Here is a 113,744-nt window from a genome sequence, read left to right as displayed (position 1 = left end):
TACAATGTATTTAAACAAGATCTTCATATGAATAAGTGACAGTACAGGATAATTGAACAATAGCCACAACTTTAAATAGTGGCAAATTAAGAACACGAATACTGTAAAATATTGCTGCAGGCAAACCTTCCAATATATGGCACTTATGGAAAATAAAAAATCTAATTCACTTTAATTCAATATAAATGACATTGCAACAGTTGGTTTAAGGGCAAAAACAAAACCTAACCACATTCTACATAAAAAACAAATCTAAATGTTAAAGTATGGAGTTTTGTATTTCACTTTGTAGACTTACGACGATCTTCATCCAAAATGAATCCTCATATAGGCCAAATAGTTGAGGACCCATGTAGGGTCTCTAGAGAACCGAAGATACCAACCACAATAGTGTAAAAGCCCCTGATTGCTTGGACAAATTTATAGTAGAATGTCCACCACTGGTGACTGAACAGCTGTATCCCTTTATTATTCTGCTAGCTGGGGAAAGGAGGCAGTTCTGTGAGAAATGTCATTTAGGCTGATCATCTCCTTGAACCAGAACACACTTTACTTAACAGCAGAGATTAAAGAAAAATAAGAGGTGGTGAATGTTTCTATAAAGAATAGCAAATTCAAGTTTTAGGATTAAATGAAAGTATACTACAGGTAAGAAAATGGAGCCTAAAGTTACCCCTTTACATAAAGATGTGAGCTTATTGTATTTTGTCATAGTAATTTATTTTCTTTAGTCAGTGCACGGTTTTATAGAACCATGTTGAAATAAATAGATTAAACAACTCAAATACAGGAATTGTACTTGTCAAAAACTGCAGCAGCTGTAAAGCAAAACCATAAGGACCCCCTATAATCAGCAATTTCCCCCCCCCATAATTCCCAATCTTTACAGTCAGTGCTCATACACTACAGGTATTTAACAGTGATGTGCAGATTTTTTTTTTTTTTTTTTTAATCTTCAAATCTGAAAATGCTCATACATTAAACTAATTGCTATAGAGAAAACAGTTGTACAAAAAGACAGATCACCACCACACATTAGTAGATGAAAGACCAATCCATTGCAGGTTGTCCAAAGGGTTAGTCAATCTACATTAGATTACAATAGTTAATTGGTGAAGCCTATACATCAGCACTGGTTTGGGGTAATCATCAAAAATTGTCAAATGACTCCAATTCATGGGAGGTGCAGTAGCGCACGCAGGGGGGTTTCTGAGTACCCAGAAACACCCCCCCAGGAGTCTAAGGACCCTGGTCTGAAAGCTGAGGGTCCCCTCTTTCCAGTGGTACAAGAATTTTAAAAATCGGCCCTTGGGAACCGGAGATATCTGACTTCAAAGCAGTGGTCCCCATCCAAGCCTGTTAATTGCTCTTCCCAGTCAGATATTTCAGGTTCTGTCTGACTTAAAGTTTTTCTGAGGATATATTCCAAAAGCTGGGACTCTTCCCCTTTGATGGACATGAGAAGCTTGTCTCTACTGTGCCCAGAACCAGAGATATCAGCCTTCCAGCAGCTGGTTACTGCCCAGCTCCACACACCTGGTATGTAGTTTTATATACTCATTGGCAGATTGCTCTGCCTCCTGAACTCTGATCCCCTAGTCCCCAATACCATTTGGTAGGTGGGATTCTCTAGTTTTTAGTTCCATTAAAATATAAGAAATTTATTTCTGGGAACTGGAGATATCTGCAGTCAAGCAAGCTGTCCTCCCACCAGAAAAGTATGACTAATAAGCCCACTCCACTATACACCCCTCCTCTGCATATTAAACATCCTCTACCACCCTGGAAGTTATGTATCAGGGCCCCTTCATTAAGCCCAATGTGCCCTTCTTCCACCCTATCTCCCACCATCTGTGCAGTAAAGGGGTAATTAGTGGAAATTACTGATCCAGGCCCTACATGCTGAGCGGTTGATATAATACCCCTACCACCCGGGGCACATCAAAGCTTATCCCACCCCTACCGCTGGAGGATCGGTAGGTGCCCCAATACATTGCTATGCCCAGGGGGTCTACACGGCTGTTGATGTGTGTGTGTATATGTGTGTGTATATGTGTATGTGTGTAAATGTGTGTGTGTATGTATATATATATATATATATATATATATATATATATATATATATATATATATATATTTTATTATTATTTATATACATTTGGTCTATCTATAATACGTTAACTGACCCGACATATACTGGGTCACCTAAGTGTCAATCTCCGTGCTTTGCTCCGCCCCTCTGGAAACCCCCTTCTGAAAATCCTGCGTTTGCCACTGAGGTGTATGGGGCAGGATATTGTCAATGGTGGTGAAATCCTAAGGGGGTGATTTTCTCAATATTCTCCCTTCCCTCTTTCTCAGAGCCAAAAACTGAATCTGTCAGCAACTGGTGAACAAATGCCATCCACCACAAAGCTATATGGAGCTACATGGAAAACTTTCACAGTTCTATGTTGGCTATGCTTTAACTTCCGGAACAGTAGATGGTCCCCGATTGCTGGGACAACTGAATACTCCAGTAAGGTATGGGTGAGGTGGGCTATCTTCTCTTTCAGGGTATAAACCAAACCTATCTAACTGGAGTATTCAGTTGTCCCATTTCCTGAACCGTTTTCTTATCAAAAGCATGTACAGCAACTTTCGAATCACTATGTATGTATGTATGTATGTAATGTTTTTCCCCCTAGTCACGAGTTGCAAAACTGAACACCTTTTTCTATACAGTGCACCCAAGAAAGTATTCACATCACTTCACTATTTCCACATTTTGTTTTGTTCCAGCCTTATTTAAAAATGGAATTAATTTTCCCCCTCAAAATTCTATACACAATACCCCATAATAACATGACATTTTTTGTAAGATTTATGCAAATTTATTAAAAAGAAACTACTAAGAGATCACATGTACAAAAGTATTCACAGCCTTTGCCCAATATTTGTTGATGCACATTTTGGTAGCAATTACAGCCTCAGGTCTTTTTGAATATGATGCCACAAGCTTGAAACACCAATGTCACCCATTCCTCTTTGCAGAACCTCTCAAGCTCCAATCAGGTTGGATGGGAAGAGTCAGTGCATTGCCATTTTCAGATCTATCCAGAGTTGTTCAAACAGAAGTCTGAGCCATTGAAGGACATTGAGTTGTCCTGAAGCCACTCCTTTGATATCTTGCCTGTGTGCTTGGGGTAGTTGTCCTGCAAAAAGATGAACTGTTGCCACAGTCTGAGGTGCACTCCAGGGCCGGTTTCATTCCAGTATGTATCTGTACATTGCTGCATTCATCTTTCCTCTATGCTAACTAATCTCCCAGTTCCTGCTGTAAAAAGAAAATAAAAAAATAAGCATCCCCACAGCATGATGCTGCTGCTACAATGCTTCACTGTAGGAATAGTGATGAATTGTCCCCTGGTTTCCTCCAAACATGACTCTTGGCATTCCCGCTAAATACAGGTTGAGTATTCCATATCCGAATATCCGTTATCTGAATTATTCCGAAAACCATACAGAAAGTGGAAAAAGTGCTAAAAACTCACTGGGGACATTTGTAACAACAATACTGAGGACATGATATGTAACTGGCACTATATATGTACAAGAAAATGATTGCTTGGCATTCAAATTCAAAATATATTTGTGTGTATTATGTGATTGATGTGTTTATACAGCATAAATGCAAGATACTTCAAAATACATCATTGAACTATTAAAATTTTCCGAAATACGGAATAATCCATTATCCAAAATTCTCCTGGTCCCGAGCATTTTAGATAAGGGATACTCAGTCTTTCAGGTGCATTTTGGCAAACTCTAGGCATGTGCTTTTTTACTAAGGAGTGACTTCCGTTTTCCCACTATACCGTACAGGCCTGAAAGGTAGATTGCTGCAGAGATGGTTGCCTTTCTGGAAGGTTCTCCTCTCTCCACAGAGTAGTGCTGTAGCTCTGATACAGTGCCCATCACGTATTTGATCACCTCAAAGCCTAGGGCCCTTCTCCCCCGATCACTCAGTATAGATGGCCGGCCAGCTCTACGAAGTGTCCTGATGGTTCCGAACTTCTTCCATTTACGGATGATGGAGGCAACTGTTCTCATTGGGATCTTCAAAAGCAGCAAATATATTTATGTAGCCTTTCCCAGATTTGCACCATGAGATAATCCTGTCTAAGAGGTCTTCAGACCATTCCTTTTGACTTCATGCTTGGTTTATGTTCTTACATGCACTGTCAAGTGTGGGACCTTAAATAGACAAGGGTGTACCTTTCAAAAATCGACTGACTTTGCCACAGGTGCTCTCTAATTAAGCTTAAGTAACGTCTCAAGATGATAAGTGGAAACAGGTTATGCCTAAGCTCAATTTTGAGCTTCATGAAAAAAGGCTGACAACTTATGTACTTGTGATTTTGTTTTTTCTATTTTTAATAAATTTGCAAAAATCTCAAAACTTTACATTATCATTACATAGTTCACGTTTGTAGAATTTTGAGGGAAAACATTTATTTATTTAATTTTTGAATATGGCTGTAACAAAAGAAAATGTGGGAAAAGTGAAGCGCTGTGAATACTTCCTGGATGCACTGTAGGTCTGCAGTTGGATAGACTTAGGGGACTAATCAACCATATAAAAAAAAATGTCTATAAAGTACAGGTATAGAACCACTTAAATTCCATTATCCATGAACCAGCAAGGAGACTAAACACAAAAGGTCTGTGGCAGGTACCGGTGAGGTTTACGGTCTGCAACATACATAGTCCCACCACACATTTAACTGAATCTGCCCTTAAGTAACGAGTGATTACAGTAAGATAATGTAATGAGCACCTCAATGTTTTTATTGAATTGTGATAATATGTAAATCATAAATAAAAAAAATATAAAAAAATAAAAGATAATATAATGAGATATATCTGAGACATACATTGTTATTCAACTGAATTATTTTTATTTGAGGTAAAGTGCTGTAGATGACAGAAATGCTTCTTATGGAATAAATTTACTAAAAGTAAAGATCAATGCAATGTATAGTTTCCAGGGCTAAAAACACACCATTTGCTAACATTTTAAAATGTAATTTAAAAGAAAAAAAAAAGTTTTTTGGTAATTGTGTGTTTTAGGCATAGAAACCAAACTGCAATGAAAATCTCCTTGACTAAAAGCGGAATCTGGACTACCCAGGTTTGATATCAAACAGTTTGAGGCACACTGAGCATTACAATTATTCGTGCCACTTTTTAACATTTTGTGCTAAAGTGCAAATAAATCCCAAAATCAAAAATTGAAACCCTTTGCACATGCAAAGTTGGTATATAGTAATTGGGAGAGAAGCCCTGTGCTGAGGAAAGGTGTTGGAATTGGGCGCTGTGTCATTTTGAACATCCTACTGAGGGACTAAACAAATTTTAAAATGACAAAGTGCAATGATTTCTTGGTGTAGTAAAAAAAAATTCAGAAGGTGTCCTAATATTTATGAAATACAACATATTTAATAAGACACTAAATAAATGTAATAAATGACTTTATCCCTGTAGTGATGACATGTGGTTGTAGTTAAAAATGACAGCATTTGTTATGAACAGAGTATATCTTGAACACCTTAAACCACAGAAATTAACACATTTTAAACCTCGACATACATTTATAATCAGCGTTAAACTGTGCTTTTAAGAAAAACATATAAAATATATATATGCTGATCTGAAGGGCTTTGTACTCACAATGATTAACCCCTTCAATGGTGTGTTTTTTTATTTTATTTCGGGAGCACTCAACTGGGCAAGGTTTTCTTTTGTGAGCGCTCCCTAAAACACTCCATCAGCTACTGCCCGGCTCTACCCTGGCAACCTGGCTGTATGCAAGGTTGCGCCGCACACAGTCAAGGGAAGGAGGCGGGACTGGGCAGCGGCTGAAGCTGAACACAGCGGCACTTCCCGGCAGGAGAGAGCGCAGGCAGTGGCACTCCTGAGAATGTTCCGGGTTTGACAGTCTGCGCACTGGAGCACAGCACAGAAATATCTCGGGAGTACCAGTAAAAGGGTTAAAAGTCGAAAGCCACAATTAGGTTTACAGTACAAACAAATCTGCCCATCAGAAGTCTTCATCAGGAACAGTATCTTAAGGTTGTAGATGGTATCTGGTAAAGTTTATGTTCAAAAAAAAGAATTAAAATGTGCAATCATTTCTAAAAGTATTTCAAAGTATTTAAGCTGCAAATAAATTATGCAAAAGGTTACGCTTTACAGTAAAGAAAATGTTTCTAGGCTACAAGTACCTTTGTTATTGGGATGACTCAAAGACATATCCCTTAAAAAGCTACAAAATGTCAATTTACTAAAAAGTTATATTTTGCAATATCCTGCTGCCCTGTGTAACCGTTGTGAATAGTACCGCCGATGGGAAAGTAGTTGTGCCTAGTGGTGTCCAGCAGAACCATTTATCTGTTTGGTACTTGAAGGCATTTCTGTGAGATACAGGCAGTCAAGGAATGCTTTCGAGATGTCCATAACCATGGACCTGTCAGGAATGGTTTGTGCCATCCCATATATGGCACCCTATTAAAAGAAAAGGAGGAGGGCATTTATACATCACAAAAAGATTAATACAAGTACATACAGTCATTGGCAGTCTCTCATGGTTTCTTTTATTTTTAACACTATTTAATCTATATTTTTCAGTCCCTTAGCGCATAAGATAATACTTTGTTTTTAGCTATACTTCCTAGCCAACCAGGGCATGTTGTCTGACTTTTAAAATGACAAATAACTAAACCTATACATTCATTGCCCTCAGGTCAGTGCAACCTGTGTTAGAATTTTCCATAGCTCCATAAACCCACCCCCCTAAAAAAAAAAAAAGTTATCTTCCATTGAAGCGTTACTAGTAGTGATCTGTATACAGGTCGAGTATCCCGTATCCGAATATCCGTTATCCGAATTATTCCGAAATACGGACATTCCAGAAAGTGAAAAAAATTTTTTTTTTTGCTAAAAACTCACTGGGGACATATGTAACAGCATCACTGGGGACATGATATGTAACTGGCACTATATATGTGCAAGACAATGATTGCTTGGCATTCAAATTCAGTGCTGAGATAGTACAGACATTTTGTTTCACGTTTTGAAACCTTGTTTTTTGAACAATTAAAATATGTTTGTGTGTATTTTATGTGGTAATAAAATATATTTGTGTGTATATTATGTGTTTATACAGCATAAATGCAAGATACTTCAAAATACATCATTGAAATATTAAAATATTCCGAAATACGGAATAATCCGTTATCCAAAATTCTCCTGGTCCCGAGCATTTTGGATACGGGATACTCAACCTGTATAACATTTTCAGTTCATCATAAAAGTTAACAGGAATGCCGAGAACCTGTCAAATTAAGTCATGGGATTGTAAGCTTGCGAGCAGAGCCCTCCTACCTTTTGACTGTCTGTAAATACCCTGTATGTTGTATCACTGTCTCCTTTTGTAAAGCGCAATGGAATATGCTGAGCTATATAAGAAACTGCTAATAAATAATAATCATCATCATCATCATGTAAGGTGGCAAATTTAAAAGCCGTTTTTGTCAACATAACACATTGGCTTATTTATAGGGCTCACAGTTATTGTAGTATGTAGGGGACTGGTGCTCTACCCCTATTTGTAGTTTGCCCGCACACACTACAGTGATTTTTGCATGTAATCCACATGGGCAGCGAGCATGTAGGTAAGCAGCACTTATGTGGCATAATATGTAATAGGCATTACGGCTTATGGTATAATGTGTAATAGGTGTACATTTTCCTGCGCACCATCGGCACTGTTCCTATAATAGTCCAGCAGATTAGTAAAAGAGATAAAGCTTTGTCAAGATGTACTATTTGCACAAAATCTTTTTCCAGGACTGAAAGTGTTCAAGGGAAATCTTTAGACATTGCTTATCTTTTACACATCTTTCTAGTGTGGGGGTACTTTAAGATTACTCATCACTTAGCTAAGTATATTTAAATGTAAAGTCAATAGTATGCAACAAAAACATAATTACCACTCCGGTGGTTTTGGCTCCAGGATCTTTCATTATTTCTGACACAGAGGATTGAACATCTTTAACAAAAAGTTCTGCGATTCCAGGTTTTGTATGCAGCAGTGTAAGACATATATGAATACTGTCACAATAAAGAGACCAAGTGTCAGACATGTAGTTGAATTGTAACTATTTCAAAGAGTATGCAAACAGAATTAAGCAACCACTGATGAATGTGCACTTAGTTGCTGGCTTCTGGACCACAGCGAAAGACACAATTGACACACACACACACACACACACAGACCATTATGAAATGGTTTATGAATGCCAAGCATAACTTGATCAAAGTCAGATAAACAAATAATAGCCAAGTAATACAACAGAGGTGTCCTCGGACATCTAGCCTCAATACACCATGAACTGGTGTGGGTGAACCGGCAGTTTCCGTGCAGTTCTAACATTGGGATTCTATTTTATTTTTGCTGAAAATAAATCTTATTTCCATCGCTACGTGAATATGATGCACGGGCAAATTGATTACTATAATTTCCATGCCTCTATTCTTTGCTTGGCTTTATCTGTATACCAAATGATATGTTACAGAACGAAAAACACAATTGTAGAATTTTTTTTATGCAGCTACAGTCACATATAGGTATGCTGCATATTTTAATCAGCAGAGTCTGTTTGTGCATCTTATTTGCATAGTGCAGCGGATAACATGCATTTTCAAGTTAGTCAACCTGCTCAAGATTAGGTACGAATAGGAGCGCTGTTTTAGATGACTTTAGAAGATGTAGAGCACATATATTTAACTATAAATCAGAAGCTTCCATAACTGCTTCCTTCATGTACATACTCATTGGTGGCATCATTTGGAATTAGGATGCCACTCAAGCTGGTGACAAGGATAGAAAAGAACGTAAAATATGCATGGCTGTAGTTTCTGTTTTAAAAGTATACTGTATAGCCTTATTTATAAAATTTTCTTAAACTATTGCAAAAGGTTATATCTTTTTCAAATATGTACTACAGAACAGGTATGTCAATAGTCGGTACTGTATTATTTGAACATATACCAGCCACTTTACTGTTTTTTTATAAATGAAAATTCTTACCTAGGAGGAAACTGGAGTGTATTCAGATTCCAGCCTTTAGCTGTCAAGGAGTTTGACAAACGATAGACGTCAAAAACATCTGAACCAATGGCAATCACTGATACCTCGGGATTCCCGAAAACAAAGATTTCCTTAATCTTTTGCAGCCTGGAAACAAATGAACACCGTGAGAAGCAATAACACAGGATGAAAACAATAATATCACTGCAGATAAAGAACATTTGTCTTTCCACCTCTCATCCTACCCTACTGCTCCATGTTCCCTGTCTCTCCCATGTGTCACCCCTGTCTGTAAGTTCACACAAGCAGCACTCTGTTCCATGATGTGCTTTTGCTCATTTAAACAATCACCTTCCCCATCAGAAGCAAATCCTTTAATTTCACCGCCGGGCTGCTTATTTGGGATCTATAACAGCAATGTAGAACATTTTTAAACCATGTTTTGTTATGCAAGTCTCTGTATATATGTACTATATACAGCGCTGTGGAACCTTTTGGAGTACCATATGAATAAAGGAAGATGAATTTCAGTGTATCTAAATTACAGATTCCAAAACAAAAAAGTATTAAGGGCTTAATTCTGACCTGACATCAGGATCAAATTTGTTCTCAAAATGGGCAAAACCATGTGCACTGCAGGTGGGGCAGATGTACTATGAGCAGAGAGTTAGATGTAGGAGTTATTTTGTTTCTGTGCAGGGAAAATACTGTCTGCTTTATATTTACACTGCAATTTAGATTTCAGTTTGAATACCCCCCCCCCCCCCCCCCCCACCCAAATCTAATGCTGGCCACCAAATCTAATGCTGGCCATACATCAGAAAGATAGATCTTAAGATCGATTGCGCTCACAATTGTGTCCAATTTCCCTTCAATTCCCTGGCAGTCCTTGGTGGTATTTGGACACACAATCTGCATACTATCCGTCTTACAATCAATTGAGATTGTATGATTGGGTACAATATCTTACTGATGTATGGCCACCTTTACTCTCTCTGCAAGTGTTATATTTGCCTCACTTGCAGTGCACATCGTTTTGTCCTGTGCTGTAATAAGGTCTGAATTAGGCCTATAGTCCAAATAAAGCAAAACACAGGATGTATACCCCCCAAAAAACCTAATTGAAAATTCTTTAAAGTATTATTCTAAAACTGGACTATCCTAAATACATGCTTATGTAATACATAGGCAAAGTTAAAATGAGAAAAAAAAAAGAAAGATTATTAATCTCTAACTAATTGTAAAGTTAGTTTGCCCTTACTATAGCACAGTTAACCTGAAGTCAGATCAGTTGTACGAGTTAAAGTAGGGGTGGGCAACATGCGGCCCGCAAACCTATCCTGAGTTTTGTGCCCCATTATATAATTTTTTTTTTAAGGAGGTCACAAAGCTCCATCACAGGCAGCAATTTGGATGAACTTCTACTTGTAAAGAAACCCCCTTCACCCTCCCATTTTGGCAAATTCACTTCACTCTCAAAAAGTTAAAATCAAACCTATTGCTTCTGTTCATTGCACAGAAGCATGTAAAGGAGCATTAACAGGTAAAGGTCATGAGACTCCAAACAACTTGGGGTATTTACAGACATTATTCAGAAGAACATGTGGGCATTAGAGCTGTAACAACTTAACAGCCAATTACTTCCATTGTCAAATTTACACCAGACCTCTAATCTAATTGTTGTCTGGTTGTAATGGCTTACAGCCCCCTTGCGCCTTTGGCCAGTATTCAATGGCCGGGGGTCGTGGGCGGCAGCGAATCCTGTGTAGGATTCGCTGCCCTTTCGCCTTGGATTCTCCCTGCTGGGAGATTCGCCGGCAGCCGCCCGTCCCCTGTATTCAACGCCTCAGGGGCTCTCAGCCCCTGACGGCGAAAATTGACCCCCATGACGAATTGCTCTCCCCTGCTTCTGTGGCTACACTGCTACTGCAGGGGATGGAGCGGAGTCCCGGCCGGGGAGCGCACTAATGCTGCTGGGAGCCCCTGCACAGCCTGACGAGTCCAGCAGCAGCATTAGTAGCAGACCTCGGGCTCAAGCAGCCCAGGCGCTGACATCTGCTATCACCGTGCTGGGGCTGCCGGAGCCAGAGGTCTGCTACTGCTGGAGCCGTCCCTGTCAGCTAATGTCCCCCGCATATCTCTCCCCCCCAGTCCCCTCACCTCACCCCCAGCAAAGCAGCACACGTGTCCCACCTGTGGGGTGTCCGGACACTAGTGGGGGTGAAGAAGGGCTTGCAGGGTGCTGCTGGGGTCGGAGCCGCTGCACTCACTGGTCCCGATCGTGCCTATGTAATGATCGGGACCAGTGTGCAGTGAATATATGAATATTAATGGGCGGCTCCGGCTCCCGGCCCCCTGCTGGCGAATGTGTAAAAAAAATATATATATTGTTTAAAAAAAATATATATATATATATATATTAAAAATATAGTCATGTGCTGCAAGTATATGAATAAAAATAGCATGCCCTTTCATAGAAAAAAAATTCTGATTTTTTAACACCAAAAAAATAAATAAAAACGCTTTAATTTAAAAGATCACATTACAGTTCACCTAAAAAAGATGACGAATGCTAAACGGAGAATCATGGCGAAAATCAATGGAGAAAGCAGTTCTCCATTTGAGCATTGAATACACTGTCGGCGAATTCCACTAAAAACCCCATTGAAAATCACAGGCGAATTGTGGAGAATCATTTACGGCGAATCGGCAGACATTCGCTGTTCATTTGTGGCGAATTGCCTCCATTGAATATGGTGAATTGTTTTTTCTAACAGAAAATTCGCCGTTAACCCAGCGAATTGCCAGATTCACTGAAAAAAACGGCGAATCTGAGGCATTGAATACTGGCGTCTGAGTTAATTCATAAATGATGGTGTGTATATACTGTATAATGTGAATCCTTTATGGTGGTACTAAACAGGGAACAGTCTCCCTGAAACCAGAAAAATGATTAGTATACTACATTAGTACATCTAATAAATGCTAAAGAATCTTTGGGGAATAATAGGTTTATCTTTGCAGGAAACACAGTGCAATGTGAATGAGTTTCCTAATATGTACAATTTGTAGCATAATTTACCTAAAAACCAGAACAGGCAGTGATATGGATGGTATTATATAGGGGTTAATAACAGTGTGTACTTAACAGGATACAAAACAGTGCTGTGCTACACTGTGCTGAACCTGAGGGCTTAGTAAAGCTACACTATAATAGGATAACATTATTTACTGGTATTAAAAAAAAAAGTTAGATATATATCTAATCTCCTGGCTACTGTAACATTGTGTAGCAACGGTTTTGATAAAAAGTAAAAAATTTTAAGGATCATATATGATTCTTATTTGTATTTTAATCTATAGAAATCAGGCAAAATAGGCCTCCACTGAAATATTTTGATGAATAATTCTACCACATTAATTTATTTGATTGTGTATTTTGCGCACCTCCCAACATGACCCATTCCAGGCTACACACAATGCTCTGTTCCTGGATTTCGCTCTTATGATTTCTTAATTCACCTGTTCAAAACAGGTGATCGCAAGGTATTTAAAGACAGGTGATGACAATCATAGATTAAGAGGGAAGTCCAATAATAGAGCATCGTGTCACTAAAAACTATTTAAAGTGCCTTATATAGGAGCTAGGGTCACTCCAATGAAAAGAATATGTAATTTTTTGGGCACAGACTCCTTTTGTGCTTTAGTCACATTGCTTTGAGACCAAGATGCTGTTTCAGCCCCGCAAAAAATGCACAAAGTAAGGGGACACACACAAGGCTATTTTAGCCGTATTTCTAAGCGATTTGTCTAGATTCCTTAGAAATTAAGCACGGATCACTCACTGAGTATGCCCTCGAGCAATGGCGACTCGCGGACTAGATCTTGACTACAAGTAGTCAAGATGGAGTCAGATTGCCAGTATTCTCACCACAGATATGTGTCAGCGGTATGTACTAAACTACATCGCTCAGTACAGGGCTGAAGTCGCCCCATGTGTATGAGCCTTAAGAGTTGCATGGGGTTTAGTAACTCATGCCCGGCATCTCATGCTGCATGGTGTAATGCGGATAATATATGAAAATTCAACTGTAAACTTGCATGCGGGCAACATCCAGAACCTGTGAAACCGTGTTAAAAATGATTTATCATTCGAGGCGTTGTACAATAGATGTTCTAGATCCAACAAGATCTTATTTTATAGCAATAAGCAGGGTTAATGAATAAACATGATATGTCCTGCAAAACAAACAATTTAAGCGTAGATATGTTGTAGAATACTTACTCTTTTTGGATAAATCGTGCTGCAGTAATGATATTTTTAGTGGCTTCAACATATCCATTCTCTCCAATGTGCATCATGGTTGCCCAACAAGCAGCTATTATCCCACCCGGTCGAGAGCCAGCTATAGAAGGTGATGCGTAGAGGCCACCTGGCCAGTCACAGGAAACAAAGAACTGATATTTCCTATAGTCTTTGCTACTATACAGTATCACCGAGGATCCTTTGGGTGCATAACCATACTGGAAAAAGACAAACAAATATAAGTGGTCTCCTTTAAAAAAAAAAAAAAAGTTTAAAATAACCTGAAATATATTGCCTTTTTGGTGTCTTACCTTGTGGGTATCTGCAGATATGCTTGTTACTCCTTTTACCCTGAAGTCAAATGGTGGAAGAGGAAAGCCAGCTTTCTCCATAAACACAATGAGGAACCCACCCAAACAAGCATCCACGTGAAATGGGATCTGGTATTTCAGTGCAAGCTAATCAGAAACAAAAATGAATTAATAACCAGAACAATATCCAAATTACAATTATTATTTTAACTTAAGTGATTATGATATACATATAATTCTGAAAAGGTTTCCAGTAACAGACTGAAATGTAGAAAGAAGCAAGCCTTTTACAGGTGTGCAGTGTTTTTAGTGACCTACTGAAACATCCCTCCTTTACCAAAATAGTTTTACGCAAATCTCTTACCTTGGCTACATCTTCTATTGGGTCAATTATTCCATGAGGAAACTGGGGAGCCGAACAAACTAACATGACTGTGTTCTTGGAAATGGCCCTTCTCATTGCCTGGAAGACAGGAATATGATTTTGGTGGTTATTATGAAATGGTCATCCCATAAAACATGTACAGATATGGCCTCAATCATCTCTGCTGCAGTCATGCCTTGGCACACCAGGTTACATGAGAATTTTGTAGCATCTGGTATCCTTTTTGACGAAAATATGCTTTAGAAAAGACTCTGCTGATTTATTTCATATGGCACTTCTATATCTGTGTGTGACTGAGTCTCTGAGTCCATATACAGTACAAAGAGCTACAATGTAGAAGCCACAGGTTTTCCAATTTAAATTCTGTTCTGCTCCTTCTACAGACTCAGTCTCACACAATATTCAAGTGTTGTGTCATAAATATCAGCACAGTCTACTTGTGTGTCCTACTGATATTATATTGGGATTAAGACACGTTTTCAGAGGGTAAAAAATATTAGAGCTGCATGGGACCGGACGGCTCACTCAAACAGACATCTTGCGCTGCATGCGTATCGAGGCTGTATGTAGGAAGGACACATGTATATTTTAACAAAATGATTTTCTAACCTTCACATCCACTTTCATCGTCTTCTTGCATAAGGGGATGTGCACCATCTTCATTCCAAAATAATGAGCCGCTTTGTCAAATGCCGCATGGGCGCTTACAGGAGCAATGCTACAGAGAACATATACAAAAGTAAAACATTACAACACAAGTGCAATTTTAAACCAGGCTATTTTAATGACTTTAGACTAACAAAATATTAAGATGGGTATGCAATCCTCCGCCGCTATTTCAGACAGCGCAAATAGCGGCAGGGCCCTATTCAATGCTGTCTTTACCGACAGCATTGAAGAGTGATCATGGCAGAACGAGCCCGACTTTAGAAGCGGTCGGGCCCGTTCTGCCGAGAATGACCATAAACTGTCTCAATCGCGGCCACAGATCAACAATCCATGGCCGTTTATGCGGACAAGCTCCCTTTTCGACAATCGCAAGGTGGGACATTGAATCCTGCCTGCCGATTTGCTGTCAGGCAAAACACAAATGGGCCAGGATCATGGCTGTCGGAAGGGATCAACAGCCTTGATCAGGGATTGCATACCCCTCTTAGACTATTGATTAGGTAACACAGAGCCTCACATAGCTGTTGTATTTACACTATTACTTTCAGTAGGATGTCATTTTCATAAATTTGTTGCATTAATTATTCTGACCTTTTTCCTACAAATATAGTTATAATAAGATTGTAATAATTGGGCCCTACTACTTGCATGTAGATCTAATTTTACACGTGTAGAATTTTGGCAATTATGCAAACGTAAAAAACAGTAATGAGAGTAACAAATTAAAAAAATAACACAATTGCAACATACAGTAAATCATAATAAAAAACTTTAAATTAAATTATACATTTCTGGGTGCTTAATTCCATTCTCAAGTGCCAAATCTCTGTATGCTTTGCAGGCCATAAGGATGCTTTCTGTCCCTCCGGATGTCACCTACAAAATGAACACAAGTTGGATGTACTGTAGGAACCATTTCATATACAAGTTGGACAGCAATCTTGATGTGCCAGTTATACAGGGGCCATGAATCAATACTTTGTACAGTTGTTACTTAAATGCTCTGATGAATTACATATTCACTCATCCAGATCACTATAAACTTAGTTACATGTAGGATTTGTCCAAGCTTACCTATTCTGTGGCTTTAAAAATGCCAATGACATGGTTATAAGTAGCATATATTGCTACTGAAAACGCACCAAAAAAGTCAATAAAGTGGGGGACAAAAAAAAATGCTCATATTCCCACAGATTATGACAGTGGTCATGCTCATGAGCTAAAGAACAAACTGTACACTATCCTGATCAACTGCTTTGTATTGAGATTTGCCTTTTTGACTATATATATGACCATCTACTAAAATCATAAACATACACAATACTCTCCCATATGTATTATTTACTATTAGTTTCACTATTTTGTTTTAAGCATTATTGAAGTATTAGTTTTAAGATTTAGATTAGCAAAATACGAGTTTAGTAATCACTGGCGTGTAATACCAATGACATTGTAATGTTGTACTAACTAACCCTATGTCATTGGAGGTTTTCGAAACGGTGTTAAAAGCCTGCAAAACCAATGATAGCGGTATTATGAAACCTACTGCTGGATACATTGGGGAACTGATCTCTTCTATACTACGTACTTGGCAAAAGTCTGTAGACAAAAAATAAATAGAAGTATGCATAAAGTACAGCTGCATAATAGAAAACTTCCTGTTTGCCGTCACGTCAGTAACCACAGGGGAGAAAAACCTTAAAAATTCTGGTCTATGGCAGCATTAAACAAAAAGCTGCTATTATTGTAAAAAAATATAGAATGTAAAATGAACATAAGCAAAAAAAAAAAAGTAAAAAAAACAGCTGTTGGCTGTATGCTTTTAAGACAATTAACTGAAGACTGGAGCAGATCAACACACACACACACACACACACACACACACACAAATCCTTATTGTGTAACTTTTTTTTCAAGTGTTGCATAAACTCTACAGCTGCTAATGCTTAAATGGTAGATATATTAATAACAGTTTCTTAGCTGTATATACCTAGAAATTCATCAATAATGCACATTGTATGTTTTAACTATACATTTTATAGTCTAGATTGCTTAATATTTCAATGAGATCTGTTTCAACATGATCCCCTCCCTCGTTCCATTCTATGTATGGTTCAATATTTTTAGATATCATTACATCATTTTTTTTTAAATACCATAAGTTGAGCCTTCTTACAATCTCCCTCACCCTATGAATTGATAGGGCGGGTATGTATATGTTCTTAATCAAAAGTATATATGTTTTTGTTTTATTAACATTTTTCTGTATTATTTGTAAACGGCTGTATGTATATGTTTATTGTTTAGAGTCGATTCCCCTGATGAAGTCTTGTATGACGAAACGCGTCAGGTTATCATCTATTGTGAAAGAACAAACCAATGATTACTGTGTCTGACTTTTTATTATTAGATTTAATAAATTTTACAAAAGTGGTCCCACTGTACAATTGTTTAAAGGTGGAGGCTGGTTCTAAAGCATATATATATATATATATATATATATATATATATATATATATATATATATATTATATTACATATATATATATATATATATATATATACATACACATACATACACACACATACACACACACACTTATTAGGGGAATGGAGAATTTAAGCTATGAGGAGAGATTAAGCAAGCTAGGACTATTTACACTAGAGAAGAGACGTTTAAGGGGGGACATGCTCAACATGTACAAATATATCAGGTACCAATATAAGGAACTCTCAAGCACTCTTTTTACTGCAAGAAAGGAAACTAGGACACGAGGGCACGAATTTAGATTAGAGGAAAGAAAATTTCGTTCCCTCAAAAGAAAAAATTTCTTTACGGTCAGAGCAGTCAAACTTTGGAACTCTCTTCCTGGAGAGGTGGTGTTGGCAGATACAATAAATACGTTCAAAATAAGGTTGGACAAGCATTTATTGGATAAAAATATCCAGGGGTACTAATAAGAACCATATTCTGTCTTTTACAAGGGATAAGCTATTAAAACGTAGGTTGAACTAGATGGACGCAAGTCTTTATTCAGCCTTATCTACTATGTAACTATGTAACTATGTAACACATACATACACACACACATATACACACACACACACACACACACACACACACACACGTGTTTAGTGTCAGCGAGTGAAACTAAATCTCTTTCTTACATACAGAAACACAGTGGAAATCACAATGTAGCAGACTAGCTTTCGAAGCTTTTGCTTCGACCGGGCTTAGTTAGTCGAAAGTAATTGAAGTAAGGTTCTATATAATTACATATGGTGTGATGGAGTGCTATGCACAGGGATAGCCAAATATATCCCCAAAATAAATGTTAATTACCACCTCATGGACTTCTAAACCCCCCATCGTACTTAAACTGTTTTAAACGTCCACTCTATTCATAAGTAACATTCCCGTGGCTAATATCCTAAAGGAACATTTAGCCCATATGTTAATTAGAAGTCTTTAAAAACTAGAACGTAAAGTGCATGAATCACAGAGACGATTATGGAAACTATAAGATATTAAAACAGAAGTATAGTGCATAATACTGTAATACAGAACAGGAGACCCCAAATAGGTTGATTTTTCAATGCAGACTTTACAGAGACCTCTCTTCAGTTACTTACTGTCCCACAAGTATCAGGCCCTCCGTTAAAAAGCGTGCATGCCATCCTTACGACTTCTGCTTCCATTTTGCGCACACCAGGGAAAATATCTGGATGTAGAGGATTGCTCCATGCAAACTCTTCATACACCTGTAATACAACAATGAACAGCAGCAACCATAATGTATTAGACTTTACGACAAATGTTGAAAATTCTGCACACAAAATAGGTACACTTATTAGGACAAAAAAAACAAATTAAAGGCAGATTTAACATGGACAGCCAAACTACATAATTTTAAATGTAGTATTTCAATTGAGTGAACTAAAATCTAATTACAGGTTTATTAGACTACAGGTTGTTTCAAATAATGCAAGACAGTGCAGAATGATATGCTTTAGAAATACACAACTGGATTTTGGGGGTTATTTTGGTTATTTCACTCTTTCTGACAAAATCCTTGATAGATGGACAAAACCATGTGCACTGCAAGGGGGCTTGTGTAAACTGTGCAGGGAGAATTAGATTTGGGTGAGTTTTTTTGTTTCTGTGCAGGGAAAATACGGACTGCTTTATTTTTACACTGCAATATAGATCTCACTTTGAAGTAAAACCCCACCCAAATCGAAATTCTGCAGTGCACAAGGATTTTGTCACAAAGAGTGAACCAAAATAACCCCCTTTGCCAAGACAGACAACAGCACATTTACAAAGAACAGACAAGAAACAGGAAGTCAGTCAGCATTATCAAACCTGAAGCAAGAACTGTCAATTTGAACTGTTGAGATAAAGGGTCAATTTAATTAGGCACAAGTTGTGACTTATTTTGTGAAACTTGCAGGCAGTTGCATGAATGCGCACTCCCAAGAGTTCTTTATTTTTTTTTAAAAAATGCGTCTCTACAGAACTCGCAATGGGTAAGGTGGTTATGATGTTTATAAAATGACAATTTCATTAATGGAATCATATAGAAGGCTGTTATGGGCCCTACACACATGCCGATGTGTGTAGGGCGACATAGCTGTGCTATGTCGGGCCGTTCTGCTCAGCACACAGAGCTGACAGCCCACACACAGAGCGAGCTGTCAGCTCTGTGTGCTAAGCGAGCGGACAGCGCCAGTGTTCTCCGGTGGGAGAACACTGCCGATGCCGAGATTGATGGACACTGTCCATCAATCTCGGCCACCGATAAAGACGCGCGGGGACGCGCACGGATGCCGATACAGCCCCCACACATACACCGATGTGAGGGCATTTGCTAAGCGACTTTGCAAAACTAAGCAAAATCGCTTAGAAAATGCCTTAATATCGGCATGTGTGTAGGCCGTATAAGTGGGCTAAAAAAAAAATATATATATAAGGCACTTAAAAAAAACACAACAAATCATCCTTTTGACACATTTTAAAAAGTTAAACAATTATGAATTTTCTTAGATTAAAATGGGCATTCAACAAAAACACAAAAGAAATCCAAAGCAATTATTTTTGGCTGCAATAAAAATTTTAATTCAATTTGGGGTGCATAATCTGATGAAAAAGCAAACAGAAAACTTCAGAAATGTCTAATTAATGGGGGTCCAAGGGTTCTGAAGCATTTTTATTTTAAGGTTCTAGACATTTTCACCTTAAAATAAAAAAAGACTTTCCCTAGCTGCTCTCGCCCTCAGGTAGTACCAAACAAAAAAACTGTATTTTACTCTGACTTACTTTAAAAGGAGAGTTTGTAACTTGATTGCACATTTTCAGGAAAAATGGTAAACTCACACCTAGTTGGATCAATCCCGAATACAGAAACACTGCTATACAGCCAGATATAAATATATCCAGCAATACACACACACAATATATATATATCCCCAAAATGTGTAATAAATACCGAAGCTAGACTCCTTTTCATTGTGTGACAAGGAATCACATACAGATGGAGCCTTCCTCATTTAGCCCTTTAATAGGATTAAGTGAGTAATAGGATTACTCTGCTAATCCCCTACTGTACTGTTCTATGTATTGTAGGTACTTGTTTCCTAGCAGGGCGCCCACTAAGCAAATTGCTTAGTCGGTAATTCTGCGTAGGAAAATCGCATCGCATGGACCATTTTAGTGCCGTGCGATGCAATGCGATTTTGTAATGTCATTTACTCACTGCTCTGTATGCCCCAGGGGATCTCATCGCATCGCACCTCCCGATTTTACATTAGCTATACAATAATATGATTGTATGACATACAAAGAGGTTTTAGGCACCCCCCCACTATCCACGCCACCCCGATTTGGATAGTGGGGGTATGAAAAGGTCGGAGGAAGCGTTCCGCTGCGCTCACCACGCTTCAGGGTGGCATGGATAGTGGGGGGTGCGTAAAACATCATTGTATGTCATGCAATGATATTATTGTATAGCTAATGTAATGGCATCGCACACCCTACAAAATCGCATGCAATTTTGCGGGAGGTGCGATGCGATCCCCTGGGGCATACAGAGCAGTGAATAAATTACATTAAGAAATCGCATGGCATGGCATGGCACTAAAATGGCCCATGCGATGCAATGCAATTTCACTAAATTGACGTACATAGGAAATCTGGGCGCCCTGCTAGGAAACAAGTACCGTATTGTATTGCTGCTGAGAACAATAGGATAGCAGTGGCTAGCCATGGTGAGCCATGACCTAAGGAACAAAGTTGAGAGGGCCTCCAACTGTACACCTGTTAAAGATGAAGTCTGGTTCTCTATTCTCAGCAGGTAGACAACATTTCAGGATAACAGATTGGCATTTCTTAATTTACAGCAATGGCAGTTCTGCAAATAAGGGTACTTCCAGAGAAACCATAACTTTATCCCTGGACCCCGACAAGCTTTTTGCCCAGGCAATAACTGCCATTGGAAAACCCAACCTTCTGTCTTTAACACCTGTAACAGGAAGCACCAGGTGCTGCTAATCAGGAAGTGATTCCCAATACATCCTAGGAAAACCCGGGTTGGATCTCCTTGCCCTGCTGCTGTTATAGATCCTGGACTGGATTTTCCACATTTGAAAGTATGCTATCCCTACCATAATTGCTAATTGTTCTTTTACTGCTGCTCCTTCTATCCTTACTGACTGCATGCACTTTCCAGAATGGGACCTAAAATATTTCAATGATCAGATAACAGACTACAAAAGGAGGGAAAGATTATGAATACCATGCGGTGTTTGAAAGCTGGTCACTTTGAAATGCAGAACATAAACATTCTTCTGAACAGATTTACCTTCACAAACAGCTGGGTCAGACGATCATCTCCACTATAAACTGCTCCGGACACCTTTCCCTCTTCCCAGGAAACCTCACCTATAAGGAAATATTGTAAATCTAGTAAATTAGAAAATCAATCACTTTAATGCATACTTTGTTGTAAAGGACACAACAACAACAACAACAACAACTTTAAATAATTCAGATTTCTGAAAAAAACAAAAAACAATCAAAACACATATTGCAATTTTGTGGTGGAAGCAACACTAAAGAATTGGGGTGTCTAATATTAACAAATAGATGCTGGAAACCTGACTATCGGAATACATGTGCTTAATCAATGCTGGGACTTCATCACTATTGAGAGTTATCTGGATGCCAGAATACAGATCGATTGTTGAGGGAAATGAAAAATCTTATATGTTAAAACACATTAACAAATAATTATTGCTTCATCTTTAGGCTTCATATAATACCTTATTATATAAAATGCTTAAAATCAAAACGGTTTCAGTGTCAGGATTAGCCCATTCGCACAACTAGATACGCCATCATTGTGTATCATGAAAAGAAAAGAAACCAGATACAGAAGGTCATGAACAACCTCCAGCCAAAGTAGTATAGATAAAGTGCTTCTCACAGAGCTGGCAGCATTCATTCTACTGTTGCATCAATGTTCTATATATGCAATAGAGTCGGAGCGCTCTGATTAAGCTAATTAATGAGTGACACCTGAAAAAGAATTGTTTGGTTAAAAACAATGTTTACACTCCTTTTGGAGTAAGTGAAGAGTCCCCAGTTGTTACCTATCTTTCCCTACCTTCCGGTTAGCCTGCGGTGCAGCTCAGCGGCTGTCAGATGTTTGATTCCCGCGGCTCCGTGTCTCACCAGAGTTGTAGCTTCCGAGTTCAGTTCAGCCGGCGTCCCGGTACAGTCTCTGATTCAGCGGCTGCTTGTTGTAGGGATAGCTGATGGGGTGATTTCTCTTGTTCTCTGCTCCGGGAGCAGAGACTGTGCCGGGACCCCGGCTGAACTGAACTCGGAAGCTACAACTCCGGTGCGACACGGAGCCGCGGGAATCAAACATCTGACAGCCGCTGAGCTGCACCGCAGGCTAACCGGAAGGTAGAGAAAGATAGGTAACAACTGGGGACTCTTCACTTACTCCAAAAGGAGTGTAAACATTGTTTTTAGCCAAACAATTCTTTTTCAGGTGTCACTCATTAATTAGCTTAATCAGAGCGCTCCGACTCTATTGCATAAAATCCCCCTTTTTTATTAGAGAGTGTTCACTTTTACCTTGGAGGCATATCAGACGTACTCTATTATAGTGATATTGACAGTATATCAGTAGTACTTAATTATACTCTACTTTCATTATTCCCACATACTGTAAAACTATAAAACAGGATATACTGTACCCAGGGCAGAGTATTCTTTTAGCCTTTCCATGACTTGTTCCTGTTTGAGCCCAGTGTGTGGGAGAACCGTCACAAAGCTCATTGCACCTTTCACATTTAACACAACATGTGCCATTTCATCCAGCGCTTTATCCAATTCCTTCTGGATCTGTTTGGAAGAAAAACAAATATATTGTATTAATTTCACCACCTACTTTACTTTCAAGCATTCCCTGAAAACTCACCTCTTCAGGCAAGCCTATCATATTTAGTTCCACTTACTGTACGTATTATATAGCTTTTCTTCTGGACTTACAACTTGGTGGGACTGCTATGCTATTACTGATGCCTGTCCTTGTGTTCCCCTCCTATATACCTATAGATTGTAAGCAGTGGTGGTTTTTACCTATGGGCTGCAGCCCCCCCAGGTAAAATCCGCCACTGTAGTGAAGCCAGATGCAGTCTGTGAGACTGCTCTGGCTTCACTGTGACTGGCAGTGTCTTGCAATTGGAAGTCTGACCTGCCAGTCGCAAAGGCAGTCCCATTGGGAGGTGTTACCTCCCTCCGGGACGCCTTTTTGCGCGCTGCCGTGCAAAAACGGCAGATGCGCATGCGCAGTACCTATATAGGTACTGCGCACGCACTGGTCCCGGTGCCTGTAACTTACATTGTACAGGCACCGGGACCAATATTGCTTCTATGGGCTGTTACCCAAGCAGCCCATAGAAGTTGGCTGCATGTGCGGTACACGTGTGTACTGCGCTTGCGCCAGTCCCGGCGCCTGTCACTCATCGCAGCAAAGGCACCAGGACCGATCCAGAAGAAAAGGCAGCAGTGGCGGCGACAGGGGGGTGCCTGAATCGCGGCACCCCCTCTGCGGCCAGTGGCAGCCCCCCTCCCCCAATAAGTTATGAGCTGCCGCTGATTGTAAGCTTGCAGCACGGTCCTCCTACTTCCAAGTCTGTCTGTTGTTACCCAGTTTGTTTTAGCACTCTCTACAATTATAAAGCTCAATGGAATCTGCTGCGCTATATAAGAAACTGTAAATAAATAAATACTTTTGTATCCTTGTGTAATGATGCCACACAGCCTTACCTTGTAACAATAAAAAAAGGTGTACACACAACAAAACAATGGGGCCAAAAGACAATTTTTGACAACTCCATTAGAGTACCCGATTGTGTGTGTACACTGCACCTGTAGTTGACAGTCTATTACCAGTGGCAATGGGTCCTGATATGTGTAGTGCTACACAACATTCATGGAACCCGGATGTAAATTATTGGGCTGAGAATGTACGGTGTACGGAATTCAGACAGTCGGCTCATATGTCTGCTGATAGTTCATGTTAACACGTTACCTATAGTATGTTGGAATTTAAAACCGCATTGATGTGGCCCAATAATAGTGAAGTCTATGCTTGAAATTGGATGTTTTATCAATTGTCAAGTCCTTTGCCCTGTTTGGTAAATCGGTTAGGTGTGTATCCAGATTTAATCTATCCTTTGTGGACTTAGGTATAAAGTTGACAAATAGGCAATCAACAAGTAACTCAGCAGTTTAGATGATGCTCTTTTAATAAGGTTTAATAGTAATTTACAGATGTTCATCAGTAGCAGGTGTGCAACGATAAAAATGTAAAAGCAGCACATGGGCCACCCTGCCCTCCTTTCTTCCTTTATTATACCTCCTACCCTGCAGCTTTTTACCCCCATATACAAGCACAGAATAAAGGTAGAGTAGGTCCCTTGCTGAGTAACATCACTGACAGTGCTCATCACATTCATGCTAACACTATAGGGTTTTCCTCGTAAACAGTGTAATACAGGGCTCGACAATCCCCAGGTGCCAGGTCGTCATGGCGACCAGATTCTGCTGCCGACTAAATTTTTTGGGGGAGGAAGCAGAATCTGGTCTTGGCCGGGTGGGCTTGCGGTCAGGTCGTCAACACCTCCCCCCGGCTGTATAGTAGCCAGAGGCAAGAGTAGGTCCATCACGTCGCAGCTATAACAAAACTCCAGTCGGCATCGTAAGCCAATTGGAGTTTGCGGTTCAGGAGCCAATCAGGAGCAGCAATGTTAAGCTCAGCTCCTGATTGGCTGTCGGACCGAGCTCCGAACAACTTGCGATCTCGCCACAGCAGACCTGCTCTTATACGGGTAGGAGGAGCCGCTCTACCCGGCTGTTGCCATGGACGGTTACAGCAGGGTGGAGAAAGCTGCCAGTTAGCCCCTGAAAGAACATGTAACCTCTTGGCAACAAGCAGGTTAACCCCTTGGCAGACCATGGTAACTCCATAACAACAAGCATTTACACCTGGAAGAGAAATGTTAACCCCTGGCAGACCATGGTAACCCAATAGAGGCCGAGCATTTTAACCCCTGGCATCAAGCATGTAGGTAAGCAGAACTTATGTGGCATAATATGTAATTACGGAATGTGGTATTATACGTAATGAGCATTACGACGTTTGGTATAATGTGCAATGGGCATTATGTTGCCTTTGGTGCACACTGTCCCTATTATTTTATCTGGCTCCTACATTTTAAAGAAATTTGTCGAGCCCTTGTGTAAATGTAACATTTCATATGCAGATACTGCAGCAGTCACAAACTGAAAATAGACAGTAAAGTATTTTAATTTATAATAAAGTAGTTGGTCATAATCTTTTCTACCTGCATACAACTAAATTACACTTTGCTACACTTATCTAATCAGCACATTAGAACATTGACAAGAAGAAGAAACTACAAGTTTTAAAATTTAAGGGGGTTCAAAGTCTAATCCAGTTACTTCTAGATAGATGTTCTTCCCAGGTAATAAAAACTGCCAATAATAAAAATGTAGCAATGAAGATGCAATAGTTATTTTTGTAACGCAATCACAGCACAATCACATTTCTAGCCAATCATGTCAGTTATCAAATACACTAACTGGCACCCACACAGGAATTTAGAGTTAATGGTACAGAGGCATCTTAATTACACGCACTATGCAGGTCACCGGACTAGTTAATAAACCTCATGATTAATGTACACAATTATTACTTATTCATCACATCACACTTTACAAAACATATGCAATCATTGAAATCATTCCTTGCCCAATGGGGCATACATTCAAACATACACCAACATCCAGTATTAAGATTTAATTACATTTTGGTAATGACTTTCAATTAAGTTTTAGGGAGGTATTCAATGTTGGGCACTATTTCTGACAGAAGAAATAGAACCCGCCTCCTATTCAATGCTACCGTTTCTGACAGCATTTAAGGCAGATTTTGAGAAGTCGGTTCTGTTTTGTTGGAAACGGCCGTGGATTGTTGAATTCCCAGACATTTCTTGACAATCCAAGGCCGTTTTCACCGACAGGCCCACTGTGCTGATGTTATGGGGGAGCTGTGAGGTTTATGGGGGCTGTGCTGTCTATATGAAGGTCTGTGCACAATAACATTGTAGTGTTCTTAATCTATACTACACCATTGAAACATGTGGAATAATGTGAATTTTGGCTCTTACTGTGTGGCATAATGTGAATTTCGGCTTATTTGTGTGGCATACCGCACCCTACAGAGTCTAAATACCACAGAATAGCTTAGTTGCCCTCAGACTTCGTTTAATTTTTTTTTTTTTTTTATGTGGCCCACACGGTCTTAAAAGGTTAAAGACTCATGATCTATAACCTAACCAAAATGCTTTCCCCCTCATTCCTCCATTGGATTGGCAGGACAGGGAGTCACGGTTGTTGATATACTGTATGGCCCACAGAACTCTTCAAATTAGGATTTAAAAGTAATACACACATTTCTAGGCAAATTAGGTATTTCACATTATATGAGAATTATATATTGACTGACTCAGCCCCTTAAACTTAGCAATTAAATCGAATATCACTAAACAGATCATATGTAAAAGGACAGATTTTAGCATTGCATCACAGCATGCAGCCACATTTAGTACTATGACCTCAAGTAAACTTTGAGTCAGCAGACTGAGGGGAAAAGACATGTGAAAAGAAAACTGATACAATGTCTCGTGCTAATTTAGTCACTTTGTTTCATGTAAAGAGCAAGCTTTGGGAAGATGGATGGTGTGAAATAACAATGTCGCTTTTCACTTCCAATGCGGCATTGTTGCATTGTAGCCTTATAAATAGCTGTTTAACCCTTTGCAATACAGAACAGCTTGTACACAATCTTCTAAACGCAAGGAATGTTTGCACAACATATTAGACAGATCAGTTGTGTTGCTTACTTTAGAACCGATGAATGGCAATTTCTTTAGTATTCGGAAAAATTGTTTTTTACATCTTGATGTTAGACCTGAAAAAGAAACAAACAATAAAAAAAAGATTTAAGATAAAAAAATAAAAATGCAAAATACAAAAAAAATGTAAACACAAACAAAAAGGCAAATCAACTCAATAAAAAGCACAAACCCGAAATATGTAAAATAGCAAAAGTTTTATTTTGTTAACCAATTTAACAAAATAAATAAATATATTAAAGTAATTACCACACTTGGCTTGTCATGGTACTATTGTATAGTATGTTGCCATCAGCCATAATTTAAATCAGACAAAGAGATCAGATTACAAAGAGCCACAAAACTAAAGCGGGCATGACGGCACTTGGTTATAAATATGGAATGATGTCTACTTTGTTAGTCTTTTAAAAGAAGATGGTAGAAAAAGTATTAAAGCATTGGGACATTCACTGTCTCCAGGCGAGGAGAATATTTCACAACCCAGCAATTGAAACAAGTTAGGAGTAGCTGCAAGAGCTGTGCTCATTTGTTATTCATGTTCTCTACTCTCCATATGTATTTAGTCTCAGTAATATAAGCTGTACTAAATACAATCCACATATAGGTGTCTCTGTGAGTAGAGTACAAAGAAGTGAGGGGAAAAAAATGGTCAATTTGTTTTTTCCACAACACTTAAGCCCCATACACATTGGGTAACGCGGGAGCCAGTGCTGAGAGACGTGCTTAATCATGGATCACTCGGCACACATCGCTGCAGGCGATAGAGACACGATGTACCGCGCATCGCCATTGCTGGGGGTGCTGGGGGGGGGAGGGGGAATACACAGTGAGCGATCCATGCACCATTTCTGGGGCTAAAATCGCCCTGTGTATATGCCCCTTTACGTTTTTTTTTTTGTTACAGAGATGACACACATGGAGGACTAAAGGTAAATAGCGAGTACAAAATCACCTATCCGAATTACAGAAGCACCTCGCATGGCCTTTCAGGGAAACAAAATGATGTATGAAGTGATCAATACTGAGAAATAAAATAGCATTTTGTAATATGTCCCTGAAACTGGTTTAAGTGGGTCACTTATAGCACATGATTCCACCATAAGCAATCAGAACCTGAACCTACTGCTGGGAAGTAATTACATTATCGATTTCCATGCCATCCACAGTCAATATATTGAGAGCAGGATAACAATGGGAAAATGACAACACTGCTGTAATTTAGAGCATTGTAACAGTGTCGGCAATCCAGCTTTTCGATCATGTCCAATTCTGCATCCAAACACTGTTAAATTGTCCCCCTGATCACCTGTTGTCAACATATTAACTGTCGACAGCATGATGATCCATGGTCTGTAAGTTTCCCCTACTAAATAGGACATATCTGTCATGGGTGAAGTATGTGTGGGAATAGCTGTCAATTCACACTAGGATTTCAATTTGGCAGTTCTACACCAGATTTTGATTACACTACAATAGTATGTAGTACATTAGATTAGCATGCAATGTACTACAAAATAGCTGCAGCCACATACCTTTGTGTTGCGATATCGACTACGCAAGGGAAAATAAGCACGGTGCGATTTAAACAAGACGCAATGCCATTTGAACTAAAAAGATCAAATCACATGCGTTAATCGGTATGTTGGCATTGTAACGCACAATCCAACTGACAAGATGCTTGGCGCAAGCCGCATTCGACAGGACGCAGATATGCCAATATATATTTGCCCAGGGATCACACAGGTATATAAGTGCTGCATATTCATATAATACATGAAAAGCACTACTGTAAAATAAAAAAGAAATACTTACTTTCCTGTTGAAATATAAAGTCATATACCCATACAGATATCAGTGTGGAAGCAAATGTCAGCGCGATGAGATGGCATGGTTCAAGATCTTTGCAGGCCTCATTTACAAAGTTTCTGCCATCAAGAAAATACTTTAGCGCAATTTCCTTATAATCCAATAAAGTCGCCTGGAGAAGAACAAAAGGTTGTGTGTGAAACAAACAAATTCATGTCAAATGCAACATACTGTATAGCAGAGATGCATAGGTTTCTTAAGCCCCATACACAACAGAATATAAAGTAAAAGATATCTTCCAGAAAGACCATTCTGAAAGATAACTTTTACTTTATCTTCCAGGGTGTACGCTCAGGGGTGTACGCAATCCCCTGCACGCTTATTTTTAAAACATCTTTTTAAATTGAACCTCAGTCGAGACCCAGGCAGCGCGCACGCAGAACCTAGTGCCGGGCAGCAACTGCGGGGGACAGCATATGTGGGGGATCCAGCAAAGATAGTGCAGGGTAGCAGGCAATTCCTGTGGGGGACCCAGCATTTCCGGACGAGGGAGATCCTCGTTAGCAATGGCCACGTCCATCACTTCCCCCGCCATTGCTCACCCAGAAGCCGGCAAGGGTGTAGGATATTGGCATTGGCAGGGTTGCCTAGTGTGTATGGGTCTTTAAAAATTACTACTACATTTGGAATAAAAGTTACAATATACATTTTCAGCGATTACAATCACAAAACACATTGCATAGCTAATTTTATTTCCATTTTACTTTATTTCATATCCAGATATCTGTTCTGTTAAACTCATTTGAAGTATTTCACTACATGTATGTTATGTTCCTAAAATGTGTTACGTATCAGGCAGAGACACCAAGTAATTTATCTTGCCCAATCGTGTGTCTGGCAAAATCGTTGCAGAATTTGGGCCAAATAGGTGGATTGCCAACCTGGATTGCCAGCTTGAGGTGACCTCAAGCTGGCAGCTAATCAATTTTACCTTCTGTCTTCTCCTATCCGAAAGAGGGAACCGAAAGAGGTGCCGATTTATTCAGTGGTATTTTTAGGATTTACAGTTCATTACTCCCAAATACTAGATATAACAGGATGTAATCAAATGGTTGATAATAACAATGTTGACATTCATTTTCACAGTTATAATGATGCATTGTTAAAATATTGACAGGCTATAGGCCAACATTATCGGGATGACCATTTTATCTGTAATTATTGAGATCAATGATGATTTAGATATTGTTTTGTTTTAAAACAACATAAAAAAGGTATAATCTTTTAAACTGCTAATTTATTCTACTGTAAAATGAGTCATGATCTACACTGGTCATTAAATAAAGGCCATTGAATAATTAATACACACAGTGTAGAGTCTTTATTCATGGAAGACAAAACCTCTTACTGAAAATGGTCCCTCCCAGCAACAGCAAAAATACAAAGCTATAGCAGCAGCTACTAAAGCACTCAAATGGTTCCTCAGTCACTCAGAGGGAACAAAGATATTACTAATGTACGCAGCTTCCTAGTTTTGGATATAAGAATTAAGATTATATTGCTTGTGCAAAGTCCCAAACAATACCTCAATATATCTAATGCAAAGAGTATGCTGCATAGGCAGAACCAGAGGCATCACAATGGTTGGTGTGAACCATTGCAATGACTCATGGTGTCACCAGTACTTCTCCTCCTATGTTGCGATTTGCCACCATGGATGTGCAGACCACAGTGCGGGTGTGGGTGCAGCTCGGTGTGGGGTCACCCTACTGAAGGGTGACACCCAGTTGCGGGCCGCATCCCCCTAGTGACACCACTGGGCAGAACAAATACATTCTCATTCAACAGTCAATAGGTAAATGAGAGATTGCAGACAGGGCCTGACTCAGAGATGTCCACTACTATGGCCAGTATTCAATGAGAAATGTTCTCCGTGCATGGCGAGAGATTTTTTCTCTCGCCATGCACTCTCCGTGTTCCGGAGCCTCCTGCTCCCACTATTCAACGTGTTAAAGACTCGCCGCCACTCGCGGCGAGTCTTAACCCCTGCAGCGGACGAGCGTCCGCGGCAGGGAGCTGTCAGGGAGCCGGGGGACGTAGCAGCCAAGAGAGATTAAAGTCTCTCTTGGCTGCTGCAGGGGATATGGGGAGGGGAGCAGGGCTCCCCGGGACCCAGGCAGCACAGGCTGCCCCCCCTATAGCCAGCGGGGGACCCAGTATTCACTGTACCCGAACGTGCTTCGGGTGCAGTGAATATATGAATATCTAATGAGCGGCTCGAGCGCTCCGGCCCCCTGCTGGCTGCACTGTGTAAAAAAAAAAAAAAAAATTGTAAAAAAATATTTTTTTTTTAAATTAAATATATATTCATGTGCTATAGGCACATGAATAAAAATAACATGGCCCTTCACAGAAAAAAAAACCTGATTTTTTGACACCAAAATTAAAAAAAACACCCTTTTAGTTTAAAAGTTCACATTCCTGCTCTCCATCAAAAGATGGAGAATTTCTACACGGAGAGAGACGGCGAGAATCACTTAGAAAGACGGAGAATATTTCACATTGAATAGGGTGGCTCGCCTTTGGAGAAAAAAAACCTCTCTCCACCGTGTGAAAAGCACAAACTCTCCAGAAATCACAGCGAATTTTTCTCATTGAATACTGGCCTCTATGTACACTATGGTCTGTGTACATATGCAATGGGCTTTTTTCTGTGCAAGCACGGGTCTTAACCACCGTTTGATTATTCAGAATGTAAGTTCACACCAGCAAGGATCTCTTTCCTCATGTGCTTTTCTTAGAACATATTTTTTACCACCCTAATATTTGCTTTAGTGTCCTGTCCCCTGATGGAACGGTCTTTATTTACCATGTTTTGTTTTTCCTAAATTGCCTTGTGCTGTAATTCATTATTATTATTTTTGCTCATATATGTATTGTTAGGCGTGCAGAACGCTTGTGGTGCCTATAAATAAATAATAATAATAATAATAATAATAATAATAATAATATTATTATCAACCTTTCACCCCTCTGCTGCCTCCATAGTGTGAACGGGAAATGGGTTGCTCGACCAGTTTACACTGCACAGCAACATGGCAATGAACCGGTAAGAACTCTGCTTTTTTACCGGTTCTTATTGCCGTGTTGCTACCCGGTAACCTATTTCACATTGCACTAACTTGCTATCTCTCACTAGCGTGAGCCCTTGGGTTGGCTTGGTTGGCAAGATTATGCAAAGAAAAACCCTCCATTTGAATGCAAGTAGCTTTACAATAATTAGTAATGTTTGAATAATGAACCTTTCTCTTTGTAAGAAGCACTAAAAGCGTAGGTCCTCACCTATTTCCCCACAGTTGTGCAGATCGCATTCTTGACTAACAGGTAGCTTGAAGAACATGCTGCGGCTGTTTGGAGTTGGCGACAGAAAATGTTTCCCAACATGGATGCATGAAAGAGAGGCCAGCGTCTGTGTCTTCCAGCACAGATTTACTGGCCCCAGCTGCAGCAACGAGGCAACCGTTATGAGTAATGATGTGCACACACGGTGAGATTTGACATTAGATTTTGACTACAGATGGGGCAGGTTCCATCTTGGCAGGGGATGGCGATGGCGACGCCAGCCGCCATCCCCCGCCAGCGCCATCTGCATAGCGAGAAGGGGACGCGCGCGAATGAGAGGCGCGCGTGTCCCCTTCCGACGGCGCTTCCAGCCGCTCCCCCGGGTCACCGCCGGCTTGTCGGCGGGAACCCGGGGTCCCCGCCGCCTGCCCGCACCCCCCCTAACCCTGTCCGTCTCCCTGAGGCGGAGATGGACAGGGTTCCCGTCGCCCCGCCGACGGAGATTGAGACGCACGCGCGTCTCAGTCGGATGGTTAGGCAGGCCGCTGGCGGATCGCCAGCGCTGACGTTCTGGTGATTCGCCAGCAAGGAAGTGGCCTGCCCCTTCTGTATATAGTCAAAATCGCATGCAGATCGCACAGGTATTTTACCTTGTGATTCCAATGCGCGCTCCCCTGGCAGCACAAATCGAAAGCCAGTTAGACAGGGCAGCAATGACTATATAGTGCAGATTGTATGAATTGTATGTAAAAAGTACAGTTAGCAAATATTGTATAGCACTCGAATCTTAATTTGAATAGCAAGGGAATCTCACCGTGTGTACAAACCATAAGTTAATCAGGTGATCAATGCCGCATGCAATGGTCACAAGAGGCACAACTTTGTCACTCTGGGGTGATAACTTTGGCAGTGGGAAGTGGGTGCAGCTGAGGAAAGTATGATCAGGACCCTCATAAAAAACGCTCTGCATGATGGTGAGAGTAAGGGGTAAGTATTTCCACATAAAGTGGTAGTGGCCCTGTTGGAAAGGGTTCTTTACTATATACACACACTCAGTGGTGGAATTCGTATGTTGTAATACCACAATGGAGGCCTCTGCGCATGGGGTTGCAAAAGGTACCCCATAGTTATTTTTTTTCCAATTAAATATGCTTTAAAAAGGTTCTCAGATAACAAAAAAGCAGCTATGTAAGTAACAACAATTGAGATGTAAATGTATCCAGTTTATACAAGTATTAAGGTACATACACACGGTGCGATTTGAGATTCCGATTTTGACTAAAGGGTCATTCCATGGTTACAAACGTTACATTTTTGACTAAACCGATCATGTGATATATATATGTTTTTAAGCATGTGCTTTGAATATTTTGTGCAAAGTAAATGTTGTTTGTGTGGCTCTAAACATCGGTCCTCAAGTACCCCCAACAGTTCATGTTTTCCAGGTCAACCTGCAGGTGTACAGGTGTACTCATTATTCACTGACACATTTTAAAATAGATCCACAGGTGGAGCGAATTATTTCACCTGTGATTCTGTGTGGGGACCTGAAAAATGTCAACTGTTAGGGGTATTTGAGGTGTATTTGAGGATTAAGGTTGAGAGCCACTGTGGTACATGATCTGCTTTCATTTTTATGCAAAGCTTGTCATGAAAACCGGTAACAAATGTTACATGAAAAGGACATTTTTATGTAATTACCCTATATAGTCAAAATCGGAAGAAACAGTAACAGTGTGCATACAGCTTGTGATGCCAATGCGCGCTATCATGGGAACACCATTGCAAGAAAGAAAAAAAAAACCAGTCAAGCTAATTTTGACTACATTGTATACAGTCTAGTGTTCTAATATAGTCAAAATAGGCTATAGTAAAAATCAACTAATATAGTCAAAATCTCAAGTAAATATAGTCAATGTTATACGGTTCTGAGTTCCGAGGAGTTCAAGGGATATCACCTAGTCAAAATTGGTCATGGCTTCACACCCCAAATCCACTTCTAGGCTGTGATAGCTACCTACTGGGCAACATTCTGATCTCTACAAAGGCAGCCCTAGGACAATTGTGGAAATCACACTCCATACCCAGTATACAAACTATAATTAATAACACTCACAAACACTTTCTGTTTGAGACAGCGGGCTGCAGATACTCTTCCTCGCCCTCCTCAATTCATATAAAATGGTTTAAATGGAGTGAATATCGGGAGAGACAGGGACATTCTACCATTTATAGTGACCCCATTGACATGTCCGTTCTACTTTCACCTGAGCTTTGCGATTCCAACTAACTGAATATGATATCAGTCCTTGGTGTGTGATCTTTGTGTCCCCCTACCTTTACTCCTCAATCTGTGTCTGTGTTGTTCTGTTCTATTGTGTCCAATACCACTTTTATTGTTTATAGGATAAGTTTGACCTAAATACGCCCTACATGCAGACGTTGATTTTTGTATACTTGCACTTTGTTTTCTGATTCTGTGTGTATCAAGTTTACACACGTTCCTCACTGTATGTATATTAATACGTTCATTTTTTCATAACCAATAAAACATTTAATATTTAAAAAAAAAAATTGGTCATGGCTAAAATCTTTCCGTGTGTATGCACCACCATAAATTATCTGGACTCTCTTGACCTCTTGACTAAAGTGCACGACTAGATGTTCCCAAAACGAGGTCATATTTTAAATGCCCTGAAGTATTAATTTATATTGTAGCGATTTAATTGATTTGGCAAACTTTTTTATTTTTATTATATAGGTCTACAGGTGATCGAAAAATAAATGGTTCTAGCAGTTGTAAACATACTGGGAAATAAATCTGAACCTATGATCATCTTTGGCACAAAACCACAAGTAACCCAACTGCCAAATGTTGGCATATGATACCACGTTAGAACACTATGGCTGGAGTCAGATTCATCTTATCTACAACACCAGCACACTCAGAACAGCTTTAACAACGAGACAAAACAGATTAGGAAATACAGTCCCGACCAGAAAATATGGGCATGATGTGAGGAATATGCTTTATATGGAATACTGTAATAGGATTATTAAGAAAATTGGGTACTTGTTAATTTCACGGCGGCTGTTACGTAGTGCTGTATTGAGAATACCAATACAGCACTATGCTGCCTACGTAAGTACATCTGGAGCACTGAAACTACACAATTGTTAATATCCCCACTGTCCATGTCATACCCCCAGTATCCATGTTGGCGTGGAGTTGATTTTATAAAGTGTGGTGAGCGCAGCGAGCTACCGAGCCTCGCAAGGGGACACGGATACGCGTCCGCTCGCCTCGCTGTGCTAGCCACACTTTATAAAAACAACTCCACGCCAACGTGGATACTGGGGGTATGATGTGGATAGAGGGGGTATGACGTAGGCAGTGGGGGAAATGTGTGTGTGTGTGTTGTGCTTTATACTTACCCTTACCCGGCCCGGCCACCGCGTCCATCAAGACCACCGATGGCCAGCGTTCAGTCCCCCTCCTCCGGCAGTCACTGCCCGGCGCCTGCTTTCTGTACCCCTTCCTCCGGCACTGGCAGCGAACAATGTATGCAATTAGCGTTGTGCCCCGGGGGGGGGGGGGGGGGGGGAATCAGGGAAACCATGTGATGCCCCCCCAGCGGCAATACGCTGAATTAAGTACATTGCTGGCGCCGGGGGGGAGGGGGTGACTGCCGGAGGAAGGGGACTGAAAGCAGCTACCGGGGAGTGACCGTCGCCCGCGGGGATCGCCAACTGGAGGACGGCAAGTATAAAACAAAGCACCCACCACCCTGCTCCCAGTGTAGTTTCACGGCGTGAAACTAAACAAGTACCAAATTCCATTTCATTGACTGTGGTCTCCCAGCAACAGAATTGCACCACGTACTGTACATGTGGGACAAAACGCAGCTGCCAGGCTTTTAATCAACCAACCCGGTTCCAATAATGTAACACCCACTCACTACTTCCCCGAATGGCAAATCTTATTCAAGATTGGCTTCCGGACTTTAAAAGCCCCACATGACCACGGCAGCGATCAGTGCTTACTTTCTAAGCAACCTAGACAGATTGCTTAGAAAACAACACTAATTTGCTACGTGTGTATGCCCCTAATTTACTCAGTCACCAATCGAACGTAGGCCGATAAGTAAACATTACCTGCAGACTATTTCCAAGAATCAAGCACAACTTGGCTAAGTCACAAGCAAGAAGGCTGTATTTATGAGCACCCGCCAAGGCCTGATCTATTGACTTAAGGCCCATACACATTGAGCGACTTTGAGCTGAAAGAAGCTCAGTTTACTGAAGCAATGAATGGTGAGCGCTTTTGCATCATTGCTGGCCGGCCGCTCATCTTCTAATATTACCAGCATATGAGTTGCGGAGTGGAAGGGCTTTCCATAGCGTCCTGCTATGGAAAGTTGTCCACCACAAAGGAAAAATATATAAAAATTGCTAAAACTGGCAAAAAAAACGCTCAGTGTGTATGCAATGTTTTTAAGCCCAGCAATTTTCCCCATCATCTCTCACCATACACGCTGGGCAAAAACGTCCAATGTTTATGGACCTTTATGCTAATGTGAGGTCTCATGCAGCACAAGCGGAAAGGCACACTGCCCAATGAGGACACACCCAGTTGCCTCAAACATCATAATTAGTTTCAGCACCATAAGAGATGAGTCAGACATAGATAAGAAAATATTTTAAGATATGCCAATGACACTTCCACAAGACAAGGTGTTTCAAGTTTTCATTGTACGTGACTCATATGCCAAGTTTTACAGAATGATAGATAATAAGTTCTGCGCAATTTAGAATTGAACGTATTGCATAAACGTAATGCAAAAATGTGTCAATACTTATAAACTGTATGTGCATGAGCTGTATGTTATACCACTTTCAGACAGCAGCAGCCAAATAACCCGGCATTTGAAGTGCCGGGTTATTCGGCTGGGTGCTGTTAGACCCCTTCACACAGGAGAGCAAATTTCCGGGTCCAAAATTTAGATCCGGTAATTTGCTCAATTACACAGGGTTTTCACCTGTGTTAAAAAGTCAACCCAGATCCCAAACTCCGGGTCCCCAACCCTGGTCATTTGCAGGGTCGGAGACCCGGAGATTAAGATCCAGATTGACTCTTTCACACAGAAAAAGAACCCGTGTATTTCATGAAATTCCCGGGAGGAACTGCTTCATCCCGGGAATTTAACATTTCTGTGTGAAACGGGTATAAAAGGCTCCCAGTTTGTGCCCATGCACAGAGTATCATCCCCAATGTTTCAAAGACGAATGAGAACTTAAAAAAAAAAAAAACATAAGCAAATGAAGCGCTTTTGCCCAGAGGGTATGGACAGCGATGATAGTTTTCATCGCTGGGGGAAAGCCGTTCAGTGCATACATACTGAGCCGGTTTCCCCCTGTCCGGCACCAACAGCGGGGGCGGATGGCTTTGCATAGCTCAGAGCTATGCAAAGCCATCCTCAAAGCCGCTCAGCGACTTGCTCGGTCAAATCAACGCGAACAAGTCGACGGGACCGGATGGCATACCAGGACGAGTACTGAGAGCTTGTGCTGAACAGCTGACGGGGGTTTTTACAGACATTTTTAATATGTCCTTGTCCGCGTCGGCTGTTCCTGCTTGCTTTAAAAAGTACTGCTATCATCCCGGTGCCTAAAAATCCCAGGCCGATGAGTTTGAATGATTACCGTCCAGTGGCTCTTACACCGATAGTCATGAAGTGCTTTGAGCGGTTGGTGTTAGTACATCTGAAGGCTGGTCTCCCCCCGTCTTTAGATCCATTCCAGTTTGCATACCGTAGCAATAGAAGTATTGATGATGCAGTTTCTTTGTTAATGCATACTGTGCTTTCACATCTGGAGAACAATACCTACGCCCGACTGTTGTTTGTCGACTTCAGTTCGGCGTTTAATACAGTGTTACCAACTAGACTAGTTTCAAAACTGGTGGACCTAGGGATTAACGGTCCATTATGTAACTGGATAGGGGATTTCTTAAGCGATAGGCCTCAAGTAGTCAGGATAGGTACAGTGAGCTCTGAATCGATTAGTCTGAATACTGGAGTGCCGCAAGGCTGTGTATTGAGCCCGTTTCTTTATTCTATCTTTACATCTGACTGCAAGTCGGTTTACAATTCTAACACCATCATTAAATTTGCAGACGATACGACATTGATTGGGCTAATTGATAATAATAATGAAATAGCATATAGGAATGAGATTCAGCATCTGGTGGATTGGTGTGGAGTAAATAATCTCTTCCTTAATGCTAGCAAGACTAAAGAGATTGTGGTGGATTTTCTTAAGAAAAATCTACCCCAATCATGCCAATACAAATTAATGGAGCATGGGTGGAACGTGTTTCCAGTTTCAAATTCTTGGGGACTCAGATTTCTGAGGACCTAACCTGGTCAATTAATATTAAATGCTTGGTGAAAAAGGCTCATCAACGCCTTTTTTTCCTTAGGATGTTGAAAAAACATCAACTGTCACATCGTATACTGTTAAATTTCTACCGATGTGCAGTTGAGAGCATCTTGACAAGCTGCATTTCTGTTTGGTATGGAAATTGTACCACTGCAGAAAGGAAACTTATACAGAGGGTGATTAAATCGGCCCAACGTATAATGGGCACTACACTCCCGTCTGCTGAGGAGATTCAGAGTAAACGCTGCTTACGAAGAGCACACAATATTTTAAAAGACATAACTCATCCGGCAAACTGATTATTTGTGCTATTACCGTCAGGTAGGCGGTTTAGGTGCCTACGGAATAGGACGTCTAGGATGAAGAATAGCTTTTTTCCAAGGGCTATTGTTAAATTAAATAGGGAATGTAGCTTGGGTGGGGGGTTAATGGGTTTTTAGTATTCATTGTATAATTGTAAACTGTATGGACTTCTGTTTTTTTTATAATATGGATGTATACGGATAGATGCTAAATTGAATTTTGTGGTCCTAAATTAGGATAATGACAATAAAGTTGTATCTAATCTAATCAGATGAGCAGGCGCTCGCTGCTCATCGCTGGGCCATACACACTGGACGACTTGCTGTTTTGAGCGGCTTTCAACTCAAAGTCGCCCAGTGTGTATGGCTAATAGTTTTGCAGCTTAAAATACAAAACACTTTCCTGATTTTAGAACTATTTTTATTTAACTCAAAACAAAGACAAAAGGTTTGTGCATTTGAAAAATCCAGCTTTCATCTGGGGAAGGTGAAGGCTACAAACGTGTCTGTGTGTATATTTCTTTGGCAGTAACAATAAGAGAGGAAGTCCTATTGCGGATGGTTATGTAATAAACAACGTAGCATTAAAAAAAAAAAAGAGAGTGATCAGAGCAAAGATTCTGTTAAATAAAGAATACAAAACATAGGTCCGGCTATGCATGGCTGCCATCAGAAATTGTTGAGCACTGCATTGACAAAATAGGCAGGGTCCTCTACATCTACATTGCTTCAAGGGAAATGTGAACTTTGTTTAGGACTATCTGGGCCCGGGACTTGAGTTCCCACAGCACGCCCCCACCCCCGATCCCCTCCCAATGGCTGCCCTGCACCTATGTTAGCACGCTTTGCTTCCAACACAGAACTTACATGTTCTACTAAACAGTCTAAGGTTCCACAAATGTTTTTACACAACAAACTAATGGACATTGCCAATCATGATAGCAGCACACTAGTCCATAGAGTAGATGGATCAAAGTTTAAGGTTCAGATATAGAATAGATATCCCCATTTTATCAGCACTTATACCGCTGAAGGTGGTGCAGAAGCAACTTTGAAATGTGCTTTTATCTCGGCTGTACTGAACTCTACCTCATACTTGACTTTTAGAAACCTTGCACAAGTAAAATAACCTTTGAGTCCTGGATGTGGCCACTGAATGCTATCATTTACATTATTGTTTAATGTGTATGCACTATATCTTTTGTCAGGGAGAACAGCCAGTTCAACAGAAATATCGTTTGCAATGTCATCTAACTGTGGTGTTCATTTTAGGACCTTGCACTTTTTAAAAAAACTCATGCAGTTCCCTTTCCTTCCTGATGGTGTCGCTCTTTATGGTGTTGCTTCTAGCACACTCAGCGTTGATACCAACCAGACTTTGCTAGAAGCAAAACAGACTGTGACACCCCAGGCAGCAAAGAGAAATTGCATGGGCTTTGGAAGGTACAGGTACAAGTGGAGATGTTGACAGTGGCAACTAATCAAATTTGACTTAGACTTTATCTAGCACCTTTTAGAAGATAGAATCTGACTCACTCTCACTTTTTTAAAACCTGCACTTATATCCATATACTGTAAGTGGTTACATTGTTGCTCAGTTTACCTCAAATTTCTTCTTTAAAGAGATAGGAAGGATGCACAAACCAGCATCTTTCCTTAAAGCCCCGTACACACGGTGAGATATTTGCTAATGACCAATTTTGACTAAGCAATGTTGACTAGATGTGTGGTCCCACACATCGCTATCGCCTGCAAACTAAAGGCCCTGTACACAAGGTGAAATATTGGCTAATGGCCAATTTTTACCTAGCAATTTCGAGAGAGAGAGAGATTTTGACTAAAGGCCCATACACACTGGGCGACTTTGAGCTGAAAGTTGCTCAAAACAGCAGGTTTGAGCGGCTTTCAGTTCAAAGCCGCCCAGTGTGTATGCCCAGGCGATGAGCGCTGCTGCGCACTCCCGTAACATCGCTGGGAAAGCTGTTCATCTGCTCAGAATACCAGCAGATGAGCGGCTTTCAGGATGGCTTTGCATAGCGTTTCGCTATGCAACGCCACCCTCCCCCTCAGTCGGCGCCGGGCAGGGGGAAAGCCGCTCAGTGTGTATGCACTGAGCGGCTTTCCCCGCGCATCATCGCTGTCCATACGTGCTGGGCACAGTCGCCCAGTGTGTATGAACCTTTAGCGATTTTGTCTAAGTCTATGATCTACTCAAGAAAAGTCAATGAAGGCAGTCAAAATCTAGTGACTGCAAATTTCTCTGTGTGTACAGAATGAGCAGAGATCTCTCATTCTGAACCACTACACTGCCCTTTTTACTTGCATAAGCAAAATTGCTTAGCAAAAATCGCTCAGCACAAATCACTGTATGTGGCAATCCATGGGCAATCTGGACACAGGGAAATCCCTACCCCAAATCACTTACATCTCTATGTGCGTATGCCCCTTTAATATGCGATTTTGTCCAAGTAATGATAGTCTATGAGCTAGTCAAAATTGCCTTGCCTGCACAGTCAATCTATGCTACGCAATCTCTGCTAGACAATATGGACTAAGCAGGAGAAAAACTGGCGCATTTTAGCTAACCATCTAGGAGATTTTGACTATCTAGTCAAAATCTCACCGTGTGTACACCACTTAAGTCACCTCCGGTCTTGCGGTGACTGTGTACCGCTGTGCTTGCCGGGCTTCACTTGGTACACTATTATATTCTCATTCTGTGCCCACTTGGATTGTAAAGTATGAACCAAGTCTAAACAAAAAAAAAAACATGAAAAACCCATTTCGACCTTTTGAGTGCCAACCATTTCTATGTCAACCTTAAGCTTGTGTCAACATTCTGTCAATGTAGACAATAAGGTATGCCGACCAGTTTTAGGTGTTTAGTGACTGTTGACTTAGACATTGTCGACCCAGGGACCGGATACCCTTCTACCTATTCTATTCTATAAGGTTTTAAATAAATAAGAAGCAGATTCTGATTGGTTGCTTTGGGCAACATCCCATCTTCAATAGAACTCCCATCTTAGTAAATAAACTCCATAGTCTGATATATTTAATCAACTTTGTTAAAAAAAAAAAAAAGGAAGATGGGCCCGGGGTGAATGTGCCCACATATGGTGCGTTTTGGGCTTGCGATGCGCGCTTCTGCGCACATCATATTGCATGGTAAAAAAAGATTGTGGTGTGAAGGGAGTATGAGTGAGGTGAATGCCTGATTTTTATTTGTTTCATAGATATGGTTTTAGGTTTTTTGGGGGGGAAAATTCTTCATGGAAGTTGCAGATAGATATTTTTTACTGTTTTATATGTGTTAAGCCGTGTACACACGGGGGCGATAGGGGCTGAAATCGCTGGAAATATGGTCGCAGGCGACCATATTGCCAGTGATGGGAGTGTGCCCCGGCGATAAAACGCTGGGTGCGCGCTCCCGTTTTCAGCCCTGTTCTAATCGCTGGTCGCAGGAGCTTGCTCCTGCGACCAGCTGATTACCTCTGTGGCACCGCCGGCAGAGGTTCCTTCTCATCAGCGACCATCTCTGGTCGCTGATGAAAAGGAGACACTGAGCAATATATTGCTCAGCAATGTATTATGTGTACAGGGCTTTAGGAAGGACTGTGTAACTTCCCATGAGTCTTAAGTCCTATGGACCTTAGTATTTAATTAATTTTCTGCTTTCAAAATAATTTTACAGAATTATATAACAAGGTGTATGTGGAAAATCCTGAAAACATTTTTAAGTGCTTGTACTTCTTGGGTTAAGACAACTATATGGTAAGTTGTATATCAACACTACCTATTTTTAAACAAATGTTTAAGCTATAAACCTTTTCTCCATTAGGTATTGATTATGCACACTGCCATTTAAACCAGAATCACTATATAGCTTTGCCACAGACCTTTACTGGTATAACCAGTAAACTTTTGTCAGGGATAGATAGATATCCCAACACCACTGAAGAGCACAAGGGCCCTTATTCTGAATCGGACGGTACGGCCCGCGTGCGGCCGTACCGCCGATGTTTTTAGTCTGCACATGCGCAGAGGTCAATCTGCGCATGTGCAGCCCCATTCGCCGCAGACGTATTTCGTCCGCCGCAAAGGGGGCGTATAGGGGCGTGAGGGGCTTCATACCCTCATTTCCCTATGTATACGCCCCGCGTTTCATGGGCGTTCCCATGCAAACGCGGGGCGTATGCATGCTAATCAGGGTATGACGCCACTGATGGGGGCGGAAAGCTGACGTCGCCGGATGTCAGCTCTCAGCCCCCATACAAGCTATCACACGGACGATTGTCCGTGTGGTCTCAGCTTGCGGGAGCTGCTGTGGCGTGCGGCCCTGCCTTCGATGGTCGACGACCATCGAATGCAGGGGGCAGCTCCCACCATGGTGGAGGCGTACGCCCCACCATTTTTATGCGGATCGCCAGCCGTCCGTGTACGGACGGCCGTGGCGATCCGTCTCGTGGGCGGGGATTGGTTTGTGCGGCCGGAGCACCGTGTGCGGCTCCGGCCGCACCAACCAGAATAAGGGCCAAGATTACTACAAAGAATGTGCTAGCATGCCATGTCCCCACAGACAGCTGGAAGGCACCTGGTTTATGACTTCATTCATTTTACAGTTAATAGTGTAAACAGTTCCTGAGCAGAGAATGAATCAGGACATGGGGGTGATGGATATAGGGTGCATCCGTTTACGGAATAGGAGAAAAATATGCCGCAAAAAATACTGCGAGCTAGCGCTCGGAATTAAATGACGAAACTTAATTGGTAGCAAATTGCAATTGTTCCCAATTAAACGTTGGGCAAATGAAGCAACAATCTGATTGCCAAACCTGTTTTTCCCAAGAGAATAGAAGCCTGGTAGAAAAACGTGTTTGGTAACTGTATATACACAATAATGCCTTAACACAAAGGATGGATCCAGCACAGAAGAAGCGAGCTAAGCAGAACACAGTCATGGGAAGAATTGCCGAAACCATAAGCAATGATGAGAAACATACATCCTAAAGTCAAATCCATAATAGATAAAATAATATTGGTCTGAGCTGAGGAATGATCACAAGACATTACTCACCTGGGAAGGGTTACATTACTCACCAACAGTTTTACATAAGTCTATAGTTGTAACAATAATAACAATAATAGAACACAAACATAACTGCACACTGCTGCTGTGCCATTTCCCTATTATTGTTTTGAGCTCTACAAAACATCCGTAACAAAGAAAAGTTACAGGATTTACCCAATACTTTATAAAATCTAATTATTTGACACATTTAAGAACAATAAGTAGCAATGATCAGCTGCTGATGGGACTACAAGTCATATAATGCCATGGAAGACTTATTGTTTTTAATGTGTCAAATATGTAGTTTTTATTTTTTATTTATCACAAGTATCAGCTTCTGGGGGGGGGGGGGGGGGGGGGGGGGGACTACAAGTCACAGAATGTCCTGTAAAACTAGCAGCACAGTGCCAGTAGCTATTGTTAGACCCCTGAAGCACCCATGAGAGCACATTGCTGGAGATGGGCCGGATCACCCTCACCTGTATGTCCATGTTGAGAGCCAGTCACACAGCCGGCAGTGTACAGTGCGCCCCTGTGTGTACAGTATATCGGGGCAGCAGTGACAGGGCGCCCGTGTCCTCTTATCCCAGGCTACAGGCGGCCGACAGTCTCTCTTCCTCCTCCCCTAATGTAAAGCAGTGCTGCTCAGTCATTGTCGCCCGGCTCCTAGCGCCCCTCCTCCAGCTGCCCATGTCCCCGCCCCGCCTCCCCACCCGCAGAGGTAACCGGCCCGGCCGGAAATGTCCCCGCCGCAGCCACCGCTTTCCTTGGAGACGACGCCAGGGCGCATAGCAACGGCGCAGCGCTATAGGAAGTAACGGCTCCCCGGCAGCAGCGACACCTAGTGCCCAATGCAGGGAGACGCAAGAGAGGTGAGAGCAGAGATGTGCCAGCCTGAAGGAAAGATTTACTGAAGGTCCTAAAAAATTACAATTTGTGATGTATGTTAGCAGGATGTCCCTGTCGGTTGCACTTATCCTGTCAAGACTTTAGCATATTACAACCTGTTATGTCAGCATTTAAAATGTTGATGGATGTCGACTATCGTATAATATGACCCAGTGGCGTAACTATAAATTATGCGCACCCAAGCAAAAATCATTTTAGGCACCCCCTCATAATGCCCCTTACACATTACGCCACCCACTGTAATGCCACTTGCACTATACGTCACACGCCGTAATGCCACTTACACTATACGTCCCACACCGTAATGCCACTTATTTATTTATTTATGGTTTCTTAACTTAACCGCGCATGCGCAGACCCCCCGGCTTTCTGGGTCAGGGCTTCGCAGGGAAGGGCTCCTTTCGGAGCCCTGTCCCTGCGCACAGCAGGTGATACATTGGGGCGAAATGATCGCATTTTACAATGCGATCCTGGGCGGTAATATTCTGCCCAGATTACATTGTAAATGCGATCTTGATAAATGTGCCCCAAACTATCTGGTTTTTATCACCATCCAATCAGCTCCTACCTGTGAAGCTACAGGCTGGGTTTGAAAAATGACAGGTAAGAGCTGATTGGCCGGTAATAAAAACCGGACAGTTTATCACTTCACCGAGCTTAATAAATCTACCCCTGTCTTTCTGCATGTCACTTTCCACCACACGCCTCTCTGTGTCTCCCCTGGTTGCTTCCCACCACATGCCTATCTGTGTCCACCCTGGTTCCTTTAATAATCACACAGGACAGGTACAGGGCAGCATCCAGTTACCCCTGACATGGGACAATAACATACCCTCCAACAATTCCAACCAAAAAAAATCAGTACAGGCATGGGGGTGTAACCATAAATAGAGGCGTGGCCATTTTTAAAGGGGCGTGGTCGTGACACTTTTACTTTACATTACACATCACCTTTAAAAATAAATCCCGTGCTTGCTGTCCCTACCTGGAACAGTCCTGTCGGCTGTGTAGAGTCTGGCCAGGCGCCATTAGTCCCCGCTGCTTGTTCTCCATGCTACGGCAGATCAGGCCGCACACTGGTGACGTCAGGCCGCCCCAGTGGCGTAACTATTGTAAGGCAGCCCCAGCTGCCGCTTGGGGGAGCAAGCCACAGTGGGGTCTGTGTGGGTGCCGGCACCCGCTTGTCGCACTGACAGGCTGCTGCCTGTCGCTGTACACTGGCTCAGCACCGGAGGCTAGTCAGACACAGCGCAGGTGGGGCCATTGCAGGGATGACAAATCCCACCACTGATTCAATTGACTGTACACAGAGCCGGCTATTGGCTACTGTGTACAGGATGGGCGTGTGGATGGACATGCTAGGGCGGCCTGGGATGCGTCGGAGCCAAGGGAAGCAGCAGTGTCTGCTGGTTTCTCGTCTTCTATCCTGCTTCAGCTTCTCAGTTATGCGTGTGACGTCATCATGTCACTGGGGAAACACGCTGGAGAGGAGTCCGGTGGGGCGCCACCATTTTTTGGGTAGGGGGGAGCAAAATTTATAGTTACGCCACTGGGCCGCCCGCTCTGTGATCCCGGCAGCGTGCTGTGGCGGAGGGGAGGAGAGAGAACTACAAAATTCAGTCACTGGCTCCCCACAGCCGTGACGTCCCTCAAAAGGAGTCCCTCTCTGAGCAGGGGGAGGCAGGCCTGCCACGTCCCACCGCCGTGCACACTGGGAGATGTAGTCCTGGCCGGCTGCTCTCCCAAGTCCCTGGGGAGCAGTCGGCGATGTTATGAACTACATCTCCCAGAGTTTTGTCAGTCAGTCAGAAAATCAGTACAATGGGTACAGTTCGTTTTAGCCGGTACAGACTGTTAAAAAACATGGGTATGCAATAATCACACAGGACAAGTACAGGTCAGCAGTTGGATACCCCTGACAGGGGGCAATAATAACACAGGACAGGTGAATGCTAGCTCCTTGGCCAAGATTTACACTCTCTGCTCCCACACACGCATTTGACATAGGAATGTGGGACACACCACTGGGCAGACAGCACAGGAGGGTGGCCCGGATAGGTTGCACCTACGCTGTTCGATGCCCCGGGTGCCCACTGCTGATTGTCATTCCCCGCACGGAGAGGCTGGGCTGTGTGAGCCGAGTGACACGAATGGCATAAGAGTGGCCCCCCCTCTCTCCGAATGGTACAGTCCGAGCAGTGCTTGGGAGGTGGTGGTCCTCAGGAGGTGGTGGAAATCACCCCTCTACAGCCACCCAGCAGAGGGGGGGGGGGGGTCATGATGTTAACATTGTGCATCCATCATTCATCGGGCACAACGATATAGCTCAGAAGGGCAGCATGGACGGTGTAATGGTTAGCATTACTGCCTCACAGCACTGAGATCATGGGTTCAATCCCCACCATAGCTCTAACTGTGCAGAGTTTGTATATTCTCCCCATGCTTGTGTGGGTTTCCTTCCACAATCCAAAAATATACTGGTAGGCTAATTGGCTCTCAAAAAATTAACCCTACAACGTCTGTGTGTGTGCATGTACATGTGGTAGGGAATATAGATGGTAAGCTCCACTGGGGCAGGGACTGATGTGAATGTTCAAATATTCTCTGTAAAGCGCTGCAGAATATGTATGCGCCAGGGCTATTTTTCAGCAGGCTCCAGCAGGAACTGTGGCCCTTATTCTAGTTCACTCTTTCTGACAAAATATTTCTTAAGCCCCGTACACACGGGGGAGATATATTGCTCAGCCATATATAGCTGAGCAATATATTGCTCAGTTTCTCCTTTTCATCAGCGACCAGAGATAGTCGCTGATGAAAAAGAAACTGCCGGGGGGAGCCCGGCAGTGGTAATCAGCTGGTCGCAGGACCATGTTCCTGCGACCAGCGATCACTGCAGGGGTAAAAACGGGAGCACGCACCCGGCGATATATCGCCGGTGCACACTCCCATCGCGGGCAATATGGTCGCTTAGCGACCATATTTCCCTCGATATTACACAAAATCGCCCCCGTGATATGCATATGATGCATAGATGGACAAAACCATGTGCACTGCAGGTGAGGCAGGTGTTACTTGTGCAGAGATAATTAGATTTGGGTGGGGTTTTACACCTGCCTCACCTGCAGTGCACATGGTTTTGTCCATCTAAGAAATATTTTGTCAGAGTGAACTTGAATAAGGGCCACAGTTCCTGCTGGAGCCTGCTGAAAAATAGCCCTGGTATGCGCTATATAAGAAACTGTTAATAAATAATAATAATAAATAAAGAAGGACCAAATAAGCGATATCATTTATTATATCGCCCAGTGTGCATGCACCTTTACACACACATGCTCAATGAGCTCTCTGTGACAGACAGCTCCATGCTACACACAGCTCCATTCACATTGCCCATATGCTCTCTCCTCTCCAGTCCTGGCTGGCAAGTTGTTAAGGCAACTAAATTCAACTTTCTAAACAAAAAAAAACAACAAACAATTTATATAATATAAATATATCAGTACCTAGGTGAGCAATGCAATGCCTTGGTGTGTTGTGTTGTATTTTATGTGATATTTTTATGCATTCCATTAATTCAATTAAATCAGGTAATAGCAGCCTCTTCCCTTCCGACCATGCTGTCCCTTCCCTCAGTGACGGTCCGTGTGGGTAATCTTCATACTTAACTGAATGCAGATACACGATGACATAATCTTTTCCACCAGCAGAGGGACTAAATGAGGCGGGAGGTGCCATATCAATCATAACTTTAGCTCTGCCCACCCATCACTGACCAGGAAGCACAGTTGAGCCTCCTCATACTTGATCAGTGGCACTGGCGACACAGCATTTCAAAGTTAGATGGGCTGCCAGAGGTGGGGCAGCTCTCTTCTCTCTTGCCGCCAATGAGAGCTTGGTAGACAGCATGAGTCAAACTTGACTCTTCCTCTCATAATCTGTCCTCTCATCAGCGGCAACCCAGCAAGTCATTCATGTCTCACACTGTATGAGTGACTGTGTAACAACGGGCCTTATTCTAGTTCACTCTTAGAGGCAAATTCCTTCTTAGCTGGACAAAACCATGGGCCTTATTCTAGTTCACTCTTTCTGACAAAATCCTTCTTAGATGGACAAAACCATGTGCACTGCAGGTGGGGCAGATGTAACTTGTGCAGAGAGAATTAGATTTGGGTGGGGTTTTTCTTCAAAGTGAGATATATATTGCAGTGTAAAAATAAAGCAGTTAGTATATTCCCTGCACAAAAACAAAAGAACTCACCCAAAGCTAATTCTCTCTGCACATTTTACATCTGCCCCCCTGTAGTGCACATGGTTTTGTCCATCTAAGAAGAATTTTGTCAGAAAGAGTGAACTAGAATAAGGCCCCATGTGCACTGCCGGTGGGGCACATGTAACATGTGCAGACAGAATTAGATTTGGGTGGGGTTTTTCTTCAAAGTGAGATATATATATTGCAGTGTAAAAATAAAGCAGTCAGTATATTCCCTGCACAAAAACAAAAGAACTCACCCAAAGCTAAATCTCTCTGCACATGTTACATCTGCCCCCCCCCCCCCCCCCCCCCCCCTGCAGTGCACATGGTTTTGTCCAGCTAAGAAGGAATTTGCCTCTAACAGTGAACTAGAATACGGACCAAGATGTGGGTGGACTGTGGAGGCGGAGCAGTGTGGGAGCCTGGCTGCAGCTGCATTACTGAATGCAGTCTGTCTGAGCCAGCCTGCCCATGCATAGAAGGAACAAGTTTTCTGATTGTGGCCAGGCATGATGAGCAGATGGAGGTAGAACTCACTTCAAGTCAAGCGCCAATGCTGTACTATCCTGCAGGGTGTCTGCACCCAGGACGCCAGGTGCTGGGTCAGCTCTCCCCACAGACTCTGCGGCGCTGGCTCCCCCAAGCCATCGTGGGGTCTGCCACTGATATGACCATGAACTGGATGTCAACAGTGCTTGACTATATGTTTATTCTCGTGTTGACAAGTAACACGTGGACTCCACCATATGAAATGGTCAATACATGAAAAAGGTCAACATGAGATTTTTCTATTTTTTTTTTTTTTTAACTGACTTGTTCTGATCAAAGTGGGCATATAGTAATGCCCTGTACACACAAATCTATGTGATCTATCTTTCTATTCAATTTTACTTATATAAGCAAAATTTAATTGAATCAAAATGTGCCCTGCAGCATCAAAATATGGACTGTGCAGGCAAGTAAAGATCTGTACTATATAGCATAAATCCAATGCGTTTGCCTTGCATTGTGATTCAATTCTGATTCCATCCCAATTTGATCCGGATCGAATAGCAAGGCAATCGCACATGTGTACATCTGCCTGAAGCATGGCAGGTGTAGCGATTCATACTAGGGGACGCTGTACCATACCCTCGAACATCTGAAGGGCAGAAACCAGTACAAATTTGTAGAGGGGGGTCTTTCTCCCTTTCCTATACTTTCAATGGATATTTGGAGACCCAGAAAGCCCCTTTTGGCCGGTACATGACAAAAAAAGGGTACTATACCAGCCAAAAGGTACAGGTGGAGGGTACGCAGTACACTTATATGCTTTCCATGTTGGCAGATTTCGATAGACACAAAAAAAGCAAAAAACTCACGTTGACAATTTCCTGTTAACCATTTTCATGATGATCCGTTGCTTGTGTCAACCTTTTGTGACTGTCGACTTAATTACTGTTGACCTAATAATCCACATTTCAAATAACCCCCTCCCCCTTCCCCTGTCATGGTGCCACACTCCCCCGTCATGTTGTACTCATCTACCCTGGACACTATGGTAGCCTTCAGCTGTAGTATTTTCGTTTTCATTTTTACACCAAGAACACTCACCGCCATTTCTTTTTTCTTAGTTAATTCCTTTTTCTTTGCAATAGCTAAATAGAATTGTTTGGTTAGGACATTATCCAAAATGTAAAAATGTATCTAAGTATGTAGGATCTCAGTACATTGAATTGGTGGGGACCTCTGGTGTCAGACCTATAACAACTTCTCAGACCCAGACGAGGATTGCAGCATTGCTGGATATGATCGGGCTCTGTCCAATTAGAACTTTGGGGGCAATTCAGACCTGCACGCAGCGGTCAAAATTGGGCCCCTGGTTGGCCGCTGTGCATGTGTATTGTATGTAATGTGCATGGCCTGACTGCGAGCGCGATCTTTGTAATTTTGCCTTAATTAATATCCCTTTAAGTTATGTATATTTCTTTGTTATCAGTGTGAATATACCATAGTTAAAAAATTTTGCTATCAGGTGTTAAGTGAGATGTTCAGATACTTATTAGGATGTCATGTGTTTCATGATCAAATAGAAATAATGTGTGAGGATGTAATTAATCACAATAACCATACGTTTAGCTTTCCCCTTTGATCAAAATATATTCGGAGAGAAGCAGTCACATTCATCTATCAAACCCTTTGATGTCATTTTTGCATTGCTTTCATACAGCATCACATGCTGCGAGTAAAACATAAAAATGTGCAACCCCCCCCCCCCCCCCGGTTTTGAGCTAATGCCCACAGCAGCATGCGGATGGATATGTACGCTCACATCCATTCTCATGCGGCCGTATTAGCGAAAAATCCTTAGATGGAAACATGCTCGCAGATAAAAGACTTATCTGGGCCGGAGATGGCTGAACAGGGGCTATACGCTGATGTCCTGTGACATCAGCTGCCTGCCATGTGCAGGCTTCAGCCCACCTACGTTCACATGGGGATGCCCATTGTTTTTATGGGCACGCCCAGGAAAAGCTGAGTGTCCCCATGCTCTAGCCCTGTTCACACCGCTGTGTACAAACGCATCGGTGACTGTTATAATTGCCGAAGGCGTTCACATTGCTGCCCTGGAAATGTGTACATTCACCTATACTCATACGCAGAGCCGCACCATCGGTCGGACCGAATCAAGCTGAATCTGGCCCTGTCTGAAATATAGTCAAAATTAGCTTGCCTGTGCAATCTGTTTTTTCTTGCATTCCGATCCCATGGGGGCACACATCTACATCGCAAGCTGTATACAGTATGCGATTTGTGCTAACCTTTCCTCCGATTTTGACTATATTGTGAACAATCTAGTGTTCTAATATAGTCAAATCAGCCATAGTCAAAATCTCAGGTAAATATAGTCAATATTGTATGGTTCTGGGCTCCGGGAAGTTAAAGGGAAATCGCATAGTCAAAATTGGCTATGAGTACATTCTGGCGTTATTTATGATTCATACTGCACATGTGCAGGTCTCCGGGAACATGGCACCCATGCATTTATCAAGGCATGGGGGGGGGGGGTAAATTTTTCCTCCATTAAGGGAGAAAAGTGGTATCAGGGATTACAACAAATGGAGAGCCACAGGTTGGACAGGCCTGCACAAGAGGATATAATAAAAGATATCGCTCAGAAGTGATATCTTTTACTATACTGTATCTTCGAGTGTGTACTCTGAATATCATTAACAATGTGCTCTCCACCGCATTGTTAATGACACCCTCCATCGTCCTGCATACATTGATTGCCGCATGGCCCCGCTCCCCCAGTCGTCATCACCGTTGGTATCAGCAAGTGTCTATCTACTTGCCGATTCCGCCACCAATATTGGTGTCAGCAGGGATCAGATGGTGTGTATGGGGCTTAAGATAGCATGCCAATATGTGGGGCAAAGTAAGAAAGGTCAGTAACACTGACAGCTGCAGGTGCCCTTGCCCCATTTATAGCCATTCTAACCTGGCTGCTGTGGCTGGCAGATCCTGAGTCCATGAGAGTTCTCGTATGAGTAGTGAGATTTCCTGCATGTCCAGTGGGGTTATGGGTCAACGGGTCTACACTGTCTAGGTAGACAGTCAAAAGGTTGACACCAAAAGGTCAACATTGACAAAAAGTCAACATATTCAAGGTTGACACAAGTAAAAGTTCAACACGGAAAAGGTCTACAAATTAAAAGGTAGACATTTGTTTTTTATGTCAATGTCAACACTTGAACATGTGGACCCCTAATCAGTGTAGCGCTTCAGGCCACGTTACCATTCCCAAAGGGAGTCCACATGGATGGTAGAATATGAAAAAATGAAATAAAAATCATAAAAAAACTCTTTTTCTGGTGTTGACCTTTTGATTGTGGAAATAGGGGTTAACCCTGCGCTCACCTTCTGGTGTGGAGTTGTAGATGGTGTGTGCCCCTATATTGTGATTGAGTAGAATGATCTGTCAAGAAGTTTAGCATGAGTGGGCTGGAAGTTCAGGGCGGAAATATAAATGGCACCAGGGGCTGGCGTCCCATAAACCCCTGGTGGTGCACTATACCCTTACCTGCTTGTTCCAAAAGTTTCAAGAACAAGCAGGTAAGGGTATAGTGCACCACCAGGGGTTTATGGGACGCCAGCCCCTGGTGCCATTTATACTCCTTGCTGACCAACTGACTATATTTCCGCCCTGAACTTCCAGCCCACTCACCCTTAAGCCCCACTTTTCCACTCTGTGCATTGGTTAACCAAAGAGTACCCCTATACCCCATTGCACGTAGATTACCAGTCAACAGCAGACACAGCCGTTGCTAGTGAGAGCTGTGTGCACTGGAACATACATTTCCTGTACATAACACTGTTAATAATCCTGCACTGTTTATCCATTTAATAAATGTATTTTGCTAAACTTCTTGACAGATCATTCTACTCAATCACAATAAAGGGGCACACACCATCTACACCTCCACACCAGAAGGTGAGCGCAGGGTTAACCCCTATTTCCACTGTACGCTCCTGAGTGTAAGGACACACTCATAACCCAGCAGCCCCTTCGCACAATTGGGATCTTAGCGCGGGCATACTATCACCGACCTTTTGATTGTGTCAAGCTTTTGTCAATGTCAACCTTTTAGTGTCAACCTGGACATTGTCGACCTATCACCCAGGTACCCCCAGTGAGCCCAGCCTGGAGAGAGACACAGAGGGGGAAATTTAATAGGATGAGAGATTCAGAAAGTGAGAGATTCTATCGCCAGCTGCCGGCTGAATGACAGCGGCTCCACCTGTATGTCTTAAGCGGTGTACACACAGGGGCGATATATTGATGAGCAATATATTGCTCCAGTGGCTCCTTTTCATCAGCAACCAGAGCTGGTCGCTGATGAAAGGGAACCTCTGCCGGAGGGAATCAGCTGGTCGCAGGACCAGCGATCATAAGGGGGCGATTTATCGCCGGTGCACACTCCAATTGCTGGCAATATGGTCGCTCAGCGATGTGTATGCACCTTAAAGTGTGCTAAAACTGCAGTAACTAAAGTTGTCTCCTGCTCCAGGTATAGCAAATGTTTTCTGAATGCTGCCTGCAAATTCCATGCAGAAATTTCCCACTCAAAAAAAAAGTGAAAAACTAATTTCATCCCTTTGACTGTCGACCTAGCCATTGTTGACCTAATGCTTGTGTCGACGTTCCATTTTTGTCGACTTTGTGGGTTGACCTTCAGTGCTCAACCCAATGCATGTCAACCTTTGGTGTGTCACCCTTACGGCCCTATACCCTCCCATGATATCAGTAGGCATAAAGAAAATTCAGACCCATACACTAGCAAATTCTTGAAGGAGGAGGAAAACAAAATAACTACTGATACAAGGTAGCCCATATTTAGTGATAGTAATAGAAATAATTCAGTAATGATTAGGTTAATTAAGTGTTTCTCATAACTATATAACTGGACACACTACTAAAATAGTATCTTCTAACCAGCCAACTAGTTAATGCTTTCGATTTGATCACCTTTTGTGAGCAACCATTTTCTGGCGTTTGGAAGAAAACAGCCAATTATCATTTGTTCCCATACATTACCAGATTTTAATTTCAAACAGCTGCCACATCTTTTAGATGCACAGTATGGCTAGTTTATCAGTGCAGGTTTTAAGGATATCCATACATTAGCACAGGACAGGTAATTAGTACCTCAGTCATTTTGATTTAATCAGCTGTGCTCAAGCATTGATTTCCTTGCCTTGAAGACTGAGGTTGGGAAACACTGGGTTAATTGCTTCAAAAACTTTATTGTACTCAGATGGTGACGCTTATATCTTAGTATAAGTAGACTGCCTTGAAGAGGTTTTGCTCTTTAAGATTAGGTTTCAGATTCCCAGAGTAAGTTTGAATTAATATGTGGTGAATATTATTGGTGTGGTTTATTTTTCATTGTAATGGTAAGCCTCCTTGTACTGTTTGGGTTTGCTTTTAGTCCAGATTTAAGGGTCAATGTATTGCATTGGTTCATTACACTTGGACTTTACTTACCATCTTAATTTTGTTACTGAAGCTACACAAGTGGTTGTAAAACTACTGTATATTGTGTAGCACTTTTGGGTGGGTTGGAGTGTTAACCTGCAGCTAACTGTTAAATAACTTTTATCTTGTGCTACAAATCAGGGGTTAGTGTGACCCTACTGATTGTGCATAAAATGTGGAACCAATGGATTTCCCCATGTACTGTATGAAGTCCCTACTGCACTAGGGGCTGTAAGATAAAGTTCAGGGTGGGGACAATTATTAAGAGGTGAGGGCCGCTGTTCAGGCTCTGAAGAGCTGTGGATTCTGCCAGCTAGCATTGTGCCAGTCTACTGCTGCGCATGCACAGGGCTCCAGGAACATGATACCTGTACCTTGTTCCTGGGGCCATATTTAGTGGGTGTGTGCAAATCATAGGAAAATGGGCTATTTTCCCTGGTGATTTCTATCTGCAGCCCAGGTAGCTGACTAGGCAGGATAAGTATAACTATATGCATATCTGACCGTCTCCATGAGGGAGAAAATGTTCTGTTCCTGGACATCCCTGGTAATGTATGATTGCCATCACCTGTGGGGAGCTAGGTCAGGGATAAGAAAGGTGTTCACCTCAGGTGAAGGCAATCATACATTACCAGGGAAGGCCAGGAGCAGAGCATTTTCTCCCTCATGGAGAGGGTCAGGTAGGCAAGTATGGGGGAAGTAAATCTTTGGCTAATTGAATCCAACCCCTTGGTTAATGAGGTTTTTAGGTACACACTTTTTTATTATTTTAAACATTGAATCATTTTTCTTCATTTCTTTACAGTTTTTTTTTTTAATCTTCTGCTGTATGTAAGCTCCTTGCAAAGTATGTATGTATGTATGTATGTATGTATGTATTGCACCTTTAGACCACAGCTACACTGAATTTACAATCTGTGGGTCCATGTCAACCTCTAATGCTGGCCACACATCAGACCAACTTTTCTCCAACCATCCAACTAGTTGGTTGGATGGAACAGAAACCTGGTACTGGATAGGAGCAAATGCAATTTGTAATTAAGTAATTTGTTTCCCAAACCGGAAAACGGACAACAACTGTCACTCAGGCAATGTACTGTAGTTGGACCTATTTGATTTAAACAATTTCACTGAATGTTTTTGTCCATTCTTCTGAGTTTGTGAGCAAATTGCTTACTGGCATTTGCCCCCATACAGTACCAGATTTTCAGTCCAACCAACCATCTAGTTGGATGGTTGGAGGAAAGTTGGTCTGATGTGTGGCCAGCATAAGTAATATTCTACTTAACCCCGTGTCTCTATGTATATGTGTATTATACCATTGGGATGGTAAAGCCATAAAAATTTGCAAAGTGAAAGTAATTTTTCAATCAGGAATGTAACTAAACAGTACAGGTTTTAAGGATTCCCATTGCTGTGATCGCTTAACAGATTGTAAAATCTAATTTAAGTACTAAAGGCCCCATACATTATACCTACTCGGACCCAATTTCCCTGCCAGCTCCCTGGGACAGGTCCGATACGATTAGGTATTTTGATATGCCATTTTTTTTTTATGTGAATTTATCACAGGTAAAATTCCAGGAGGTGGAGGGGACGGCTAGAGCCGGGAGCCAGGCTGCAAAAGAGGCGATGGGTTCCAGCTGGGCAAAGGAGATGCAAATAGGCAGCAGGGGAGCCGGGAGCCGTTGGTTAAAAAAACCCCCATACATATAAATGGGAAGCCAATGATTGGCTAAAGCTGGCCATACATCTACAGATCAATTGTCAGATCTGGCTGGCTGGAACAAAATCCTGGTAATGGATGAGAGCAAATGACAGTTGACCATTTGCTTTGAATTGCTGGAAAACTGCCAAACTGGAACAAAAACCTGGTAATAGATGAGTGACAACCAGCCCAATCTGACAATCGATCTGTAGATGTATGGCCACCTTTAGCGACCTCAGCCAAACAGTGGCTTCACATTCATCTGTATAGGTTTTTTTTTTTAGTGCGCCGGCTTCCCTTGCCTGCCTCTCTTGTCCCCTTGACGGCTTGCGGCATCCCCCAGACGCTCTGTTTGGGTGACTAGAAATGGTTGCTTGATTTATTGTGATACCCATTCATCCTAGTAGTATGCTAATGCATTTTTCAGTCTTCCTTTAACATCCTGCCCATGTGTGTCTGGCTTAAGTCCATATGAGTCAACCACGTGTGCTCAGTCATTAATAACCTTAACAATCTGAACAGTTACTGTGTACACACTTGTACAATTTAGACTATTACGATATTACAACTTTATCTGCATACAATTTAGACTATCTGCATACAATTTAGACTATCTGCATACAATTTAGACTATCTGCATACAATTTAGACTATCTGCATACAATTTAGACTATCTGCATACAATTTAGACCATGGGTCTTCAATCTATGGCCCTCCAGATGTTGTTCCAACATGCATTGCCACATTTTTTTCCTTTAAGAGCATGCCAAAACTGTCAGGGAAAGCTGGGACATGTAGTTGCACAACATCTGGAGGGCCACAGGTTGAAGACCTGTGATTTAGACTATATAGTGCAGACTTGCACTATATAGTCTATGCAGCCAAGACTTTCTGGCTGCGATACGAGAGCGCATCGGGATCGCAAGGGTTAAAACCCATACAATCTGTTTGAGATCCAGATGAGATTTTGACTATATAGTCAAAATCTCATGCACATTGTACAAGTGTGTACACACCATTAGGGTTCTAGAGTTTGAGACACTGTCATATTGTCTTAATACAACAAATTATTTTTTATATAGGAAATATAATCCTTTTTTGTATTTTTTTTTTTTACCTATTTTGTTTTTTCTAATTTATAGAACAAATGTGAGCAGCGATTCATTTTTTAACTGATCTTTTGCACATCGCTAACAGATATTGAAACTCGGTGTCAACATGTAGTTTAGAATTAAGCTAGGGCACAATTATTCTAAAATGTAAATATGCTCAACATGCAGTGTAAATTTTTATGAACATTTAACTTTTTTGAGTTACTCCTAACTTGCAAAAACTGTTTACTAAGGAGCCTATGTATATAATGACACTGACGCAATTATTAACATTCCTGGTTTCTGCTAATGATCGTTTAAACCTATTACTTCTACATACTGAAAATAACTGACAAGGATAGATATGGCAATGACTGCTGTCCCTGTAACATAAATTCACGGCACATGGGAGGAGTCATTCACTTTGTTGAAAGACTACTCCTGGGAAACGCACTGAGCATGCAGTGTCCATCCTTGGAGCCAAAGGGGTCAAGCCCATTAACCCTGAATGGTGTGGATGATTTGCGAGTTGTGAATCCTCCTGACACTGGCCGCAATTTACGGCAGGCCGAATTCGCTGAAAAGAGCCTGCACCTCCATAGGGGTGCACACAATTTTCAGCAAATTTGGCCCTGTGATGGATGCAAGTTGGGCTTAATTCAGGTGTCGTTTTCAGTGTTAAAACGGCACCCGAATGACAACTTAATAATAATAGGATCGACCACAAAGACTGAGAAAGAGATTGTAAGTTCCCTGTCATGCAAAATATTTCATAGGTATAAAGTGGTTTACAACTAAAATATGGTTCCTCCCCAGCCTTTGGCCTCACTGCTAATTTCCACTTAGGTTTGGGTTATTGTTTATGATCTGGGGGTCATAAATAATAAAGATACTGGTAACAAAAAAACACTGCATGTTAAGTGTGTATTGAAGTACCGCTTATGGTGTTTTACCTCAGCAAATACTGACTCTCTGCTAATCTACCAGAGCTTACACCTAATTTGCCTTTTGTTTGTAACATAGGTCCACTTCTTGCATGCACTCTCAGAGTCCCTCATAGGAAAAACTCAACATCAACCATGTTCGCAGGGCTAATGCTTGTTATTGCAGGTAAGGTGTCTTTATGGTTTCCTCGGTCTTCCATTTTCTAGCATTGATCTCTTAAATACTAAGAGCGTAACCTAGCAATTAATAAATGTACCCCTTAAGGGGTGTACACACGGTGCAACTCGGCCAGGGGATTTTGACTAAATAGTCTAAATTGCCTAGAAGGTTAGCCAAAAATCACCCTGTATGTACACAGTGGCCCTGCAGAATTGCTATCGCCTGGCCAAATAGGCTGTGCAGGAAAGGCATTTTTCACTAAGCCGTCTGCCGGTGTATTTGGCCATGGCTGGGGGAAGGCAAGATGTAGTTATCTGTGGCTAGCTGCAACTTGAATAAGCACTCGACTTAGTGAAAATCGTCAAACTGGTGTGCACACGGGACTCGCTTATCTACTGCAGGCATTCCCAACCATGGTCCTCAAGGCACACCAACAGTGCAGGTTTTGTAGATATCCAGGCTTGAGCACAGGTGACTTAATTAGAATCTGAGGGATTCTGATTAAACCATCTGTGCTGAAGCCTGGATATCACTAAACCCTGCACTGTTGGTGTGCCTTGAGGACCGTGGTTGGGAATGCCTGATCTACTGCCTTGTAATGGTCACGCAGCACATCCTATAAAAAGAGAGCTGCGTACCCTCTACAGCTGGGGTAGCCAACCCTAGTCCTCGAGAGCTACCAACAGTGCATGTTTTGCAGGTCTCCTCACAGAATCAGTGAGCTAATTAGCTCCATCTGTGTATCTTTTAAAACGTGTCAGTCAGTAATGAGTGCAGCTGTGCAGCAGCTAGGTTGTCTGGAAAATGGGAACTGTTGGTAGCTCTTGAGGGCTAGGGTTGGCTACCACTGCTCTACAGCTACTCCCTCTTCCACCAATCGCAGAGAGCCCAAATACCCAAGCCCTCCAGCACGCCTGAACAGCTGAGCAGCAAAGCATGCCTGAGCTCCCCAACACTCTATTACTCAACAACCCGAACACCAACGTGCCCCATCTCCCAAACGCACCCACATGCTCAGTGTCCATTAGTCTGGCTCACCTAAATACCAGTGCCCCCGAACACCCCCACTTCCAAATACCCAACCATCAGAAAGCACCAGAGTCCCACAGCAGGGAAGGTCAGAATCGCTAAAGATCGCAAGAGTGTGCATTGGATTGCTATCATTCCCAAAAATCATTAGTGTGTGGGCACCTTTAAGATAAATTTGAAAATCACAAATCTTTCTACTGTGAGCACCTTAGGGTGTCTGTTAATCACTATACCATACCACCCAACTTCTCTAATTGGAGGAGGAAAATAGAGGTCATGGCTTTGCAACTAGGGGTATGGCCCATGATCGTTGTTCTTCATATAAGGCTGCAGCATCTATACCAGGCATGTCCAAAATTGGCCCTCCAGCTGTTGGGAAACTACAAGTTTCATCATGCCTTGCCACAGTTTTACTATTAGGGAATGCTAGGCATGGTATTGCAAGGCATGCTGGGATCTATAGTTTCACAACAGCTGGAGGGCCAAGATTGGACATGCCTGATCTACACACTGCTACTCTGCTAAGCTGAGAAGTGTTCCCATTTGTACCTCCCAACCACGGGACACTGCTGCTTGCGGGTCAGAGTCCCAAAAAAAGGGTCTGTCCCACTAAAATCAGGACAGTTCAGAGGTGATGTGATATCGTCCCAATGCGATAATTGATTACATTACATGGATGTATCATTTTTTGCATGTAGGGGAAATCTGTCCCTTTTTTTTTAGAAAAATAAAACCCTGAGTTAAAGCTATGCTTGCACCATCACCATCGCTGGTACCTCCCTCCCTGCTTTGATTAACCCCTCCCAACCCTGATCATAGTCACCACTCTAGTATCTATGATCAAACCTCCTTGAGGGCTGCTGGATCATTGAGGCTCCCTCTGGTACTGCCTCCGATCCCTGGGTCGGGGGAATATGTGTATTCACAATCACTGATTACCCTGTGTGTCCATTGGCCATGCTAGGCTGCCCTCCAGTGCTGGATTACCCACTAGGCACATGCCTGGGGGCAGCACGGCAGCTTCTTTCCCTGCATGATACAGGGAGAAGAGCAGCTGGAACAGGTCAATGCATGGGATCTAAAGGAAGTGTGGGGGGTGGGCTGATAATGTTGTGCCTAGGGATGGCCAGACTTCTAAATCTGCCTATGCTGTCCCCGCACTGCTTTCTCTGTCTAGGGGCCAAGGGGATACGGTCATTGGGTCACCAGCAAGTTGTTAGACATGGGTTAGGTCGACAGGGTCATTAGGTCTACAGTCAAAAGGTAGACATGGAGTTTTTCACTTTTTTGAGCTGACAGGTGGTATTTCATGCCGTACCATCTACTAGGGCATGGCGGGAGAATAAAATAGTGTGCCAAGCTTAGCAAGGCACTGAGACAGAAGCATGACTGTGTCCATGTCGACTTTTGGGTAAAAAACTGAGAAATCCCATGTCGACCTAACCCATGTTGACCTAAACTCCTGTCGGCCTTCTTGCATGTTGACCTAAATGCATGTTGACTTAATGACTGTCTAACAACTTGCTGGTGACCAACTGATTCACACCCGGGCCAAGACAGATGCACCTGTGCAAGGGGGTTTATCGTGAGCCTGGTAATTATGAAACGTATGTCCTGGATTAAAGGGATATTATGGCAATTTTATTTCAGGCATCGTTCTCAAATGGCATGTGTTTAGAGAGGTCTTGTCTGACAAACCAAGTAAATTGCACAGTTTACAAACTGTGGGGCAGATGTATTAAGCCTTAACAAGAGAGAAATGTCTATACCAGTGATGGCTAACCTTGACGTTCCAGCTGTTATTGAACTACACATCCCAGCATGCCCTCCATCCGTTTTAGCAAGGCCAAATAGTAAAACTGTAGCAGGGCATGCTGGGATGTCCAGTTCAACAACAGCTGGGGTGTCAAGGTTAGCCATCACTGGTCTATCCAATCTGCTCCTAACTCATGTTATAGGCTTTATTTGATAAAAGGCAGTAAGGAGCTGATTGGCTGGATATTTATCACTCTTAATACCTTTTGCGTGTATCCCTTTTTTAAGGCTTTATACATCTGCCCCTGTATATTAAACTGACAAAAGTTGCGTATCTGTCTTGTACTGGGCCACTGCTCCAAACTCCACAATAAACTGCCATGATTTCTGTCTAAGGACTTTATTAATTTCATTATTGCATTATTTTTATAGCGCACACTTTCTGCAGCACTTTACAGAGAATATTTGACCATCACATCAGTCCCTGCCCCAGTGGAGCTTACAATCTATATTCCCTACCACATGTACACGCACAGACATTCTAGCGTTAGGTTAATTGGTTCCCAACAAATTACTAGTATATTTTTGGATTGTGGGAGGAAATAGGAGTACCCGGAGGAAGCCCATGCATGCACGGGGAGATTATACAAGCTCTGTTCAGTTAGTGACATGGTGGGTATTGAAGCCATGACATCAATGCTGTGAGGCAGTATTGACTAATTGGATAATAAAACATTTTGATGTGAATGATGTATTGGCCACATTGCTCAGAGTATTAATGCAAGAGTATACTCCTGCTGGTCTTTCCCGGAGTATCTGGTTGGGTGTGAGGCATGCCTAATGGGACATCCAAGGGAACTGAGAATCCGTGGCCGAATTGTACCTAGGAGTAGAATCCTGCTCTCCATGGGGTACATTCAGTGCCGATCATGCGAGCTACAGTACGACAGTGAGCTGTGCTTATTGCTCGGCATCATATCCTGCCCTCCGTATTCAACTGACCCCCCTGCACTTGCCGTTTCCACCTCACTATTTCTAAAGAGCAAGGTGGAAATAGCAAGTGCGGCGGGATATGCAGTGGGCATTAGCCAGCCATGAACCTTGCCCTTTGGGGGACTTCTCGCCTTCCTCTGAACATAGAATAGGGCAAGAGTGTTAAACAGTGAGGATGGCTTGTTCTCGGTGATCCTGGCCAAAAATAAGCCAACATCGCCAGCTGCTTTGATTACACCCCCATGTATGAAGGGAGGCCCTGGGCCTTGGCGTCCTTAAGTGCTGTAGTGTCATTGTGTATCTTAACTGTAATCTACTTACCATGTATTTGTCATTAGAATTGTGTAGTTGTATAAACATACAAATACCCCATAGTCTTTCGCTTCAGGGGAGGTTTCTGTACTCCCTGAGCTCAACCTAAGGACACCTGCATTAGTTTGACAGTTGTAGCATCCTAGTCAAGCTCCCCAACTGACACACTCCATCAGCTTAACAAATTAAGTTAATGTTTCTACTGGGTTATTTTATAGATTTTAATTTGTATTTCTTCCCTGGATCAAGGGGTTCTCCCTTGTCACTAAGCCCAACCCCAAACCTAATTAGCTTGCATCTCTGTGTGCCCTGGCAGAGAGGGTCATTAAGCCTGGAGAAGTGATAGGAGCAGGCTGGTACCTTATCACGAACACTAACTGTCACTTTTCAAATCCAGCTTGTAACTTGAAGTTAGGAGCTGATTAGCTGGTACTTTATCACTGGACACTATGAGGCTTAATACATCTGCCTCATAGTTTGGTTTTATGATCACTGATGGCAATATCGTTGGCAGGGAGAGATTGGGGTTCTGAAACAGCCCTAGCATTGTAGAGGGGGGTATTGTTCTGGCTCATGGTCTCTTTGTGGCTAACTCGGGCCATTGGACCTTCTGGAATTAAATAGATGTTAGATGGTCCGTCCAGCCCTGAGTGCTGGTGACAATCAATGGGTAACACACCAATGGTCCTTTCCAGTCTGAGATTTTGTGCAGTGGGCATAAATCCTTTATCTGGCCCCTGCCATTTTATTGCCCTGGCAGGCCCTTTAACCCCCAGTCCCACATGATACATGTTTACTGTTGCTTCTAGGACCCAGGGACCTCTGTTTTTGTGCTGTACAGCTGTTTGTGTAACAGAACAAATGATTGGCTGATTGTCCTAAGAACTTGCCTTTGCTTTGCATTACCTGGAACACTAGCTATGTCTAGAATGTTTAATCCTCTTCTAGCAGACTTGGCACAATAACCACTGAAGTGGTGTTTCCTTCTTCTAATAAGGTATGTCAGCCAGTTTGGCTCAAAACTCAACTACTGGAACAAGGAACTGTAAGTAACCTAAATGTTAAAACCTACAATTTCATTTAAGTGTCGGTGAGGTGATACGGCTATTTCATCTTTCACTCTACACTTCTTGTACAAGGGAAATGTTTGTCTTAAACCATATTCTCTCTCTCTCTCTCGCCGCCAAACCTGCAAATTATAGGTTCAGGTTTTTTTTTATCTTTTAATTTACTTAACTGCTACATTCCAAACAACCTTTTACAGAAACCTCTAACAGAGCAAGTTGATAGACCTTCAATTTGTATGATAAATATATGCAATGAAATAATATTTTTTTTTTTTTTTTTTTTTACCACAGCCACCCTTTTTGTAAAGGCATCACGACCAGTGTTATTTGCCCAATGTCCAGATACGTACACCAACTTCTGTTACCATGGCACATGCAGATTCCTGGTGTCTGAATGGGAGGCTTCATGCATGTAAGTGTAGCATACTGTGACATGTTCAATTAGTTACTTTATATTTCCATTATGTGTTAAATCTGTATTCATGCCCAGGGCCACAGGCCCTGGTGCTGAGTGGGTAAATAGTTCCCACACTTGTTTTTACCAAACATGCTTGTACAATATTGTTGAGATGATTAAAGTATATTCTGATTTTGGATATCCTGTGCCCAAACATGTGATGTCTGTGGTGGTGTTTGCACTGACCTACGACCAGAAGTAGATTGTGATATCTATAATGGGCATCCTCTACCCAAATGTAGTTCTACATCTCTGGAGACTCCTTTTGGCACAGCAGAAGACATGGGTGAGTGGCTCAGCTGCTGATTTCCCAGTGATCTGTGCATGTACAGTACAGATGTCGCCTGGATAAAGCACCAGTACCATATTTCTAGAGAACTGCACATGTAGTCTCTGGCACAAATCCTGTCTACTGAAATTAGAAATTGTCCTCCCTCCCCTACCAAAAAAGTTGCCAGCTCGGAAGCAGGGGGCAGGACCAGTGAGTGGCTCCATAGGGAGTAAGGGTGGAGCTCACTGAAGGAGGCTGCGGGGCGTGGCCATTGCATCATTATAGCCATGCCGCCACTACAATATACCTGTATTACAGGCATTGCACAGCAGTGGGTGGGTTCACTATTACCAGATTTATCATAAATCCCGTTATCTTGTCCCCACAGTGCACAGCACTAGCATGGGACAAGACAATCTCACTCTCGCCAGGCATCTCATGCTGCGTGGTGAATGGAGACTAGATGTATAAGGACACATCAGTACTATCATATTTGTGTTTTCAAATTAATTTGAAAGAATGAAACAAAAGAATTTTAAAACCAAAATACAACTGCAGAAATTAGCAGAGATTAAATACACAATGCAATGAGGCGCAATCTAGTACAAAAAGTATATGCAGCACCTACTTTTTTCGAGCTGTGCGATGGGATGTGCATGAGAGCACGCATCTCATCGCACCCAGCAATTGTACCATGTGTGGACACCTTAACCCTAGAATGAGATGTTTGTTATGATTTGCTGTAATGTTTTTAAAATGTGTTCTAAAGCATTAAACCTGAAAATATTCATACACTGGCTGTCTCGCTCACTCTATTTTAAATTCTTTCCTAGATGTTCCAAAGGGTATATTGGCAGTCGATGCCAGTATGTGGACTTATTGCAGGTTATGGCCGGTGAACCTCGTTCCTTCCTAATGGTGCTGCTGACAGGGACCTTTTTTGCTGTAGCGACTCTTCTAGGCAGTGCATGTCTTGTTATATAGTGAGTATCACTACAAGTATCTCTTACAATGCCTTAAGCTGGGTATATACCTAAAGATTTCTGTCATTCTCATTAGAGTGGCTCCTGGCCATGCGCCCCATTCTCCTGGAAGCCCTGTCCCCGCTCTCTGCCCGTCTCCTTGAAGTGGAGATGGGCATGGCTGGGACTGGGAGCACCCTGTCCTAGCTCCCTATCGCCCAGCTGAGTGAGATGCTCGGGAGTCCCTGCTATAAATGTCGCCATGGTGGGCTGGCTGAGAGGGGCTCAATCTGTATGGTAGCAAAGGACCATCAATTATTTGCTCCTCAATGCTAGAAAACAAACCGTAGTAATTAAGACACATTGGTAAACCCATCTGATTTATCAAAATAATTGAAGACATTTTTTTTTTTTTCACGCATACATTGCCAGATTTTTGCTCCCACCAGACAGATTGTACAAATATCTTTGTGTACCCAGCTTTAATGGTGTTTTTGTGCTTTAGCTGTTACTGTTATTTAAAGTAAATCAATTCACCTGCTTGTGTTATGTGACTAGATGTATTGTGAATTTAGTACAATACAGACTGTAACTATTACATTTGGTACTTGACAAGATTTGGGGGAGAGATATGTCAATCGCACAGGTAAGTACAGTTAATTTTGTAAGGAGGACCCTCCTAGGTACTAATAATTCTTTAATGATTTGTACAATAGATGAGGGTGTGCTACCATAGGCATTAGGATTTACAAGAGTTTAAAGAAAGGAAGAAAGAATGCCTTTTGCTGGTGCACCTAAGAATTGACTCATAATATATAATATTTATTGGGTATACATTAAAATATTTTTGTGAAATAAAACCAAAACATACAACAATCACAACAAATAATAAAAAAGGGGAGGACGTTCCCCTGACTCAGTGTGACCCCCTGATCACCACAGCCCCTGTGTATGAGTGTTTTTTGTACAGTATGCAGCAGCAATGAGAGTAAGTGCTCTCAGTTGGAGAGGACTGGCGGTACAGTTTCTCTCACAATTAATCATATATCTCTCAGCGAGACAGCTATAGTACAATGTGTAGCAGCAATGAGAGTGAGTGCTCTCAGTTGGAGAAGACTAGCGGTACAGTCTCTCTCGCAATTAATCTTGAATCTCTCTGAGACAGATATAGCGGACCCAGGTGAGGCATACACCCGTCTCGGGCCGTCCTCTAATAGTGCTGCCGTCAGCTCCTGGAGCCGCTCTCACCTCTCGGGATCGAGCGCCGGTGAACAGCGTGTGAGGTGTGCAGGCTTGCACTTGCCTCGTTCACCCAGTCGGCTCAGGTTACGCTAAGTCTGGCGCCAGACTAGCGTATTGGTCACGGTGTGGACCGGTGACCGTGATCGCGCTGCAGTACAATTCAAAATTTAAACATTGTATGTGGGGAGGGGAAGAGGGTTTACTCTCATTGCTGCTGCATACTGTACAAAAAACACTCATACACAGGGGCTGTGGTGATCAGGGGGTCACACTGAGTCAGGGGAACGTCCTCCCCTTTTTTATTATTTGTTGTGATTGTTGTATGTTTTGGTTTTATTTCGCAAAAATATTTTAATGTATACCCAATATTATATATTATGAGTCAATTCTTAGGTGCACCAGCAAAAAGGCATTCTTTCTCCTTTCTTTAAACTCTTACATTTGGTACTTGTGTATTATCACGGCGCCCATCGCATCGCAGACCATAAGGTATGCAATGCGACGAGATTTCCCCCAATGTCATACAATGTTAAAATTGTATAGCATTGTATATGGCATACAATGCAATGTGATGCGATTTTTAAATTGTATAAGCACCCTAATGGGGGCTTACAATGTTAAATGCACCCCCACTATGAACGTGAACCTGAAGCGTGGCGAGCACAGCGGTACGCGTCCTACGACCTTTTCATACCCCCGCTATCCACGTCGGCGTGGAGTTGAGTTTATATAGAGTGGCGAGCCACCGAGCCCAAAGCGTGGCGAGCGCAGCAAGGGGACGCGGAATACATGTACCCTCACGGGGCTCGCTGCGCTCGCCACACTATATAAAATCAACTACACGCCGACGTGGATAGTGGGGGTATGAAAAGGACGGAGGATGTGTACCGCTGCCCCTCGCGGGCTCGCTGCGCTCGTCACTCTTCGGGGTGGCGTGGGGGTGCATTTAACATTGCAAGCACCCATTAGTGCTTATACAATTTAAAATCGTGTAGGGTGCTTATACAATTTAAAATCGCATCTGGTGTATGGCATGCGATGCGATTAAGTCGTGCGACTTAATTTCAGGGCGCCGTGATAATACATAAGTACCTTACATTTTCATTAGTCAATGACCTGTGTCCTAATTAAAGTCCTGAGAAGGAAGCTCTTACAGAACCTCAGTTTGTACGCCTGAACCTAGTAATGTCTGTGATGTGCAAACACCTTTCCTTTCATGCTGCTAGACAGCACAACCTCTTTTGGACACGTAGCACTCTATGCTGCTGCATCCGATTTTTTTTTTTTTTTTTTTGTATTGTCTGGTCTCCTATAAATACGGTTGCCCCTTTGCATTTATCTCCACACCCTAACTCTGAGCTACCGCTACAGTATTTTGTATTTACTGCTTTGATGCGAGTCACTATAGATAGCTGCCTCACAGTAATATCTACAAACTCCCATAGGATGTACCCCAAGGAGCAGTGGCGTAACAATAGAGGGTGCAGTTGCAATGGGGCCCGGCAGGTTGGGGGGGCCCAAGGCCAAGCTAGTAATCCCCTGCACCCTTAATTTTTTTTTTAAATAGTGCTGCTGTCCCATGCCCCCAGTGACAGTCTTTTCTAATGAAGGGGCATACAGCAGAAGGGAGATGCAGTGCTGGAGGAGGCAAGCTATTCCTGCCTCTCTCCTGGAGGCTGGAGTGCAACGTCACTAGTGAGCGTCCAGCCTCAGTGCAAAATACGAAAGCGCCTGACCTGTCCAGCTGACAGGAGATGCGGTGTGAGGACCCCATGCGGCAGTTCAGGGACCTGGTGGTGTGGATCCCAGCGATGCAGGGACATGCTGGTAGCCCAGCGCTGGTGAGCGGAAACCCAGTGCTGCGCTGACGGAGGTACAAAGCACCATTTGTCCTAGGGGTGCACCATCTGTCCAGCAGCACCTTGAGTGGGGTACAGTGGGAAGCACACTTTCAACTATACTGGGGGGGTGCCTATCCTGCTCTCTCCCCTACCCTCTCTTTTCTCTCCTGCTCTCTTTCTCCTGCCACCACTCTCTACCTGCGCTCTTTCCTGTCTCGCTGACACTTTTTCCCTGTTTCTCACTGACACTCACTCCTAATTGCCCCCTCTCTCGCCCTCTTTCCATAAAGCACCCCCCCCCCCCTATCTCTCTCCACAACACCCTTTGTCTCTTACGCTCTCTTCTGCATCCCCACCCCCATAATGGGCAATGGTGGGGGGGCCCTTCCAAGATTTTGCTATGGAGCCCGCATCCTTCTAGTTGAGTAGTGATTAGCATCACAGGGTTTTAGCTCCTGGGTTGAGTGCCAGAGGTATTCAATTGCGCCCATAAAACTGCAACTGGTTAGTAATGAGCATGATTTCATGTTAAATAGTACATTGGGGCTTATCACGTGTGTTAACAGCATTTCACCTGATACTTGTGTCATAAAATGAGGTCTCTGACAAAGTGATCTAGTTATGCCTCATTTTCACACAACAAAACCTGTTAAATGTGTACTTTATCCCCATCTCTCACTACAGTATATCACTCTATATGCAATCTGTGTGTCTGCTCTGTCCTTATTGCATGTCCTAGTTTAACCCCAAACTTTGTTTATACCAGTGATTTACAAACACCCCAAAAGATAAGTGATGCATGGTACCATTGGTCCTTTTGTTTATACTCTATTGTTCGACAAAAGTACTTCGATTACCCAAACCACAGGAGACCCAGCTATGTTTAGTGGCCTCTTTGTTCCAGAGCTGACCATAGTGGGGTTTACTCTGGTTGATCTGTAAGGCTGCGAATTCGCTGCCTTGCGAATCCACCAAACCCCGCCTTGCGAATGGAAGGCTGGTGCCACCCTTTTGCAAGGGTGCTTTGCACGCAGGGGTTTGTGAATGGATGTTTCACAGTAACATCCATTCGAAGGGCAGGGGGAACCTCCCACGTATAGAAGCAAAATAGAATAGAAAATGAAATGAGCATTGAATGGCTTTTTCTACATTCGATGCGGATTCGATCCCAATGCACCCTCCAGTGTAATGTAAATTGAATAGAAAAATAGTCTTGGCAGGCAAGCCTATATTTGATTCAATCACAAGCAAAATCGCACGGTGTGTACCCACTATTACAGCACATGGCATTGGGGGGGGGGGGGGGGGAGAGGCTGAGATTTGTATGCATGAATGTTTTTCCTTTCTGTTCATTTCATTTGTTTTTATTCTTTTTGAGTGGAAGAGAAATGTGGCCTTGTCACTTTAAAAATATTTCTTCAAACTGAGGCACATAAAATAAAAATATGGTTATGTGTTTAGTTATTGCAGGATAAAAAGAGAAAGGAGCAGGCTAAATCTTCTGAACAATATTGATGTCAGAGGTAAGTTGCATGAGAGTGATTTTTTTTTTTTTGTACTTTAGGGAGCCACAAATGGTTGACCCCCATCAGTGTTACTTTAAACCAAGAAACACTGAAATTTTATGTGGGTGGGTATATATGTGTGATATGATAAAGTTGGGAAGCACTGGCCAGACGTGAATTGCATTAAAATTGCTGTGATTTTTAATGGTAATTAGACCTAATTTGTAAGCAGAAATTTTATCCTTAACATTTCTGTCCTTTTGGGACCATCTTCAGGAGAGAAATTACATATACAGAATGCAAAAGTCACCACAGCACAGGCCTAGACCTACGGCTGCCTGATGGGCCAGGATGTAGTTATTTCTGATGTGTTATATCAGATACAGCTATGTCGAGTGTGGACCAGTTGGTCACCAGCAAGTTGAGTGACAGTCATTAGGTCAACAGTGAAAAAGTCAATTTTTTTTTTTTTTTTTACCTGTATGACGACAGTCAACAAACACTAAAATGTACCACCGGGTCCCCTCGCATGGCTCCCTGTGCTTGCAATGCTTCAGGCACGGTGCCCTGCTACGCTCTGCACACTATTCTATTCTCCCACCACGCCCTAGTGGATGTTAGGGCATGAAATACCGCCTGTTGGCTGAAACAGGAAAAAACCCATGTCGACCTAAAGTCTTGTCGACCTAATGCTTGTCTATCTACTTGGTGGTGACCCAATGACCATATCACACTTTCTGGGAAAGGGCAGTCTGGCATGATTGCATATGTTGGAGCCAGGCACGTGGCTTAAGCTGTGTACACACAGGGGCAATATCTTGCTCAGCAATCATATTGCTCAGTGTCCCGGTTTCATCAGCCTCCAGAGATGGTGGCTGATGAAAATGACACACTGCCAGGAGAAGAGGCAGGGGAAGTCGCTGGTCGGAGGAGCATGCTCCTCTGACCATCGACCATTAGGGGGCTGAAAGAGTGCACCTGGCGACTTTATTGCTGGTGCACACTCCAGTCGATGGCAATATCTTCGCTCGGCGACCATATTGCCAGCTATTTTTGCCTGTGTGTACGCACATTTTAGACTCCCATGCAATAACCTTTTGATTCATTTGCACTGAGTAACTACTCCCAGATCCTCCAAAATATAATATTTTATTTTGAATGAGCCTGAGCTCTGCATGCATGGGATGATCCATAGGTGGCTAAATTGTATGATGGCTGACCATAAGTAAATAACTTGTGCGTGACATTGGCTTGTTGGAAGATGGGGTTTGTACTGGATCAGTTATCTCTGGACCATATGTCTAAGTTGTTTTTATTTTTCTCCCTTTTCGCTTCTAGATGTTTAGAAATGAAGAACCAAAAGATTCTGGAGCACACAAAATAGAAAACCGAAGAGCACTTGAGCAATGAAGCGCTAATTTTTTATTTAAATGTATAACTTTTAAGGGTTTTTCTTTTAAAGTAAGCAGAATGCTAGGATATTCATCTGGGAAGAAGTGATGTTAATTATACTCTATAGATGGGGGGGGTAAAAAAAAAATCTGCTCTTCAAAAAAAACAAGACTATGAAGACCACAAAAAATTGCATTGTACTGCTGCATGTTTATAACAGGAATGGTAATTAAATGACGCTAAAATTGTCATTTGATTTGTTTAAATATTTAATTGATTTTAATTTATAAAATAAAATTTTTTACAAGTAATGTGCTGCTCATATTCTCTTCAAATATTGTGTGTCTGTATATATTATGTGTGTGTGTGTGTGTGTGTGTGTATATATAGTATGTTTATACCGTACATTCTCTCTCCCTTGCATAATAGAGAACAAGAAATGTGAACATAAAGCATAAAAAGAAATGAGGGGAAGAGCGAAAAGTGTAGATGTACAATAAAAACATATAGGGGATCTGCTGTAGAATAAAGCAGGGTCTACACCAGGGCTGGGCAACACCGGCCCTCCAGATGTTAATGAACTACACATCCCAGGATGCTTTGCATTCGTTTTGCTATGTGGCCATGCAGAAACTGATGCAAGGCATGCTGGGATGTGTAGTTCAGCAACATCTGGAGGGCCGGTGTTGCCCAGCCCTGGTCTACACTCACTCAAAGCGGGGTTAAGAGAGAGAGAAGCTTGCAGACTAAAGTGAAGCTTGATTACTTAAGTGACTTGTGAGTTGGAAACTGAAGCAGGTGAGTTAGAATACTGAAAAGGTGAGTTTGAACACAGTCTAAATTTTCATATTCTATTTTATTGTAATATATTCTTCCTCTTTCTATCCTACTGTAACCTGTTGCTCAATTTTGACATTTAATTCATTTTATCTATATTTTTTCCAACACTGTATTTCATTTTACTCATTCACTATTATTTTCTCTTATCTTTGCCACACATTTATCGCACCCTGTTTGCCTCTTCACGCCTGCTCACATTTGCCTCACTCCTGACCTTCTCTGTTCCCTTCATCCTCTCACTTGTTGTTGTTTCATACTTAATTGGATTACTCAACCTGATTTTACCCACGTGTCTCCTCTCTGACAGTAGTTCCTTGCCTGTTACCTTCTCTCTCACTCTGTTTTCTACCACATCCTCGCAAATCTACTACAGACGCTGTCTGTCCTCCCAAATCCCTCTGTCTGCTTTCACTAACCTACCCTCTCACCTTCGGTTCCTCATGGCTGTTAATCTCTCAACTTCACTTTCTCCAATTGCTCCTGCCCCCCCCCATCCCATACCTATCCTGACCACTCGCCCCCGCACCCCCACCCTCCCAATGACCCCCCCTCGCTTATGCAATCCCAAAAACCTTATCCACATAAATACACAACCCACCCCCCTCTTTCCTGTGCACTATGGAACGCCAGATCCATCTGCAACAAACTCCCTGCCATCCATGACCTATTCATCTCTAGAGCATTCCACCTCCTTGCTATCACCGAGACCTGGCTCTCCACCTCTGATTCTGTCTCTCCAGCTGCTCTCTCCCACGGTGGCCTCTCTTTCTCTCACACTCCCAGGCCTGATGGTCGCCAAGGTGGCGGTGTGGGTTTTCTCCTCTCAGCCTCATGCACCCACAGTGTCATTCACCCTGAACCCTCTCTCCTTTTCTCCTCCTTTGAGTCTCACTCTATCAGTCTATACTACCCCTACCACCTTCGTGTCGCTGCAATCTACCGCCCCCTGGCCCTATCTCCCAATTTCTTGACAACTTCGCCGCCTGGCTTCCACACTTCCTCTCCTCTGACCTGCCATCTGTCATTCTTGGTGACTTTAACATCCCCTTGGATAACCCCGCTGATCCTGGCACCTCCAAACTCCTCTCTCTCTGCTCCTCTCTTGGCCTATCTCAGTGGACTACCTCTCCCACCCACATCCAAGGACACTCCCTCGATCTTGTCTTCTCTCACTCTTGTTCCCTTACTGACTACACTATCTCGGCTTTTCCTCTTTCTGACCATCACCTCATCTCCTTCTCCCTCACTGCTTCCCCCTCTCCCACCCCCCCCCCAAGCGCATTGTCTCACGGCATAACGTCAACACACTTGATTTTGCTGTGTCCTCTTCTCGCCCCAATCACCCTCATTTCCTGCCCGAACCTCGCCGCCTCCCTCTATAATGACACCCTATCTTCGGCATTGGACTCTGCCTGCCCTCCCTCCTCTATCCCCCTTCGATGCTCCAACCGTGGCACTCGCCTATCACCCGATTCCTTAAAAAGTGCTCTCGCACTGCTGAGCGCTTCTGGAAGAAATCACGCTCCCTTGCGGATTATCTCCATTTCAAATTCATTCTTTCCTCCTTCAGCTCTGCCCTTGCTCTGGCCAAGGAATCCTACTTTAAGTCCCTCATCCTTTCCCAATCATCCAATCCCTGCAGGCTCTTCGCCACCTTCAACTCCTTGCTCTCCCCCCCTCCTCCAGCTCTTCCATCCTCCATCGTAGCCGCTGATTTTGCTACCTACTTTTCAACCAAAATCTCCTCTCTCAGGACTGCCATCACTGCTGCCATGACCTTCCCCTCCCCTCCTTCCAACCAACCCCTGTCTTCATTTTACCCCACCACTGCTGCTGAAGTCCACTCTATCCTTCAATCCGCTTCTCCCTCCACCTGCCCGCTCGATCCTATCCCCTCCAATATTATCCGTCGTCTCAGTCCATCAGTCTGCTCTCACCTGGCTCACCTCTTTAATCTTTCCCTATCCTCTGGGATCTTCCCTTCCTCCTTCAAGCACGCTCTTGTCTCCCCAATTCTCAAAAAAACAAATCTGGACCCCAACTCTCCATCCAACTACAGGCCCATCTCCCTCCTCCCTTTTGCCTCCAAGCTCCTAGAACGTCTGACCTATAATCGTCTCCTAAACCACATTACTGCTAACTCCATTCTAGACCCCCTCCAATCCAGGTTCCGCCCTTTACATTCCACTGAAACTGCCCTGACCAAAGTCACTAACGATCTACTATCGGCTAAATCCAAAGGCCTCTTCTCTATCCTCATCCAGTTTGATCTGTCGGCTGCCTTTGACACTGACCACCCTCTCGTGCTCAACACCCTCCGCTCCTTTGGCATCACTGGCACGGTCTTCTCCTGGTTCACCTTATACCTCTCCGATCGCTCCGTCTCCACTCTGAGCTCCTCCTCTCCTACTACCCCGCAGCCAGTCTGTGTTCCCCAAGGGTCAGTCCTTGGCCCTCTTCTCTCTCTACACCACCTCTCTGGGCACCCTCATCAGCTCCTATGGTTTTCATTACCACCTTTATGCTGATGATACCCTAATCTATCTCTCCTCCCCCGACTTATCACCATCACTCCTGTCCAAGGTCTCCGAATGCCTCACGGCCATCTCAGCCTGGATGACCCAATGCTTCCTGAAACTAAACATGGCTAAAACTGAACTTCTAATCTTCCATCCCCCGAACATCCCCTCTTCTCCCACTATCTCCATCAGCATTGGTGAAACGGAGATCAAGTCCACCGACCAAACGCGCTGCCTCTGTGTCATCATTGACTCCTCCCTCTTTCACCCCCCACATTCGTGCTCTCTGTCTTGCCGCTTTCACCTACGCAACATCTCACGCATCAGACCATTCCTCTCCACTGACGCGACCAAAATTCTCATTCACTCTCTTGTCATCTCCCGCCTTGACTACTGCAACATCCTTCTCTCTGGGCTACCTCTCACCCGCCTCGCACCTCTCCAATCCATTCTTAACGCTGCTGCTAGGCTCATCTTCCTCTCCCGCCGCTCTACCTCCGCCTCCCCCCTCTGTCTATCTCTTCACTGGCTCCCCATTCCTTTCCGAGTTCTTTTTAAACTCCTCCTCACCACCACCTACAAGGCTCTCTCCTCCTCCACAGCTCCCTACCTCTCTTCACTGATCTCTATCCACACTCCCTCCTGTCCTCTTCGCTCCATCGCTGACCGCCGACTGACCTCTCACCTAATCACCTCCTCCCACTCCCGTGTCCAAGACTTCTCTCGCGCTGCCCCCCTGCACTGGAACAACCTCCCGCCACCCATCAGGCTATCTGATTCCCTTTCCTCCTTCAAGCGCTCCCTCAAAACCCACTTTTTTCGACTAGCCTATCCCTCCTCCTAACCTCTTTTGATCCTCCGTTCCAACTATTGTATTTCGTTCGTCCACCCACCAAGTCCATATTTCCTTGCGGGACTCCCTGGTGAATACCGCTGGCAAGTTAGACTCCGTGCCCCTGCTTCTGGTCTCTGCCAACCCTCTGGTTCGCTGTGCCCGGGTACCCAGTGTATGTCATACATCAAGCCTCCTGCTTTCTGCTTTCCAGCGCCCTCCACTGGTCCACCACGGTCACAGCCGGGAACACAAGAAACCCCGGTGCTGACAATTATGCACAGAGGCCATATGAAAGTAGACTCTTGACTTTTGGAGGAGACTGACTAGTTTATGGGACAGCGGCAAGTATACGCATGTGGGTTTCCCTCCAATTGTCTGACGTTTACAGGAGTTTTTGGCTAGGGGACTTGGACGGAATTTTCTGTATTCATGCTGGCTTCCTTAACTGTGAAAAGAGCAGTCTGCCATGAGAAGTGGGAGGGAAGAGGTGGGTGGACCAGCCAGCATTAACCAGCATCTGGTTACGCTACCTAAAACAAGCACAAAGGGGAAGTTGTGTAAGCATCTAAATCCCATAGCCAATACGGCTAATGAGCTGCTGGTTGGAATGATAATCTGTCCTTCTCCAATTATATAGTGCAGCATGTGTTACAACAGGGGGAGGGAAAATCCAGCCCACGTAGGCACTTTGTGTGGCCTTCCCTCCCACCTGGCTGTCTGTACGGGGACATGTATGGGAGTCTCACGTGAGGTGGTGATGGGGTTGGGAGTGCAACAGGCGTCCGGCAGCAGTTAATCTGCTGTGGCCAAAGCATAGGACAGGGGAATTTTGGCAGCCAGAGCATGGGACTGGCCCCCGGAAGAATTTAATCCTTTTTAAATGGCCTGTGTCACAAAAAAGGTTCCCCACCCCTGTGTTACTGTCAGAAGCACTGGTGTAATAGGGTGCTGCTATAGAATTGCTATAGCTTAACCCTTTGTCTAAACTAAAATGGTCTTAAAGATTAATTTCTCCGGTTTTGGTGGTCGAATTGGCTCAGGTTCTTATGGAAGGGGAGACATTTAGCTACCACAGGATATGAATCCTAAGTTTCTGAGACCCCCAGAAGGCTAACGGCAAGTGTCAGAAACCACAGTGGGTCTGACTTAATGGGCCCAGCCCCATTATAGTCTATGGCAGGCCTGGCCAACCTGTGGCTCTCCAGATATTGTCAAACTACAAATCCCATCATACCTTGCCACAGTTTTGCAATAAGGGAGTGTTAAAACTGTGGCAAGGCATGCTGGGATTTGTAGTTTCACAACATCTGGAGAGCCACAGGTTGGCCTGTCCTGGTCTATGGGGAATATGTGTCCATTTTTCCCACACCGGTAAGGGAAGCAGCAAGCAATCATGAGTGGGGTCCCCTCCAACTTTCTGCCCAGCTTGCAACAGTTTCTGGCTTCCTCTGCAGCCAGGGTGCCGTTGCCAGACTGCAGGGAGGTGAAGGTGAGCAATTCTGCGCTCAGGTGGGTCATCACCTGCCAGTTGCTCAGCTTCCCATTGCACGGCATGTGTGCCCAAACCTGGGCAGCGGTAAGGGTAGGGGAACGGAGCTGCGTGTTGATCATTGCAATGTCAGCAGCCCCAGTATGTTTTAACTAGCATAATAAAGCGCACCTTCAGCATTCCCTTTAGACATGTAAAACCAATGTTGTTTCTTGCTCCATAGATGTGGGCTTCCACAAAGCCCTGGTTTACAATGGTAGACATTTTGTTTACCCGCTCAGTGCTCGAAGCATACAGTCACAGTATGGTGACTGTCTGCTCGCTCTATCCCCATAGCCCCTATGTGTTTTTTTTTAATAGTAATATGAGATACATATACAGTGCACAAATAATGTACATGCATAACCCTTGCAATAGCATTTTCTGAGAAAAATGTCTATTTAACATTTAGTAATGTTCAGTAAAGTAGTAATATAAGTTAACTGTATGAATGCTAGACTAAAAACATAGTGGGCCAGATGTATCAAGCTTCAAAAAGTGCCAATCAGCTACTAACTACCATGTTACAGGCAGGTTTTGAAAAATGACAGGTAGGAGCTGGTTGTTTTTCCCTCTCCACTGGATCTGGCCCAGACAGAAAAAAAAAAAAAAACATTCTCACTTCTGGGTCTCCGAGCATGGAGAGCTGCCCTTATCCAATGGCCTATGACACTTGGGCCCTTATTCTGATCGGTGCGGCCCGATCAGAATATGCGTCCGCAACCGTGCAGGCGAATCCCCGCCTTCCATACGGATCGCCACCTGCCGTCCGTACGCGGATATGTGGCGATCCGCATGAAATTGGACGGGGATACGCCTCCTCCGTCTTGGGAGCTGCCCCTGCATTCGATGGTCGCCGAACATCGAATGCAGGGCCGCACGCTCCACCAGGTCCCGCAACACAAGACCACACGGACACTTGTCCGTGTGAAATCATGTATGGGGGCGGGCAGCTGACATCCGGCGATGTCAGATGCCCGCCCCGTACCCACGCGTCACGGCCTCATTACCATGCATACGCCCCGCGTTTGCATGGGAACGCCCATGAAACGGGGGGCGTATGCATAGGGTAATGAGGCTAAGTAGCCCCTCACGCCCCTCACGCCCCTCTACGCCCCCTGTGCGGCGTATAAAGAATCCGTGCGGCGAAATCGCCTGCACATGCGCAGAGTGACCTCTGCACATGCCCAGACGATCAACATCGCCGGTCCGTCCGCATGCGGGAATTTCCGCACCGATCAGAATAAGGCCCTTGGTGATAGGACCCATGCTCATGAGTCAATGTTAAGAGTGCTATCAGTTCTGCTTACGCTTTATTGACTACGGCAGTGGTTCCCAAACTTTTTTGAATCACGGCACCCAAGCGCATCAAAATGTTTTCAAGGCACCCCTAGGCCAAATGTGTCTTATTGAGAAATTTAGAAAAAAAAAAGTTTAATTAATATACATTGGGTGTACAGTATATGTCACAGTTATGTGATGAGGGACAGGATTTGCTCCTGTTAGTCCACATATATTATGATTGGCACCAGCACTAGTTTTGCCTGTTACATTGACCATTAATAATATGAATTGATCCTGGTCCACCAACCCAAGGTACCCCTGCAAGTGTCCTGAGGCACCCCAGGGAGCCTAGGCACACAGTTTGGGAACCACTGGACTATGGGATTGCTGTAACATGTTTGTTACTATTTTTATTAAATGATGCCCCTTTCAGACCGAACATATTAACCGGTTTCAAAATGGTAATATGTGCGGTCTGAAAGGTACAGAGTGAATTTACCGTTTTAAAATAACTGGTATTTTAAAACGGTAAAAAAGCAGGGTCCTACCCGTTTCAGACCCATTTTTTTGCGGTCTTAAACGGTACCCAGGCAGCAGTGAGTACTATTGGTCCCCATCGCCCTGCATATTTAATGAGCCGGCCGCTCATTAAATATGTGCATATGTAATGAGCGGCCAGCTCATAAAATATGCATGGTGCTGGCTCAAAGTGGACCGGCTAATGCTACCCTGCCCCTGCCTCAGGTACCGGGGGATGAGGGGGTATGAGCCAGAGAGGAGGGGAGGGAGGAGGTGGAGGGGAGGTGCGGGCCATGTCACAGGGATTCCCAGGATCTGGGACTGTGACATATGCTGCTTTCACACCGCAAACCTGCTTTAGACCAGGTATTTACATGCGGTGTGAAAGGGGTTAAACTTGCTCTGACCCGTTTAAAAAAAAACTTTTTAAATACCTGGTCCAAGCAGGTTTTGCGGTGTGAAAGCAGCATTTGCCTAGGGGACTCGGACGCACACAAAAGGAAAATTTCCTAGTTACGCCACTGTTTTGACTGGTACTATATAAATATTGGGTACTTGTTTCCTAGCACGGCCACATATCTTGGCCATCGGGGGTAATTTGAGTGGCCTGCGACGCGACCGACGCGATGCCCCCGATTTTTCCATTGAAATGCATTGAAAACAGTGAAAAATCGGGTCGGTCGCGTCGTGTGCAGCTAAAAATGCTTAAATGGTCCAGACGCGATGCCCCCGATTTTCCCATAGGGAACAATGTTAAATGCCTCAATTTACCCGCGATGACCACGATTTCCCATAGGAAACAATGTTAAATGGATCAATTGACCCAAATCAGCATAGGAACAATAGTAAATGGGCCAAAAAGACCCCTGAACATTGAAATGTCCCCCCAAAAGTAGTTGACGCCACCCCGCCATCAACGTGAACCCGAAGCGTGGCGAGCGCAGCGTTACGCGTCCTCCGACCTTTTCATGCCCTACTATCCACTAGGGCGTGGAGTGAGAATAGAATAGTGTGGCGAGCGGACACGGATACCTTCACAGGTAAACGCGTCCCTTCGCTGGCTTCCCAGGTGTCCGCGTCGCCATGGACACCTGGGAAGCCCGCGAGGGGACGCGTATAACTGTGAAGGTATCCGCGTCCCCTCGCGGGGCTCGGTGGCTCGCTGCGCTCGCCACACTATTCTATTCTCACTCCACGCCCTAGTGGATAGTAGGGCATGAAAAGGTCGGAGGACGCATACCGCCGCCCCTCGCGGGCTCGCTGCGCTCGCCACGCTTCGGGTTCACGTTGATGGCGGGGTGGCGTCAATAACTTTTGGGGGGACATTTCAATGTTCAGGGGTGTTTTGGGGCCATTTACCATTGTTCCCTATGATAATTTGGCATAATTGAGCCATTTCACATTGTTTTCTATGGGAAATCGTGGTCATCGCGGGTAAATTGAGGCATTTAACATTGTTCTCTATGGGGAAATCGCGGGCATCGCGTCTGGCCATCGCACCCGATTTTTTTAGCGGCCGCGATGCCCCCGATTTTACCCCCGATGACCGCGATTCTGATCGGTGTGGCCGTGCTAGGAAACAAGTACCAAATATTGTATGAAGTTAGAAGGAAAATTGGTACGGTCCGGGGTTTTGATGTGTTGGAAGGGATTTGGTACTAGGCCATTCCCATACTACACACCAGGTTTTTTATGTTGCTCTCCTGAACTGGGAGTTCAGGTGCAGTTCTGAAAATGATTAAAAAAAGGGAAGCTGCCTGTGAGAGGAGATTGTGTGGATTGAAGCAAGCAAGCTAGTGAGCTGGTGCTGCTAGGGTCTGTATGTGACCTGCTAATACAGAGACAGGGTGAGTGCCTTGGTCTATACCTGCCTGTTCTGAAGCTAAAAGAGCAGAGACTTTATGTTTAAATTGAATGGAACTAAGTTGGCCAATTGCTGCTGTAGAAAAGCCTGTTTAGTTTGAACTTTCTGAGCTGTGGCCAAACCTCCTGTTCAACCTACTTGTATTGTGCCTACCTGTCTTGGAGCCCACTAAATATATATTGTACAGTATGAGTGTGTGTGTGTGTGTTTGTTCGGCACTCTGGATGAATAGTATAACTGCCGAGGTGCCTTCCCTAATTAGTATATACCAGTGGTAGCCAACCCTAGCCCTCGAGAGCTACCAACAGTGCTCATTTTCCAGACAACCTAGCTGCTGCACAGCTGCACTCATTAATCACTGACACATTTTAAAAGATACACAGATGGAGCTAATTAGCTCACTTGTGATTCTGTGAGGAGACCTGCAAAACATGCACTGTTGGTAGCTCTCGAGGACTAGGGTTGGCTACCCCAGGTATATACAGTATTTAGCTGATCTTATGTTGAGAAATAAAGACAGTAGGCAGCACTCTACGCACTCTACACCAGTGGTCAGTGAACTCGGTCCTCATTACCCCACACAGTGCATGTTTTGCAGGTAACCCAGCAGGTGCACAGGTGTACTAATTACTCAGACACATTTTATAAGGTCCGCAGGTGGAGTTAATTATTTCACTTGTGATTCGGTGAGGAGACCTGCCAAACATGCACTGCGTGGGGTAATGAGGACCGAGTTCCCTGACCTCTGTATTAAGTAGGTGTACAATAATCAGCTATATTTCAGTCGACGAGACATTTCAAAGCATTTGAACATATGCACCACAATTGTTTAGACCATTTGGTACTTGTGTATTCTCACGGGGCCCATCGCATCGTATACCACTAATTATGGTATGCGATGAACCAGATTTCAGCCTTCTCCCGGGCTGAGTATACAATTTTAAAATCGCATCGCATGCCATTACAATGGCATGCGATGCGACGCGATTTCCCATTGATTCCCATGTTAAATGGCACCCCCAGACCCAATTTTTTTAATTGTATACCCACCCTGATGGGTAATGAGTATGTTAAATTCCCCCAAATTGTTAATGCCCCCCCCCCCCCCACTATGAACGCCAATGTGTGATAATGCTCAGCTCCAAAGGATTCTCACTTTTGGAGCTGAGCAGTACACTACTGATTCTTTGTACCACAAATCTCACCTTACCCACTTATGCTTGAAGGTGGCCAGTTCTGCTGAACAACTTTGGGTAGTTTTTCTCTCTTTTTTTTACACTCATCATTAACAGCTGGTGGACACCATGTTTTAAATCGTCCAATGACATTCTACACCCCGAACTTTCTTTACTTAGAAGGTCCCTAACCTCAATCCCAGACCGTGTGACCACCATTGCCTACCATTGTACTGTGCCCCTGAGGAAGTCATGTTCACGACTAAACGCGTTGGACCTATTGGGCGCATTTCAACCACTGTCAAACTTTCGAAAGTGGATACATTGTTATTTTATGCACTGTAATTGTATTAATTTGACATTTTTGTTATATACTGCTATGCTCTGTGAGCAATGTGTCATTAAATTGATTTTATTGTGAAATCTTTCGCTTAATAACTTAAGGTTTTAGCGCACCCTGAAACTCCCCTTTTCTCTATTTCTATACTGGGTCCCATCTAACAGGGGACCCCCTCAGGGTTGCAGCTTAGAAACTCCTTTGAGCGCATTGTGTGGCCCCCCCCTTTTTTATATATTTATATATATATATAATATATATATTCTTTATTATTATTCTATGAATCAATCTAAAAAATACTATACAGTACATATAAAATAATTTTTATTGCCAAGAATCCCGACATTTGTACTCCCCAAACGCTTGTATACACCAAGTGAGCGGTGGAGCCTGCTGGTAAAATTTACAACTTGCAGCATAAGCATCTCGGACAACAAAACAGCAGCATGAAGAGAGCCAGATTACATGGAGGGGATGCGCCAGCAGGTGGAGGGAGTGGAGCCGGGCCATATGCCGCGGCTCCAGCAGCATTGTTTAGAGAGCCTGGACTCTCATCTGGGATGCAGTTTCGGGTGGAGAGGGGGATCCGGACAACTTGCAAAGTATCCTGTGCCGCGTGCATGAGAGCCGGGCCACCTGGCAGGAACCTGGCATACCGGCCCACTTCGACCATTGATTTGAAATAAAAACAATTAGTGGGCAAAGTTAGGGAAAATGGTAAATTTTCTTTTTGTATCCATTGTGATAAGATTGTTTTCTTTGCGACAACTGCTACACGAGCTAGCAATAGTTATGTTCCTTTGGAAATAGGAGAAGTTTGGGGTTCTATATAATTTCATAAAGCCCATGCCATTGTTATTGTAAAGTGTATATTAAAACTAGTGTTAATATAATCTTGAACTATTTTCCAAAATAATTGTATCACTGCACAAGACCATAGACCAGGCATGTCCAAACTGTGACCCTCCAGCTGTGGTGAAATTACAAGTCCATCATGCCTTGCCACAGTTTTGCTTTCAGGGAATGCAAACACTATGGCAAGGCATGCTGGGATGTATAGTTTGACAACAGCTGCAGGGCCACAGTTTGGACATGCCTGACATAGAGAGTGGATAGTGTCCGCATCAGGGGACCTGCATTTAAAACAAAATAAATTATCCGAGGCACCCATAAGAAACCGAAGTCGGGGAGTGTAATAAGCCCTATGAAGGAGTCGCCGCGCAACCGCTCATAATATCTCAGCGAGCGCCTGCCAAATGAAGAGGACAGCTGCAGAGCCCCCTAGTCTAATGCTCTACACAGCCGACCCTACCCCGTCCCCGAGTTCTACCCTACCAGGCAGAACTAAAGGCCCCCATTCATTTCTGAGGTTTTGTCTGATTTGACCCAATTCAGACAGATTGGGCCAATAAATCTGAATAATAAAACTCTGATGGTGACTGACATGACAAGAACTGGATGCTTGCTCGCGTGCGCATCAGGTCTGACCCAAGTGATTGATCCTCTTGCACATAGGATCTATCTCATCTGGTCAATAATGTACACATTGGGGGTCAATTTCCCCAGCATGCAATTTATTCTCCGCCCCCCTGGGAGTGATTTGCTGACCTGTCCCGCCCACACAGCAGGCAGGAGAAGGAGGCAGCCGCAGCCATTTTAGAACACAGCAAGCTGAGCAGTCGATAAGTATATTGTGGCTGTTTTATTTATTTTTTAAATGATGTAATAAGCAGTTCAGCACCATAAAATAAACTATTTAATTTAACCAAACAATAGAGGTGTGTATATATACACGCGCTAGAAACAATGTATGGATGAAAAAAATTTGAAAATTTATTAAACACATATATTTCACTGACCAGTGATACTAGTCAATATTAAAACATCAGATATAAATATATATATATGGTGGCTATTCATTGATTCTAGAGCATAGCCGGTAATCCATTAGTAAACGGCCTCCATGAGATAGTTGTATCCAAATATTCTTATAAAGTCTGTCGACAATGTGTCAACAGTTTTTAGGACACTGGTGTTAAAGCAGTTCTAATTGTCCGCTGACTGGCCAGACAACAAAAAAACCATGGTGGGTATGCAATTAAAAAACAATTTAATCAAAATAAGCATCCGAAGCTGCTTACTGTCCATCTGCTGTTAATTGTAGCGTTTAATTAACGGTGTACAGTACTTGCTCTTTTTTTGTGCAGGCAGATGGGGGATCTCCTTCTGGAGTTCCAGAGAGGAAGATAAAAGTAGCTTATAGTTGTATGACGCGTTTCGCCGGCTCCTATAGGTTCTCAGCGGCTTCATCATTTATTTTAACCATAGCTAAAGATTTTTAGCTAAAACCAAAAATGTACAGGCCGATGAGGGCAACTACATAGTATTTATGATTATTATTATAATTAATTCAAAAATTTGTTTACAGCACAGCCAAGGACAACCGTCCCGACTTTTTTTTTCACAGCTTTGGCCACCCCCTCCTAGCACTCTTGCCATCCCCTGAGACCTCCCATCTGTACACGTACAATTTGGCCAGATAAATCTCATGCAATTTATTGGAATAAATTGCATGTAAAAAAAATGGCACATCCAGTAACAAATCTCATGTAGCACTCTAGGGAAGCTGCTGGGGAAGTTCAGTCAATCAGGTCCAACTTGTCCCTCAAGTGTATGGGGGCCTTTAGTGCCAGGCCCCTAACTCTGTACTGCACTGCCTAATTAAAAGGAAAAAAAAGGATAAATATTCAAAAGAGTGCAGGCAGGGCCAATACTATAGAGGATGCAGGGGATTGCCGGGCCCCATAACAGTTACATCCCCTGCACCCTCTATAGCATACTTGCCTACGTTAAAAACTAATTTCAGGGTAGTAGTAGAATTTTGCATGGCGCCCCATTGAGGGGGCATGTCATGCTCCACCCAAAGGGCGTGTCTAGTTCCATATATGGAGAGATTGTATAAAGAGATTGTGAATGTTTCACCTAAAAGTGTCGGTGTGCACTGCTACATCTGAGAGTAATCTTTTAAAATGACTTATTTCCAAACATGTGTGAGCCCCAAAGCAGTTAGCAAGAGATACTATACTTGGTAAAGTGCTAGGAAATGGCGCGGATGGTTCAATGTAAATGTATCTATCTCTCATTCCTTTTTTCCCCCAAAAAATGTAACTGTTTAATGTGGGCTAGGTGAAAAGAGGGAGATTGCTAGACTAATGAGGGAGATTCCTGCTATTTCAGGGAGTCTCCTGCAGAATGCAGGAGGGTAGGCAACTATGCTCTATAGTTACGCCACTGCGTGAAAACATTTGAAGTCCTCTGCATAAACAATCATCTAGATAGAATACAACTAGTAGTAAACACCAGTAGTTCAAATAACATATCCCTCTGTAAATATAACTGAAAAGGCATAAAGCAAGTATAAAGTATTTTCCCAACAGTTAACAGGTATCCACAACCTGAATAGTAATGAAATAAAAGACCAGAGTATGGTATTGTAGAATCAGTCTCATGATGCATCCATTCTGGATTGAGTGTATGGTGGTCAAGGAGTCCACAAAGTTCTTTGCGGTATGCGGAAAAGTCAAAGAAGTATGATTTTCCGGAATGGGAAACCCTCAACTTTGGATACAGCAATCCAAACTGAATCTCCATTTCAAAAAGGCATTTGCATATTGGGGGAAATTCTCTTCTTCTTGCCGCAAGAAGTAGGAAAAGTCCTGAAAAGCAAGATCTGAGATCCGTTGTACTCCAGCGTAGTACATTTCCTATATGCTTCCAACATATTTCAGGAAATTGAAAATAACTGGTCTACTGTAGGTCTCTCAGCAGTGGACAGGTCACTGTGGTACTTGTAGTTCCACAGTGAAATAGACAGTCCTGCACACCGCTGACAATGGGGGCATGTAAACTGGGCACACCGCTAACGTACGGGGCTTCTAAACTAGACACCCCGGCACACGCTAAAATTTAGACGCTAAAGCGTCTAAATCCAGACTCCCTGGAAACCACTAAGAAGGAGGCATCTAAATTTAGACGCTAAAGCGTCTGAATTTAGTTGGGTATAGGCAGGGCCGCCGAGAGGCAGGGGGGGCGGGTACATTTTACCTGGGCCCGGGCCTGCCAGGGGGGCCCGGGTCCGGCGGACACACACTTTAAAAAAAATATTTATTGGGCTGCGGGTGCGTCGGGATGACAAGGACCCGCACGCCCATGTGTCCGGCCACCCGCCCGTCAGCTGCGGCTGCCCCTGCCTTCACCTGTCTGTCCTTCCCCTGCACACGGAGAGACAGACGCTAGAAGTCATAGTTCACCTCTAGCGTCTGACAGGAAGCATAGCTCTGCACTTCCTGGTTAACGCTGCAGAGCTGTGCTCCCTGTCAGAGACACTGGAAGTGAAAAATGACTTCTAGCATCTGTCTCTCTGTGCGCACTGCACAGGGGAAGGCAGGGTAAAGCGGCGGCAGCTTCAGCTGATGGGCGGGTGGCCGGACACACGGGCACATATTAACCCCTTAGCAACGAGCTAGAACCCCTGGCAATGGAAATCCCCCTTGGCAACGAGCATTAACCCCTGGCAAAAAATATTAACCCCTTGGCAACATTCAATAACCCCTGGCAACGCATATTAACCCCTTGGCAATGAGCAAGAACCCCTGGCAACGCACATTAACCCCCTCTTGGCAACAAGCAAGAACCCCTGGCAACGGACATTAACCCCCCTTGGCAACAGACATTAACCCCCTTGGCAACAGACATTAACCCCCTTGGCAACGGACATTAACCCCCTTGGCAACGGACATTAACCCCCTTGGCAACAAGCAGGTAATTTATAATTTATTAGAAGCCTTACTGTGGGGGGCAATGTGGTGTGGCATAGTCAGTGTGTATCGACTTTTGTGTGACATCCCATTTTTTTGGGATGGTCCTGCGGGAATTAGACACTGCATGCATCTAATTAGGCAGGCAGGGAGGCTGAGGGAATGGCCAGCAGTTCACACAGCACTGGCCATGCCCTCACAGCGACAAAACGGCGCCCAAAAAATTTGCCTCTGGCGCGCAAATATATTCCTTTCTCCACTGCCAAAGTTGGGGGGTATGCATTAGGTGTGAGGGGCATTGCAATGTGTGGCATAATGTGTCAGGGGCATTACAGTGTGCAGCATAGTATCATAGGCATTGTGGTAAGCTGCATCATGTTTCAGAGAAATGGCGGTGTGTGGCATAATGTATCGCTCACTCAGACACTGCCTGGCTGTTCCCGACCCGGCGTGCGGCCTGTGCTGCGTGTCTCGATCATAGGTCACGCTGCGCAGGCCGCAACGCTGACCACCAGCGCCGGAACCTGCTTGCCACCGGGCCTCCCACATTCTCCCACATCATACCCGACGCCGGAACCTGCTCGCCGCCAGGCCTCCCACATCATACCCTACGCCGGAACCTGCTCGCCGCTGGGCCTCCCACGTCGCACATGTCTACCCGACGCCTGCCTCTGCACTGCGGCCGCCTGCCCCTCTCCGCAGCTCAGAAAAAGTAAGTCAGTGTGGGGGCACAGGGGGCAATTTTCTTTTAGGGGTGCCAATGCCGGGATTGAGCATTTTTCAATCCCAGTGATATTGGTGTACCGGCCCCAAGGTTTCTGTTGCCATCCCTTACATAGAAATGACCTTCTAGACCTAATTTGTCTCTGTCCCTGCATCCCCACCATCTCTGTCCCCACCCTCTGGCCCTTTGTCCCCGCCATCTCTCTCCCTGCATCCCCACCATTCCTCTCACTGTCCCTGAATGTTGCCACAATCTGTGTGGCATAATGTGAATTTTGGCACAATCCACGTGGAATAATTTGAATTTTGTGTCATTCCATGTGGCATAATGTGAATTTTACGACATTCCATGTGAATTTTGGCTCATTCTGTGTAGCATAATGTGTAAGGGGCAAGTATAAGGAGTCTACTATTGTGTTGCATAAAGGGTACATGGTGTGGTACACACCCATATATCCTTTTAATGGCCACACCTCTTTTCTGTAGCTCGCCACTCCAGGGGGGCCCCTTGACACTGTTGTACCGGGGCCCAGGATTTCTCTTGGCAGCCCTGGGTATAGGGGTGCACTGTGCAAAACACTCTTAAACCTGTTCACAATGACACTAGTCGACCTTGTTAATTCCACTATCCATGCCACCCCGAAGCAAGGCGAGCACAGCGAGGGGATGCGGTACACGTCCGACTGACCTCTTCATACCCCCACTATCCACGTCAGCGTGAAGTTGATTTTATGAAGTGTGGCGAGCGGACGCAGATTACTTCACAGGTATACGCGTCCCCTCGCTGTGCTCGCCACGCTTCGGGCTCGGTGGCTCGCTGCGCTCGCCACACTTTATAAGATCAACTCCACGCCGACGTGGATAGTGGGGGTATGAAAAGGTCGGTCAGACGCGTACCAAGTCCGCTCGCCGCTTCGGGGTGGCGTGTATAGTGGAATTAACAAGGTTGACAGCTGTTACGTCAACTTGTGTCATTGTGAACAGGTTTAAGAGTGTTTTGTACAGTGCACCCCTAGATCCAACTAAATTCAGAAGCTTTAGCATCTAAATTTAGATGCCCCCTTCTTAGTGGTTCCCAGGGAGTCTGGATTTTGACGCTTTAGCGTCTAAATTTTAGCGTGTGCCGGGGTGTCTAGTTTAGAAGCCCCGTACGTTAGCGGTGTGCCAGGGTGTCCAGTTTACATGCCCCCATTGTCAGCGGTGTGCAGGACTGTCTATTTCACTGTGGAACTACAAGTACCACAGTGACCTGGCAGCGCGCGCTGCTGCTGCCCAGCGCTACGCTGATAACGTAGATTACATATGTAAAGCAGCCACGCGCTGCATTGAGAACAGCTAGAGCGGCACGCGCACAGTTAAACACAGAGTCTGGCAAGCTGCCAAGTTTCAAACAGACTGTGCGCGCGGTGGCGTCGTGAAACTACATAAGTACCGAAGCCATTGAGACACAAGATTCATCGAGATACAAGATTCATGAGATCATAAGGTTTTACCGATGCTGGTTGACCTACAAAGTGTACATTGCTCCTTCTGTTCTTGATCAGAAATTGTGACTCTGGCCGCTGTTAGCTCATCTTCAAGGTTCAAAAGCCTTTGTTCTGCTTCAGATACGTATTGGGCATGGTGGTTTATTGAGTAAAGGTGCCCATACACGCACCGATCCCGGCGGTGCGATATGTGCTTTGAGGTGCACGCTCCCGCGGCATCTCATCGCACAGTACAAAAAGTATGTGCTGCACATACTTTTTGTACTAGCTTTTTATCGCATCGTATTGCATGCACAAGGCATACAATGCGATGCGATGTGTGCTAGTTAAGCACAGAATGCACGCCGGGATCGGAGCGTGTATGGGCGGCTTAAGAGCTGAGTCAAGTGAATCATTTAAGGGAGAACATTTTTGATCTAGTAGGGAAGCCAATATATCGGTAATCTCCTGTCATGTAAAGGATTTGGTCAAATTAATAGCAGTCGCAGGTGATGAATGTCCAGGTAAACTATTGTTAGGAACAATGACAGGTGACAGAATTATCAGTAGATACATTATCTCGACCCTGGCCTTTGTCCGCTTGCGAGCCTCGGAGATTCTGTAGCCGTTTAGCCACAAATTTTTCCATTAATGATGGAAAAATCTGGGAGATCTAAGTGAATTCAATATAGGACAATTTAAACAACAATTTAAACGAAATATAGTATTGCAGAATAGATTTTCTCCACCAGAGGGAGCTCCAACACAATTTAGAATTGTTAACTTCTTCCTAGTTTTAAATAGAATTTGTAGTGTATAGCCAATGTGCTGCCAAATAAAACAAATAAAATTGTGTCCACATCCAAATATCAAACGTCAATTTGAAGGTACAGTACATTGGCTTCCAGAATAATATTTGAATAAAATTTTTTTAGCGGAAGGAAGAGTAGAGGGATATGCAAATACAGTAAGATAGAGGAGGTATAAGAAAATGTATTTTCTGCAGGGATTCAGTTCTCTAAGTGCGGGCTTCTCCACCCGCAAGTTGACCACACTGCCAGGACAGTCTGCGGGGGTGTGGTATAACACACCGACAGTCGGGATTCCGACAGTCAGTAGCCCAACATTGGAATCCCGACTGCACAGTAGCAGTGAAGGGACAATGAAGCCCCTTGCGGGCTCGCTGCGCTTGCCACGCTGCGGGCACGGTGGCGAGCTGCGCTTGCCACCTATTTCATTCTCCCTCTATGGGAGTCGTGGACCCCCACAAGGGAGCAGTCTGGAATCCGACATCGGAGTAATGACTGTCGGAATCCCGACTGTCCGGCACCAGTCTGCAGTGTTGCTGCAGGCGTGAATGGAACAGGAGGCTCCATTCTGTTGCCCTGGGAGAGGAGTGGGCCACACCTCCCAGTGGGTGTGGAGGGGAGCCAGGCCACACCTCCGCTGACCTGCTTTTTAATTTTAGACATTGTTACACTCTCCGGACCTTTTGGCCTGTTTATGTTTTATATTTAAATAAGACTCTTGTCTTCTGATCTCAGCAGTAATGATGGATATTGTATTAAATATTGCCTGTCTTCTGACAGCGCTGATCATATGTTGCCAGGAGCGGGCTGGGCCGGGGGGCAGAGTGCCATATGCCCCCCGGGCCGCTTACCCACCCACTGGCTGCGGGCCGTGCTGCGGCTGGATCAGCTTCTCCAGCCCTCCTGCACTGGCCGCGGCTTACAGAACACGGCCGCGGCTACAGGAAAATGGCCGCCGGCCCCCTGCACTGAGGACATGTTCTCAGTGCAGGAGGCCGGCGGCCATTTTCCTGTAGCCGCGGCCGTGTTCTGGAAGCCGCGGCCGGCGCAGGAGGGCTGGAGAAGCTGATCCAGCCGCAGCACGGCCCGCAGCTAGCGAGTGGGTAAGCGCTCTCCCCCCCCCCCCTCCCTCACCCCAGCATATGTGTTTCTGTCACTGTGGGGGCATATCTGGCACTGTGTGGGGGCATATCTGGCACTGTGTGGGGGCATATCTGGCACTGTGTGGGGGCATATCTGGCACTGTGTGGGGGCATATGTGTATCTGGCACTGTGGGGGGCATATCTGGCACTGTGGGGGCATATATGTATTTGGCACTGTGGGGACATATGTGTATCTGGCACAGTGGGGCATATGTGTATTTGGCACTGTGGGGTCATATGTGTATCTGGCACTGTGGGGGCATATGTGTATTTGGCACTGTGGGGGCATATGTGTATCTGGCACTGTGGGGCATATGTGTATTTGGCACTGTGGGGGCATATCTGGCACTGTGGGGGCATATGTGTATCTGGCACTGTGGGGGCATATGTGTATCTGGCACTGTGGGGACATATGTGTATCTGGCACTGTGGGGGCATATGTGTCTGGCACTGTGGGGGCATATGTGTATTTGGCACTGTGGGGGCATATGTGTCTCTGGCACTGTGGGGGCATATGTGTCTCTGGCACTGTGGGGGCATATCTGGCACTGTGGGGGCATATGTGTCTTTGGCACTGTGGGGGAATATGTGTCTCTGGCACTGAGGGGGCATATGTGTCTCTGGCACTGTGGGGGCATATGTGTCTCTGGCACTGTGGGGGCATATCTGGCACTGTGGGGGCATATGTGTCTTTGGCACTGTGGGGGCATATGTGTCTCTGGCACTGTGGGGGCATATGTGTCTCTGGCACTGTGGGGGCATATGTGTCTCTGGCACTCTGGGGGCATATCTGGCACTGTGGAGGAATATGCGTATTTGGCACTGTGGCAGAATATCTGGCACTGTGGCGGCATTTGTGTCTGGCACTGTGGGGGCATATGTGTATTTGGTACTGTGGCGGAATATCTTGCACTGTGGGGGCATATCTGGCACTGTGGACATCACATTGTGCGGTGTAATGGGCATCATGGTATGGGGCGTAATGGACATTACGGTGTGGGGAGCATTGGGTAATTGCCATCACAGTATGGGGTGTAATGGGCATCAAGGTGTGCAGCATAATGTGTAATTAGCATCACAGTGTGCGGTGTATTGAGTAATTAGCATCGCAGTGTTGGGCGTAATGTGTAACTGGCATCATGGTGTTCAGCATAATGTGTAATTGGCATTACGGCATGTGGCTTTATGTGTAATGGGTATTACAAGGTTCGCTAAAATGTGCAATCTGCAGGTACACAATACAATCATGGTACAGGCAACGCCCCTTATGATAGGCCACGCCCCTAATTTTTCGGCGCGCCTACGGCGCGCAAAAGCATTCCTTCCGACGGTGACTTGGCTGATTATGGGCCAGTGCTCTGGACTTGCCCCCTAGGCTAAAAGTTGCCAGCCAGCCCCTGAGCATGGCATTCATTGACTTACTACACTGGCACTCTTTGCTGTGGGCGGCGCACGCTGGGAGCTCTCCCCACGGCACCTCCTGCTTCAGCGTGTGACTCTCCCCACGGCACCTCCTGCTTCAACGTGTGACATGACAGCCGCGGCCGCGCTGCGGGTGGCATGATGACTAGTACTAGTGCTCTTACGGTAGCCAGTAACTGTAACTGAAGGGGATCTAGTCTCTACCGTGAGACCACTAGTACTAGTCAATATCATGGCAGGGTAACTGTAACTGAAGGGGATCGCAGCGCGGCCGCGTCTGTCACGTCACACGCTGAAGCAGGAGGTGCCGTGGGGAGAGCACATCCCTCCTCCTCCTCCCAGCGTGTGCCGCCCGCAGCAAAGAGTGAATGCCAGTGTAGTGAATGCCGGACTGCGGGCGGGCGCGGCTCTAAATACACTCCCTTTTCAATATTTAAACCGGCCCGCCGCACCAATTGATAAAGCGGCCTGGGGGGCACATGGCATCCTGCCCCCCGGCCCAGCCCGCCCCTGGCCATGCTGCAGGCTGGGCCTGGGTGCTGCCAGCCATGGCACATGGAGGGGGGGTGAGCCGGAAAAGGACTTTACTGCACCTGCTGCTTGCCGCCTGTGAGACCACGGTAGTGCTATATCATAAGCCAGTAACTATAATTGAAGGGGATCTAGTCTCTACCCTGGCAGCACCCAGGCCCCAGTGACTGGCCCAGGCTGTGGCCTGCCTCCCCAGGACTTCAGGATGCAGAGCAGCCAATGGCTGTTCTGCACCCCCCACTATGTGCCCTGTCCAGCAGTGCCCAGGTCTCCAGACTCCAGTCAAGTCATTATGTGCCCTCAATTGCACTCAGGCGGCCCCAGGAGCAGGCAGTTCAGCAAGCACGATGCCACCCTTGACACATAGAGCATGCAACCCCAGGTGTCCTAGCATGAAAACCCTGGCATCAAAGAAGAAGCCCGAAGCAACGAGCATGTAGGTAAGTGGCACTTATGTGGCATAAAATGTAATAGGCATCACAGCGTGTGGTATTATATGTAATGGGCATTACAGTGTGGCATAATGTGTAATGGGCATTACAGTGTTTGGTATAACGTGTAATGGGCATTACGGTGTTTGGTATAACGTGTAATGGGCATTACGTGGTTTCGTATAATGTGTAATGGGCATTATGGCATGTGGTGTAATGTAATGGGTGTGCAACGTGTAATAGGCATTATGGTGTAAATTTTTGGCTTGCACTCTCCCAATTTTTGGTTTGCCTAGCTCTTTTATCCTGGCTCCTACATTAACATAAAATTTGTTCAGCCCTGGCATAACGTGTAATGAGTGTCACAGTGTCTGGCTTAACATGTAATGGGTATCACAGTGTGTGGCGTAGCGTGTAATGGGCATGACGGTGTGTGCCGATTCATGTAATGGGCATCATGGTGTGTGTGTGGCATAATGTGTAATGGGCATTACGGTGTGCAATAAGCCTGTGAAAATTGCACAGGCCTGCGATTATCTGCAAATCCATTTGCAATAATTTACCATCAAATGATTTACCTAGTGTGTGGAGTCTGTGCTGCAATAGAAACAGGAACAGGGTCGGAGCTGACGTCACGGTCTGTGACTGTTACTTATGGGCCAGTGCTCTGGACTTGCCCCCCAGGCTAAAAGTTGCCAGCCAGCCCCTGTATGTTGCATACTGAATCGATGTCTGCGATCTCTGTCACTATATAGTATACCTGGGTACTCTGCCCACTACTGTATAAGTGATATCTTTATCTCTCTCAAGGTATGATGCATCCTCTATTGTTACCCCTATTGACAGCACTTCTGACTACCGACCTATGTTTTTACTTACATAGTAGATTTTTTTTTTACAGTAAATTATATAAATAACAAATTCACTGTTACATGTAATCGACCTACTTTACCAGTATATTTTTTCATTTGTTGGAGGAAACTGGATAACCCAGAGGAAACCCAACTTACACAAACTTTGCATAGCATGTGACCTCAGCTGTAGTCTCTCTTAATTAGACCTGCTATATCTGGGCAGTTCTTTAATTGTGAAGTGGGAAATATACAAAGTGGATTTACTTATAAAGAACAGTTATAAAACAGTAGAAAAACATTGAACAACATCAAACAAGGTAAATACAATACTTATTCCACATTTTCTCAAACAATCTCCACTTTACCTGGTCACCAACAGACAAAATATCACTATAATCTCCCTGACACTCACCACTCTGTACACATTGCATTTTCTATTATTCACTCCCCTCTTCTAAACACTCATGAGCTCTTTACTTCTCTACTTGTACTTTCACATCCACTTCCCATTACCAATACAAAAAACTGCAAACATCCACCTATATCTAGCTCTCCTTTCTAATCTTATTAGCTGGTGACATATCACCAAACCCAGGCCCCAACCACCTGACCCACCCAGATTTAATTGCTTCTAAGCCTAGAAATTCAGCTAACCTCATAAATATCACATGCCTCCCACCACACACCAAACAACTTAAATGTGCCCTATTGAATGCACGCTCTGTTTGTAATAAATTAACAACCATCCATGACCATAGGCGAATCTAGAATTATGGTAATGGGTGGTCCCAGATCCAGACACAATAGTAGGGGGACCTTCGCGCGGCGTAGCCGCGTGGCAAAAAGGGGGCGTGGCCTCATGTGAATGAGGCGTGGCATCATAAAAAGGGGTGTGGTATTACACTTTAGACCATACACAGTAATGGCCATTACACATTTTAGCAAACTCCATAATACCCATTACACATAAAGCCACACGCCGTAATTTCCTATAGGGAAAACGTTCCAGCTTTGCCTGGCCGTATCTCCGGTTCCCAGGGGGCTAGAGACACGGAGCTGGGCTCGTTGGAAAGCCCTATCCCTCAGCTAATGGGTGGTCCTATGCACCCCCGGACCATCCCCTAGAGTCGCCTATGTCCATGACCTCTTCATCTCTCACAACTTCAATCTGATGGCAATTACAGAAACCTGGCTCACACAATCAGACAGTCTCGCCTGCAGCACTGTCACATGGTGGTTTCCACTTCACTCACATCTCCAGGCCTGGCAACTGTAAAGGAGGTGGAGTTGGTATATTACAAGCCTTCACATACTCAGTTCTCCCACCAGTTCCTTCACTCACATTTACATAATTTGAAGTACACTCCATTAGGGTTTTTTCCCCTTTCTCTCTGCGTGTTGCTGCTATCTATCGCCCACCTGGGCTTCCCAAATATAAATTTCTGGAAGATTTCTCTGCCTGGCTCCCCCATTTCTTATCCTCTGACATCTCCACTATCAGCCTGGGTGACTTCAACATTGCTATTGACAGTCCACCATCTCTGCATGCCTCCAAACTCCTCTCTCTAACCTCCTCTCTTGGCCTCTCCCAGTGGTCCGACGCCGCTACTCATGAGGAAGGCCACTGCCTTGACCTCATTTTCACCAGGCTGTGCTCAGGCTCTGATTTTACTAACACTCCCTTCCCTCTCTCTGATCACAATCTCATTACCCTCTCACTCTCCTCCATTACCTCAAGCTCACTGACACAGAAATCATGCAAGCCTACTCTAACCTGCAGAAATACTAATGCTATTAATTTTCCACAACTTTCCACCTCCCTGCAACAACAGTTCTCACTAATTTCTACATTTACCTCTCCTGACTCTGCTGTTTCCCACCTCTACCAGACTCTTGAAACAGCCTTTGATGAAGTGGCTCCAGCTACCCATTATACCCCACGTAGGCTTAGATGCCAACCATGGCATTCCAACACAACAAGACAACTACTATATAAGACTAGCTACCACTCCTACTGCAATGCTTTGGACACGGCCAAACAAATATAGTTCCAATCTCTCATCTGTTCTCATGCCACCAACCCTAAGCGACTTTTTAACACATTTAAGTCTCTTCTTTACCCTCCCCCTCCTCACCCATCGGCTACCATCAGTGCACAAGAACTTGCCTCCTACTTTAAGGACAAGATTGATAACATCCGAGATGAAATGGTATGCTCCACAATCTCTAACCCTCTTTCTGCCACACCTGAACCCTCTGGCACTTTCTCTTCATTTGAGCCCACAAATGAAAAGGAAGTATCCGCACTATTCTTATCCTCCTACTCTACTACCTCTCCTCTTGATCCTATACCTGCACAAGTCATTAAAAATCTATCTCCTGTGCTTATTCCAACCTTAACTAAAATCTGCAATCTCTCTCTTGCTAATGGTACTTTTCCGTCTCTGCTCAAACATGCAGTGATTACTCCCATTCTGAAAAAACACAATTCTGACCCTAACTCTCTCTCTAACTATCGTCCTATCTCTCAGCTCCCATGCCTCTCCAAGCTACTCGAGAGACTTGTCTACTCTCGCCTAACAAACTTTCTTCACTCCAACACCCTATTAGACCCGCTTCAGTCAGGCTTTCGCTCTCAACACTCCACTGAGACAGCACTGACTAAAGTGGTGAATGATCTGGTAACAGCTAAGTCTAAAGGCCATTACTCACTGCTTATTCTTCTAGATCTTTCTGCTGCATTTGACACTGTGGATCACACTCTCCTTTTACAAACATTACACTCCCTAGGTCTTAATGATACAGCCCTTTCCTGGTTCACATCTTACCTATCTGATCGCTCTTTCACTGTTCGCTTCTCTGACTCTACTTCCTCTTCACTACCTCTGTCAGTCGGAGTTCCGCAAGGCTCAGTCTCAGGTCCTCTGCTTTTCTCAATCTATACCTCCTCGCTTGGCAAACTAATCAGCTCCTTCGGATTTCAGTATCACTTCTATGCGGATGATACTCAAATCTATCTATCAACCCCAGAGTTGTCACCAATGGTTTTGGCCCGAGTCTCTGAATGTCTCTGCCATCTCATTTTGGATGTCTTCTCGCGGTACTTGTTTCCTAGCACGGCCACAACGATCATGATCGTGGGCATCGTGAGGAAAAATCGGGGGCATCGCGGCCATCGCATGCACTAAAAAATCGGGTGCGATGGTACCGATGCGATGCCCGCGATTTCCCCATAGGAAACAATGTTAAATGCATCAATTTAGCCGCGATGCCCCCGATTTCCCATAGGAATCAATGTTAAATGGCTCAATTGACCCAAATCATCATAGGGAACACTGGTAAATGGGCCAGAAACCCAAAAAACACAGCTGAACAGTGAAATGTCCCCCCAAAAGTAGTTTACGCCACCCCACGATCAACGCAAACCCGAAGCATGGCGAGCGCAGCGGTACGCGTCCTCCGACCTTTTCATACCCCCACTATCCACGTCGGCGTGGAGTTGAGAATAGAATAGTGTGGCGAGCGCAGCGAGCCACCGAGCCCGAAGCGTGGCGAGCGCACGCGGATACCTGTGAAGCCCGCGAAGGGACGCGTTTACCTGTGAAGGTATCCGCGTCCCCGCGCGCTGCGCTCGCCACGCTTCGGGCTCGGTGGCTCACTGCGCTCGCCACACTATTCTATTCTCAACTCCACGCCGACGTGGATAGTGGGGGTATCGCCGCTCCTCGCGGGCACGCTGCGCTCGCCACGCTTCGGGTTCGCGTTGATCGTGGGGTGGCGTCAACTACTTTTGGGGGGACATTTCACTGTTCAGGGGTGTTTTTTGGGTTTTCTGGCCCATTTACCATTGTTCCCTATGATGATTTGGGTCAATTGAGCCATTTAACATTGATTCCTATGGGAAATCGGGGGCATCGCGAGTAAATTGAGGCATTTAACATTGTTCCCTATGGGGAAATCGGGGGCATCGCGTCTGGACCATTTAAACCTTTTTTAGCCGCATATGACGCGACCGACGCGATATTTACTTTTTTTTTCAATGCATTTCAATGGGAAAATCGGGGGCATCGCGACGGTCGCGTCGTACACCACTAAAAATGACACCCGATGCCCGCGATTGTGGCCGTGCTAGGAAACCCTTCTCGCCAACTCAAACTCAATATTTCCAAAACTGAATTACTTATATTCCTGCCAACTAAGAACAGTTACCATCCTGATATCTCCATCACTGTTGACAACTCGACAATCTACCCTACCCCACAAGCTCGTTGCTTAGGGGTCACCCTCGACTCTGACCTGTCCTTTGTTCCCCACATTCAATCTGTCTCCAAATCATGTTACATGCATCTAAAAAACATATCCAAAATATGACTCTATCTCACACAAGACACTATTAAATCTCTTATGCATGCACTCATTATATCCCGCATTGATTATTGCAATAGTCTCCTAACTGGTCTTCCCAAGAACAGACTCTCACCACTGCAATCCATTTTAAATGCTGCTGCTAGGCTGATCTTCCTTGCAAGACGCTCATCGTCTGCTGATCCGCTCTGCCAGTTCCTCCATTGGTTGCCTGTATATTACCGTATTCAATATAAAGCACTTCTACTTGCATATAAAGCTATTAACCATACTGCACCAGCATATATCTCTGCACTTATCACAAAATATCTCCCATCTCGACCACTCCGCTCTGCACAAGATTTGCGTCTCTCATCTGAGCGGATCACTAGCTCCCATTCACTATTACAGGACTTTCATTGGGCTGCTCCCATCCTATGGAATGCCCTTCCACGCACAATAAGACTCTCCGCTAGCCTCCAAACTTTCAAGCGATCCCTGAAAACTCACCTCTTCAGGCAAGCCTATCATATTTAAGTTCTACTCGCATAACCCTCTGAGGCACTTATGTATTATATAGCTTCCCTTCTGGACTTGTAATTTGTTGGGACTGCTATGCTATTTCAGATGCCTGTCCTTGTGTTTCCCTCCTATATACCTAATAGATTGTAAGCTTGCAGCAGGGCCCTCTAACCTCCAAGTCTGTCTGTTACCCAGTTTGTTTTATCACTGTCTACTATTGTAAAGTGCAATGGAATCTGCTGCGCTATATAAGAAACTGCAAATAAATAAATAATAGTTAGGGCCATCTTGGTAATCAAACCCATGACCTCAGTGCTGTGAGGCAGTAATGCTAGCTATTACACCATCCATGCTGCTCAATACCCACAATTATAAATGATTTCACAATTATCACAAGTGGTTTTGTGTGTCCGTATGATGTATGCAGGTGGATTACACAACAAATATATGCGGTGAGATGTAATAAGGTGAGATTTTTTTTTTTTAGGTGTAAAAAAAATCGTACCAAATCGCACATGTCACGTGTGTTTTTTGTCCAAAAATTGCAAATGTAATAGGGTGCGGTTTTCAAGACAAAGTCGGAATTCTCATGCGTAGTAATAAAAAATGTGCGTTTTTTTAGACGTGCGGTTTTTAGTAATGATAATGTGTGATTTTCTAGACATGGAAGTGTGCGGTATTTAGTAAAAAATTTAAAAAAACGGCATGGGGTCCCCCCTCCTAAGCATAACCAGCCCTGGGCTCACTGAGCCGGACCTGGTTCAAAAAATATGGGGGACAAAAAGCGTAATGGTCCCCCTGTATTTCTAAACCAGACCAGAACTCTTGGAATGGTCCTGGTTCCAAAGATATAGGGGACAAAAAAACTGTGACCAGCCACGGCCCATACCATGAGCACCGTGGCTGGTCAGCCCATCATCCCAGGGTGGCCCATTTAGACTTGTAGTTCACCTGTAAAAAGAATGTTAAAATAAACACACACCAAGAAAATGTTTAACTTTTATTATATTCCTTTTACATCAATATACGTTACCCTTCCTCGCTCCAGCCGTGATCCTCTGTCGCAGCTCACCCCGCACTGACAGTGGGGTAAGCTGGGTCCCCTTGGCACTGACAGCTGAGAATGCCTCTGTCATTGTGCTGGTGGAAGTAGTTCAGCCCTGATTGGCTGTATGTGTCTCTAGCTTTTCTAGCTTAGTTACATATTGAAATCACAATTTGTTGTTTATTCTAAAATTGTTGCCAATTTTAACTGTGTGCTTTTTGTATACAGTACATGCATGTTGATATGTAAATTATAAGCTACTGTTTTATGGCCTGTCTTTCTTGATGTCTGAAATATTAATGTAATACTGTCTTCGGTTATAGAATTTTTAGTAACCCTGCCTGAAGCAAATGCTTCGAAAGCTAGTCTGCTCCCTTGTGATTGCCTTTGTGTTTGTGCATATATGAGAGAGAAATAGATGTAGTTTCAGTAGCTGCCAACAGATGGCAGTGTTTTGGAGACAAAAGGACACGAGCTGCCCGCACCGTGGTTCGCCTGGTCGTGATCCTCCCTCATCAGTGGCGGACCAAGGGTTGCCCACAGCCTGCCGCACAGAGACAGCCCCCGGGCCCGGATGGAGCCACATTGTGGTGATTAAATGCATGCTGCCGTCTGCCTGAGGACATTTAAACAGGCAGTGCAGCAGGAGCGCTGGGAGCCCCCACAGAAAGCCCCCTCTGCGCGGCGTGACCTAATGATATCATGCTGCATGCACCAGATGAAGGGGTGCCGCCATCCTGCGTGAAGAGTGCTGGGGGATTAGTCGGTGTATGCAGTCCTTAGCCCAAAGCATTTGGTTTGTGTGTATGATGCTTTCTCTGCTTCCTTACCCCAACTTCTATTCCTGAGTGTGCTTGATGTCTGCACTTTGACTTTGGTTACTTTGGGGGAGATTCTCTAAATAAGAAATGTGGTAAAAACCCCGTTATCTGGGTTTTTACCGCATTTTGGGATGCTCTAAGCATCCCCCGCCGGGTTAACGCGGCGGGGGGCATCGCGAGAAAAATCTGGCGATGCCCCATAGAAGCCAATGGGCTTCTACCGCAACCCTCCGCCGTCCCGCACGGACCCCCGCCGCCCCGCATCGCCCCCTCACCTTTGTCCGGGCAGCACAGCGCAGTGCTGCCCGGACCTGTGACCTCCTCCCTGCACTGATCCTCTTCCGGGTGCAGGGAGGAGGAGAGCCCGGCACAGCAGCAGCAGCGCCAGGTGTGTGAGGGAGCCACCGGGACCTGCTGGGACCCGCCGACTCTCACCGCAAAGGACAGCTCTTAACGCAAGAGCTGTCCTTTGCTATAATTATCGCATATGTTACAACATATGCGATGGGCGGCAAAGCGGGGCGGAGATTCTTAGAGAATCTCCCCCTTTGTATCTTGATTCTTAACTACGTACAGGTCTATTCTATAACTATGGGTAGTTTATATGGAGATGGGGCTTCTCTTGATCATAAATTAATGTAATTTCCCAAAGAAACTGTGGCCATACAATGATCCAGCAAGGCTGATCACACATGCATAGATGGCTCCATTAACTGTGATATAACTGAGTACAGTTAGAGTATGTGCCATGTTTTACTTGTGGTAGTATTAGAATATATTATGTAGTAATATAAGAATGTTGTAGCTGGTGCAGCACTATCAGCAGGGTTTGATTAAGGGTTCCACAGGTTTCAGGCATTCCAGGTGTTCGAGAAAGGAAAGGGGGGCCTTTTTTGTCAGTCCCGGGACCCACAATTTCTGATGGCAGCCTGACGCACACACTCCTTTTAGAGGGTAAGTGACGCTGCTGATGGGGCTTGCCACGAGTTGGGGTCCTGGCCTCAACCCAAGCCCCCATATATCTTCCGTTCACATGTGTCAGGGGGTTGTTTGGACAAATAGAGGTCCTGGTAGCTGCGCTATGCACAGCCATCCTAGCTCTCACTGTACCCGGACTGGCCGACCAGGCCATCAGCATCTCTGGCCATTGTCAAAGTGTCTGGCCTATTTGTTGGATCTGTGGAAGACTCATTGCATGGCCCATGGGTCACGCAGGTGGCCCATGGTGTCACAGGTGATAGTATTCTTCATGCTAGGATAGAGCATGGATAACTAATGCAAGCAGGATGTGTTTACTAAAGATGTATCCTCGTACATCTTGGTTTTACTGCACAATATGGCACACCTTGGACAAAAGTCCCGCTTTGTGATTTTTCTAAAAATTTGCTTCTCTAATCTATTACCTTATACAAGTTATACTGCTTCAGAAATTTTTTAAACTCTATCTACTTGCTACAATTGGAAAAACGGCTAAGCCGTGTTTTACATGTTGTGACAATTTGAGAAAAAAAGCCAAGATGTATGTGGACACATCTGTATATCAGACACGGTGTCCTCACTGCCGATTCCATGTAAGTAGAAGCAATAGCTTCTCCAACTGCATCTGAATCAACTTACCTTTCAGCATCTGAACAATAAGCTAAGTGGGTCTGGCAGCCAAACAGAGATGGCATCAGTAACTATAGTCTATAGTTGAAATATTATTAAAGCAAACATTTGAGCCGTTTGAGTCCTGCAGCTGAATAGAGCGAGTAGATCAGCAGATTCTAACACAGTATTGAAACTTATCCCTGATCATATTTTATTTGCTTTACAAGTTATAGTCTTTAAGACACCTATTTATCAGACACCATTTTTTACCTTACATTCATTTACTTTAGGTGAACCACTTTATTTGTATTTGTCCTCTCTGTTTTTTTGATTCCCATGGTTACATTTGGCCACATGATTGGCTTCTGTAATTGCCACTGTTTTGTCAACCTTATTTTTGAGATACCAAACAGCTGTGTACACTTGTGGGCAAATATGTGCAGCAGCTGCTGTGATTTACGGCAGTGGGATCTATCTCCAAAGCGTCAACAGGGTGTGACTCAGCCAGGTGAAGGGTGTGCACGTTGACTTGTCATTTAAATGCAGCGGCAATGGAAATTCATACCTTCGCGCTCAACTGGGCACCTTATGCCTTTTGCGGCACCTTTTGGAATATAATATTTAATAATAATAATGGTATTTATGTCCTTTTTTTTTTTGTTTAATGTCACTTATAGAATAAAAGTATATAAAATATGATCTGCAAGAAAAATCTATTTGAATTTGTGTATAGAAATGAGTAATATATTACCATTAGAAAAATAACAATAAATTGAGCATCTCCCCAAAATGTAATTTTAAATTATTGTAAAGCTTTACTTTTCTAAGTAACATGAAAACTAACAAACGATAAGACTATTTTCATCACAAATGTTGTTATTATTCCATTTTCCTGTGTTGTACATTTCTACACAATCCTCCATTGTCATTATTGGGTTCACCTGGAGCCCAGTTTGAGTAGTCCGTTCTTTCACCAGTTGAGTGTCTAATACTGCTTTCACATCGCTAAATGCAGGGTCGCATCAGGACTTTGAAACGGTTCAGTCCTGGCGCGACCCTGCATTTTGGGATGTTTACATCCCCTTAGCAAATCGACATTATTGCTGGTTAGCTGGGTGCAGCAGGGAGTCGGCGCGTCAATGGGGGTGGGGAGGAGGCTTATAGCTGACGCTACTCAAAGCGCTGCCTCCTCCATAATGTGAACGGGAAACGGGTCGAGCCGTTTAAGCTGTTGACACCACACATCAACGAACTGGTAAGAACTCTGCTTTTTTACCGGTTCTTATTGCCGTGTTGCTACCCGTTTGCGGCACTTGGTAACCCCTTAAACATCACACTAATTACCGGGTCGAGCCGGCATGAAACCTGGTACCTGGTAATTAGTTGCAATGTGAAAGGGGTATATGTGAGTGGCTGCAGCATTTTCTCAAGACATGTTGTGCTTCATCTATAACTGTTTAACAAATTCCTTTGCATTTAAAGTCAAAGAACAGCATCTTTAGTACACTTTCAATAAATGAAAGAAGAATATGAGGCTCATTTATTAAGTGATAACTCATTGTGAATGATAAAATCATTGAGTATGATAAATGGTGTTCCAGACAATCAGATAACTGTCATGTGTTTAGCTACTAACTGTCACAGTATATGCAAAACCTTGATGATGGGTGACCACCAATAGGCGTAGCTGCATGCACTTTCAAATGGGATTCTGAGTCAGCCCATTTTCGTATTTTATTGGACCTGATTGGTGAACTGAGTTTTTAAAAGTAAAAAAAAAATGTATTCGCCAATTTCACTATCTGTAGGATAGGTCTGTAAGATTTAAACTTACTGTAGGTTCCAGTATTTGTTTGCTTTTTGGACACTTGGCTATAGGCATTTGTCTTTAATTTGAAAGTACCCCTTTACTAAATAAATTGGAGGCATACCAATGAAAATGACCAAGTGGCATGGGCATAGCTATAGTGGGTGCAGGGGTTTTATTGCTACAGAACTTGGAGGCGTAGCGGGCGCACCTCTGAAAGCCTGACTCAACTGCACCCAAATCGTGAAGTTGTCTACTAAGTTTCCAGAATTGTCTGATAAGCCATGTGTTATATTGTAAACAGGGGGCACTTCAATGTGACATAATGTAAATAGGGGGTATTATTATTATTTTATATGGCTCCACAAGGATTCTGCAGTGCCTTACAAAATATAAACAAATTAGGAAAACCATAATACAGTAACTTACAGTAGAAGACAATGTAGGACAGGTACATGGTATATAAACTTTCTTGTGGACATGACACAGAAAACAAGGTTTAGGTGCCATTAAAAGGAGCATGGAGTAGATGGCAGACTATGTAAAAGAGGGAAAAGCACATGAAGGGATAGTGCACTCCCCATGAGAGATTACATTCTGAAGAAGAGGGAGAGACAGACAGACAGACAAGGGTAGCATAGATGGGGTAGGACTAAATATGGAACAGAGGTTTAGTAGACATTTGGGTACTTGTGTACTGTAGTTTCACGGCGGCAGCTCTAGTGCTCTACGCTACGTTTTCAACGTATCCTAAGATACGTTGTCAACGTAGCCAGCGCCGTGAAACTACACATGGGAGCAGGGTGGTGGGTGCTTTGTTTTATACTTGCCGTCCTCCGGGTGGTGATCCTCGCGGGCGACGGTCACTCCCCGGTGGCAGCTTTCAGTCCCCCTCCCAGTGGATGCGGTGGCCAGGCCGGAGGAGGGTAAGTACAGCACACACACACATTTCCCCCACTATCCACATCATATCCCCCTATCCACGTCATACCCCCAGTATCCACGTTGGCGTGGAGTTGATTTTATAAAGTGTGGCGAGCAAAGTGAGGCGTACGGACACCACGCTTCCGGCTCGGTGGCTCTCTTTACTCGCCATACTTTATAAGATCAACTCCATGCTGACGTGGATACTGGGGGTATGACGTGGATACTGGGGATATTAACCATTTTGCAGTTTCAGGGATCCAGAAACACTTACTTAGTTTACGTAGGCAGCATAGTGCTGTATTGGTATTCTCAATACAGCACTACGTAACTGCAGCCTTGAAACTACACAAGTACCGACATTTGGATTTGATTAAGAAGGATGTCGTTAGAGCCTATTTGAAGGTTTGTAGAGCAGTGGAAAGTCTGAAATGCAGAATTAGAGAATTCCAGAGATCGGGAACAACACCTGCAAAATCTTGGAGGTCAGAGGGACAGGAGGTAATCAATAGACTGGAGAGGTAACATGCATTTGTGGAGTGTAGAGTGTAAAGGAAGATCAGGGCACAGGCATAAATGGGAGTGGAATGAGTGACCGTTTTCTAAGTGAATGTGAAAAGCTTGTATTCTGAAGGTGCAGGGGAGCCAGTGTAGAGATGGTAAAAGGAAGATGGCAGATGTAGTACATTTTGGAGCGGAAGATGAGCCAGCAGCATTGAGGATAGATTGTACTGGAGAGGCAGTTGTCAAGGAGGCCAGAAAGGAGGACATTACATGGATATAACATTAATTAGGGCACCACTGTGGCACCTAAAATGTATAACTCTCTAGAAAGGGAAAGGACCTTTTCAAACATTTCTCTCTGCTCACCTGTCAAATTAGCTATGAAATTAAATGATAAATTGGTTATTCACCTCAAAAATTCTATAGTACTTCAGATACAGTATGCTTTAATTAATTACAGCATGATGGTCGACAGTCATTACGTCAACACCATTAGGTCGACATGGGTCTAGGTCAACATGGGAAAAGGTGGACATGGTTTTAGGTCGAAAGGTCATTAGTTTGACAATGTCTTGCGTGGTTGCAAGACAGAAAACAGAGAGTTGTAGTAAACGGAGTACAGTCAAAGGAGGGAAAGGTTACAAGTGGAGTACCCCAGGGATCTGTACTTGGACCGGTGCTTTTTAATATCTTTATTGGTGATATTGCAAATGGAATTGAGGGTAAAATGTGCCTTTTTGCAGATGACACAAAGGTATGCAACAGGGTAGACACACCAGGAGGTGTAAAACAAATGATTGAGGATCTAGGCAGATTAGAGAAATGGTCAAGAGAATGGCAACTACAGTTTAATGCCAAAAAATGCAAAATCATGCACTTGGGTCTCAGAAATCCAAAGACTCAATATAGTATAAATGGCACTATAATGGAAACTACTGAGGAAGAGAGGGATCTAGGTGTCACCATTTCAGGGGACTTAAAAGCAGGTAGGCAATGTAACAAAGCAATGAAGAAGGCAAGTCAGATGCTTGGTTGCATAGGGAGAGGTATCAGCAGTAGAAAGAAAGAAGTAATAATGCCACTGTATAGGTCATTGGTACGACCTCACCTAGAGTATTGTGTTCAGTTCTGGAGGCCATATCTCCAGAAGGATATAAATACATTAGAGACTGTACAAAGAAGAGCAACTAAAATGGTGCATGGCCTACATCACAAAACGTACCAGGAAAGACTAAAAGATCTTAATATGTATACTTTAGAGCAGAGAAGGGAAAGGGGGGACATGATAAAAACTTTCAAATATATCAAGGGCTTTAACAAGGTACAGGTGGGAGACATTCTTCACAGGAAGAGGAGCAACAGAACACGAGGACATGTACTGAAACTAGAGGGAGGAAGATTCAGGGGAAATGCGAGGAAGAATTTTTTCACAGAAAGAGTAGTAGATAAGTGGAATAGCCTCCCAACAGAGGTGGTAGACGCAAATACAGTAGTACAATTTAAACATGCTTGGGATAAGCATATTGATATCCTTACAAAAAAATAAGGATCAAATATGGTTTGAGGTAACATGTTGGTACTTATGTAGTAACTGGGCTGCCGATTTTGAAATCGGGTCCATCGCATCGCATCGCACCCGACCAAATCGCATGCGATGCGATGCGATGCGATGGACCCGATTTTTCCATAGGATTCAATGTTAAAATGGACTGAGTCCATTTTAACATGGAATTCAATGGGAAAAAGGGGTCCTTTTCATACCCCTACTATGCAAGTGGGCATGGAGTTGGATATAAACCTGTGGCGAGCGTAGCGAGCCACCGAGCCCGAAGCGTGGCGAGCGTAGCGAGCCCCGCGAGGGGACACAGAATACCGTCCCCTCGCGGGGCTCGCTTCGCTCGCCACGCTTCGGGCTCGGTGGCTCGCTACGCTCGCCACAGGTTTATATCCAACTCCATGCCCACTTGGATAGTAGGGGTATGAAAAGGACCCCTTTTTCCCATTGAATTCCATGTTAAAATGGACTCAGTCCATTTTAACATTGAATCCTATGGAAAAATCGGGTCATCGCATCGCATCGCATCTGATTGTATGCCTTAACTTAAGGCATACAATCAAAAAATCGGCAGCCCAGATACTACATAAGTACCAACATGTTTAAAAAAAGGGGCAGACTAGATGGGCCAAGTGGTTCTTATCTGCCGTCAAATTCTATGTTTCTATGTCTAGGTCGACATGGGGTTTTTCACTGTTTTTTTACCTGAATGTCAACACAGTTGACATGGACACAATTTAAAGTGCAGAAGAAATGGGGAGCGGTGAACCGAATCAGAGCGCTATAGGTCTGCAGGTGGAAATGGAATGCTAGTGGTAACCCCGTACCACCAAGGACAAGTATTCAAGGAGTAATGTGTACTAGACACATATGTTGCATTCCACAGGGATCCTCCTGCGAGCTTAAACAATATAAATGGGATGAAAAGGGACGTTCCTATCTTACAAGGAGCGCTCCTCTTCTCCGATTTCAGGAAGATAAGTGTAAAATCACCACAGTGTATCCTTAGTCGTAAATGGGATAGTGGATAAAAGGTCCCTGATGTGACTCGACATTTGGTGAAATATATTATCGCTCGGAGAAGAGGAGACACCTATCCCTCACAAGGGACGTATGGTACCTCCCTCTCACCCCTGAAGTGTGGTAGAAGGTTATCCACTATCCCATTTACGACTAAGGATACACTGTGGTGATTTTACACTTATCTTCCTGAAATCGGAGAAGAGGAGCGCTCCTTGTAAGATAGGAACGTCCCTTTTCATCCCATTTATATTGTTTAAGCTCGCAGGAGGATCCCTGTGGAATGCAACATATGTGTCTAGTACACATTACTCCTTGAACAATTTAAAGTGCACCACATCCCCTCGCAATGCGTCGGGCACGGTGCCTCGCTATGCTCGGCATACTACTTTATTCTCCCACCACGCCCTAGTGGATGGCATGAAATACCACCTGTTGGCTCACAAAACAGTGAAAAACCATATGTCGACCTTTTCCAATGTCGACCCTTTCCCATGTCGACCTAATGACTCTCGACCATCATGCTGTAGACCAAATGACCGCATCCCTGTATTATGAAAAAAGGTTTTGACCCATTTTACATGTGGCTAAGCTATATGAAATTTGTACAGCGATTTTTTTTTTTTTTTTTTTTTTTTTTTTTTTTTTTTTTTTTACACTTATTAATATCAATAAACATTAAAGTCAAAATATATAAATAATTATGTAATGATATCTAGTACCAATTTTGTTCCAGAAAATCTACATCTTGTGCCTGTTTACGGCTATCCTGTGAATTCAGGTATATCATACTTGCCGACTTTTTAATTTGCCTGAAATCTGAAAGCTGAATCTCCTGGTCGGGGGCGGGGACAAGGCTGAAGACTCAAATCCCATCCCCCAATCCATGCAAACACCGCGATTCATGGGTCTGCGAGTAGGGGGCGTGGCTAAAATGCTGTGATTTGCATCATTATAGTCCCACCCCCCTCCCACAGACCTGTAAATTTTTCGGCATTTCTTCAGCGGCTTCGGGGGGGGGGGGGGGGGGGGCGTGTGAGTGGTGCTCTGGAGGGCGTGCGGGAGACTAGACCACCTTCCCGGGGAACCTCCTGGCCATTCAGGGAGGGTAGGCAAGTATGGAGGTATATTGGTAAAAAGATTGGGGCAAGATATCATTACAGTATCTTCTTCTTTGTTTTTGGGATGTTGTTAGCATCCCAGCGGACGGGATACCAGCAGTCAGAATACTGATGCCGACATCCTGACTAGCGGCCAGAAGACCGGCACCGGAAAATCGACATTGATGATGACGCAGATGCTGGAATCCCGATGGCTGGCATCCCAATCATAAGTATGCAGGGAGGGTTAGCATTAGGCCGGTGGGGGTTTAAATTCTAGTGTCTTAAGACAACAAAGTATAAAATGTGTTGCTTTACTGTTTACTGTAAAATGTGTTGCTACTTACTGTAGATATAACCATTGCAAACACAGTGTTGGTACAACCAGAGCCAGATTAAGGTCTAAATGGGCCTGGAGCTGAAAATGATCAAGGGCCTATTATGCGCAATAATAGGGGTTGTGGTCAGCACCTAATAATGTGGGGGGCGTGACCAGTGTTCTGGTTGGGTGGTCTGCTCATGGGTGTGTCTGTATATGTGTAAATACTTTCAACTAATTATATATGCCTGGAAAAGGCAGGGGGCTGGCATAAGAAAAATGCAGGGAGATATATACGCAGGTGCCCTCCAAAGGTGCACCCACAGGATGCCGATGTCCTAAAATACTTGCGGGGTGAGGCGGCATTCCAGTCATAAAAAAAAAATACTGAAAGCCGAAACTTGGGAGACAACATTTCAGCACCTTTTATGTGGTTCCTGTTGCTACCACACCATATACCCCTTATACAAATCATGTATCACAATAGCAACCCCCTTATACTGTACTTGCCTCTTACACATTATGCCACATGGAATGAGCCAAAATTCACACCGATTGACATATTGAGTCAAATTCACGTTATGCCACACAGATTAATGCAAAATTCACATTTTGCCACATGGATTGAGCCCATAGGCGTGCGCAGCACATTTTATTAAGGGGTGTGCCTGGCACCACCTATTGGGCATGTCTAACACTGCCCATTGGGTGTGTCTAACACTGCCAATCAGGCGTGTCTAAGACATCTATTGGCACTCACTACAATATAAAACATCTCTCTTACTCTGTGTAACAGTACATGCAAATAAAGTAAAAATCTTATACTGTATGCATGACGCAGGTATGTTGTGATATGACAATGTCTAGTGCAATTAACAATGCGAAACACACAATTAATTTCTGGGTGCTTCTTTTAATGGAATAGAGTTCTAAAAAGCAAAAGTCTTTGGTAAGAGGTGTTGCTAGCGGCAGGGAGGTGTACATAAGGGTGGGCACAGGCACCCACATTTGGGGGTGCCTGTGCACCCTTAAGACTCAATGTGTGCACACCTAAAATATACACTATACCAGGCATGTCCAATCAGTGGCCCTCCAGCTGTTGTTAAAACTACACATCCCAGGCCAGCATACCTTGACATAGTTGACATTCCCTAATAGCAAATAGCAATGCATGATGGGACTTGTAGTTTCACAACAGCTGGAGGACCATAGTTTGGACATGCCTACACTATACCAAACAGATTGAGCAATAATGCACAATATGCTTCATAAACAGGGGCATTGCGCGCCAAAGGTGCGCATTAAAAATTTATACCATAATCATTACATGTTAAGACACACACCATAATCCCCATTACGTATTATGCCAAACACCATAATGCCTATTAAAAATTATGCTACATAAGTGTTGCTTATTTCATTGCCAGGGCTTCCATGTTCATTGCCAGGGGATCCATGCTCATTGCCAGGGGTTCCATGCTCGTTGCCATGTGGGATTACATGATCATTGCCAAGGTGGAATACATGCTCACGGTAACTGGGGGACAGCCGCCGCCGGGCAGAAATGACAGCCATTGACAGCCGGGCAGCCCGGCTGTATTCAGAGCACTGCATGTCCCGGCTATTTGAAATAATACCCCTTTCATACCAGAAAATGCAAATATGGTCCCAGGATCATGCAGGGACATTCCCTGACTGCCCCTTTTTACACCAGCCTAGTCCCTGCATTTTCTGGTGTGAGAGGGAGAGAAAACCACCCCCGCCCCCCTTAAAACAACCAGCTATATCTTTGGATCCAACTGACCCATTTACATGTAGGCTTCGAATGATTTTGGTCCCGTGAAACTGGGACGTTTGGTTCCAGAGAAATCTGTCCTCAAACAACATGAACAGCCATGAAATTACATTTCAGAAATGAAAAAAAAAAATTGGTTTGCCCGCAATATCTCTAGAACCAATTAACCCATAGGACCCATGGACCAGGTATCAGATTGAAAGCCCAGCAATTTGGGTTCGACTGAGATCAACCTTGAGCTTTTGTGATGCCGGAGGGGGAACTGGCAGCCGTTGGAACCGGGTGGAGGTCGGAATTAGAGGGTCCAGTGTTATCCTATGGGGAAAATTTTTGGATAGTGGGCCTGGAGCTGTAGCTCCATCAGGCCCATTGTTAATCCGGCCCTGGGTACAACTGTAGATGCACCAAATGGAAATATGTAATAAATGTATAACCCCATATTCATAACAGGAAACTGTTCAAATCTTTAAATTATAAGTCCAATTTAATGGATTTGCAATGTTTTGTTTGTTAGGAAAATTCACACACATTTAATCGTTTTAATTGACATTTTAGGTCATTCCACTTTCCTTCATAACCGATTTCCACACAATCCTCATCTCCATCCTGATTGGGTTCCCCAATATTCCAGTTTGAATATGTAATTGCTTCGTTATTTTGATACCTAAAAGTACCTTCTGTTTTTTGGTCTGTAATTCCCAGGAAGACCTGTGTCTTGTATTGTTGGACAATATTGGAAATTGCTTCGCTTTCCTCAGCATTCCGTGGTGTAGCCATCTTACCCCCAGCCGCTGAACATAATGCACTTGACTCATCATATGTAACTATCTTACCGCTTGTAACATAGATTTTAGCTTGGTAACTGGCTCCTCTAGAAAATAGCAAGGCTGAAATAAATAGATAGAAAATTGATATGAACATACTACAAAACAGTATGCTATTGCAGAAAATGGGGCTGTTATTGGGGATTATGCTTTTATTACCTGAGGCTCTCAAAGCAAAACCAATAAGTGCCGGCATCGGGGGCTAATTGGATAGCTTCTGCGAATCAATTATCTGCAGTAAATTACCATGGATAATTGGATACCCCTCAAAAATGTGTTACTGTCAGCC

At 43.9% G+C, this 113,744-nt stretch overlaps 2 protein-coding genes across 2 annotated transcripts; one reads left to right on the top strand and one right to left on the bottom strand.

Moving 5' to 3' along the window:
• Positions 1-863: 863 nt before the first annotated feature.
• On the bottom strand, positions 864-44,977 carry SGPL1 (sphingosine-1-phosphate lyase 1). Its single transcript, XM_083146294.1, has 14 exons — positions 44,759-44,977; positions 29,130-29,295; positions 27,306-27,373; positions 23,070-23,217; positions 21,665-21,744; positions 18,438-18,566; positions 15,592-15,680; positions 14,745-14,853; positions 14,115-14,213; positions 13,751-13,897; positions 13,419-13,657; positions 9,134-9,280; positions 8,034-8,154; positions 864-6,546 (listed from the first exon to the last, which is right to left on the bottom strand). The coding sequence occupies exons 1-14, from the start codon at positions 44,768-44,770 to the stop codon at positions 6,406-6,408; spliced, it is 1,695 nt and encodes a 564-aa protein (XP_083002420.1). The 5' UTR covers positions 44,771-44,977; the 3' UTR covers positions 864-6,405.
• Positions 44,978-55,306: 10,329 nt separating this feature from the next.
• Positions 55,307-72,341, top strand: LOC146006973 (protransforming growth factor alpha-like). The gene is made up of 7 exons (XM_083145398.1): positions 55,307-55,318; positions 59,282-59,368; positions 64,449-64,496; positions 64,810-64,930; positions 66,080-66,229; positions 70,753-70,814; positions 72,135-72,341. Exons 2-7 carry the CDS (start codon positions 59,338-59,340, stop codon positions 72,140-72,142), a joined length of 420 nt encoding a protein of 139 aa, XP_083001524.1. The 5' UTR covers positions 55,307-55,318; positions 59,282-59,337; the 3' UTR covers positions 72,143-72,341.
• Positions 72,342-113,744: the final 41,403 nt, after the last annotated feature.

The sequence above is a fragment of the Crinia signifera genome, chromosome 6 (genome assembly GCF_055691185.1).
Source record: "Crinia signifera chromosome 6, ASM5569118v1, whole genome shotgun sequence".
Taxonomy (NCBI): domain Eukaryota; kingdom Metazoa; phylum Chordata; class Amphibia; order Anura; family Myobatrachidae; genus Crinia; species Crinia signifera.
The sequence above is the reverse complement of the archived record's forward strand: the minus strand, read 5'-3'. Positions and strand labels throughout refer to the sequence as shown.

Excerpts from the sequence above, each read along its gene's own strand:
- SGPL1 (XM_083146294.1), bottom strand. Across the intron at positions 18,567-21,664 it reads TGACCCAGCTGTTTGTGAAG|GTGTATGAAGAGTTTGCATG; the intron begins GTAAATCTGTTC and ends GTTGTATTACAG. Across the intron at positions 9,281-13,418 it reads GCACGATTTATCCAAAAAGA|GCTGCAAAAGATTAAGGAAA; the intron begins GTAAGTATTCTA and ends ATTTGTTTCCAG.
- LOC146006973 (XM_083145398.1), top strand. The coding sequence starts at position 59,338 with ATGTTCGCAGGGCTAATGCTTGTTATTGCAG. Across the intron at positions 59,369-64,448 it reads GCTAATGCTTGTTATTGCAG|GTATGTCAGCCAGTTTGGCT; the intron begins GTAAGGTGTCTT and ends TCTTCTAATAAG. Across the intron at positions 64,931-66,079 it reads GAATGGGAGGCTTCATGCAT|ATGTTCCAAAGGGTATATTG; the intron begins GTAAGTGTAGCA and ends ATTCTTTCCTAG.